The following is a 144179-nucleotide window of genomic DNA, read 5'->3' as shown; positions in this document are numbered from 1 at the left end:
GAAGCAGATGACCCTGTAGCCATTTTACTTCAACAGTATTTAACATGAGATCCTCTCTAAGCTTTACAGGAATGTCGTTCTGAATATAAATGGCAACTCCTCCGCCTTTGGCATTTCTGTATTTCTCTAGATGTTATAACCATGTATTCCTACCACTGTATCATCAAATGTATTATCTAAGTGAGTTTCAGAGATTGTCAGAATATGAATGTCATCTGTTACTAGCAAATTATTGATTTCATGAGCCTTATTTTTTAAGCTACATATGTTAACGTAGCTATTTTTAGCACTTTTCTGGGATGCTTGATTGTTTTCATTGCTTTACTGGGAAGCTTAGCAGAAGTAGACATGCTCATGTTATTTATGTTAGTGCAGGGTCAGCTGCAAACAGTGGACTTCCTATTAGGGCACACCACCTCAGTGCTAACAGTATCACCCTGGTTCATAGGCACATGATTGCTGTATACAATAGCTGTGGGATCAGTAGAGGCATTCGGTGCAGTAAGAGGGACATCAATTAGGTTACTTACATTGTGTCTTCCAACGCCCCTAGGATAATGTACATTTGCTGAAGCATTATGACAACTCAGTGACACAATGGTAGGGATTAAATGAGCTGGGCTTGGGTCATTGATAAGTAATTGTCTCAACGCAGCCTCATAATGCTGTGAAAGGATCCAGCAACACAAATGATTTGGGTGGGTCCCAACCTATAATACAAGCTTTGTTTCCAAAAGGTATCAAAATTGTCAATAAATGTCACACCCACAGAGCTGCAATAGTCTCGTAGCCAGTTATGGAGGGCTAAAAGTCTGCTGTACCATTCAGTGCCACGATTTAGGGAGGGCAGAGGGCCAGAAATCATAGAATGTTTGTTGGTGTCAAGCAGTGACCCAATCAGTTCTTTAAAATTCATCTTCAGCTGTTCTGAGCTGCCCTTCATAATGTCATTGAATCCCAAATGAACTATGATAGACTAAATTTCCTGATGCTGGTTTAAAATGTTTGTGAGCAGCTTATTGATGTCCTGTACTCATGCTCCTGGATAACAAAGTTTTTGCTCCAGTGAATGAAACATTTCTCACCATTGAACTGCCCAATACAATGGCCGGAGAAGGGAATGGAGAAATCCACCTATTCCTACCCCTCACACAATTTGTTGAACCTTTCACAGGCCCACAAGGAGCAGGATAGCATACACCCGCTGCTCCCAGCGATAGGTCCAGACCTCCCACAGCAGGCAGTGTCCCGTCAGATCCAGAGAGAGGGAAAGGAGCCGCGTAGTTGGAGTCAGCACCGCCGTCGCAGACACAGGCAATCCCAGCGATGGTAGGTAGATCAGGCACCAGTGCATCGAATCTATTCCCTATGTCAATCTGCTCTGAACCTCTCGCCAATACTCCCGTCCGCTTAGCAGCATGCCGCTGCCTTTGGTTTCCACGTCTTGTGACATGGGACCAGCGCTGATTGGAACAATCTTCTTGCTGTTCTCTGTCTACTTCACTACAGGATGGAGGAGGAAAGGCAGATGGAGACGACTTCCTTGGCAGGAAAGTTCCAGGTAGCACAGGCCATTCGGATAGGGACAGATGACAAGGCGGGGAAACATCCATCAGGCCCGAGCGGCGTCCTGCCATAGGAATTGAGAACGAGAAAGTTCCAGTTTGTATTTTCCCCATAAATTCGCGCAGAATTGAGATTTGCTTGCTAAGCATAGCCACCTCGTTCCCGTAATCCTCCGTTAGCAAACAATTGCCGCATTGGAACTCTGGATTGTCAATATTGTCCCGGACAGGAGCGTAATAAACACAGTTTCTACAGCGCTGGAAACTTTCGTTAGCCATTCCAGGCGAAGCAGGTTCCATTGCAACCTAGCTAGCTACCTAGCTATCAGTTGTTGACACAAACACTTTAAAAAAAGTAACACTTCGGAAACAACAGGCCAAAAGAACAGGTTGAGGCGCAGGAGGTATCCGAGTTCGTGACAGCAAATGACTGCAGGTATAGCTAACTAGCTATGTTTCTAACATTTCTTTACTTCTGTACTTAAATGCAGAGGTCAAGGCCAATGGACAGCTTTGTAAAGGATGGGTTGAATGAGTGGAACCTGGCCTCTTTGCTTCCAAAGTTTGAGGGTAAGTAAACCTGCGAAATTCCTTTTTGAGAGTGGGGGGGGGGGAAACACGGGTCTTGCCAGGTACATGTTGAAAGATTTGTGTAGTTTGAAAATTGATTGTTAAAAGGAATTTATAATTCATTGAATACTTTGTATTCACAACAGAGTCAAATGTGAGAGGGCAGCCCAGATGACCAAGTGGCTGAACAACAACATCTGGCCGGGCAAACCAAGTTGCGGAGTACACAAAATAGACCACGATCCAGAGGGCTCAGTTGACCAGACAGAATGGGGCCAAGACAGCTGAGATAGTCCAAGAGTATCCGCGTCTGCTGAATACTCCAGGCATGGTGGGTTAAATTGTTTACGAAAACATTAGACTTTAATTTTATTCTGTTTGCTTTGATTAAATAGCCTGGCTGACACGACCTATGTGACTCAGCGCAGGGAGAGTTGTGACCACAATGGTCTGGAAAGGAGGCTGTTTGATAATACCATATTTGCTCATAAATTGTGCGACAGGGTTTGATTGGTTCTCTGAAATGTTTTCTTTTTCCTCAGGGATTGAGAACATTTCATTGTTTGGATTTTAAAATCCAGCAATTGTAATAGAAGGGGGCAGCACTCAGGGGCTGAGTGTGGCTGTGTTTGTGGGTGTTTGAGGGAGAAAAACACAGAGGAGAGCCAACCAGTAAAAGCACAGCCCCCTTCATTATTGACACATTGTGCCGGCATCATCAAAGAGCCATTCCAGACTGAGGTCAGGAGGACTTCGAGAATTAGGTGTTAGCCAGACTAATTATTAACTGCAATGGAAAAGCAATTGTTTGTCTGCTTTACTACAGATTGCCCAGGACCTCTCAATTTTAAACCCAGACTGCTTGGGGAAACTGAGAACTCGATCGCGGTCATCAAGGACAAACATTTTTGCTTTGCCAGCTGAGAAAAGCAGGCCCAAGATCTTCTCTTCGAAGTGCAGGTATAGTTTGAAATGACCCTGCCTCAGATGCTCATTTATTTTTTGCTTGAAACAATCAAGTTATTGACTAATAAGTAACATCGCTTTAAGACTTCTGCCAGTGGTCCTGCCAACACCAGTCTACAAGATTGTCAGGAAGACATTCTGACCCACCTTTGAAGAGTCCAGAAAGACCTTCATTGACTTGCAGCCTGTAAGTTTAAATAGTGGATAGGCATAGGGAGATTGATGAGGAAATTAGATAACATTTGTAAACCTTGAATGAAAGGAACAGCATTCCAAAATTGGTTAACTGCACACTCCAAGACATTGTTGTGTAAATGAACCTATGAGCCTCAGCCCCAAATGAATGGAAGATGTAGGCATCAAACAGGGATTGTGTGTTTATATTGATGTAAATGGCTATAAAATATACAAAATAAAGTGTGTGTGATGGCATTGTCAGTGTGCCTCCATGCTTTGCACAAGTCCTCATATTCTAAAATCGAATGATTTCTATCTAACAGGTTGGGACCAACATGGTTGAGTACCTGCGCCAGGCGAAGGTGACCAGAACCTACCCATTTGTGTTGGCTCTTGGGGACTGCTCACAGGTGTTTACAGTCATTAGTGAAGAGGCATTGGAGCAAGGTACATTGCTTGGGGCACTGGATGTGTGTTTCAAGTCCTATTACAGTGCATTCGGAAAGTATTCAGACCCCTTGACTTTTTCCACATTTTGTTACGTTACAGCCTTATTCTAAAATTGATTAAATAGTTTTTTCCTCATCAATCTACACACAATACCCTATAATGACAAATCAAAAACAGTTTTCAGGTCTCTCCAGAGATGTTAGATCGGGTTCATGTCCGGGCTCTGGCTGGGCAACTCAAGGACATTCAGAGACTTGTCCTGAAGCCACTCCTGCGTTGTCTTGGCTGTGTGCTTAGGATCGTTGTCCTGTTGGAAGGTGAAACTTCGTCCCAGTCTGAGGTCCTGAGCGGTCTGGAGCAGGTTTTCATCAAGGAATCTCTCTGTACTTTGCTCCATTCACCTTTCCCTCGATCCTGACTAGTCTCTCAGTCCCTACCGCTGAAAAACATCCTCACAGCATGATGCTGCCACCACCATGCTTCACCGTAGGGATGGTGCCAGGTTTCCTCCAGACATGACGCTTGGCATTCAGGCCAAGGAGTTTCATCTTGGTCAATTGAATTTACCACAGGTACCACTGAACAATGGTGGATAAGTGTAGTGGCTGAACAACAACATCTGGCCGGGAAAACCAAGTTGCGGAGTACACAAAATAGACCACGATCCAGAGGGCTCAGTTGACCAGACAGAATGGGGCCAAGACAGCTGAGATAGTCCAAGAGTATCCGCGTCTGCTGAATACTCCAGGCATGGTGGGTTAAATTGTTTACGAAAACATTAGACTTTAATTTTATTCTGTTTGCTTTGATTAAATAGCCTGGCTGACACGACCTATGTGACTCAGCGCAGGGAGAGTTGTGACCACAATGGTCTGGAAAGGAGGCTGTTTGATAATACCATATTTGCTCATAAATTGTGCGACAGGGTTTGATTGGTTCTCTGAAATGTTTTCTTTTTCCTCAGGGATTGAGAACATTTCATTGTTTGGATTCTAAAATCCAGCAATTGTAATAGAAGGGGGCAGCTCTTATATGTAGTTAGAATTAATAGATCAATGGATGGATAAGCCATGAGTGTTTCTCTGATTCAGAGGGGTTGGGTTAAATGCAGTAGACACATTTCAGTAGAATGCATTCAGTTTTGCGACTGACTAGGCATCCCCTTTACCCTTCCCCATCATATTGCAATGCTAATATGCTCTTAAGGCACTATTTATAGCCCTGTTAAATTGACTGTTTGTTTTTGTGCCTGCTTTTTGCCTACTGTAGCGAATGTGCTTGTTTGCCTTTAGTTCAACTACTGTTGCACATACATCTTTGTATATTTGTATGATTAATATATAATGACATTTGTTGTTCAAGCTGGGCTGAAGCGCATTCCGCTATACTTTCATTCTATTACAACAATTTATTTTAAATACAAATGTTATATTTCGGGAACTGTGAAAAGTGCTTTTTGAATTAAGTATAGTTATTACTTAAGTAATGACAGTCATTAGTCCATGTCCTTAGTAGAGTGACCTTCAAACGTTATATTTTGCACTTGTTCTCTGTGTAACAATGTTTTGATACGACCCAAATGTAGACCATTATTGTATGGCAAAGCAGTGTGATTTGTATGTGCTGTCACCTAAGATAGCTGAAGTGTGTCAGTGAATGTGAATATCTATTGATTTGCACTGGCACTGTCTGATGACAGATCTGAGTTAAAACCACTTCAGAAACACATTGTCACACGCACGCATGCTTTGTTTTTATGAGATTGCAATCTGAGTGTGCACATAAAGTTCAGCTGAGGCTTTATTCTGATGTTTGGACTGTTTGGTTCATGAAATAATTTAATCAATCATACTTTATGAAATCTTATTATGAAATAATACATACTTAGAAAATAGGGATTTGTTTCAATGTGTTGTTTAAAAAAAGTATATATTCTTGTACATTGCGGACAATTCTCTGACGTGCTGTGATGTATGTTCTGAAATGTAAGCAATACTAATTATTAGAAATTCAACATTCAATTCCATTGAAAATTACATAGGGCTGTGAATAATGTAGCTTGTTCCTGAGCTCGCGGACGAATGGTTATTGCCTCTTTTCCTGCTGGAGGTACTGCATGTTGGTTCCAACCTTAAAGTAACAACAAAGAAAGTTAGCAGGTCTGTTAGAAGATGCCTTTGTCAAACCATCTGGATAAGGGCATTTCTGTGCTGCACCAGAAACTCTAAATGGGAAGATGGGAAACTCCATTCAATTCATATTATTATATTCCTCTTTCATTTACAAATCTCATGACGTGACTATGAGACATGGTTGTATCTAGGGTGATTTGTATTTATCTGAGCCTGCTGGTTGAAATAACGATTGAGGTAGCTACAGAATGTAATCTAACTGAACACTTATCTACTACAAACTCATTTAAATTACAATAAATAAAGGTTAACTTACTTGTTTGTCGCTGTCCATTGGCAGCACAAGTGGGCATTTGATTTGCAAATTCATCACATGATCAGTGTCTCGTCAGCAACACAAAAAAGTACTTCCTGGGTCACGGAATTTCTGAAATGTTTAAAATAAAAGTCCCCCACGTTACAGTAGGAAAATGTCAACCATTCATGATGTATGAAAAATAACTGTGTAAACATTAACAATGATTCATATTTGTTTTGTTCATATTGAAGTGTCATTTGCATAAAATTTGGGTTTTAAGACATGTTCCAAGGTCAAATAAATGCCCCCCCAATGCGAATCACTGTATATGGAATACATATTGGCTTGGTGTGAGAACTATACTGGGTGCCACTGTAAGAGTATTGTAGGGAATACTCAGTAGGGTTGTTAAATGTGCAACCAGAGGGAAAAAAACTCTAGACCACCTTTACTCCACACACAGAGACGCATACAAAGCTCTCCCTCGCCCTCCATTTGGCAAATCTGACCATAACTCTATCCTCCTGATTCCTGCTTATAAGCAAAAACTGAAGCAGGAAGCACCAGTGATTCGGTTAATAAAAAAGTGGTCAGATGACGCAGATGCTAAGCTACAGGACTGTTTTGCTAGCACAGACTGGAACATGTTCCGGGATTCTTCAGACAGCATTGAGGAGTACACCACATCAGTCACTGGCTTCATCAATAAGTGCATCGATGATGTCGTCCCCACAGTGACCGTACGTACATACCCCAACCAGAAGCCATGGATTACAGGAAACATCCGCACTGAGCTAAAGGGTAGAGCTGCCGCTTTCAAGGAACGGGACTCTAACCCGGACGCTTATAAGAAATCCCGCTATGACCTCCGACGAACCATCAAACAGGCAAAGAGTCAATACAGGTCTAAGATTGAATCATACTACACTGGCTCTGACGCTCGTCGGATGTGGCAGGGCTTGAAAACTATTACAGACTACAAAGGGAAGCACAGCCGCGAGCTGCCCAGTGACACAAGCCTACCAGACGAGCTAAACCACTTCTATGCTCGCTTCGAGGCAAGCAACACTGAAGCATGCATGAGAGCACCAGCTGTTCCAGATGACTATGTGATCACGCTCTCTGTAGCCGATGTGAGTAAGACTTTTAAACAGGTCAACATTCACAAGGCCGCAGGGCCAGACGGATTACCAGGACGTGTACTCCGAGCATGTGCTGACCAACTGGCAAGTGTCTTCACTGACATTTTCAACATGTCCCTGACTGAGTCTGTAATACCAACATGTTTCAAGCAGACCACCATAGTCCCCGTGCCCAAGAACTCTAAGATAACCTGCCTAAATGACTACCGACCCGTAGCACTGACGTCTGTAGCCATGAAGTGCTTTGAAAGACTGGTCATGGCTCACATCAACAGCATAATCCCAGAAACCCTAGACCCACTCCAATTTGCATACCGCCCCAACAGATCCACAGATGATGCAATCTCTATCGCACTCCACACTGCCCTTTCCCACCTGGACAAGAGGAACACCTACGTGAGAATGCTATTCATTGACTACAGCTCAGCATTCAACACCATAGTGCCCTCTAAACTCATCACTAAGCTAAGGATCCTGGGACTAAACACCTCCCTCCGCAACTGGATCCTAGACTTCCTGACGGGCCGCCCCCAGGTGGTAAGGGTAGGTAACAACACATCTGCCACACTGATCCTCAACACGGGGGCCCCTCAGGGGTGCGTGCTCAGTCCCCTCCTGTACTCTCTGTTCACCCATGACTGCATGGCCAGGCACGACTCCAACACCATCATTAAGTTTGCCGACGACACAACAGTGGTAGGCCTGATCACCGACAACGATGAGACAGCCTATAGGGAGGAGGTCAGAGATCTGGCCGTGTGGTGCCAGGACAACAACCTCTCCCTCAACGTGACCAAGACAAAGGAGATGATTGTGGACTACAGGAAAAAAAAGAGGACTGAGCACGCCCCCATTCTCATCGACGGGGCTGTAGTGGAACAGGTTGAGAGCTTCAAGTTCCTTGGTGTCCACATCACCAACGAACTATCATGGTCCAAACACACCAAGACAGTCGTGAAGAGGGCACGACAAAGCCTATTCCCCCTCAGGAGACTAAAAAGATTTGGCATGGGTCCTCAGATCCTCAAAAAATTCTACAGCTGCACCATCGAGAGCATCCTGACTGGTTGCATCACCGCCTGGTATGGCAACTGTTTGGCCTCTGACCGCAAGGCACTACAGAGGGTAGTGCGTACGGCCCAGTACATCACTGGGGCAAAGCTCCCTGCCATCCAGGACCTCTATACCAGGCGGTGTCAGAGGAAGGCCCTCAAAATTGTCAAAGACTCCAGCCACCCTAGTCATAGACTGTTCTCTCTGCTACCGCACGGCAAGCGGTACCGGAGTGCCAAGTCTAGGTCCAAAAGACTTCTCAACAGCTTCTACCCCCAAGCCATAAGACTCCTGAACAGCTAATCATGGCTACCCGGACTATTTGCACTGCCCCCCCACCCCATCCTTTTTACGCTGCTGCTACTCTGTTAAGTATTTATGCATAGTCACTTTAACTCTACCCACATGTACATATTACCTCAACTACCTCAACTAGCCGGTGCCCCCGCACATTGACTCTGCAACGGTACCCCCCTGTATATATAGCCTCCCTACTGTCACTTTATTTTACTGTATATATAGCCTCCCTACTGTCACTTTATTTCACTTCTGCTCTTTTTTTCTCAACACTTTTTTTGTTGTTTTATTCTTACTTTTTTTGTTTAAAATAAATGCACTGTTGGTTAAGGGCTGTAAGTAAGCATTTCACTGTAATGTCTGCACCTGTTGTATTCGGCGCATGTGACCAATAAAATTTGATTTGATTTGATTAGGGTCTGTAGAATGTAAATATAGGTGTCATTTCACGGGGCTCTGAATAATACGGAGTGTTGCTGGCCTTTTACTCCACCCATTCCCTTGGTGGCTGAATCACATCACATGTGCGCTACTTACTGAACTACAGAAAACCCGCTAACCAAACAACAGTGCAGGGCATGCTCTCAAGGGCAACTACACTCAAAATCAATGTTTCTTAGATTTTCCCCAGACCTCAAAAGTCATCCTCTAACATGGTTTAAGCATTGTTGTGAAGTTTTTGCTATTTTCTTCATTACCGTGCTGATGATTTCAAGTTTATTTTTCTGTTAAGACATGTTGTTTAGTTTTTTTCTCTGAGAAATAAGTTAATTTCAAGTTATGTGATCTAATTTGCATATTCATACTGAGTTTCCCAGAATTGTTCCCAAAAGTTCAGAAGTTACCGCAAATTTACCACAACAGTTTGCCCCAAAAATTATTAGCATGTTAAAAAATATGAGCTTGCTGCAAATTTGTGACAAATTGACCAAAGCTTTGACAGAAATGTTTGACAGAAGCCTGTTTTTTCAGTAAGGGGAGTGGCATCCTTAAGGAACGTATTAGGGAAAATCTGTGGAGAGTTAATATATTAATAAAAACATCCTTAAAGCAGTTAAATGTAATGTGAAAATGTAGATTTCCACCCAAATAGACATACCTAAATAGACATACCCAAAATTATTTATCATGAGAGGGCCATAAACAATACCTAGTAATGCTTATACTGCCATTCTGGTAAAATACAATTATAAATTGCAGAGGTGTAGTCACTTTTGAGGACACAAGTACACAGTACAAATATGAAAATTCATACAGTGCTGTGAAAAAGTATTTGTCCCCTTTTTTTCTTTGCTCCTTTGTCCATGAGCTGAAGCTGAACCGCAGCTGGGTCATGCAGCAAGACAATGATCCAAAACACACAAGCAATTCTACATCAGAATGGCTGAAAAGCAACAAATATACCCTTTTGGAATGGCCTAGTCAAAGTCCAGAACTAAACCCAATGGAGATGATGTAGCACAGGGGTGTCAAACTCATTCCACGGAGGGCAGAGTGTCTGTGGGTTTTTGGTTTTTCCTTTAAATGAAGATCTATACAACCAGGTGAGGGGAGTTCCTTACTAATTATTGATCTTAATTCATCAATCAAGTACAAGGGAGGAGCGAAAACCCGCAGAAACTCTGCCCTCCATGGAATGGGTTTGACACGTGTTGAAGCAGACCTGAAACAAGCAGTTCATGCTCGAAAACCCACAAATGTTTCTGACTTAAAGCAGTTCTGCATGGAAGAGTGTGCCAAAATTTCTCCACAGCGATGTGAGACTAATCAACAACTACAAGAAAGCGTTTGGTTGCAGTCATTGCAGCTAAAGGTGGTGCAACCAGTTATTGAGTGTAATGGGGTAATTACTTTTTCACACAGGGGCATTGGGTGTTGCATAACTTTGCTAAGTAAATCAATGAAATAAGTATACAAATGTTGTTGTTCACTCATGTTCCCTTTATCTAATATTAGGTTTTGGTTGAAGATCTGATAACATTCAGTGTAACAAATACAGTGGGGGAAAAAAAGTATTTAGTCAGCCACCAATTGTGCAAGTTCTCCCACTTAAAAAGATGAGAGAGGCCTGTAATTTTCATCATAGGTACACGTCAACTATGACAGACAAATTTAGATTATTTTTTCCAGAAAATCACATTGTAGGATTTTTTATGAATTTATTTGCAAATTATGGTGGAAAATATGTATTTGGTCACCTACAAACAAGCAAGATTTCTGGCTCTCACAGACCTGTAACTTCTTCTTTAAGAGGCTCCTCTGTCCTCCACTCGTTACCTGTATTAATGGCACCTGTTTGAACTTGTTATCAGTATAAAAGACACCTGTCCACAACCTCAAACAGTCACACTCCAAACTCCACTATGGCCAAGACCAAAGAGCTGTCAAAGGACACCAGAAACAAAATTGTAGACCTGCACCAGGCTGGGAAGACTGAATCTGCAATAGGTAAGCAGCTTGGTTTGAAGAAATCAACTGTGGGAGCAATTATTAGGAAATGGAAGACATACAAGACCACTGATAATATCCCTCGATCTGGGGCTCCACGCAAGATCTCACCCCGTGGGGTCAAAATGATCACAAGAACGGTGAGCAAAAATCCCAGAACCACACGGGGGACCTAGTGAATGACCTGCAGAGAGCTGGGACCAAAGTAACAAAGCCTACCATCAGTAACACACTACACCGCCAGGGACTCAAATCCTGCAGTGCTAGACGTGTCCCCCTACTTAAGCCAGTACATGTCCAGGCCCGTCTGAAGTTTGCTGGAGTGCATTTGGAAGATCCAGAAGAGGATTGACTCCTGAGTGGCGCAGTGGTCTAAGGCACTGCATCGCAGTGCTAACTGTGCCACTAGAGATCCTGGTTCGAATCCAGGCTCTGTCGCAGCCGGCCACGACCGGGAGACTCATGGGCGGTGCACAATTGGCCCAGCGTTGTCCAGGGTAGGGGAGGGAATGGCCGGCAGGGATGTAGCTCAGTTGATAGAGCATGGCGTTTGCAACGCCAGGGTTGTGGGTTCAATTCCCACGGGGGGCCAGTATAAAGAAAATATGTATTCACTAACTGTAAGTTGCTCTGGATAAGAGCGTCTGCTAAATGACTAAAATGTAAATGTAAAATGATTGGGAGAATGTCAGATGAAACCAAAATATAACTTTTTGGTAAAAACTCAACTCGTCGTGTTTGGAGGACAAAGAATGCAGAGTTGCAGCCAAAGAACACCATACCTACTGTGAAGCATGGGGGTGGAAACATCATGCTTTGGGGCTGTTTTTCTGCAAAGGGACCAGGACGACTGATCCGTGTAAAGGAAATAATGAATGGGGCCATGTATCGTGAGATTTTGAGTGAAAACCTCCTTCCATCAGCAAGGGCATTGAAGATGAAACGTGGCTGGGTCTTTCAGCATGACAATGATCCCAAACACACCGCCCGGGCAACGAAGGAGTGGCTTCGTAAGAAGCATTTCAAGGTCCTGGAGTGGCCTAGCCAGTATCCAGATCTCAACCCCATAGAAAATCTTTGGAGGGAGTTGAAAGTCCGTGTTGCCCAGCGACAGCCCCAAAACATCACTGCTCTAGAGGAGATCTGCATGGAGGAATGGGCCAAAATACCAGCAACAGTGTGTGAAAACCTTGTTAAGACTTACAGAAAACGTTTGACCTGTGTCATTGCCAACAAAGGGTATATAACAAAGTATTGAGAAACTTTTGTTATTGACCAAATACTTATTTTCCACCATAATTTGCAAATAAATTCATAAAAAATCCTACAATGTGATTTTCTGGAATTTTTTTTCTCAATTTGTCTGTTATAGTTGACGTGTACCTATGATGAAAATTACAGGCCTCTCTCATCTTTTTAAGTGGGAGTACTTGCACAATTGGTGGCTGACTAAATACTTTTTTTCCCCCACTGTATATTTACCAGTTGTACACTCATTCTCCGAGAGTCAGGGGGTTTTTGTTTGGGGGATGTGTGTTGGCACGAGTCGAGGGATGTAAAAAAAAAAAAAATCCCACTGTCAGCGACATCTCTCTGCCACTTGCTGAGGTAGATGTCATGGGCGGAGTTTCCCATTCGTCAGAGTGGTGAGTGAATGCGCTGCTAAGGCAGCAAATCCGTGGGAGCAGGCGAACATAATGAGCATACATGAATCATTCATGATTGCACTCATTCATAGAGGTAGGTGCGATTAGAACTCGGATCAAGAAGCTTTCTAAGCGTTGATCAAAGCTGGGAACGCAATAATAAGTGGGTCAACGATAATTAACCAAATAGAAAAGGTGAGTAAACGCTATTTCACAAATAAAAAGGAGCGTAAACTGAGTTTACTACATCCCTGGATTGGTCTGGCAAAACCATTTATAAACATCAAAATCCTGCCAGGCAGGTTTGAATCTACATTTGCCCGGCATTTTAGCTATCGATGTGACGTTTGGCAGCGCCTAATCAGTCAGTTCTGTACCTGCCTGGGTAAGTGGCAGTGTGGGTGAAATGAGCGAGCTTGCCTGGCAACCAGAGTGCGAAACACGTGAGGAAATAAAACTCAGTAGTCTGCCTGGAAATGTATTCACAAGACCAATAAAGGTTTCTAATCTTTTTTATATTAACATATTTGATCATTTTCTGTTCTCCTCTCATTGTAATTCAAGTACTTTTCAAGTACCAACTTGAGAAAGTGTCTGATTTTCAAGGTATTCCAGTACTTGAATTTCAGAGTGCCAAATTCAAGTACTTTAAGCACCTCAAGCACCTTGTGCGAACCCTGCCTCCAGCAACAGTTAAATCTTAAATCTGTGTCAGCTACTTTAGGGGTACACAAAATAAATGCTGGCTCATCCTTATTTACAATGTTTTGCCTCGCGGGCAAAACATTTTAGTGGCCTCCCTCTTGACAGCGGAGAGAATAAAACATACTTTTTAAAGTTAATTTCCTGCAATTATACACATTTTGCCATGGGGCTGAAATAATTTTAAAATTGTATAACTAGAGGACTCCTGATAACTCCAGGAGTGATACGTATACTTGTTTTTGTCTTTATCTGTTGTGGTCTAGTACTGTCTTTTTGCTAGCTAGGGCCATCTACTTTAAGTGCTGCCTGTCTTCCCTGTGGCCTACTTGGTGTATGAACTGCTGACTGCTCACAATTTGCAGACAGTTGTTGACACATCAACCAGGATTAAGGGGCAATTTGTGACTTGTTTTGGTAATCAGTGGCTGTATTGGAGGGGGAGTGGTTTCATCTCTCCTAGGCAATCAGCAATTAGTGTTAGTAATTCAGTCTCGCATGGTTTCTCAGCGGCAGCTGTAAGTGGCGGTCGCGTCGCAAAACTCAGACCGTCACCGAAAGAAAGACGGATCTGCCAAGTTATTTGAGGAAGGCTCCACACCACTCTCTCACTTGAGTATCTTACCTAGTTATTTTCAGATCTCATCTTTGCTGTTTTTGTAGCTTTGGCAACTATGTGTGTGTTTTCCATCCCAGTTCGCTCCTCTCCCTGTAGGCTTTACAGACGCTCCCCACCCCTTGGCTGCTCCTCTCCCTGTAGGCTTTACAGACGCTCCCCACCCCTTGGCTGCTCCTCTCCCTGTAGGCTTAACAGACGCTCCCCACCCCTTGGCTGCTCCTCTCCCTGTAGGCTTTACAGACGCTCCCCACCCCTTGGCTGCAACCCTTCTAATAGTGTACACTGCGCACACAACTCATGCGGTCAAGAACGCTGAGTTCATCTCAGCCTATGCTGCCCTTCAGTCCCTTGACTTTTTGGCCCTGACGGAGACATGGATCACCCTAGAGAACACTGCTACTCCAGCTGCTCTTTCTTCATCTGACTACGTTTTCTCTCATTGAGAAATCTGGTCGTTGCGGTGGTGGCACAGGTCTACTCATTTCTCCTGGAGATTTTCTCTTTTCTCCCTCTCTCACCTGTCCATCTCCTCATTTGAATTCCATGCGGTCACTGTCACTTGTCCGCTCAAGCTTAACATTGTCATCGATCGCCCACCAGGTGCCCTCGAAGAGTTCCTCAATGAGCTTGACACCTTGATAAGCTCATTTCCTGACAATGGCTTTTCCTTTTATGTCTACCTTTCCTCCAACCCTAACCATTCAGCCCCTACCCAGATGGTCATGCGTAGGGCTGTTACGGTTACCGTATTACCGCCACACCGGCAGTCACGAGTCATGAGGAAAGTCAAATTCCACGTGACCGTTTAGTCAATTAATGATTCATTAGGTTTCTCTAAGCTCTGATGCTGCTGATGGTCATTAGTAGCCTACCAAACTTGCTAACTGCCTGGTAGTCAGCACTCTATTGTCCCTCTAATCCCTCTGACATCAATGCAAATGCCATCAAAAATCTAATCAAACACCTCATGACAGCCCATGAGCTGATGTTGCGCAAAATTTCTATAGGCTATGCAATTGCACGACAAACAGAGTGATGGCCTCTATTTAAAAGAGGATGCCATCAGCTTTCTATAGGCTAGACCTACTATATTTATTTCTCAACTTTCCTAATATTAAGCAATTGCTTCTCTTTACAACAGGAATATATAGCCTACCTGGCTGGCATGAAAATGAACCATGGGAAAAGCATCCTCCATTCGCTATTTAAGTGCATAGATTACATTTTTTTTTGTACCCTGTCCCTGTTTCAATACAGTTGCATGATAGTGGTCCATTCTAAGTCAAAACAAATTTCACACATATATTATTTAGTATATGTAACCTGGCCTATAGGTTTGTATCACAACTAAAGTGGCCAAATAAATTCTTAAAATTAATTACATTAATCCACTTTACAACGGGTGTAGAGCCTAACTGGAATACATACGCAGCGTGTGGGTTTCAAGTTTGGGGAAGATAATTTACCATAAAAATGCACCTTTATAATAAAAGCATTACATGCATTACAAGGTGTTTTCCCGCTAATTGATTGCATTTTGGAACATTCGCGCTTATAGCCTATGGCCGTGTGCGCATTGCTGCGCATATAATTTGAAGAAATAGCCTAATAGTTTATCAACATTTTAAGCTAAACGTTCTGATCTGTTGCGTCAGCCTCAATGCTTTTAAAAGGTTTTTTGATGCTAGTGGTTGTACTAATTTGGGATCTATCACATCCCACAACTGTACCAGACTATGCCTGGAATATTTCTCTCTCGCACAGAATAGGTCAACTTTTGTAATACGGGGTATAGTAGATTGACATAGGCTAGTGCTTTTGCTGTTTGTTAGGCCTACTCATCTTGTTGGCTGACGAAAAGTAAATGTGGACAGTTCTTCCAACAAATTCAATATGCGCTTCGGAATTAGATAAGTTGCGTCCCCGATGTGTCTGTCTTCACTTTTAGCCTGTGAGAAGGACCCGATCACGTGACGGGCATTGGCTAATAAGAATTGAGATATCTGAGAGAGCCATGTGAGTTAGAGGTGTTTCGGGGACACGCAGCCGGGAGAAAGGAATAATAATTACTATATTCAGCCCAAGGGCACAACGGCCACTGGCCGCAAAAGGCATGGATTTTTTTAGGGGGCATTACGGCCACACAAAGGGGATGCCGCCAGGAAATTCATGTCAAATTGTGAATGAGAGACTGATGAAGTGTGTGCAGCCTGCGCAAAAAACTAATCGGAGTTCATGCCTCTCATGCGACTTTTTTCAAATCATCATTAGAGTCATGCAGCCTTAGAATATATTAAAAATCAAAACATAGCCCAACGTTTGTATCACAACTTAAGTTGCATAAATAACTAATTAAGCAAATAGGAGGACCTGTTTATTTGTTAACCACTCAACACAGAATAGCCGCATATGCTCACTCCCTCAAATCGTTTAGAGAATTATATTCTTCATACTATAAAATAATATAAAATAATGCCACCTAATTCTAAGCAAATCTTGTCTGCTAAATGAACTAGTGTAGCCCAGAGCCATATGGCATAGCCAGATCAGGGCCTAACATAAGCACAACTCAGAGTATGCTATTCTGTTCTTCTGAAAAAGGTCTAAAGAAAATGTAGTCTGTGTAGGCTATATTAAATGGATTTATTTGACTTTCTAAACCGTAGATGTTCCAAAGGTCTGCATCAGTGGCTTGTAGGCTGTGTGTGGAAGCCAGGAGATGCTAAATGTGTTTATGTTAATTAACGGTCAATTACAGTGAGACCGGCAGTTATTTGCTTGACGACCCCATCCCCTCCTCCAGACCATTTCTGGAGACCTCCCATTCCTCACTTCCCTCATCAACTCACGCTTGACCAGTGGCTGTGTCCCCTCTGACTTCAAAATGGCCCGAGTCGCTCCCCTCCTCAAGAAACCAACACTCGACTCATCTGACATCAAAAACTATAGACCTGTATCCCTTCTTTCTTTCCTTTCCAAAACACTTGAGCGTGCGGTCTCTGATCAAATTTCTCGATTTCTCTCTCAGAACGATGTTCTTGACCCTAACCAGTCAGGCTTCAAGACGGGTCACTCAACCAAGACAGCTCTTATCTGTGTCACGTAGGCTCTCCGCCCTGCCAAAGTTGACTCTCTCTCCTCTGTTCTCATCCTCCTAGATCTATCTGCTGCATTCGACACCGTGAACCATCAGACCCTCCTCTCCACCTTCTCAAGGCTGGGCGTCTCAGGCTCTGCACACTCTTGGATTGTATACTACCTGGCAGGCCGCTCCTACCAGGTGACGTGGAGAGGATCTGTGTCTGCACCACATACTCTGACTACTGGTGTCCCCCAGGGCTCAGTTCTAGGCCCTCTCCTCTTCTCTCTATACACCAAGTCACTTGGCTCCGTCATATCCTTACATGGTCTCTCCTGTCATTGTTATGACACTCAACTTCTCCTTCCCACTTTCTGACACCAATCTCTGCATGCCTGGCAGATATCTCAACTTGGATATCGGCCCACCACTTCAAGCTCAACAAGACGGAGCTGCTCTTCCTCCCGGGGAAGGCCTGCCCGCTCAAAGACCTCTCCATCATAGTTGAGAACACAATGTTGCCCTCCCAGAGTGCAAAGAACCTTGGCTTGACCCTGGACAACACCCTGTCGTTCTCTGCAAATATCAAAGCAGTGACTCGCTCCTGCAGCTTCATGCTCTACTACATCTGTAGAGTTCGACAGTACCTCTAACAGGAAGCGGCGCAGGTCCTAATCCAGGCACGTGTCCTCTCCTGTCTGGACTCCTGCAACTGACTGTTGGCTGGGCTCCCCGCTTGTGCCATCAAACCCCTGCAACTTATCCAGAACACTGCAGCTGCCTGGTTTTCAACCTTCCCACGTTCTCTCATGTCACCCCGCTCCTCTGCACACTCCACTGGCTTCCAGTCAAAGCTTGCATCCACTACAAGACCATGGTGCTTACCTACAGAAATGCAAGAGGAACAGCCCCTACCTTCAGGCTATGCTCAAACCCTACACCCCAACACGAGCACTCCGTTCTGCCACCTCAGTACTCTTGGCCCTCCCACCCCTACGAGAGCGCAGCTCCCGCTCAGCCCAATCCAAGCTCTTCTCTGTCCTGGCAACCCAAAGGTGGAACCAGCTTCCCCCTGAAGCTAGGACAGCAGAGTCCCTGCCCATCTTGCAAAAATCTTCCCTATCTTTTCAAACAGTATCTTAAATTATCCTCCACCTCACCTCGAACCCCCCCCCCCAAAAATAAAAATAAAAATAATAATGAACCAACACTTGCACTTGACCCCCCCCTTTCTAGCGCTGACTCTACTGATAGCTACTTCACTGAGGAAACATGTATTTTCTATACCTGTGATATATGGTTGTCCCAACTAGCTATCTTAAGATGAACGCACTGTAAGTAGCTCTGGAGCATTTGCGAAATGACTAAAACATTTTTTTTTTAAAGATAATTAATTTCCTGCAATTCCACACATTTTGCCATGACTTATGCCATGTCAATAAGATATCTGAGTGAGTAACAAAATAAACGGGGGCACGTGCCCTTCGTGAGCAGTTGGTAATTTGGTCATGATTACTACAAGTATAGATACACTATACAGTGCATTCGGAAAGTATTCAGACCCCTGGACTTTTTCCACATTTTATTATATTACAGCCTTATTCTAAAATGTATGAAAATGTCCCCCCCCCCCCCATCAATCTACACACAATACCCCATAATGGCAAAAACTGGTTTTTATACATTTTTGCAAATGTATTACAAACAAACTGAAATATAACTTTTACATAACTATTGAAACCCTTTACTCAGTACTTTGTTGAAGCACCTTTGGCAGCGATTACAGCCTTGAGTCGTCATTATTCTCTGCAGATCCTCTCAAGCTCTGTCAGGGTGGATGGGGAGCGCCGCTGCACAGCTATTTTCAGGTCTCTCCAGTGATGTTAGATCGGGTTCAAGTCCGGGCTCTAGCTGGGCCACTCAAGGATATTCAGAGACTTGTCCCGAAGCCACTCCTGCGTTGTCGTGGCTGTGTGCTTAGGGTCGTTGTCCTGTTGGAAGGTGAGCCTTCGCCCCAGTCGGAGGTCCTGAATGCTCTGGAGAAGGTTTTCATCAAGGAACTCTGTACTTTGCTCCGTTCATCTTTCCCTTGATCCTGACTAGTCTCCCAGTCCCTGCCACTGAAAAACCTCCCCACAGCATGATGCTGCCACCACCATGCTTCACTGTAGGGATTGTGCCTAGTTTCCTCCAGACGTGACGGTTGGCATTCACATCAAAGAGTTCAATCTTGGTTTCATCAGACCAGAGAATCTTGTTTCTCATGGTCTGAGAGTCCTTTAGGTGCCTTTTGGCAAACTCCAAGCGGGCTGTCATGTTCCTTTTACTGAGGAGTGGCTTCTGTCTGGCCACTCTACCATAAAGGCCTGATTGGTGGAGTGCTGCAGAGATGGTTGTCCTTCTGGAAGGTTCTCCCATCTCCACAGAGGAACTTTGGAGCTCTGTCAGAGTGACCATCGGGTTCTTGGTCACCTCCCTGACCAAGGCCCTTCTCCCATGATTGCTCAGTTTGGCCGGGCGGCCAGCTCTAGGAAGAGTCTTGGTGGTTCGAAACTTCTTCCATTTAAGAATGATGGAGGCCAGTGTGTTCTTGGGGACTTTCAATAGTGCAGAAATGTTTTGGTACCCATCCCCAGATCTGTGCCTCGACAAGATCCTGTTTCGGAGCTCTACGGACAATTCCTTCGACCTCATGAATTGGTTTTTATATAGACAGGTGTGTGCCTTTCCAAATCATGTCCAATCAATTGAATTTACCACAGTTGGACTCCAATCAAGTTGTAGAAACATCTCAAGGATGATCAATGGAAACAGGATGCACCTGAGATCAATTTCGAGTCTCATAGCAAAGGGTTTGAATACTTATGTACAGTGGGGAGAACAAGTATTTGATACATGGCCGATTTTGCAGGTTTTCCTACTTACAAACCACGTAGAGGTCTGTCATTTTTATCATAGGTACACTTCAACTGTGAGAGACGGAATCTAAAACAAAAATCCAGAAAATCACATTGTATGATTTTTAAGTAATTCATTTGCATTTTATTGCATGACATAAGTATTTGATACATCAGAAAAGCAGAACTTAATATTTGGTACAGAAACCTTTGTTTGCAGTTACAGAGATCATACGTTTCCTGTAGGTCTTGACCAGGTTTGCACACACTGCAGCAGGGATTTTGGCCCACTCCTCCATACAGACCTTCTCCAGATCCTTCAGGTTTTCGGGGCTGTCGCTGGGCAATACAGACTTTCAGCTCCCTCCAAAGATTTTCTATTGAGTTCAGGTCTGGAGACTGGCTAGGCCACTCCAGGACCTTGAGAAGCTTCTTACAGAGCCACTCCTTAGTTGCCCTGGCTGTGTGTTTCGGGTCGTTGTCATGCTGGAAGACCCAGCCACGACCCATCTTCAATGCTCTTACTGAGGGAAGGAGGTTGTTGGCCAAGATCTCGCGATACATGGCCCCATCCATCCTCCCCTCAATACGGTGCAGTCATCCTGTCCCCTTTGCAGAAAAGCATACCCAAAGAATTATGTTTCCAACTCCATGCTTCACGGTTGGGATGGTGTTCTTGGGGTTGTACTCATCCTTCTTCTTCCTCCAAACACGGCGAGTGGAGTTTAGACCAAAAAGCTCTATTTCTGTCTCATCAGACCACATGACCTTCTCCCATTCCTCCTCTGGATCATCCAGATGGTCATTGGCAAACTTCAGACGGGCCTGGACATGCGCTGGCTTGAGCAGGGGGACCTTGCGTGTGCTGCAGGATTTTAATCCATGACGGCGTAGTGTGTTGCTAATGGTTTTCTTTGAGACTGTGGTCCCAGCTCTCTTCAGGTCATTGACCAGGTCCTGCCGTGTAGTTCTGGGCTGATCCCTCACCTTCCTCATGATCATTGATGCCCCACGAGGTGAGATCTTGCATGGAGCCCCAGACTGAGGGTGATTGACCATTATCTTGAATTTCTTCAATTTTCTAATAATTGCGCCAACAGTTGTTGCCTTCTCACCAAGCTGCTTGCCTATTGTCCTGTAGCCCATCCCAGCCTTGTGCAGGTCTACAATTTTATCCCTGATGTCCTTACACAGCTCTCTGGTCTTGGCCATTGTGGAGAGGTTGGAGTCTGTTTGATTGAGTGTGTGGACAGGTGTCTTTTATACAGGTAACGAGTTCATACAGGTGCTGTTAATACAGGTAATAAGTGGAGAACAGGAGGGCTTCTTAAAGAAAAACTAACAGGTCTGTGAGAGACGGAATTCTTACTGGTTGGTAGGTGATCAAATACTTATGTCATGCAATAAAATGCAAATTAATTACTTAAAAATCATACAATGTGATTTTCTGGATTTTTGTTTTAGATTCCGTCTCTCACAGTTGAAGTGTACCTATGATAAAAATGACAGACCTCTACATGGTTTGTAAGTAGGAAAACCTGCAAAATCGGCAGTGTATCAAATACTTGTTCTCCCCACTGTAAATAAGGTATTTCTAAAAAATAAAAAAAATATCCTCAGTTGCAACACTCACTACCGAGTCCCAAACTGCCTCTGGAAGCAACGTCAGCAAAAGAACTGTTCGTCGGGACCTTCATGAAATGGGTTTCCAAGCATAAGATCACCATGCGCAATGCCAAGCGTCTGCTGGAGTGGGGTAAAGCTCGCCGCCATTGGACTTTGGAGCAGTGGAAACGCATTCTCTGGAGTGATGAATCTGTGTTTGGCGGATGCCAGTTGCATAGTGGCCACTGTAAAGTTTGGTGGAGGAGGAATAATGGTCTGGGGCTGTTTTTCATGGTTCGGACTAGGCCCCTTAGTTCCAGTAAAGGGAGATCTTAACCCTACAACATACAATGACATTCTAGACGATTCTGTGCTTCCAACTTTGTGGCAACAGTTTGAGCAAGGCCCTTTCCTGTTTCAGCATGACAATGCCCCCTTGCACAAAGCAAGGTCCATACAGAAATGGTTTGTCTAGATCGGTGTGGAAGAAGTTGACTGGCCTGCACAGAGCCCTGACCTGAACCCAATCGCTAGGCCACTGAACCCAATCGAACACCTTTGGGATGAATTGGAACGCCAACCGTGAGCCAGGCCTAATCGCCCAACATCAGTGCCCAACACTCACTAATGCTCTTGCGGCTGAATGGAAGCAAGTTCCCGCAGCAATGTTCCAACATCTAGTGGAAAGCCTTCCCAGAAGAGTGGAGGCTGTTATATACAGTGCCTTCAGTAAGTATTCACACCCAATGACTTTTCCCACATGTTATGTTACAGACAGAATTTATAATGGATTAAATCAATATTTAATAGTATACACACACACACAATACCCCATAATGTCATTTAAAGTGGAATTATGTTTTTCAAAATTAATAAAAAGCGTTCAACCCCTTTGTTATTACTGTGTGTAATATTAGTGTTGACATTTTTTTGACTTTCATCTCAGTCAAGCAGTGAATTTTAAACACAGATTCAACCACAAAGACGACAGAGGTTTTCCAATGCCTAGGAAAGAAGGGCACCTATTTGTAGATGGGTCAAATTTTTTAAAGCAGACATTACATATCCATTTGAGCATAGTGAAGTTATTAATTACACTTTGGATGGTGTATCAATACACCCACTCACTACAAAGACACATGCGTCCTTCCTAAAAAGGCATCCTGGTTCAGTCTGCTTTCCATCAGACACTGGGAGATGAATTCACCTTTCAGCAGGACAATAACCTAAAACAGAAGGCCAAATCTACACTTGAGTTGCTTACCAAGACAGTGAATGTTCCTGGTCGAATTACAGTTTTGACTTAAATCTACTTGAAAATCTTTAATTTTTAATGGCAAATGTTGCACAATCCAGGTGTGGAAAGCTCTTAGAGACTTACCCATATTCTACAAAGTATGGACTCAGGGGTGTGAATACTTATGTAAATTAGATATTTCTGCATTTCATTATCAATAAATAAGCAACAAAACCATGTTTTCACTTAGTCATTATGGGGTATTGTGTGTAGATGGGTGAGAGAAAAAAATCTATTGAATCAATTTTGAATTCAGGCTGTCAATGGGTATGGATACTTTCTGAAGGCACTATGATGTTTTTTTGGGGACCCAGAGCGACCGGGGGCCCTAAGCGTCCGCTTATGCCCAGGGCCGGCCAAGTGCACTACTTTTGACCAGAGCCTTATGGTCAAAAGTAGTGCACTATGTAGGGAATAGGCTGGCATTTCGGACACACCCATTCTCTTTCGAAACACATGACCATCTGCCGCAATTCGACAGACTTCTACAACTTTTTTTGCTAATGTGTTTTAATGCACGAGGGAGTGAATGAGGGCATGCATTTCGCTAATTGATTAATTTAAGAATGACAGACCTGTAAACACATAACACTTATGCTTTTTTTTTTCTGGCAGAAAATGTGTCATTACATTTGCTGTCCACATCATCATGTCCTTTCATATCTGGAAAAAATAAAATAATGCTTCTGAAAGAAGAGGTAAATTCATACTCAATCTTGGAGTTTAGATTTAATTGAAGCAGGGTACACAGCAACAAAGAAAACGGGTAGGGAGATTGACAAATCATTATACTTCATACCGGTGCAGTTAACTTTTTAACAGTACAAAAATAAAGATTCTATATTTTCACCACAAAAGCTTTTGTGGCAAATTACTTTGAGTCAAAGAGTAGAGAAAGCATAGAAATAAACTAGTGAGAATATATATTGCCTCTATTCATGTTTATGGCATATAAAACTTTACACTTAAGGTATCTAAATCACACTGTATGCTACAGAACGATGAACTTGTTAGTCCAGTGATATGGCTCTCTGGGTATCTCTGCAGTTAAGCTAATTTGCCATTGAAAAGGCAGCAAACATTTCAAAACAGGAATGTGCTTTACAATAGCCCAAATGGTATCAACTGCCCCAGAAACAAAAAAATTACTCTACTTTTAAATACATCATTAGCTGTGCATATGAGAAAACATTTCTAAAAAAATCTGAGGATACAGTATGCCTTGTCATTAGAAAATATAGTAGAGACAGTAATCATGTAACAAATCATAGCATACATTCTTGCTCACACAAAAACAATCATGTTAGCGAGTAACAGAGTGTACTGGTTGGGATATTGTGGAAGCTAGCGGGTACACACTTACATTTGCCATACAAAAACAAGCATTTTTAACAAGTAGAATGAAAGAGAGGCTTAGCAGTCTTGAGCACAGAGCGTATACTGGGTTTATATTTGCACTTGGTGAGAGATGCAACATCAAATTTCGAAACATATTTACCATATTTGAGCAGTGAATACAGAAAATTGGGAGAGCATCCATGTGAAAACTACACAAACAATCCTTATTCAACAAATATACTTAAATACCCATGTACATAAGGATACTACATACATAAGATTAAATCAAACTCATAATAATAACCCCACTAACAGATCAATTTGATAAGCATTTATTACACTTAGGCTTAAACCTAAGATTTCTAATGTAGGAATAAGAACTCATATTTGTCAACATATTTGTCTCCAAACCGAAATGAGATATTGCACCTCCCTGAACAGAAAACAAAACAATAACACAGAAGAATAACAGGATTAAATAAGAAATTAGACACCATACCAGGAATTTAGTACAAAAGAAAACCTATTTTCCAACAATAATACATTACATTTCAATCTCTAAACATAAAACAATTTCTACGTAAAAACACAAATCAAAAGAAGCACAAACACATGCTTAAAACATTATAGTTCACAAAAACAAAAACTGCCATTACAATCAATACTCAAGACTGCTAAGCCAATACCATTTTATTGCTAAAACTAGACAAAATAGATTATACTGCATTTTGTTCAAAGCCACATCGATACATTTTAAGTTCAAGTTTGATAAAAAAAAAAAAATTGTTAATCTCAAGACCAGAGGGTATTCCAAATTGCCCAGTAAAATATCAGTTTTTTCAGGTAAAAAAAAAGAAAAAAATATGTTAATTATTTTTTGTTATTCTATAGCTAGTACATTACAAAAAGGAAAGGTAAGCCGCAAAGTGTTGAAAATATACTTTAGAAACCTCAATAGTACTGTTAATAGTTCTGTTTTCATCATCTCAATGATTCCAAAATCTTCATTAGATGGGCGTCCACTCTAATGCTCCTGAAAGATATTACAAAGAGGAAAATGTTATGTAGTTTACCATGCATAAATTCATGCAACAGCACGCACCAATGTAAACTTTTCAAGACTTGGCTTTAACATATACAGTGCCAAGAGGAAGCGGCGGCATTACAGAGGCAAGAAGGGGGGATCCTGGCGAGATTAAGGCAAAGGGAAAACCGGCCACCTCCCCTCCATTCTACTGGCCTCGATAATAAGACAGATGACCTCCGATTGCCGATTTGCTAACAACAGGACTCTCGAAACTGCAATATTCTTTGCTTTTCTGAAACATGGCTCTTGGACAAGATACCCCCCATGGATATCCAACTCAATGGATTCTCCATTCACTTGGCAGACAGGACAGTGGAGTCGGGGAAATCGAGGCGGGGAGGGGTTTGCCTCTACATCAACTCCAACTCCAGTGTGGTGGAAGTGTCGACCACTGTTCACCGGTCTTGGAATACCTGATGGTCAAATGCCGACCCTTCTACCCACCGAGGGAGTTTTCAGCTGTTATCGTGACTGTTGTATACATTCCACCTGAGGATAAGATAAATAACAAGCTGGCACTTAACGAACAACCAGAGGCTGCTTTTCTAGCTGCCTGCGATTTTAATTATGCGTCACTAAAACACGTGATGCTCAACTTTCATCAACATGTCTCCAACGCCACTAGGGGCGATAAAGTCCTAGACCACTGTTATTCTACCCACAAGCAAGCATACAAGGCCCTCCCTCGTCCGCCATTCGGCAAATCAGATCATGACTCCGTACTCCTGCTTATGAGAAGAAATTCAAACAGGAAGTACCCGTGACTCACTCCGTTGAGGAATGGTCACCAGAATAAGAGATTATGCTACAGGACTGCTTTACTAGAGCTGACTGGAATATGTTTCGAGACGCCGCCGATAACATTGACGAGCTAACCACCTCAGTTACTGGCTTCATTAGAAAATGTATTGGCGACGTTGTCCCCACGGTGAGGGTTCGCTGCTTCCCCAATCAAAAACCCTGGATTAACACGGAGGTTGGCGCTAAACTAAAGGACAGGGCTACCACACATAAAACTATCATAGACAACCCTGAGGCTACCACCGTGGACAGGAAAAAGTACAATAAGTCCCGCTATGACCTCCGCAGAGTCATCAAACGAGCAAAAGGACAATATAGGAATAAGGTCGAATCATATTACACAGGCTCCGACACCCGCTGTATGTGGCAGGGGCTACAGTCCATTACGGATTACAAAGGAAGACCCAACCGTGAGCTGCCCAACGATGCCTCTCTACCAGACAAACTCAATGCATTTTATGCACGCTTTGACAACAAAATCGTGCCGGGTGTGAGGGCCGTCACCGACCCAGAGGGTGATGTCGCACGCCGAGGCCGACGTGAAAAAGTTATTTAATCAGGTCAACACCCGCAAGGCCGCAGGGACCGACGGTATTCCAGGGCACGTTCTCAGAGCATGCGCAGAAAAGCTGGCAGGCATATTCACAGTAATACTCAACCTCTCCTTGTCCCAGTCTGTAATCCCCACGTTTTAAGATGACCAGCATCATTCCTGTCCACAAGAACTCTAAGGCTTCATGCCACAATGACTACCACCCTGTAGCACTAACTTCTGTAATCATTAAGTGCTTTGAGAGGCTGGTTATGGCACACATTAACTCCACCATCCCAGACCCACTCCAATTTGCATACTGCCCCAACAGATCCATAGATGACGCAATCTCAATTGCTCTCCACACTGCCCTCACCCACCTAGATATGAGGAATACGTATGTGAGAATGCTTTTCATTGACTACAGCTCAGCGTTCAACACCATTGTCCCCTCCAAGCTCATCACCAAGCTTAGGACTCTGGGTATGAACACCTCCCTCTGCAACTGGATACTGGACTTCCTGAAAGGCCAACCCCAGGTGGTGAAGGTAGGCAACATAACCTCCGCCATGCTGACCCTCAAGACAGGGGCCCCACAGGGGTATGTGCTTAGTCCCCTCCTGTACTCCCTCCTGTTCACCCACGACTGTGTGGCCACGCATGGCTCCAACACCATCATCAAGTTTGCTGACGACTCGACGGTGGGAGGCCTGATCACCGGCGAAGATGAGTCAGCCTACAGGGAGGAGGTCAGTGACCTGAACAACAACCTTTCCCTCAACGTCAGTAAGAGCAAGGAGCTGATCGTGGATTACAGGAAGGGGGGGGGGCGAGCACGCCCCCATCCACATCGACAGGGCCGCAGCGGAGCAGGTCTAGAGCGTCAAGTTCCTTGGTGTTCAAATCACTAAAGACTTAAAATGGCATGACAGCGCCTCTTCCCCCTCAGGAGGTTGAAAAAGTTTGGCATGGGGCCTCAAATCCTCAAAAAGTTCTACAGCATTGAAAGCATTTTGACTGGCTCATCACTGCCTGATATGGCAACAGCACCGCCCTCAATCCCATGGCGCTACATAGGGTGGTGCGGACAGCCCAGTACATAACTTGGGCCGAGCTCCCTGCCATCCAGGACATCAACATCAGGCGGTGTGGTAGGATGGCCTGGAAAATCGTTAAAGACTCCAACCACCCAAGCCATACACTATTCTCTCTGCTTCCGCACGGCAAGCGGTACCGGGTGTATCAAGTCTGGCACCAACAGGCTCTTGAACAGCTTCTATCCCCAAGCAATAAGACTGATAAATAGCTAACAAAATAGCTGCATGGACTATCAGAGTTAACCCTGTATCCTCACTGACCTTTAATTTTTGTCTCTATGCACAATCACAGGGCCCTACACACTCACTCATTCCATCATCTGCTCACTTTACCACAGGTGGACTCCAATCAACATGCACATACATTTATACTGACTCTACACACACCCACTCACATACAAGCTGCTGCTACTCTGTTTATCTTATATTCTGATGCCTAGTCACCTTACCCCTATACATATCTACAGTGCATTCGGAAAGTATTCAGACCCCTTCCCTTTTTCCACGAAAACAAGTTAATACATTTTTGCAAAGGTATAAAAATTAAAAAAACTGAAATAGCTTATTTACATAAGTATTCAGACCCCTTTGCTATGAGACTCAAAATTGAGCTCAGGTGCATCATGTTTCCATTGATCATTCTTGAGATGTTTCTACAACTTGATTGGAGTCCACCTGTGGTACATTCAATTGACTGGACATGATTTGGAAAGGCATACACCTGTCTATAGAAGGTCCCACAGTTGACAGCGCATGTCAGAGCAAAAACCAAGTCATGAGGTCGAAGGAATTCTCGAGGCACAGATCTGGGCAAGGGTACCAAAACATTTCTGCAGCATTGAAGGTCCCCAAGAACACAGTGGCCTCCATCATTCTTAAATGGAAGAAGTTTGGAACCACCAAGACTCTTCCTAGAGCTGGCCGCCCGGCCAAACTGAGCAATCGGGGGAGAAGGGCCTTGGTCAGGGATGTGACCATCTCTGCAGCACTCCACTAATCAGACCTTTATGGTAGAGTCGCCAGATGGAAGTCACTCCTCAGTAAAAGGCACATGACAGCCCGCTTGGAGTTTGCCAAAAGGCACCTAAATGACTCTCAAACCATGAGAAACAAGATTCTCTGGTCTGATGAAACCAAGATTGAACTATTTGGCTTGAATGCCAAGCGTCACGTCTGGAGGAAACCTGGCACAATTCCTACGGTGAAGCATGGTGGTGGCAGCATCATGCCGTGGGGATGTTTTTCAGCGGCAGGGACTGGGAGACTAGTCAGGAAAGAGGGAAAGAGGAACGGAGCGAAGTACAGAGAGATCCTTGATGAAAACCTGCTCCAGAGCACTCTGGACCACAGACTGGGGCGAAGGTACACCTTCCAACAGGACAACAACACTAAGCACACAGCCACGACAACGCAGGAGTGGCTTCAGGACAAGTCTCTGAATGTCCTTGAGTGGTCCAGCCAGAGCCCGGACTTGAACCCGATCTAACATCTCTGGAGAGACCTGAAAATAGCTGTGCAGCGACGCTCCCCATCCAACCTGACAGAGCTTGAGAGGATCTGTAGAGAAGCGTGATTCACCACTCTAGCCAACGCTTGGCATCGCGCATGGTGATCTTAGGCTTGTGTGCGGCTGCTCGGTCATGGAAACCCATTTCATGAAGCTCCCGACGGACAGTTCTTGTGCTGACTGTTCTTGTGCTGACGTTGCTTCCAGAGGCAGTTTGGAACTCGGTAGTGAGTGTTGCAACCGAGGACAGACTATTTTTAAGCTTGTGAGGCCTACCACTTCGCGGCTGAACCGTTGTTGCTCCTAGATGTTTCCACTTCACAATAAGAGCACTTACAGTTGAACGGGGTAGCTCTAGCAGGGAGCTAGACAGTGCCACGTTGAAAGTCACTGAGCTCTACAGTACGGCCCATTCTACTACCAATGTTTGTTTACGGAGATTACATGGCTGTGTGCTTGATTTCATACGCCTGTCAGCAACGGGTGTGGCTGAAATAGCCAAATCCACTAATTTGAAGGGGTGTCCACATACTTTTGTATCTGGGGAAGGGTATAAAACTATTTCTACATTTACATTTAAGTCATTTAGCAGACGCTCTTATCCAGAGCGACTTACAGTTAGTGAATACATATATATATATATTTTTTATACTGGCCCCCCGTGGGAATCGAACCCACAACCCTGGCGTTGCAAACGCCATGCTCTATCAACTGAGCTACATCCCTGCCGGCCATTCCCTCCCCTACCCTGGACGACGCTGGGCCAATTGTGCGCCGCCCACGAGATATTTCTAGAATGTTGGAAGTTTCCAAGAGAACAGTGGTCTCTATAATTGGAAAAGGGAAAAATATGGAACTACCCAAACTCTGCCTTGAGCTGGTCTCTGACCAAACTGAGTAACTGGACAAGGAGGACCTTGGTCAGGGAGATGACCAAGAACCCAATGAGCACTCTGACAGAACGACAGAGTTCATTGGCTGAGATGGGAGAACCTGCAAGAAGGACAACAGTCTCTACAGCACTTCACTAATCTGGGCTTTATGGGAGAGTGGCCAGACGGATGCCACTCCTGAGAAAAAGGCACATGACAGCACGTCCAGAGTTTGCAAAAAGGCACGTACGTGGTCTGATGAGACAAAAATTGAACTCTTTGGCCTGAATGCAAAGCACTATGTCTGGAGAAAACCAGGCACAGCCTATCACCCTTCAACACTATCCCTACCATGAAGCATGATGGTGGCAGCATCATTCTATGGGGATACTTTTCAATGGCAGGGACTTCAAGACTGGTAAGGATAGAGGGAACAATGAATGGACCCAAATACAAGCAAATCCTTGATGAGAACCTGCTTCAGAGTGCAAACGACCTTAGACTGGGAGGCGAAAATGTACGTTCCAAAAGGACAATGACCCCAAGCATACAGCCAAAGCAACTGCTGGAATGGCTTCAGAACAAGAATGTGAAAGTCCTTGAGTGGCCCAGCCAAAGCCCAGATTTGAATCCCATTGAAGCTGTTCACCGCCGCTCCCCATTTAACTTAAGAGTTTGAGAAAATCTGCAAGGAAGAATGGGAGAAAGTCCCCAAATCCAGATGTGCAAAGCTGATACAGACATACCAAAGACGACTCAAAGCTGTAATCACCGTTAAAGGTTTCTACAAAATATTGACTCAGGGGTGTGAATACTTATGTAAATGTGTAATTTCTGTATTTCATTTTCAATACATTTGCTAAAATGTCTAAAAACATGTTTTCACTTTGTCATTATGAGGTATTGTGTGTAGTCAATTTATTCCATTTTGAATTCAGGCTGTAACACAACAAAATGTGGAATAAGTCAAGGGGTATGAATACTTTCTGAAGGCACTGTATGTTTACAGGCAGAGCTGTTTAGAGGCAGAGCCAGCACTTTTAAGAGGCAGAGAGAGCTGTTTAGAGGCAGAAACAGAGCTATTTAAAGACCGAGGCAGAGACGGAGAGGTTTAGAAGCATAGCTGTTTAAAAGCAGAAAAAGCCGTTTAGAGAACGAGAAGCGAGAGACCGAGCTGTTTTGAGGCAGAAACAGAGCTGTTGAGAGAGAGGCATATACGAAGCTGTTTAGGTCATGTTTAGAGAAAGTTGTTTAGAGGCAGAGAGAGCTGTTTAGAGGCAAAGATCACAGTTTAGAGAGCTGTTTAAAGCCATTGTGAGTATACGTTTGGCTGTGTTGTACATTACCTGAAGACCTGGGCCCTGGGTTGCCTGTGCACCCGGCCAAAGGTACGCTCCCTGCTGCCTGTAATACTCTGCCACAGCCGCACTGTATTCTGGGAGTGAGCTCTGTTGCTGAGATGTCTGACCTTTTTGGGCACAAGCGTAAAGACATTGTGAGAAAACAGCATCAAATAACGCTATCACAATCCTAATTGTAACCTTGACTATGTCGAAAGACAACTGACCAAATGAATGAGCCTATGTTTCTTATAATAATCCTCCCATGCTTTGCTGTAGTCATGGACAATACTCTGAGCTTGGGTATTTTGGCCTGCAAACAGAAAGGGCCATTAAGGTGGACATGGAGAATCATAATCATTGCATTATCTGCAATGTCTTCTACTGGGGATATACTGCGCTAAAAGCTGAACCTCAAGCTTTGATGCAGTTGCACTAAATTGCATGTCACAGTAAAGCAAAGTTACTGGTAGCAAAACTCTGAATATTGCATTTGTTCGAAAAGTCATGTGGGTAAGACAGGTTTGGACTGTCTCACGAGCACTTGCCTAGCTTTTTATAATACTGCTCCCATGCTTTAGAGTAGTCCATCTGGCCTGCCTGGGGTCCATTGTGACCTGTACCCAAATAATACAACATTGTATTAAATATATGACAAATACCAGTGTATTTAAGATGGACTCTGTAACATTTGGGGATATTTTCTTGATATACACCCTTTGGCCCAAACCTGTCAGAAGTCACTTGATTCGGGAATAATAGTAAACTGTTATGTTTTTTAATTTTCCTCAGTCAATTTGCGACGGAGGAAAATGTTCCTTCTGTCAATTTTTTGTGTGTTATTTGTAGAACATTTCTGTTTCTCCTACGCAATTGGTTCAAGCCATAGTAGACTACCCCTTTCAATTGGTTTACAAGCAAAAGAGGAGTGGATGAACGCTAATGTGTACCTACTAGACCTGGTTCATTCTAGGGCTGCATGATTCATCCAATTCACATCGAAATTGCGATATTGACATGTGCAATATCCATCTCGCAAGAGGCTGTGTGCGATATTTTGAAACACCACTCAGCCGCGTGCAACATGTTTCTCCAGTTTACTCGTTGTTACTTATGATTCTTCAGATGCTCGAGTGGTCTCTCGCTGTCCTCTGGTTTCCACTAGTTACCACAACCACAGTCAAAATCGGCTATATTGTAAAAATTAATGAAAACAAATATTTGCTTTTTAGTCTTAATTTAAGGTTAGGCGTAAGGTTAGCAGTGTGGTTAAGGTCAGGGTTAGGTTTAAAATCAGATTTTAAGAAGATCAATTGTAGAAATAGGTGGGGTTTATGATTTTGTAGCTGTGGTAACTAGTGACCCTGTCCTCCTGCGCCCACTTCCAACACACACCAAGATCGCCCCCTGCCATTCAAGCAGGCAGTACAGCTCCTGACTGTCCAAAGTTATATTCACACTGTCCGCATGCTGTTCTTATATTAATGCATGCAGTATTGCAAACAGATATATCCAATTTAGGTGAAAACAATGCAGCTTTCCAATTGCTTCTTAATCTGCATCTACATGTTTTCTCCTATTACTTTGTGAATCTTACTCTCTGCAAAAAGCTTGTTAGTTGAGTTACTTTTTTTTTAGCAAGCTGTATCTAGCCGCTAATGCTAATTGGACTGAGCTAAACTAATTTTGTATTTATTTATCCCTTATTTTACCAGATAAATTGACTGAGAATACATTCTCATTTACAGCAACGACCTGGGGAATAGTTATAGGGGAGAGGAGGGGGATGAATGAGCCAATTGGAAAGCTGGGTATGATTAGGTGGCCATGATGGCCAGATTGGGAATTTAGCCAGGACACCAGGGTTAACACCCCTATTCTGACGATAAGTGCCATGGGCTCTTTAGTGACCAGAGTCAGGACACCCGTTTAACTTCCCATCCGAAAGACGGCACCCTACACAGGGAAATGTCCCCAATCACTGCCCTGGGGCATTGGGATATTTTATTTTAGACCAGAGGAAAGAGTGCCTCCTACTGGCCCTCCAACACCACTTCCAGCAGCATCTGGTCTCCCATCCAGGGACCAACCAGGACCAAACCTGCTCAGCTTCAGAAGCATGTCAGCAGTGGGATGCAGGGTGGTATGCTGCTGGCATAAAGCAACATGGCTAGCTCACAAACGTTAGCTAGCTAATACTGACTGGTACCAGTGGTGGTGTAGATCTGAATGTGCAACGACATGTTCTGAACGAAACTCCTCCTCCTTGGCTTTTTCATTCATTGTCATGCCAAACACTGTATTCCAAGTGCCCACTGTATTCCAAACATAGAACTAGAAAATGATATTTCCTTAAGTAAACGTGTGCTAGCTTTTTCTTGAAGTATGGTTGTGAACAAAAGTTGTCATGGGGTTTAAAAAGCTTTGTAGTAGTTGTAGTAGTAGTGGTGGTAGGCTAATGACTGCAGTAATTAACCAATCCTAACCTAAACCATTAAGGGGGAAATGCTAACCTGACCCAAGCTCAGCATCTAGGGGCAATTTCACCCTACAACTTCTACTTCACTGATTACTGAGCTGATGAAATACCCTGGACAAATCAAACTCTGACGATCTGCTTGTATGCATGTATGAGTCTTAACTTCTTACATTTGAGAGATATTTGTAAGACACTGAAATTAGCCAAATGTTGCAGAGTCCATCTTTATATGTCTATTTCATATAAACTCAGTGCAAAATTGTTTCAAAACTATGTTTAAGCTGAGGAAATATCGATATCAAGATATTCCTGTAGAGTTTTAGCCTGATGGAACCAGCCTGATCTCTGCGTAGAGATCAGGCTGGTTCCACCAGGCTAGCAGAGTTGATGTTAATTGCAAAATACAAGACAGGGTTGCCAAATGTTTACGGGCTGTGCTTATGACGAGATGTAGCGGAAAAGGTGACTTACTGGGGTCCTGCTGGCCTTGAGGCTGCCATGTTTGATAAGTAGTCCCCCATCCTCCTGTCATGAATGTCTGGGCTCCACTGCCACAACTTATCAAGACAGAAAGCAGACAGAGTTACAGCAACACAAAGAAAATGCATATAGTAGACAAAAAAACGACAGGGGCGAACAGAAAGTGTGACTTACCTTTGATGAGTTGCAGGGCCTTGAGAGAAAGGGCTAAACCCAAAATTACCGTTGCTCACTATTCCTGAGCCCTGAAAAAACCCAGATACATTCAACAGTGTTAAGCAAAGTAAATAACTCCAGGTTGAATTAGTTGAAATCAAGGCTGTATTTATTTAGTCGACTAACAGTTAATAATTAAAATGTTTAGACATTTCATGCAATTTGCCTAGGTTGCCCTGTTGACTAATTGAGACTTAGTCTTCTGACTTAACACTAGAACCGCGAGGCCTTTCAGCCGATAAGTATCCACTAGAGAATGTTGGCGGGTGGCGTCATTAGCATACGCCTGGCCTCGATGGACCCCCATTTCAGCCAATGACGGGTCAACATTCTAACAGTCTAATAAACTCATTTCATATACAGTGCATTCAGAACGTATTCAGACCCCTTGACTTTTTCCACATTTTGTTACGTTACAGCCTTATTCTAAAATGGAATAAAAATAAATCCTCATCAATCTACACACAATACCTTATGACAAAGCGCAACGTTTTTTTTTTTTTTTTTGCAAATGTATAAAAAACAAAATGTATAAATACCTTATTTACGTAAGTATTCAGACCCTTTGCTATGAGACTCGATAATTGATCTCAGGTGCATCCTGTTTCCATTGATCATCCTTGAAATGTTTATATACCTTGATTGGAATCCACCTGTGGTAAATTCAATTGATTGGACATGATTTGGAAAGGCACACATCTGTCTATAAGGTCCGACAGTTGACAATGCATGTCAGAGACAAGCCATGAGGTCGAAGGAATTGTCCGTAGAGCTCCGAGACAGGATTGTGTCGAGGCACAGATCTGGTGAAGGGTACCAAAAAATGTCTGCAGCATTGAAGGTACCCAAGAACACAGTGGCCTTCATCATTCTTAAATGGAAGAAGTTTGGAACCACCAAGACTCTTCCTAGAGCTGGCTGCCCGGCCAAACTGAGCAAACGGGGGAGAAGGGCCTTGATCAGGGAGGTGACCAAGAACCCGATGGTCACTCTGACAGAGTGCCAGAGTTCCTCTGTGGAGATGGGAGAACCTTCCAGAAGGACAACCATCTCTGCAGCACTCCACCAATCATGCATTTATGGTAGAGTGACCAGACGGAAACCACTCCTCAGTAAAAGGCACATGGCAGCCCGCTTGGAGTTTGCCAAAACGCACCTAAAGGACTCTCAGACCATGAGAAACAAGATTCATTGGCCTGAATACCAAGCGTCAAGTCTAGAGGAAACCTGGCACCATCCCTATGGTGAAGTATGGTGGTGGCAGCATCATGCTGTGGGGATGTTTTTCAGCGGCAGGGACTGGGAGACTAGCCGGGATAGCTCAGTTGGTAGAGCATGGCGCCTGCAAAGCCAGGGTTGTGGGTTCGTTTCCCACAGGGGGCCAGTATGAAAATGTATGCACTAACTGTAAGTCGCTCTGGATAAGAGCGTCTGCTAAATGACTAAAATGTAAAATGTAATGAACGGAGCAAAGTACTGAGAGATCCTTGATGAAAACCTGCTCCAGAGCACTCAGGACCTCAGACTGGGGCAAATGTTCACCTTCCAACAGGACAACTACCCTAAGCACACAGCCAAGACAACGCAGGAGTGGCTTCGGGACAAGTCTCTGAATGTCCTTGAGAGGTCCAGCCAGAGCCCGGACTTGAACCTGATCGAACATCTCTGGAGAGACCTGAAAATAGCTGTGCAGCGACGCTCCACATCCAACCTGACAAAGCTTGAGATGATCTGAAGAGAAGAATGGGAGAAACTCCCCAAATACAGGTGTGCCAAGCTTGTAGCATCATACCCAAGAAGACTCGAGGCTGTAATCGCTGCCAAATGTGCTTCAACAGAGAACTGAGTAAAGGGTCTCAATACTTAAATAAATGTGACATTTCAGTTTTCAAAAAATCTGTTTTTGCTTTGTCATAATGGAGTACTGTGCGTAGATTGATGAGAACAAAATAAAAAAAATCATCAATTTTAGAATAAGGCTGTAACGTATCAAAATGTGGAAAAAGTCAGGGGTCTGAATACTTTCCGAATGCACTGTATGCTATCAGAAGAACAATCATTTGTTTGTGTTTATGAAGGTTTTTGGTTTAAAAAAACTAAAAACCACTAGTTCAAGAGTTAAATCCATCAAAGAAATCCGTTATAATTTAGTTTGGCAGGTCTAAAGAAACATTGTTGAAATAAGAAAATGTATTTAAAAAATCCACAGCATATTTTAAGTAGATTATGTTACTAGTCCTTGCTTAGTAGCCTGAGCAATGCTGTCGTGTGAGTGCTCATGTGCTGAACGCATGGACAGTGCGGTTATTCTTGGAAAAAGTGATGTTTGGAAATAGAGCTACACCTCTTGAATATTGAGAGTTATTTGACAAAGGTAAGTGTCATAGAATCTGCAGAATATGCTCTCTGATACCATCTAGAATAAGTTACCTGCATGTGACTCTAGAGGAGGATTTGATAAAGTGGTGCTCCTTTCCCTGCCTCTGTCAATTCCAAGCTGCACCCATCTCTTCATGTACAATTTGACAACTGATAATATTGTCACTCAGACTATTGTCAATTTAATCTTGTCTTTAGGCTCTCTCTTATTAAGTGTGAAATTAGTTTTGGTTTTGTTTAGGTGTAGTTTTAAATGGGACAGCTGCGCAGGATGTCTGGCATCGTTCGCTCATCAACTCGGATAGAGTCAAGGATATGTTTTGCATTATTCTAAAGGCCTACTGCAACATGTAGCATGTTTCCCGTACAACATATTTGATTAGTAATAGAGTTATAGTAAATAATACAGTCCAGTAACAACATCTTTATACAAAGAAAAACTTAAGAGAATGATATCAACCAGCAAGGCGCGCAGTCAAATTACTTGCTATAAACATGAGCGCCAACGCTGATAAATAGGCATAACACAAATGTAAAGAATCAATAGCATAAAGAAATAGTCGTGAAAATATATTTTCATGACAAGATATGAAAACAAGTAATTTATTGATTGTATCGGACCCTGTACCTGTGCCGTAACGCATGAATCAATCTCATCTCCTCTATGCTCTCGATTTCACAGTCACAATGGACACAATTCTTCATCATCCCACTATTGTTCTATATGAAGTCACCTCTTCACCCTCTTTATCTTTCATTATAGCCCAATTTAAATTCAACTGTGAAGTAATGTGCACAATTATCAGTTTCTATCGTCCATGCATTCAGTGAGGAGAGAAAGACGTTAGCGCCTGGCTAAGTACCAACGTCCTACAGCGCATTTGTCTTGGCCCGTTAAGGTCTTACTTTTCTGTTTGTGATTAAAGAATTCTGACAACTGAGCAATGTAAAATACAAACATTTAGGAAAAGTCAGGGAAGGAGCAGGACGTAGCATTTTTGACACTTTTTTTGGGGTACAGAATCAAACGTCAGTGGCCATTGGCCTACGGCAGTTCTAGTGTTAAAGGCACTTGACTTGGGGGAACTTTTTCAAACAACTACTTACTCCGATCTTGTCGTCGATGAGCTGGCGTGCTAGTTCCATCTGTTGCGGGGTGCCTCTGATGGAGAAGATGCGGACATTGGGGTCGGTGTTGTGAGGAGGGTTCCTCTGCAGCTCCACGTGGGCTCCAGACTGCTGGTTGATGCTTTTGATGGTATCTCCACCTGGACAGACACCACAAAACATCACACCACATGTGACCACTGACGGCTGGGAATAACACATCCTTTGTCATCGCCCTTGCTGTTTTGTGTGCAATAGGGTTGGGCCGATATACGATAATATTGAGTATCGTCAAAATTTGACCTTGACGTTATATAGTTGAGATATCGTAATGTGCAAGACGATTCTCTAGTTTTATCAGCTGGGCTGTATCAATATGTAAAAAATTAAGTCTAAATGAATTAACTAGTTCTTATTTTATTGCTTTGAGAGTATTTTAAATGAAAAGCAACCATAATATCATAAATAAGCACAAAAATAGCACAGAGTAGTATTATTTAGTCATTAAAGGAAAATACCACTCAAAAACTATATATTTTGGTATTTGTTTCATTAGTCCACTGTTGATACAGTCCCAACATATTTTGCATATCATCAATCAAGTTTTCAAGATATAAAACTTTCAAAATATAGAAAATTCAACAGTATGATGCGTTTTGCAAACTTGATTGCTGACATGCAAAACATTTTGGGACTGTATCAACAGTGGACTAATGAAACAAATACCAAAATATACATTGAACAAAAACAAACGCAACATGTAAAGTGTTGGTCCCATGTTTCATGAGCTGAAATACAAAATCCCAGAAATGTTCCATAAACACAAAAAGCGTATTTCTCTCAAATGATTTGTACAAATTTGTTTACCTCACTGTTAGTGAGCATTTCTCCTTCGCCAAGATAATCCAGCCACCTGACAGGCGTGGCATATCAAGAAGCTGATTAAACAGCATTATCATTACAGGTGCACCTTGTGCTGGGGACAATAAAAGGCCACTAAAATGTGCAGTTTTGTCACACAACACAATGCCACAGCTGTCTCAAGTTTTGAGGGAGCATGCAATTGGCATGCTAACTGGAGGAATGTCCACCAGAGCTGTTGCCAAATAATTTAATGTTAATTTTTCTACCATAAACTGCCTCCAACGTCATTTTAGAGAATTTGGCAGTACGCCCAACTGGCCTCACAACCGCAGACAACATGGAACCAAGCCAGCCCAGGACCTCCACATCTGGCTTCTTCACCTGCGGGATCGTCTGAGGGGGGTTGCTGAGGTGTATTTCTGTCTGTAATAAAGCCCTTTGTGGGGGAAAAATATATTCTGATTGGCTGGGCCTGGCTGCCAAGTGGGTGGGACTATGCCCTCCAAGGCCCACCCATGTCTGCACCCCTGCCCAGTCATGTGAAATCCATAGATTAGGGCCTAATGAATTTATTTCAATTGACTGGTTTCCTTATATGAACTGTAACTCAGTAAAATCTTTGAAATTGTTATATGTTACGTTTATATTTTTGTTCAGTATAGTTTTTTAGTGGAATTTTCCTTTAAAAAGGTGCACTACGCAGAAATCACTCCATTTCCTGGTTGCAAAAATTCTAATGTTTGTCTATTTAATATGCCATTTAGTAGACGCTTTTATCCAAAGCGACTTACAGTCATGCGTGCATACATTTTTGTGTTTGGGTGGTCCCGGGGATCGAACCCACTACCTTGGCGTTACAAGCGCCGTGCTCTACGTGCAGCAAAAAAAAGATTCCTCTCACTGTCAACTGCGTTTATTTTCAGCAAACTTAAAGTGTAAATATTTGTATGAACATAACAAGATTCAACAACTGAGACATAAACTGAACAAGTTCCACAGACGTGACTAACATAAATTGAATAATGTGTCCCTGAACTAAGGGGGAGGGGTCAGTCCCCTGTAGCTCAGTTGGTAGAGCATGGCGCTTGCAACGCCAGGGTTGTGGGTTCGTTTCCCACGGGGGGACAGTATGAAAATGTATGCACTCACTAACTGTAAGACGCTCTGGATAAGAGCATCTGCTAAATGACGTAAATGTCAAAATCAAAATTAAGTCAGTATCTGGTGTGGCCACCAGCTGCATTAAGTACTGCAGTGCATCTCCTACTCATGGACTGCACCAGATTTAACAGTTATTGCTGTGAGATGTTCCCCCACTCTTCCACCAAGGCACCTGCAAGTTCCCGGACATTTCTGGGAGGAATGGCCCTTGCCCTCACCCTCCGATCCAACAGGTCCCAGACGTGCTCAATGGGATTGAGATCCGGGCTCTTCGCTGGCCATGGCAGAACACTGACATTCCTGTCTTGCAGGAAATCACGCACAGAACAAGCAGTATGGCTGGTGGCATTGTCATGCTAGAGGATCATGTCAGGATGAGCCTGCAGAAAGGGTACCACATGAGGGAGGAGGATGTCTTCCCTGTAACGCACAGCGTTGAGATTGCCTGCAATGACAACAAGCTCAGTCCGATGATGCTGTGACACACCGCCCCAGACCATGACGGACCCTCCACCTCGATCCCGCTCATTCCTTTGACGATAAATGCGAATCCGACCATCACCCACAAGTCCTGACAGGACTTTTTGCCAGTCCTGTCAGGTCCAGCGATGGTGGGTTCGTGCCCATAGGCGACGTTGATGCCGGTGATGTCTAGTGAGGACCTGCCTTACAACAGGCCTACAAGCCCTCAGTCCAGCCTCTCTCAGCCTATTGCGGACAGTCTGAGCACTGATGGAGGGATTGCGCGTTCCTGGTGTAACTCGGGCAGTTGTTTTTGCCATCCTGTACCTGTCTCGCAGGTGTGATGTTCAGATGTACTGATCCTGTGCAGGTGTTGTTACACGTGGTCTGCCACTGCGAGGACGATCAGCTGTCCGTCCTGTCTCCCTGTAGCACTGTCTTAGGTGTCTCACAGTACAGACATTGCAATTCATTGCCCTGGCCACATCTGCAGTCCTCATGCCTCCTTGCAGCACGCCTAAGGCACGTTCACGCAGATGAGCAGGGAACTTGGGCATCTTTCTTTTGGTGTTTTTCAGAGTCAGTAGAAAGGCCTCTTTAGTGTCCTAAGTTTTCATAACTGTGACCTTAATTGCCTACCGTCTGTAAGCTGTTAGTGTCTTAACGACCGTTCCACAGGTTCATTAATTGTTTATGGTTCATTGAACAAGCATGGGAAACATTGTTTGAACCCTTTACAATGAAGATCTGTGAAGTATTTTGGATTTTTACTAATTATCTTTGAAAGACAGGATCCTGAAAAGGGGACGATTCTTTTTTTGCTAAGTTTAAATTTTCCATAACCAAAAATACTGTATTTTCAGCAGTTTGAAGCTGGTGTACAAAACCGAAGGTAAAAGACACAAAAACCTAAACTTTGGAATGGTTGCTGGCCTGCTTCTCTAACCGAAGCTAGCTGAGAATGAACATTTAAACGAAAGAAAACTGCTAAATTATAATGCTATGTCAGAACATAAAAAGTAGGTTACTTGAATATCAAAGAGATCTCCTTTAATGCCGGCCGTACAATACACAACTTCCAAAATCCTAAGAACGCTGAGCCTCTCACATTAAACGATCGTCTTTCCTGTAGTTTGTCTTGCCAATGTAGTGGTACGCAATGTGGCACAGACGGACACACACACACACACACACACACACACACACACACACTACAAGATTCTTCACTTGGTCGTGAGGAATCTCGATACCACGCTGACTCGCAAAAACAATATGATTATGTGATTAGATGTTTAATGTAGCTCACACGAGCTGTGGCTCAAAGTAGCCTCAAACGTTTTCAGTCAGACATTAACACTTGCCATACAGAGTTGAAATATCTGGCCAATACATTTTGAATTGAATAACATTGCTTGTGAACTTCAGAGCTGTAACGATCTGACACTCGCTCTGCTCGAGAGCCTACACATTCTGGTTAATGCAATACAACGACATCTCACTGGCTTCTTCTCTGGCGAGCTCTCATTGTATGTTGCTGATCACCGTTCTCAAAAAATATCGGGACGTCTGGGATGGCTCAAAGACGGAATAGGTATCCCTCAGATCGAGTCTCTGGGCCGCTCACATTAAACAAGCGTTGGTGACGGCCGCGCGCCCCAAGTAGGCATGGGTATTTTGTCTCCGATCTTCCGGTGTAGGACAGATAAATCGGAGCCAAAATCATGTAATGTACACCCGGCTTTATATGAACATTGTCCAAACATTGAGGAAGGTGCAGCTTCTTTTTGGATGTGGTAAAATATTTGCAGGCAAATATATTATCTAATAGAGTATGAACCGACCAAAAAAGCAACCAATAACATTTCTAACGAAAATCCTAAAATATAGTAAGAAACCTTTGCCTAGTTGGTTAAAATCATATGATGCACACCAGATGATAACATTAGTCTCTGGATCATGTCATCGGAAACACATCTTCTATCATTTTAACTACAAAACATAGAAACCTGACATTTTCACATACTGTATGTTGACATTGCAGTGGTGCTGGAGATGATGAATTTGATGTAATAAAATAAATATTCCACTCTGAGGCTAATATGATCAACTAGTCCTTCACATGCATTCATAAACACTACACAAAAAAGGTGCATTTCTAATATTATGAAACAATGGCCGAGATGTCTGGAGTTTGTAACAAGATGTACTGAGGTGTAAGGGAATGTTGCACGCTTATAAACTAAAACAGAAAGCAAAACAAAAAGTCCACACCTCTCCACGTCTCAATTTTCCCTTTACAACCGTGAAAATTAGCGACAAAAATGAAAGGCACTTCCCGCCAGGCCGACATAAAGGTTGTCTGTTGAGTGCCACCAGTCTATGTGGTGTCTGCAGCTCGACCTCTGTGTGTGGGGAGCAATTACATGTCAGGCCAAACAGAACCAAAAAATTAATTAATCTGTATCCCTTTTTTGGGGGGTTTCGCAGTCTGTGGCTCTGAGGCGGGCAGGCATTCACAAATCAGTTCACCCTAGTGCCAAGTCCTACCAAAGACCCCAGAGGGCCAACCGTTTCCCTCCACCTCCACTTTTTTTGGAGGGGGGGGGGGGGGGGGGGGGGTAATTCATTTTCATAATGGAAAAATGCTTTCAGTGTAAAATTTTAAACGACTAAAACCAGCTAAAAAGTATTTAGAAAAGGTAATGGACCTACAGTACCAGTCAAAAGTTTGGACACACCTACTCATTCAAGGGTTTTTCTTTATTTTTACTATTTTCTACATTGCAGAATAATAGCAAAGGCATCAAAACTATGAAATAACATGTATGGAATCATGTAGTAACCAAAAAAGTGTTAAACAAATCAAAATATATTTTATATTTGAGATTCTTCAAAGTAGCCACCCTTTGCCTTGATGACAGCTTTCCACACTCTTGGCATTCTCTCAACCAGCTTCATGAGGTAGTCACCTGGAATGCATTTCAATTAACAGGTGTGTCTTCTTAAAAGTTAATTTGTGGAATTTCTTTCCTTCTTAATGTGTTTGAGCCAATCAGCTGTGTTGTGACAAGGTAGGGGTGGTATACAGAAGATAGCCCTATTTGGTAAAAGACCAAGTCAATATTATGGCAAGAACAGCTCAAATAAGCAAAGAGAAACGACAGTCCATCATTACTTTAAGACATGAAGGTCAGTCAACACGGAACATTTCTTCAAGTGCAGTCGCAAAAACCATCAAGCGCTATACTGAAACTGGCAATCATGAAGACCGCCACAGGAAAGGAAGACCCAGAGTTACCTCTGCTGCAGAGGATAAGTTCATTACAGTTATTGCAGCCCAAATAAACGCTTCACAGAGTTCAAATCACAGACACATCTCAACATCAACTGTTCAGAGGGGACTGTGAGAATCAGGCCATTGCTGCAAAGAAAGCACTACTAAAGGACACCAATAATAAGAGGAGACCTGCTTGGGCCAAGAAACACAAGCAATGGACATTAGACTGATGGAAATTTGTCCCTTGGTCTGGAGTCCAAATTTGAGATTTTTGGTTCCAACCGCCACGTCTTTGTGAGACGCAGAGTGGGTGAACGGATGATCTCCGCATTTGTAGTTCCCACCGTAAAGCATGGAGGTGGTGGTGTTATGGTGTGGGGGTGCTTTGCTGGTGACACGGTCTGTGATTTATTTAGAATTCAAGGCACACTTAACCAGCATGGCTACCACAGCAATCTGCAGCTATATGCTATCCCATCTGGTTTGGGCTTAGTTGGACTATCATTTGTTTTTCAACAGGACAATGACCCAACACACCTCCAGGCTGTGTAAGGGCTATTTTAACAAGAAGAAGAGTGATGAGTGCTGCATCAGATGACCTGGCCTCCACAATCCCCCGACCTCAACCCAATTGAGATGGTTTGGAATGAGTCGTACTGCAGAGTGAAGGAAAGGCAGCCAACAAGTGCTCAGCATATGTGGGAACTCCTTCAAGACTGTTGGAAAATCATTCCAGGTGAAGCTGGTTGAGAGAATGCCAAGAGTGTGCAAAGCTGTCATCAAGGCAAAGGGTGGCTATTTGAAGAATCTCAAATGTAAAATATATTTTGATTTGTTTAACACTTTTTTGGTTACTACATGATTCCATGTGTTATTTCATAGTTTTGATGTCTTCACTATTAATCTACAATGTATAAAATAGTAAAAATAAAGAAAAACCCTTGAATGAGTAGGTGTGTCAACTTTTGACTGGTAGTGTATATATTCTTTAAAAGAACAATCTTTATGAACTAACAATCACCAAAATAAAAGCTAGGACAAATTCCAAAAACAATGAATGTAACAATGTAGATTTTGTTACGTTTTAGTAAAAGAACACAGCATTAGCCATGGCAAAATGCATAGAATTACAGGAAATTAGCTTCAGAAATGCAAAATGTTCTATCAGATGCATGGCAAAATGTGTAGAATTGCAGGAAATTGGCTTTAAAAAGGCCCCCCAAAACTTCTACACCGCCAAGATGGGGGCCTTTAAAATGTTCTCTAAAATTCAGCCACGCCGACATGCTGACCTTGCTCCCTGCCACGCCTCCTGCCACGCCCACCACCTAAGCCCCTTGTGATCCAGAAAAAACCCTGCTCGAGTATGGACCGCTGATGTCCGAACATCAATTACATGTTTGTTCACTTTTGGGTGATACGCCGTCGACCCCAGTTGACCCTGAGCTGAAAAGGCTGCAGAAAGTGTCTCCTCCTCCCGCTGCCTCTTCCCCAGTGTTAATAGACCCCGGGGCCATTAACACATTGTCAACCAAATGTAAACATCTGCATTATTGAAACATTATATTATTATTCCTGTCAGAAGGAGAGAGAAATAAAAGACACTGACTATCTATATTATATATTAATATAACTATATTATATTGGTTAGTGAAGATATGGTAGTGTCCAGACGGAAGCCTCTCCTCAGGAAAAGGCATATGAATGCCCGCTTGGAGTTTGCCAAAAGGCACCTAAAGACTGGCTGTCAGAAGTATTACAATGTAAATGTACTTTTAATCCGTCTGTCTGCATATTTCAAGACATGGCATATGAGGGTGCATTGAGATACCCAATGGGTTGGATGATAGTTTCTCATCAATTATCTTGAAAAAACATTTACTTAAAAACTGGAAATCACCCAATCTTCCATCGTTAACACAACGGAAAGGTCAAAAGCTTTATTATCTAAATGTTGAAAGTGCATGTGCGACGGAGAGAAACAAAATGGTGCAGTTTGAGGCCATGTGGCGGAGAGTGATACTGGCGCTGGAGATGAGGGTGTGAGCAGGTGGGTCTGGGCAGGGGTGATGTTGTGGATGTTTGCGTACGTCCGTATGTTGTCGTTTGTACAGTGCATTCGGAAAGTATTCAGACCTCTTGACTTTTCCCCCCATTTTGTTACGTTACAGCCCCATTCTAAACTGGATTAAATAAATAAAAAATCCTCAATCTACACACAATAACCAATAATGACAAAGCAGAAACAGGTTTTTAGAAATTGTATCAAATGTATAAAAAATATGTAAAGAAGGTATTTCTGTTTATTAAGTATTCAGACCCTTTGCTATGAGAATCGAAATTGAGCTCAGGTGCATCCTATTTCCATTGATCATCCTTGAAATGTTCCTACACCTTGATTGGAGTCCACCTGTGGTAAATTCAATTGATTGGACATGATTTGTAATGGCACACAACTGTCTCTATAAATGTCCCATAGTTGACAGTGCATGTCAGCGCAAAAACCAAGCCATAAGGTCGAAAGAAATGTTCGTAGAGCTCCGAGACAGGATTGTGTCGAGGGACAGATCTGGGGCAGGGTATCACAAAAGGTCTGCAGCACTGGGTCCCCAAGAACACAGTTGCCTCCATCACTCTGAAATGGAAGAAGTTTGAAATCACCAAGACTCTTCCTAGAGCTGGCCGCCTGGCCAAACTGAGAAATCGGGGCAGAAGGGCCTTGGTCAGGGAGGTGACCAAGAAACCGATGGTCACTGACAGAGCTCCAGAGTTCCTCTGTGGAGATGGGAGAACCTTCCAGAAGGACAACCATCTCTGCAGCACTCCACCAATCAGGCCTTAATGTAGGCACATGACAGCCTGCTTGGAGTTTGCCAAAAGGCACCTATAGGACAGACCATGAGAAACAAGATTATCTGGTCTGATGAAACCAAGATTGAACTCTTTGGCTTGAATGCCAAGCGTCACGTCTGGAGGAAACCTGGCACCATCCCTACAGTGAAGCATGGTGGTGGCAGCATCATGCTGTGGGGATGTCTTTCAATTACGCATTTAATCAATTTAGGGTCTTGAAGATGCGCTCTGTTCAATCTCCATATTCTGTCGCAAATGTATTTTCTGTTGGGTGTAATTAAGCATGATTCCGGAGAATGATTCCGGAGAATGATCCCGGAGAATGATCCGACATCACTATGTCATGGATTTTCTAACCCAGTAAATGATTCAGAGCACGTTCAATATTAGTAAACAGCCTCCTTCGGCCGTGTGTTGAGATGTAAGGGGAAAGGGTGTATTCTTATTTATCAGGATGACTACACCTCTGCTGTTACTACAGTAGGTGGCAGCATAGGCCTCCCCAATCCAACTCCTCTTTAAATATTCAATTTCTTCTTTTTTGAAATGTAACTCTTGCAGGAAAACTACATCTGCTGACAATATCTTTATGTGTTCAAGAATCATGCTTTTTTTCCCCCCATCATGGAGCCCGTGCACATTCCACGTAATAAGTTGGATTTTGTTGGTATTTACTTGTATAAATCAAAGTTAATCTTGTCTGTTCCGTCTATCATTGAAGAACCTGATAAAACATTTTAGCATTTATGAGGGCATTGGGCATTCCATGAATTGGTAGAGTCATAGTATGAATACATAGTTATTGTATACATTAGATATATCGAGCATGTGATCATGTGGGCTGACATTTAACAGAAAACACACAAAAAACAAAGAAAGTAATTATTTGTGCCTTTTAAGCTCCAACTTCTCTCCTAATGTACCAAAAGTCTGTGGATTATGTCATTGTATACTCAACAAAAATATAAAACGCAACATGCAACAATTTCAAAGATCTTACTGAGTTACAGTTAATCTAAGGAAATCAGTCAATTGAAATAAATAAATTAGGCCCTCGCGTTGACAAGCTGAATGCACCGAGCTGTCTCTTTAAACCACTAGCACACAGCTCAGTCACCCATGCATACCCCACAAAACATGCCACCAGAGGTCTCTTCACAATCCACAAGTCCAGAACAGACCATGAGAGGCGCACAGTACTACATAGAGCCATGACTACATGGAACTCTATTCCACATCAGGTAACTGATGCAAGCAGTAGAATCAGATTTAAAAAACACCTTATGGAACAGCAGGTACTGTGGAGACACACACACACAAACGCTAGCACACGCACACTACACACACGTACATTGTAATATTGTTGTATGGTGGTATTATACATTTTGTATTGTAGATATGCAGTGGTGTAATAATGTTATATGATGTACTGTTTTATCTTTTGTTTTGTGTGATATCAGTGCCTTAATCTGTTTGGACCCCAGGAAGAGTAGCAGCAGCTAACGGGGATCCCTAATAAATACAAATACTCAAGCTAAGCTTGTCCCTACCTCCCAAGTTCCTCTGATATCAGCTTGACCACGTAGCTGGAAAGGTCTCCTCTTTCCACGTCATCCGGTAAGGACAATATTTTCATGTTGTTTAGTCTCATTCTGTTTTCTTGCTGGTCCAATTCATCAAGTTTGCAACTTTGTTTCCAGAAGGACAATTTTGTTGTCTTGTTCGTTCATGCGCATGTCTATGTGCATGTCTGACATAATACTAAACTTTGAGCTAATCTACTTTAACAGATTGTAGAGCAGTTTGTTTATTTTGGTGAGTATTTTAGCTATGTTTTCCTGGATATCATTTAGCTGTTCATTACTCTTTCTTGCATCTCCAAGTTGCTCCTTGTCTTTTCCTCGCTGAATGAATGACGTCAATGAATGGCCGATAGAAACTGATGTACCTGACTTCACAATTTAATTTGCATGAACTGAATGATGACAATGAAGAAGAGGGTGATTGAATTTAGAACAATAGTGTAAGAATTGCTCTTCCTCTGTCCCACGCGCACAACAGCTCACAACCGGGAAAAGACAGCTCTTTTTATTTTTACTTTGTCAGAAGAAGCTGTAACTGGACTGTAGCCTATTACTTACAATAACTGCTAAACCATTTTTATTGTAAGAGAAATGGAAATGTTCTGTTTTATTCCATTATATTCTTACTGTAAAATATACACTCGGTGGCCAGTTTATTAGGTACACCAATCTAGTACCGGGTCAGACCACACTTTGCCTCCAGAACAGCCTGAAGTCTTTGGGGCATGGATTCTACAAGGTGTCGGAAACGTTCCACAGGGGTGTTGATCCATGCTGACACGATGGCATCACGCAGTTGCTTCAGATTGGGTGGCAAACAACCCGTTCCATCTCATCCCAAAGACGCTCTATTGGGTTTGGTCAGCAACAATGTTCAGATATGCTGTGGTGTTCAATCGTTGCTCAATTGGTATCAAGGGACCTAACATGTGCCAGGAAAACATTCTCCACACCAGTACACCACCAGCCTGTACCGTTGACACCAGGCAGGATGGTTCCATGGACACATGCTGCTTACGCCAAATCCTGACTCTGCCATCAGCATGACGCAATAGGAACTGGGATTCGTCGGACCAGGCCATGTTTTTCCACTTCTCAATTGTCCAATGTTGGTGACCGCGTGCCCACTGGAGACACATCTTGTTTTTAGTTGATAGGAGTGGAACCCGGTGTGGTCGTCTGCTGCAACAGTCCATCCGTGACAAGGATCGACAAGTTGTGCGTAACGAGATGCCATTCTGCGCCGTTATTTGTCTGTTTGTGGCCCGCCTGTTAGCTTGCACGATTAAAGCCATTCTCCTTTGAGCTCTCTCATCAACGAGCTGTTTTCGCCCACAGGACTGCCGCTGACTGGATGTTTAAGGTTTGTGCGACAATGTAGTCCAGGAGGGCGGTGGTTTCTGAGATATTGCATCCGGCGTGCCTGGCACCGACGATCATACCACGCTCAAAGTCGCTTAAGTCACTCTTTTGCCCATTCAAACGTTCAATCGAACAGTAACAGAATGTCTCGATGTCTGTCTGCCTGCTTTATATAGCAAGCTACGGCCACATGGCTCACTGTCTGAACAGGGTGTATAAATAAAGTGGCCACAGTATGCGTTTTGACTGAATATACGGTAGTGATGCCTGCTAAATGAACAAGTTGATGGCACAGCCATTTAGCCTCTGCTACTAAGCAAAGACAAATAAAACTCAAAACATGTTATTCTGTTCTTTTGAAATACATTGTCTTATTCATGTTTTTTTTGCCCTTCATAAGCGAAAGCCTCATATGAAGCAGACGATGAGGAGTCATTCTTTGCTGATGTGAAGAAGAAACAATAAAAGAGTAGAGCGAGGAAAAACCGACAAGCAACATTGTGGATACGGAGGGGTAAAAGGTTACCAGAATGAAATCAAATAATTCCTAATGAATAATCCAAATGCGTGTTGCGAGCTTGTCATTTTTCCAACACACCTATTAGCCTACAGCGTTAATTTTTCATCAACAATGTCGAGTACAAGCATATTAAGGCTATAAAAAGATACCCCCTGAACTGTAGGCCTACATTTTTTATATTTCACCTTTATTTAACCAGGTAAGCCAGTTGAGAACAAGTTTTCATTTACAACTGCGACCTGGCCAAGATAAAGCAAAGCAGTGCGATAAAAACAACAGAGTTACATATGGGGTAAAACAAAACATAAAGTCAAAAATACAACAGAAAATATATCTACAGTGTGTGCAAATGTAGCAAGTTATGGAGGTAAGGCAATAAATAGGCTATAGTGCAAAATAATTACAATTAGTATTAACACTGGAATGATAGATGTGCAAGAGATGATGTGCAAATAGAGATACTGGGGTGCAAATGAGCAAAATAAATAACAATATGGGGATGAGGTAGTTGGGTGGGCTAATTTCAGATGGGCTGTGTACAGGTGCAGTGATCGGTAAGGTGCTCTGACAACTGATGCTTAAAGTTAGTGAGGGAGATAAGAGTCTCCAGCTTCAGAGATTTTTGCAATTCGTTCCAGTCATTGGCAGCAGAGAACTGGAAGGAATGGCGGCCAAAGGAGGTGTTGGCTTTGGGGATGACCAGTGAGATATACCTGCTGGAGCGCATACTACGGGTGGGTGTTGCTATGGTACATACTGTAGGCCAGGGTTCTTCAATTCCGGTCCTGGAGGGCCGAAACACCTCTGTTTTTCATCCTCTCCTTCTAATCAGGGGCTAATTCAGACCTGGGACACCAGGTGAGTGCAATCAACTACCAGGTAGAAATAAAAAACAGAAGTGTTTCGGCCCTCCAGGACCGGAATTGAAGAACCCTGCTGTAGGCAGTAAAATCTGAGGAATAATGTACCTGGTAATCTAATTTAATTTACTGTGGCCTTAAAACCTATGGGTTTAACCTTCTGAATAAATGATTATATTGACAAAATAAGGATAACTGTTTTTATGAATACAGACAGTAGGCGGTTATTCCAATGAATTAAGAACGATATCTTTTTATTTTCACAATGCAACGAGGCACATTGACTCAAAATCGCTTTGAAAGAGTCTTCCAATTACCGAAAGCCTATAGCTGACATAAAAAAACCAAGATATTTACATTCAATATTGTTTAGATAACTTTTTAAAAACTCCCAGAATCAAATATAGGCTGCAAAAATCCTACATTTATTTAGTATAGGCCTACTCAAACTTCTACCTGCTGCTGGTTTAAACTAAGTTTCTACTGGTTTAAACTGTAAGCCTAAAGTTTACGGCCTGCGTATGGTCTATGAAAGAAAGCCTGAATTAGACAACAAATAAAGCTACTAAAACAATAACTTTAGGCAAAGTAGACAATTTAATTAGCAGACCTATTCGGTCCCGCGTTAAATGACGTGCAGCTTATAAAGGCTTCATAAACACTACATAAGTGTTAGAAATCATCTATAACCAAATATCATGCATTATAAAGGGTTCAAGAATGTGATAACTGACATTACACCAACGTCAAATGTGACATAACCCACTGTCAAATATGACAAACCTGTGCTTTATAAAGGGTGGCATAAGCACCTCTTAATAAAGGCCTTATAAATCATATTAAATTGAGGATTCACAAAGCAGTTATAACCCAGTCATGCATCTTGGTAAAGCATTGCAACGCCAGAATATTGGGTTTGATACCTGTGACCACCCAGATATGACCTTTTAAAATCTGTTAATATTTTTTGCCTACTTCTGTATTTTTTACCCCTAAATTCAGTTTTCTTAGTTTTTCCAGGTTTCGGCTTTCCCCGATTTCAACAACCCTGGTTTATGTCACAGGAAACCTCAAGCGAATTGACCACTGCTCCAAGTCAGCCAGAACCAACCCATAAAGTTGCACCACAAGTGAGGGGTTACATTTTACTCTCACAAGCTTTTCGGATTTCAACGCGTTAGAATTTGTAGACCTTATATCTTACACCTTAGATCAGTGTTACACACCTCTGGCTCTTGAGTACCCCAACATCACATATTTTTGTTGTAGACCCGGACAAAAAAAGCCTGACAGGCAACCACTGCTGCAGGTAAAATGTGATGTTTCGCAATGGACAGTCTTGGATTCTTTGGGAGTTTGGGAGAAGCTAAATCTTTGTAGGCTTGGTGAAAGTTACACAATTTCACTATTTTCGGAGTAAATCTTGTCACTGTGCATACTTTGTAATCGTATTTTCAGTAAAGGTAGACACCAGGAAGACTTAGTGTGTAAATCTTATGCGGAAGTGAGAAAATTGTTAATTGCCGTTTAATTTCTCCTCAGGCACACCCAGGTACAGTATGGTTTTCCTAAAACAAACCAAAGCCTGGGTTGCTAAGAAAATGTACGAGCCAACAAAACAGACCTTCCAGGTCGATTTGGTAGAGTGTGTGCTGAAAAGACGGGAGGACAAGACAGTGGTGTACAAGGACCCGCTCTCCCATGTACAACTTCCAAGACGACCACCCAAAAACATAGCCATACAAGGCCTTGACTGTAGCTGCAAACCGATCCCAATTCCTGCCCCTTACCACTGTAGCACGAAAAGGAGAAAATAATAATAATAATAATAATCACAGCCACCACACAAATGCTAATCAAAACCGGGTTAGGCCAACTTGGTTGTATTTTTTATTTATTTACAGAATAGTCGCAAACTACTCAAGTCAATGTGGCACACATCAAGTTTCCATATTTTTTATGTGACATGCACAAGTACAGTGAAATGCCTTTCTTACAAGCTTTTATCCCAACAATGCAGTAATCAATATCAGTAGTTTGCCACTTTAAGAAATGGAACACTAGTCACTTTAATAATGTTTACATATCTTGCACTACTCATCTCATATGTACAGTATCTCACAAAAGTGAGTACACCCCTCACATTTTTGTAAATATTTGAGTATATCTTTTCACTGAAGAAATGACACTTTGCTACAATGTAAAGTAGTGAGTTTACAGCTTGTATAACAGTGTAAATTTGCTGTCCACTCAAAATAACACAACACACAGCCATTAATGTCTAAACCGCTGGCAACAAAAGTGAGTACACCTCTAAGTGAAAATGTCCAAATTGGGCCCAAAGAGTCAATATTTTGTGTGGCCACCATCATTTTCCAGCACTGCCTTTACCCTCTTGGGCATGGAGTTCACCAGAGCTTCACAGGTGTACTGTGACTAGGCATCAGGACATATGATAGAGTAGCAGCAGCATATATGATGGTTATATATATGTGTGTGTGTGTGAGTAAATGAAGTGAGTGTGTGTGTTGGAGGGACAGTGTGCGTAAGCATGTTGTTCACACGAGACTTGGTAATAAAATAATGCCTTTTGTCAAGATTGAAGCTGCTTTTTCCATACATCACACACACACACACAACTGTGGCTACTGCACCACTACCTATGCAACAACAACTACCTCTTATTTGACTAAACTGCAATGTACCCACCTGACCTACTATAAGCGATATTATTATATATTTTACTGTTCAAATCCAGTCACTGTCCTACAAACCACCATCTAGCTAGCCCATGCTACTGTATTACACTGATACTGTAGAGAATCCCCTCTGAACCCTCTCTTTGACCCTGGGAGTAAGGGAGAGTTTGTGACCATCTCTGGAACTCTCCTAGAAGGCTCCCTAGTAACCTCCCTAACAACAGAGGTGTGAATTGCAATCTACTGCAAGACAAAACTCAGGCTCTGGTTGGAAGATGGTAAACTACTTGATGCAGCCTGATAATCACAAATGTCTCCCTAACTCCCAGGGTCAGCAAGATGGTCCAGAGGGAATTTTCTACAGATACTGTCAATATATTATTACGTATTTCATCTGTGAAATAAAAGTCATACATATTCCTCAATTGGAAATGTTAAAGTCTACAATGTATTATTTGAAGGGATTATACTGCTTTTGGTCTTGTTAGCACAGGTGTCAATGGGGATTTTTCAAGGCTATGTGTTGCATGTATAGTAAGGACTATTTGATCTTCTACACATTGGCAGCTAAAAGTAGAATTGCAGTATACAAACCAAAAAAAATACGAATGAGAAAAGGAGATATAGAAACTAGGGGAAGGGAAAGGTGATGAGCCATCGGTGGAAGGTTGTTCAAAGGATTCTGAAGACGTCATCTGCCTTCTTGAATCCAGCGTAGACATCGGCGGGTGAGGGGTAGTTGTTGCGGATGGTGCTGATGACGTAACTGGGTAACACTTGTTCGCCTTTCAATCCCCATTCCAAGACCACTCTGTAAGCCTCAAGTCTATATTGCCGAGAAAATAAATGAGAAAAAAAAAACAAGTCAGCACACTGTGCGAAAGCAGAATAATACTAGGTAGGCCTATTAATGAACATATGGGTGACTAATGACATATTTGACACAGACTATGAATACCGTAATGCTGTGAAGTCCATTTATAAAATAAAATTAACTATCGGTACTTACTTTATTGACTGCAGGCCATTAGGTCCCTCTGGCCGAGGTCTCTTCTTCCAGTTTATTTTTGGCACATGGAAAAAAGTTTATATAACTGCTGGGTTTATGAAGGCTGGAAAATCATTGTCACTGGTTACACAGAGTAGGGTGGGGGCTCGCGGGTCAACGTTGTCTCGTCACCAGACAATTCTAGATTTTTCACAGCTGGCATAAGCAGGTCCCACTCTGTGCAGCAAAGACACTCGTCTTCAGTGGGCATCACTTGGCATTGCCCACAGGTACACCACCAATTCCCAGGTGTCCCGAGTCAGGTGTCAGCTGCTCCGTTTCTCGCTCTCATTTCTCTGTAATCCTCCATCTGTTGAAGCTCCTCGTCTGTGTATTCCGGTTAAAATAAATACGGCATGTCTGCAAATTTGAACATTGCCTCCTCGTATTCACACGTTGGTAGCATAGTAGTTTGAAAGAAAAAATAATTAGTTAGCTTGGAAGATTTATCGATCGATCGACAGCTAGCTAGCAGCTCAGTGTTTACAGTGGACATGTTGTGGACAGGCTAGTGTGCTTCTGAAACACAACCCCGTAACTTACACGTGCACAGTAGCCACTGAGGTATTGGAAGTAGCGAGAGGAACAAGGGAGTAGACGCATGCACGCCAATATGCGCACGCTGGAAAAATTGTCAAAGACTCCAGCCACCCTAGTCATAGACTGTTCTCTCTGCTACCGCACGGCAAGCGGTACCGGAGCGCCAAGTCTAGGTCCAAGAGGCTTCTAAACAGCTTCTACCCCCAAGCCATAAGACTACTGAACATCTAATCAAATGGCTACCCAGACTATTTGCATTGCCCCCCCACCCCTCTTTTAAGCTGCTGCTACTCTGTTTATTATCTATGCAGTCACTTTAATAACTCTACCTACATGTACATATTACACCAATTACCTTGACTAACCGGTGCCCCCACACATTGACTCGGTACCCCCTGTATATAGCCTCGCTATTGTTATTTTTACTGCTGCTCTTCAATTATTTGTTACTTTTATTTCGTATAATTTTTTTTATATTAATTTTTTATTCTTTCTTAAAACTGAATTTTTGGTTAAGGGCTTGTAAGTAAGCATTTCACTGTAAGGTCTACACCTGTTGTATTCGGTGCATGTGACAAATACAATTTGATTTGATCGGTGTGGAATAGTGTGCTTGTATACAACTTTTTATATCTTTTATACTTAAAGTATTAAAAAAATGTGTCCTCGTTTTTGTCCTCAATCCACTTTGACCACTTTGCAACAACTTAGACAGCTTTACACCTACACAAATCTGCTGTTTGAACTAAACAAATATATATTCTGATAAACATTTACAGCTGTTTTAGTAACTGAATCAACAACATTTTCTATAACTTGTTTTTCAAACAACTGCGGTTTTGACCACTCAACCAACAAGTTAGACAAAACGTTGTTTTTTAAAGCATGAAATCTCGCTCTACTTCTCTGCTATTCAAATCTGTTTACGGATCCAAAATATCCGCTACGGATCTAATACAGCTGTTTTAGAAACTGCGTTACCACATTTTCTAACTTTTTCCAAACAACTGCCGTTTTGACCACTACACAGACTAAAACAGAGGGTATGAAATCTTCCCCTAATTTTCTGCTACTCAAATACGAAAACGGATTAGGAATAGCGTCTACCAACCAGTAGATAGAGCGGTTTTAGTAACCCATCAACTGCTCTCTTTCTAGCAGCATTAAGTCATGTCAGAAGCTGGCAGATTAATTATTTACCAACAACAGCTGCAAATTCCAATGTAACTACATCACATTTTCAAGTTCACTTTCCTTGCTATGTCTAACACTGTCATGAATCTAGAAAATAAGTTTTGTGGGTCAGAGTGCAGTATTTAGTTAATATTAATGCACAAACGTACTGTATGTTAGCATGATTCTCACACTTGCTTTAGCCATAAGGGAGCAGTGTTGCCAAGGCAGGAGAGAACGTCTTCATAGCTCTTCAAATTCCCATGATTTGTCAATGTGTTTCAGACCGAACAGCTAGCACTAAGATTTAGAATGCTTTCCCGGTCTGGGCGACCTAGAATGAAAAAGAGAATATTTCTAATGCTCACTAGCTTCGTCCTCCTTCTAAGGATCATACTCCGTGCTCTAAATAACTCAACTGGCTAGTTTGCCTGTCTCTAAAGAGGAGGGCGTGCTGACTGCAACACAACTACTGACCATAACCACACAACTACTGACCACAACCACACAACTACTGACCACAACCACACAACTGCTGACCACATTTGGTGACCACGACCACACAACTTCTGACCATATCTAGTGACCATAACACAACTTCTGACCACAACCACAAAACAGCTGACCACATCTAGTGACCACAACCGCACAACTACTGACCACAACCACACAACTCTTTACCACAACACACCTGCTGTCCATATCTAGTGACCACAGCCACACAACTACTGACCACAACTACAAAACTACTGTTACGAGAATTTCTCTCTCTAATTCAACCTAAGCTTGAATCATTACCAGAGGTTGTAAGGCTCTGGTTTTAATCATCAATGATTCAAGGTCCACAACCCACAAGGATTATCTGTATCTTTATTCATGGAGAGCTCTCGCGCCCAAAACACATACTGTTTTATACTCCTTCCACACAAAGGCACTTTTGCTCCGCCCACCTCTAGGAGGCCCCCTGTAACCAGTTTCCTCAGTACCCTTCACCCTGGAATGTTTAGTCCCGCCCCCCTCTGTTAGTAGGTTGACAATACATTATAATTCTAACACTTTTTTATACTGTATTTGGGGTGAAATCCTTTAGTCATTATTCTTAAAATACAAATTAATCTAACAACTACTGACCGCTCAACTACTGACCACAACTACACAATGTCTTACCACAGCCACACACCTGCTGATCACATCTAGTAACCACAACCGCACTAATACTGCCCACAACCACACACCTGCTGAACATATCTACTGACCACATCTACTGAGCACAAAACTACTGAGCACAACCACTGACCAGATCCATAAATATTTACCACACAACTACTGAACCACACAACTACAGACCACACCCACACAACGGACCAAAACTAGTGACCACAGTTACTGACCACAATCACTCAACTATTGACCACTCAACTACTGACCATAACCACTGAACACGACTTTTGACCACAACTACTGACCACAGCTACTGCACACAACTACTGACCATAACCACACAACTACTGACCAAAAGCACTTGACTGAGGGAGACAACGTCTTCATAGCTCGAAAAATTCCCAAGATCTGTTTCAGACCGAGCAGCTAGCACTAAGATTTCGAATGCTTCCCCAGTCTGGACGACCTGGAATGACACAGAGATTTCTAATGCTCACTAGCTTCGTCCATCTCAGGATCATGCTCCGTGCTCTAAATAACTCAACTGGCAAATTTGCCTGTATGTAAAAAGAAGGGCAGGCTGTACCCCTCTGATTGGATAGACCAAGCTTTCTCCGTTCACTCAATAACTTCACATCGCACTTGCTTCCGTTTTCACATGCAACAACTGTAGTTTAGACCACAAACACTCTAAAAAAAATATATATATGTATCTCGGTAGAACCAAAAAGGGTTCTATTGCTTCCTTCATATATGGCACCCCTAAAGGTTCTATATATACACTGAACAAAAATATAAACGCAAAATGTAAAGTGTTGGTCCCATGTTTCATAAGCTGAAATTTAAGATCCCCGAAATGTACCGTACGCACAAAAAGCATAGGAGTATTTCTGTCTGTAATAAATCCCTTTTGGTGGAAAAACTAATTCTGATTGGCTTGGCCTGGCTCCCAAGTGGGTGGAAATTGTTGCGTTTTTATTTTTGTTGAGTTTAGAACCCTTTTGTAGGGTTCTTTGATCAGAACCCCAGGGGTTCTTCTTCACTCACCCAAAATAGGTTCCATTTAGGACCCTTGGGTTCCATATAGGGTTCGATATGGAATCAATTTCAGTTCTATATAAAGATCCTTAAGGGGTGCCATTGGTGAAGCAAGCATATAACCCTTTTTGAATCTTTCCAAAACTTCTTTTTCTAGGCTAGTATGTCAAATATGGCAGCTAAGGACCAATAAACATTCACTTGGTTTGGCACATAAATCAGACACAGATATTCGCATTGTAATAAAACTTGGTGCACATGTTCCAAACACTGTCAAGACTCAACATATGCAAGCACATTCCGATCGACCACACGGTGGCACTATAACGGGCACATTTTTATATCTCTTGATCTGTTCGAATGATGGAATTCGGCATACACGCTCAGGGAGGTGAGTCTAGCTAACCTGTAAAAGTATGGTTTAGTTTGGCCACATTGTGGCGCTGTTGGACAGGAAAAAACATTCATGCAATCTCATTGGCTCATAGCAGCCATATTGTTTCAGCTAGAGTCTTGGAAAATAGTGTGTTTGAAGATGTGCATTCAAAGATGCTATATACCAAATTTAGTGCCAATCGGTTCTGGAGAAAACGTGTAAAGTAGTAAACATCATTGAAAATGGTCCAAAATACACCAAAAGCATATCATATTGCATGATCAGTTTGATTTTGAGTTGAGATATTTGGCAAGTGTGGTAAATAGTACAGAAGTAATTCATCATAGGGCAATGTGCCACATTTTTCCTGATGGTGGCACATTGGGCACACACCTGAACCCTGGCAACGCTGCTTGCAGCTTTAATTAATAGGTGTCTTTATGTGGAAACGAGTCCTATATCCACCTAACCTGAAAGGACGCCCAGCAAGGAAGAAGCCACTGCTCCAAAACCGCCATACAAAAGCCAGACTACGGTTTGCAACTGCACATGGGGGCAAAGATGGTACTTTTTGGAGAAATGTCCTCTGGTCTGATGAAACAAAAATAGTTTGGCCATAATGACCATCGTTATGTTTGGAGGAAAAAGGTGGATGCTTGCAAGCCGAAGAACACCATCCTAACTGTGAAGAACGGGGGTGGCAGCATCATGCTGTGGGGGTGCTTTGCTGCAGGAGGGACTGGTGCACTTCACAAAATAGATGGCATCATGAGGAAGGAAAATGATGTGGATATATTGAAGCAACATCTCAAGACATCAGTCAGGAAGTTAAAGCTTGGTCGCAAATGGGTCTTCCAAATGGACAATGACCCCAAGCTTACTTCCAAAGTTGTGGCAAAATGGCTTAAGGACAACTAAGTCAAGGTATTGGAGTGGCCATCACAAAGCCCTGACCTCAATCCTATAGAAAATGTGTGGGCAGAACTGAAAAAGCGTGTGCGAGCAAGGAGGCCTACAACCCTGACTCAGTTACACCAGCTCTGTCAGGAGGAATGGGCCAAAATTCACCCAACTTATTGTGGGAAGCTTGTGGAAGGCTACCCGAAACGTTTGACCCAAGTTAAACAATTTAAAGGCAATGTTACCAAATACTAATTGAGTGTATGTAAACTTCTGACCCACTGGGAATGTGATGAAAGAAATAAAAGCTGAAATAAATCAATCATTCTATCCACTATTATTCTGACATTTCACATTCTTAAAATAAAGTGGTGATCCTGACCTAAGACATGGCATTTTTACTAGGATGAAATGTCAGGAATTGTGAAAAACTGAGTTTAAATGTATTTGGCAAAGGTGTATGTAAACTTCCGACTTCCAACTGTACATATCGGTTGTTTTGCTCTAGGCTGCCCACAAGCCTAATCTGAAGGTAGCCCGGTACCAGTTTTAAAGTATGTATGGTTTAGTGACAACAAAAAAGGGGGTTAAATATTGGTAAAAAAATCAAAAACAATCCTGATCTACTTATATCTCAGATATAGCACAGACACTTCAAAACCAACTTCCTTTTGATGTATTTTTATGCGTTTTTATGGTGAGTTTCTCCCATTCTTCTCTGCAGGTCCTCTCAAGCTCTGTCAGTTTGGATGGGGAGCATTGCTGCACAGCTATTTTCAGGTCTCTCCAGAGATGTTCGATGGGGTTCAAGTCCGGGCTCTGGCTGGGCCATTCATGGACATTCATAGACTTATCCCGAAGCCACTCCTGCGTTGTCTTCGCTGTGTGCTTAGGGTCTTTGTCCTGATGGAAGGCGTACCTTCGCCCCAGTCCGAGGTCCTGAGCGCTCTGGAGCAGGTTTTCATCAAGGATCTCTCTGTACTTTGCTCCTGACTAGTCTCCCAGTCCCTGCCGCTGAAAAACATCCCCACAGCATGATGCTGCCACCACACTTCCCTGTAGGGATTGTGCCAGGTTTGATCCAGACGTGATGCTTGGCATTCAGGCCAAAGAGTTCAATCTTGGTTTTATCAGACCAGAGAATCTTGTTTCTCATGGTCAGAGTCCTTTAGGTGCCCTTTGGGAAACTCCAAGCGGCTGTCATGTGCCTTTTACTGAGGAGTGGCTTCCATCTGGCCACTCTACCAAAAAGGCCTGCTTGGTGGAGTGCTGCAGAGATCGTTGTCCTTCTGGAAGGTTCTCCCATCTCCTCAGAGTGACCATCGGGTTCTTGGTCACCTCCCTGACCAAGGCCCAGCTCCCCCAATGCCCAGCTCCCACGATTGCTCAGTTTGGCCCGGCAGCCAGCTCTAGGAAGAGTCTTGGTGGTTCTAAACATTCATTTAAGAATGATGCAGGCCACTGTGTTCTTGGGGACCTTCAATGCTGCAGAAATGATTTGGTACCCTTCCCCAGATCTGTGCCTCGACACGAATCAAATTGCCATCAATAAAATGCAATTGTGTTTGTTGTCCGTAGCTTATTCCTTCCCATACCATAACCCCACCGCCGCAATGGTGCACTCTGTTCACAACGATGACATTAGCAAACCGCTCACCCACACAATGCCATACACGTGGTCTGTGGTTGTGAGGCCAGTTGGACTTACAGCCAAATTCTCTAAAACGACGGAGGCGGCTCATGGTAGAGAAATGAACATAACATTTTCTGGCAACAGCTCTGGTGGACATTCCTGCAGTCAGCATGCCAATTGCACACTCCCTCAAAACTTGAGGCATGTGTGGCATTGTGCTGTGTGACATAACTGCACATTTTAGAGTGACTATTTCATTGTCCCCAGCAAAAGGTGCACCTGTGTAATGATCATGCTGTTTAAATCAGCTTCTTGATAATGTGATAGAACATTTTATCATGTGAAGACAGCCTTGAAAATGTTAATCTTGTTTTAGTGTCATAAATAATCCTTAGATCCTGCCTGTGCTTGGTAAAGGGGTTAACTGTTAATAAACAATGATTCATTTAAGATTGACTTTGAGTGTCCCTGTGTAGAATTTCCACGACAATATGCCACACCTATCAGGTGGATGGATTATCTTGGCAAAGGAGACATGCTCACTGACAGGGAAGTAAACAAATTTGAGAGAAATAATTTTTTTATTTCAGCTCATGAAAAATGGGACCAACATTCCACATAGTGTGTTTATATTTTTGTTCAGTGTAGTAAAACAACAGTCTAGCTGTGTTTCTCGCTCTCCCCTCGAGAGGTCCCCTGTAGCTCAGTTGGTAGAGCATGGCGCTTGCAACGCCAGGGTTGTGGGTTCGTTTCCCACGGGGGGCCAGTATGAAAAATGTATGCACTCACTAACTGGAAGTCGCTCTGGATAAGAGCGTCTGCTAAATGACTAAAATGTAAATGCAAAAATGTATAGAACAGTAAGTGGATGAATTTGTCATCTCGCTCGACCCTCCCCCCCTCCCATAGCCAGGTTCTGACAAGTCTACATTTAGTTTTCACTCTGCGATAAAAAACCTACACATATCAGTGGTCGATAACAAAAAAGTAGCCGAGAGCCTGACTTCCCATTCATTTATGTAGCAAATAAGTAGTGAAACACAGTTGTTGAGTATAACTTTCAGTAACATTTAGTAAATTACTGCCATCTGGTGGCGACTAGAAACATAATAACACCTATTTCAATTGATGGACTCGTGACTTGACTCGTTACTCTCCCTTTGGCGACTCGGAATCGACTCGGACTTCAGCCATAGGGACTCGTGACTCGACTCAGACTCGAGAACAAGGGACTTGGGACTCGACCTCCAAGTTTAGTGTCGACTACAACACTGCAGTAGGCTATTTGGAATATGAAACAAATGAACTAGGCCTATATGAACTTGTTTCAGATCTCCATCCCTGACCTAATCCATCAAGTTAAGTCTGACTACTAGGCTACCATTTATTCAACATGCCTCGTCATTGGTGAACTGACTTATCACAGCCTACTGCTGACATACAGCTATAGCAAGAGGATAGATCAAGAGCTGATTAATTAACATAGGCCTACTAATCTTTAACAGTCTAATATAACTTTCTGTGAAGGACAGTATTAGCAGAACAGCTCTCTCTGCCATGTCTGTTTCCATCCGCGCACTGAACTACCACAACACTGCATGTGTTTCCTTGCTCGTCAATGCTACTATCATTGCAGAGATCAAATCATGTGCGGGCAAGAAAGTGTTCTCGCTTCGTTGACTAAACGCTGTAGTTAACTACCTTTGTCGTAATGACGCCCTAGCTAAGGCACTAACTACAAAATAATAGCAAAGACAGTACCGTATTAAGATAGGCTAAAACTGCTTCTCCAATAGAAATCCCCGATCACACTTGTAGGCAATGTCATGGCGACGTTGGCTAGCTAAGCTCATGCGTAGAAACAAGTCGTCGGGTCTAACGGTCGTCTCTTGCCGAACTATGCGTGTGCAGGCCGTCAAATCAAAGGGCATTCCATCGATATAAAGTTGTTTTTGACTAAAATGAAAAAGTGTCAGTTTGTCACTTTCACAAGGTTGAAGCAACAACATGCTTAAAACTACTTAAGGCATTGGCTCAAATCTAGGTTGTGCCAGTTTGGACTGGAACATCACAAGCGTTCCCGGCAGGTTTGCGATTTTGCGCCTCTGGGTTTAGAAACTCTGTGACAATAGTGGTTATGTGCTTGACTAACACATAACATTTTGGAAATTGTATTTGGCAAACAGTTCATTCTCAATTTTCCTCACACAACACTGGTATCAACGGACTGTGGAGAGTTGCCATCCAGCTCAAGGGAGGAAAATAGTTATACGACTACAGGGGCGGTAGAGAGAAATGTGGTGGTGTTTTTGTCTTACAGTAACATTATACTATTATATTCGGTTCTGTCATGTAGAATACTATCATTATGAGATCTTGAAGACATTGATACAACTTTGATCTAACTTTATTAAACGAGCACCATTCGCATGAGTAGTCTGTTCTCTACGCGTCTCCCATCAAACCACCCACAACACAAATACCCCCGTCACTCACTAAATGGTCAATGACTTTTAAATAGCAGGCAATAGAGTGAGCATGAATAGCAAATTTGACAGTCATTCCCTCATTCAAGTCCATCGCCTGGCAAACAGATCTGATTAGAAGGACCACGGCAATCTTCCAGATGATTGAGGGCTGTTATTATGAGACTCAAACAATTCATGTCACATTACTTTACACTCATTATCCCCCTCATTAGGCACCGAATATCACTTTTAAAAGCCATATACATGAGTGCAGGGGGAGATGGGGAGCGAGGGAGACACTGTGGCCATCCAGTTGCTTCTGGCATAGACTTCCTATGGGATTGATGCACGTTGCGAAAGTGGTCTGGAACTGGTCTGAGTGGAGCGGGGAAAACTGAAAACTAGCTGTTATTGGCAGAGAGGTTTGGAACTCTTTCTTATTCCTCTATTAACTAATTGTCAGGAGAGAGTTTTGGGCAGGCCAAAACTTCATCCCACCAAAACAGGCAGAAATTTCAGGCGGTCTTTTCAAACAGCTCTTACACTAAAAGTGCATTATTATAATTTCCACAGTATTATTCCAACCTCAGTGTGGAAGTATATATAAAAACACAGGAAAATCACATTTTTGACTGCACTGGGCCGCAATAAAAACCCAACACATTTTTGTAGGCTTCAGATGAACATAAATGTTGCTTAGGCCTACATGTGCTAATAACACATCCAATAATTACAGCATCTGGCTAAAATATGAGAAAAGTTGTGTAAATACACAATCCATATTTTCTATAATAGTTCCATATAGTTAAGGGAACTTCGGACATCTCAGTGTTCCGCACATCATCCACTTGTGTTTGGAGCTCCGAGGTTCTACGCTGCCCTAGTATGCTTTGAACACTGAGGGACTGAGTTGCAGTACCTTTGCCGATCACCAGACCACACTTGTCAGCGGGTATTGTGTAGGTGACCTCCTGCAGTCCCCCTGGTGAGCCCATGCCCCAGTCCCCGCGGCCTCGTCCCCTTCCTCTTGGTCCTCCAGAGCCCCCAAAGCCATCGCGCTCCTGCTCCAATCACACATAAGATAACTTTATTATTCACATGGGGAAATGTTGTTTGCAGCTCTGTTCATACGTTAAAACATGTCATCAAGCGTAGACAATGGACATATCAAGACAATTGCAGACAAATTCAATGAGAATATAAAAAGTGAAGTTCATGAGTGATTCATAATGATAAACATGCAATTAATTATATTCAAACGTTTTACATACAGCAAGGAGACACTCACCAGCTAATACAGACATCATACCCCGGGAGCATAACCCAAGCATGAAGTGGCATTATTTTACAATGTCCTTGTGATATATCATAGGTAATATATTCGATACAGTATCTTTTCAATCCTGTTTATTGCAAACGTGTAATTTTGCTTGAGGTTGTCCGCACTTACAAAGAACCAAACGTATGACTAATCTGTTAGCTGTATTTGACTAGGAGTTGCAGTACTTATTTGCAGATCTATATGGTAATTGTCTTGTATTGGCCACCTGAGCGATACATGCCAGAAAACAAGCAACATGGGCCGAGTCCCAAAATGGCACACTATTCCCTACATAGTGCACTACTTTTGACCAGAGCCTTATGGGCCCTGTCAAAAGTAGTGCACTATGTAGGGAATAGGCTGTCATTTGGGATGCGACCATTGGTCAAGAGGCAGCTTGCGGCAAAATAAATTGACTGGAAAATAAGGATCACGAGTGGTACGTGTGCTTGCTTGGTGTGTGTTGTGCCAAGTGTGTGTTTGCTTGCTGTGGTGCGTTTGTGTGTACACTACTTATGTGGAATGTGTGTGTTCTTTGCTCTGAGTGTTTACTTGAGAGGTATTTGCTTGTTCTGTGTGTGTGTGCATACCTGTGCTGTTTGGATGAGCTCGTTGATGAGATGGACAGCGTGCTGACACCTGTCTGGTTGTCCCATCACTTGGGCTATGCGCTCTGGGCTGATGCCATCATCTGGTGGTGGGAGGAGGGAGCAGGGTCAGCACTAAGCCAACAGTGGTGACTGACAGCAGGAGTGCGTTCAGCTCGATTCAACATTTGCTACGTTGCATGACGGTTTGTACTGAACGACACGTTTCCCCAAAACGGTGCACGCCGTTCTTCAACAGTCTTTGAGGTGCATTTGCTCCCGTTTGGTTGGGTTTAGTTTATTAGGATCCCCATTAACTACTGCACATTGTGTGCAGAAGCTAACAAAAAACTGGTGGGTGTGGTGAGGGGTGGCCTGATAAATACGGGTGTGACCATTTGAAAATCGCAAAACTTGTGTAGCACACCATACGCTACTCACCTTCTGGGCTACCATAATCACAACGTTTTTCAACTGGTCGTTCAGTTTCCGTAGAATTGATCACATCATTTTGTCATATTGAACACACCCAAGATACGGCACACACCGACACAAAGAATCAAAGTGCTCTTTCCACGTACATACTTGGTTATGGTATGATACGAGACAGGGAAAATTGCATTCCCCCGATATAATTACATCTCTACAGTGAAGAGAAACCCTCCTCCATATGACATATCTGACATACAGTATGTAAAAACAAATGCGCGCACGCACCTGGTTTGAATTGGATCCTCACTCCAGAATCCCCCTGGATCTTCTTGATCATCTCACCACTCCGGCCAATGATGATCCCCACTGCAAACCTGGGCACAGCCACCTAGACGGAGGGAAAAGGTCAGAAGCACGTGAGCTCAAACATCAAGGGTGTGTTCAAAATGACACCCTAGTCATGGGTTGTGAAATTCACTGGACATCCTGTACATGCACATTGCATTCTTACATCCAAAGTACTTCCGCCCAATCTTGACGCAAAGTCGTTGCGGCCGCTGCGGAAGTCTCCCTGGTCTTTGTCGCGGATGATCTCGATCACCAACTCCCGAGCTTGCTATGGGGAGAAGAAAATGAGATTCGGGTGACGGTGTTTGTGTGCACCGTGGCCGTCAATGCTCCCCGTCATGCAGCAGTCTAACAGTAGTTGCCCTGTATAACGTTACTCAGCCCCCCACCCCTCCCTCACCTGGACCTTGTAGGGATCCCCAGTGATTCTCAGGGGTTTGTCCGCCCCGGTGGGCATGGGGCCGTCCTGGATCATCATCATCTTCACTCCTATTCTCTCCTGGCACACACAGACACACACGGTAAACACGTAGTAGATCCCGTTCCTGAAAGCGAAGACTCGCGTCCAAGTCTTCTGTTTCCCTCTAGGACACTCAAAAGCCGTACAAGGCTCATAAGAACAGAGAGTGACAAATCCACACAGAATGAATAGGGGAAATGAATTGATTCTCGAAAGAACATCATACAAAGATTTCTTAATCATTATACCTGAGGTTTTCCTGAACTTTCCAATACATTTCTGATGCATTTTAATCACTTCAAAGCATACTTCCTTCAGACTGAAATTTCACTCTGTTATTTATAACTTTTGAGTTAATGGCAATAAGCCCAGATTTTTTTTTACTCATCAAAATCGTTTCTTATACCACCAAGTATCCTAAAATAGACAATGAAACGGGTTTATGGTCCATGTTATACTGTCTTCAGAAAAAACGATGTTAGAGCGTTCAAATGACTAGACAGCAATGCAATGCATTTTGCAAATAGTGAGTCCCTTCTGTTGCAGAGACAGTAACATTTTCTATTTTAACAGGCTTTGGAAGTTGAAAAAAGCCCTGAATATAAGGCTGCTGCTTTTAGAATTGCCTAACTAAATGAACCAAACGGCCTTCTTAGGGCAGCCAATATGAACTCCATGTAAAAATGTAAATGTCTAAAATGTGAACTTGAGAAATATTGCTTTGATAGCCTAATCATCCGTTTAGATTTTATGAAGCAATTTGACTGTGTGACCTCCCCAACCCCTCATCTCCAATTGGTATGGTGGCTTGCCCAGTGAGGTAGTTTCACAAAAGTGGCTCCCTCAGAAATATTAGTGACTACCACTGACTTGGGCTGTGGCTGTCACAAAATTTGGTCAGCCGGTGATTGTCAAACAAATAACTGTCTGTCTCACGGTAATTGACCATTAATTAACAAACGCATTTAGCATCTCCTGGCTTCCACACATAGCCTACAAGCCACTGATGGAAACCTTTGAAACATCTACATTTAAAAAAGTCTAATAAATACATGTAATATAGCCTACACCTTCACAATAAATCCATTATTTATTTTAGACAGGTCTAAAGAAACATGATTTGAAGAAATGGTACTCTATTTCAGAAGGACAGAACAGCATACTCAGCGTTGTCCTTATGTTAGGTCCTAATCTGGCTATGCCAAATGGCTGTGGGCTACACTCATTTAGCAGACAAGATTTTCTTAGAAATCCGTGCCATCATTTTAAATTATTTTATAGTATGAAGAATACAATTGAGCAAAGCTGAATAAAATATAAATAATTTTCTCCAAACTATGAGGGAGTGCGCACATTCGGCTATTCTGTGTTGAGCGGTTAACAAAGAAATAGGTACTCCTATATGCTTAATTTAGAGTTATTCATGTAACGTTAGGTATTCTACAAAAGGGCTATATGTTTTGATTTTTAATATATTGTAAGGCTGCATGATGTAACTAATGATTATTTTTTCTTTAACGAGTCCGACGTGAGGGATATACTGCTTTATCGGAATGGGCCCAAATCCCCGTCATTTGCATGAAGAAAAGACAGAGAAAAGGGGAGCGGAGGTCGGGCTGCCTTCTGAGAATTCGTAGGCGAGTGAGTAAACCTCCACTACCATCCGTTCTATTGGCCAACGTGCAATCATTGGAAAACAAAATGGATGATCTACGATCAAGAATATCCTACCAACAGGACATTAAAAACTGTAATATCTTATGTTTCACTGAGTCGTGGCTGACGACACGGATAATATAGAGCTGGTGGGATTTTCCATGCATCGGCAGGACAGAGAAGCTACTACGTCTGGTAAGACGAGGGGCGGAGGTGTGTGTCTATTTGTCAATAACAGCTGGTGCGCAATGTCTAATATTAAAGAAGTCTCAAGGTATTGCTCGCCTGAGGTAGAATACCTCATGATAAGCTGTAGACCACACTATCTACCAAGAGAGAGTTCTCATCTATGTTATTCATAGCCGTCTATTTACCACCACAAACCAATGCTGGCACTAAGACCGCACTCAACGAGCTGTATAAGGCCATTAGCAAACAAGAAAATGCTCATCCAGAAGCGGCACTCCTAGTGGCCGGGGACATTAATGCAGGCAAACTTAAATCCGTTTTACCTAATTTCCGTACCAGCATGTCACATGTACAACCAGAGAAAAAAAAAAAAAAAACTCTAGACCACCTTTACTCCATACACAGATACACATACAAAGCTCTCCCTCACCCTCCATTTGGCAAATCTGACCATAATTCTATCCTCCTGATTCCTGCTTACAAGCAAAAACTGAAGCAGGAAGTACCAGTGACTCGCTCATTACGGAAGTGGTCAGATGACGTGGGGCTCTGACGCTCGTCGGATGTGGCAGGGCTCTAAAACTTTTACGGACTACAAATGGAAACCCACCCGAGAGCTGCTCAGTGACGCGAGCCAACCAGACGACTGTGTGATAACGCTCTCAGTAGCCGATGTGAGCAAGACCTTTAAACAGATCAACATTCACAAAGCCGCGGGGCCAGACGGACTACCAGGACGTGTACTCAAAGCACGCGCGGAACAACTGGCAAGTGTCTTCATTGACATTTTCAACCTCTCCCTGACCGAGTATGTAATACCTACATGTTTCAAGCAGACCACCATAGTCCCTGTGCCCAAGGAAGTGAAGGTAACCTGCCTAAATCATTACTGCCCCGTAGCACTCATGTCGTTAGCCATTAAGTGCTTTGAAAGACTGGTCATGGCTCACATCAACAGCATCATTCCGGATACCCTAGACCCACTCCAATTCTACACTAGTTCATTTAACAGATTTGCTCAGAATTCCGTGGCATTATTTTTATAGTATGAAGAATACAATTGAACAAAGCTGAATAAAATAGAAAGGATATTTTCTCCAAACGATTTGAGGGAGTGCGCACATGCAGCTATTCTGTGTTTAGCAATTAACAATTAAATAGGTACTCCTATATGGGTAATTTAGATTCATCAATGTAACTTTAGTTGTTCTATCAACATTGGGCTATATGTTTTGATTTGCAGTTAACAATTAAATAGGTACTCCTATATGGGTAATTTAGATTAATCAATGTAACTTTAGTTGTTCTAACAACATTGGGCTATATGTTTTGATTTTTAACACATTGTAAGGCTACGACTAATGATGATTTGAAAAAAGTCACTTAAAAAAGGTATGAGCTCTGCTTTGTTTTTTGCGCAGGCTGTACACACTATCAGTCTCTCATTCACAATTTGACAAGCACTTGATAATGACTCGATTTTCACGGCGGCATACCCTTTGTGTCGCCGTAATGCACCCAATTTTTGCGGCCAGTGGCCGTTGTGCCGGAGTGCTGCGTTGTGCCCTTCTCCCTGAGTGCTCTGCGCTCCAAAGCACCTCTCACTCACATGGCTATCCATCACGTGATCGGGTCTTTCTCACAGGCTACAAGTGAAGACAGACACATCGGGGACACAACTGCGCGCGTCCTTATCCAATTCCGAGGTGCATATTGAAGATATTGGAAGAACAGCCCACATTTACTTTTTGTCAGCCAACAAGATGAGTAGGCCTAACGAACAGCAAAAGCACTAGCCTATGTTAATCTACCATCTCCCATGGTACACATGTTGACCTATTCTATTCTGTGCGAGAAATAAATATTCCAAACATAGTCTGGGACAGTTGTGGGACGCGATAAATCCCAAACTCATACAACCACTAGCATCCCAAAAACGTTTTTACGCAATGTGGCTGACTCAACAGATCAGAAGGTTTAGCTTTAAATGTTTATAAACTATTAGGCTATTTCTTACAATTATGAGCACAGCAATGCGCACACGGCAGTAGGCGATTAGCGCAAATGTTCCATTAGCGGTAAAACACCATTATCAAAAGTGACCTCAAATGCGATTATTCATGTAATGCTTTTATTATAAAGGTGTATTTTTATTGGAAAAATTATCTTCCCCAAACTTGAAACTCACGCGCTGCTTACGTATGCCGTTTAGACTCTGCACCCCTTGTAAAGTGGATTAATGTGCCTAATTTTAAGAAGTTATTTGGCTACTTTAGTTGTGATACAAACCTTATCAAAACATATACAGTACCAGTCAAAAGTGGACACACCTTCTCATTCAAGGGTTTTTCTTTATTTTTTAAAAATATTTCCTGCATTGTAGAATAATAATGAAGACATCAAAACTATGAAATAACACATAGTGGGGAAAAAAAGTATTTAGTCAGCCACCAATTGTGCAATTTCTCCCACTTAAAAAGATGAGAGAGGCCTGTAATTTTCATCATAGGTACACGTCAACTATGACAGACAAAAGGAGAATATTTTTTCCAGAAAATCACATTGTAGGAATTATAATGAATTTATTTGCAAATTATGGTGGAAAATAAGTATTTGGTCAATAACAAAAGTTTCTCAATACTTTGTTATATACCATTTGTTGGCAATGACACAGGTCAAACGTTTTCTGTAAGTCTTCACAAGGTTTTCACACACTGTTGCTGGTATTTTGGCCCATTCCTCCAAGCAGATCTCCTCTAGAGCAGTGATGTTTTGGGGCTGTCGCTGGGCAACACGGACTTTCAACTCCCTCCAAAGATTTTCTATGGGGTTGAGATCTGGAGACTGGCTAGGCCACTCCAGGACCTTGAAATGCTTCTTACGAAGCCACTCCTTTGTTGCCCGGGCAGTGTGTTTGGGATCATTGTCATGCTGAAAGACCCAGCCACGTTTCATCTTCAATGCCCTTGCTGATGGAAGGAGGTTTTCACTCAAAATCTCACGATACATGGCCCCATTCATTCTTTCCTTTACACGGATCAGTCGTCCTGGTCCCTTTGCAGAAAAACAGCCCCAAAGCATGATGTTTCCACCCCCATGCTTCACAGTAGGTATGGTGTTCTTTGGATGCAACTCAGCATTCTTTGTCCTCCAAACACGACAAGTTGAGTTTTTACCAAAAAGTTATATTTTGGTTTCATCTGACCATATGACATTCTCCCAATCCTCTTCTGGATCATCCAAATGCACTCTAGCAAACTTCAGACGGGCCTGGACATGTACTGGCTTAAGCAGGGGGACACGTCTCGCACTGCAGGATTTGAGTTCCCGGCGGCGTAGTGTGTTACTGATGGTAGGCTTTGTTACTTTGGTCCCAGCTCTCTGCAGGTCATTCACTAGGTCCCCCCGTGTGGTTCTGGGATTTTTGCTCACCGTTCTTGTGATCAGTTTGACCCCACGGGGTGAGATCTTGCGTGGAGCCCCAGATCGAGGGAGATTATCAGTGGTCTTGTATGTCTTCCATTTCCTAATAATTGCTCCCACAGTTGATTTCTTCAAACCAAGCTGCTTACCTATTGCAGATTCAGTCTTCCCAGCCTAGTGCAGGTCTACAATTTTGTTTCTGGTGTCCTTTGACAGCTCTTTGGTCTTGGCCATAGTGGAGTTTGGAGAGTGACTGTTTGAGGTTGTGGACAGGTGTCTTTTATACTGATAACAAGTTCAAACAGGTGCCATTAATACAGGTAACGAGTGGAGGACAGAGAAGCCTCTTAAAGAAGAAGTTACAGGTCTGTGAGAGACAGAAATCTTTCTTGTTTGTAGGTGACCAAATACTTATTTTCCACCATAATTTGCAAATAAATTCATTAAAAATCTTACAATGTGATTTTCTGGATTTTCTTTTCTCATTTTGTCTAATATAGTTGACGTGTACCTATGATGAAAATTACAGGCCTTTCTCATCTTTTTAAGTGGGAGAACTTGCACAATTGGTGGCTGACTAAATACTTTTTTTCCCCACTGTATGGAATCATGTAGTAACCAAAAAAGTGTTAAACAAATCAAAATATATTTTATATTTGAGATTCTTCAAATATCAAGGCAAAGGGTGGCTGACAGCTTTGCACACTCTTTGCATTATCTCAGGTAGTCACCTGGAATGCATTTCAATTAACAGGTGTGTCTTCTTAAAAGTTAATTTGTGGAATTGATTTCCTTCTTAATGCGTTTGAGCCAATCAGTTGTGTTGTGACAAGGTAGGGTTGGGTATACAGAAGATAGCCCTATTTGGTAAAAGACCAAGTCCATATTATAGCAAGAACAGCTTAAATAAGCAAAGAGAAATGACAGTCCATCATTACTTTAAGACATGAAGGTCAGTCAATACGGAAAATGTCAAGAACTTTGAAAGTTTCTTCAAGTGCAGTCGCAAAAACAATCAAGCGCTATGATGAAACTGGCTCTCATGAGGACCACAACAGGAATGCAGAGGATACATTCATTAGAGTTACCAGCCTCAGATATTGCAGCCCAAATAAATGCTTCAGAGTTCAAGTAACAGAGACATCTCAACATCAACTGTTCAGAGGGGACTGTGTCAATCAGGCCTTCATGGTCGAATTGCTGCAAAGAAACCACTACTAAAGGACACCAATAACAAGAAGAGACCTGCTTGGGCCAAAAACCACGAGCAATGGACATTAGACCTGGAGTCCAAATGTGAGATTTTTGGTTCAAACCGCTGTGTCTTTGTGAGACGCGGTGTGGGTGAACGGATGATCTCCACATGTGTACTTCCCACCGTAAAGCATGGAGGAGGTGGTGTTATGGTGTGGGGGTGCTTTGCTGGTGACACTGTCTGTGATTTATTTAGAATTCAAGGCACACTTAACCAGCATGTCTACCACAGCATTCTGCAGCAATACGCCATCCCATCTGGTTTGGGCTTAGTGGGACTATCATTTGTTTTTCAACAGGACAATGACCCAACACACCTCCAGGCTGTGTAAGGGCTATTTTACGAAGAAGGAGAGTGATGGAGTGCTGCATCAGATGACCTGGCCTCCACAATCCCCCGACCTCAACCCAATTGAGATGATTAGGGATGAGTTGGACCGCAGAGTGAAAGAAAAGCAGCCAACAAGTGCTCAGTACATGTGGAAACTCCTTCAGGCTGTTTGAAAAGCATTCCAGGTGAAGCTGGTTGAGAGAATGCCAAGAGTGTATAAAGCTGTCATCATGTTTTGATGTCTTCACTATTATTCTACAATGTAAAAAAAATTGTAAAAATAAAGAAAAACCCTTGAATGAGTAGGTGTGTCCAAACGTTTGACTGGTACTGTAGGCCTATGGGGTAGGCTACATGAGGTGTGCGACTATAATTAGAAAAAGTCGCAAAGAAAAGGCCTTGTTTCTTGCCTAATGCAGGGCATCATTCACAAGTGATAGTATATAATTCACAAGTGATAGGCTAATATTGTCACCCATCAGACTATTATTCTTTATTTAGTATATGTAAAGACAAGATTAAATCAAATGTGTGAAATTTGTTTTGATTTAGAATGGACCATTATCATGCACCCATCAAAAAACAGGGTCAGGGGAAAAAAAAAAAAAAAGTAATCTATGCACTTAAATAGCGAATGGAGGATGCTTTTCTCATGGTTCATTTTCATGTCAGCCAGGTAGGCTATACTCCTGTTGTAAAGATAAGCAATGTGCTTAATATTAGGAAAGTTGAGAAATAAATACAGTAGGCCTAGCCTATAGAAAGCTGATGGGAAGCTCCTCTATCTTTATTTGAGGCCATCACTCGGTTTTCTCGCGCAATTGCATAACCTATAGAAATGTTGAGCAACATTAGCTCTCATGAAGTGTTTGATTAGATTTTCGATTACATTTGCATTGACGTCAGAGTGATTAGAGGGACAATAGAGTGCTGAGTACCAGGCAGTTAGCAAATTTGGCTTCATGACTGCCGGTGTGGCGGTAATACGGTCACCGCGACAGCCCTACCACAGAGTGACACTAAGTAGGGTGCGTACGGACAAACAACAATCCTTTGCTCACAAACCTTGTGGGCCTCATGTTAGTCCATACGAGGGAAGAAAGGAAAATAGTGAACATCATAACTACTTGATAATTACAGAGAAGACTGTAGAAACTAGAAAATGAGATTTCCTAAAGAAAATGTGTGTCTTGCTTGTCTTGAAGTATTTATGGTTGTGAAAAAAGGTGTAGTTGGGTTAACAAAAACCTGTGTAGGCCTAGTAGCAGTAGTGGTAGTGGTAGTGCTGCAGCAATAATGGTAGTAAGGTGAATGCACCAATTTGTAAGTCGCTCTGGATAAGAGCGTCTGCTAAATGACGTAAATGTAAATGTAGTAATTGGGCTAGTTGTGGCATTATTATAGAAGGCTAGAGGGAGTATAGCCACAGAGATCCTATTACATTATTATTTTTTCTCTAGGAAGACATACCTGCAGTTGCTTGATGGTGTCCCCTCCCCTTCCGATGACCAGGCCCACTTTGCTGGCTGGGATGAGCATCTCCTGGACTGAGCTGTTGCTCTCAGCCTCGCTGTGGAACCCGGGGCCGTTCCGACAGCGGTCCACTATCTGACCAAGCATTCTCTTGGCCTGCCTGGTGGAGTGCAAAAAGTTGTATATCAATGAACTATACAGTGCCTTGCAAAATAATTCATCCCCCTTGGCATTTTTTCCTATTTTGTGGCATTATAACCTGAAATTTAACTTTTTGGATTTCATGGAATGGACACACACAAAATAGTCCAAATTGGTAAAAAATGAAAAAGAAAAAAATAACTTGTTTCAATACATTCTAAAAAATAAATTACGGAAAAGTAGTGCGTTCATATGTATTCACCCCCTTTGCTATGAATCCCCTAAATAAGATACGGTGCAACCAATTACCTTCAGAAGTCACATAATTAGTTAAATAAAGTCCACCTGTGTGCAATCTAAGTGTCACTTGATCTGTCACATGATCTCAGTATATACACACACCTGTTCTGAAAGGCCCCAGAGTCTGCAACACCACTAAGCAATGGGCATCACCAAGCAAGCGGCACCATGAAGACCAAGGAGCTCTCCAAACAGGTCAGGCACAAAGTTGTGGAGAAGTACAGATCAGGGTTGGGTTATAAAAAAAGATCAGAAACTTTGAACATCCCATGGAGCACCATTAAATCCATTATTAAAAAATGGAAAGAATATGGCACCACAACAAACCTGCCAAGAGAGGGCCACCCACCAAAACTCACGGAACAGGCAAGGAGGGCATTAATCAGAGAGGCAACAAAGAGACCAAAGATAACCCTGAAGGAGCTGCAAAGCACAGCGGAGATTGGAGTATCTGTCCATAGGACCACTTTAAGCCGTACACGCCACAGAGCTGGGCTTTACAGAAGAGTGGCCAGAAAAAAGCCATTGCTTAAAGAAAAAAAATAAGAAAACACGTTTGGTGTTCACCAAAAGGCATGTGGGAGACTCCCCAAACATATGGAAGAAGGTACTCTGGTCAGATGAGACTAAAATTGAGCTTTTGGGCCATCAAGGAAAACGCTATGTCTGGCGCAAACCCAACACCTCTCATCACCCCGAGATCACCATCCCCACAGTGAAGCATGGTGGTGGCAGCATCATGCTGTGGGATGTTTTTCATCGACAGGGACTGGGAAACTGGTCAGAAATGAAGGAATGATGGATGGAGCTAAATACAGGGAAATTCTTGAGGGAAACCTGTTTCAGTCTTCCAGAGATTTGAGACTGGGACAGAGGTTCACCTTCCAGCAGGACAATGACCCTAAGCAAACTGCTAAAGCAACACTCGAGTGGTTTAAGGGGAAACATTTAAATGTCTTGGAATGGAATGGCCTAGTCAAAGCCCAGACCTCAATTCAATTAAGAATATGTGGTATGACTTAAAGATTGCTGTACACCAGCAGAACCCATCCAACTTGAAGGCGCTGGAGCAGTTTTGCCTTGAAGAATGGGCAAAAATCCCAGTGGCTAGATGTGCCAAGCTTATAGAGACATACCCCAAGATACTTGCAGCTGTAATTGCTGCAAAAGGTGGCTCTACAAAGTATTGACTTTGGGGGGATCAATAGTTATGCACGCTCAAGTTCTGTTTTTTTGTCTTATTTCTTGTTTGTTTCACAAGAAAAAATATTTTGCATCTTCAAAGTTATAGGCATGTTGTGTAAATCAAATGATACAAATCCCCCAAAAATCCATTTTAATTCCAGGTTGTAAGGCAACAAAATAGGAAAAATGCCAAGGGGGGTGAATACTTTCGCAAGCCACTGTAGATGATGTAATGTATTATCACCGAAACCAATGAAATATTGTACTATCATTGCCTACTATGACTGTCCTACAGTGTCAAAACATTATCTGAGTGGTCCACAATGTGGTTTTTAAAACCGTATTATGTATTGTCAAAGCGGTAATATTGTGGAGTGACAGTTAAATATATATATTTTTAACTAATTCCAATAGGGTTTCAGTTGATACAGTGAGCATCTATAAACCGTCAATAAGGGGACTTTCCACATAATGTTGGGCCATCAAATGCATTAGGGTCCACTCAAGACGGAAACATTGTTATTTTCAAAATGACAAAGGATGTCGACGGTACTTTACTGCCACTAAGTTTATAGAATTTGTCACGTTCAACAGTCTCAATCTAGAAACTCACTCAATGCTCTCAGGGGTTCCAGTGAGGGAGCAGGCTCTGTCCATCATACCTCCACTCTCTACCATGACAAACAGACATTACAGTCAGCATCATGTACAGAACAGCTGGCATACAGTTAAAGGAGTCAAGTTTTCAAGATAGATCCAGTATTGAGCAAAAACAGTCATGATAATCCATTTTGCATTGCTGACATCGCTTCTAGCTAGCTGACAACTCTCATACTATACAGTACTAGTCAAAAGTTTGGACACACCTACTCATTCCAGGTTTTTTTTTGTAGAATAATAGTGAAGACATCAAAACTATGAATTAACACATAAGGAATCATGTAGTAACCAAAAAAGTGTTAAACAAATTATCCAAATAGCCACCCTTTGCCTTGATGACAGCTTTGCACACTCTTGGCATTCTCTCAACCAGATTCATGAGGCAGTCACCTGGAATGCATTTCAATTAACAGGTGTGCCTTGTTAAAAGTGAATTTGTGGAATTTATTTCCTTCTTAATGCGTTTGCGCCAGTCAGTTGTGTTGTGACAAGGTGGGGGGGGGGGGTAGTATAGAGAAGATGGTCTTTTACCAAATAGGTCTAAGTCCATATTACGGCAAGAACAGCTCAAATAATCAAAAAGAAACGACAGTCCATCATTACTTTAAGACATGTAGGTCAGACAATCCAGAAAATGTGAAGCACTTTGGAAGTTTCTTCAAGTGCAGTCGCAAAAACCATCAAGCGCTATGATGAAACTGGCTCTCATGAGGACCGCCACAGGAAAGAAAGACCCAGAGTTACCTCTGCTGCAGAAGATAAGTTAATTAGAGTTACCAGCCTCAGAAATTGCAGCCCAAATAAAGTGCTTCAAAGACACATCTCAACGTCAACTGTTCAGAGGGGACTGCGTGAATCAGGCCTTCATGGTCAAATTGCTGCAAAGAAACCACGACTAAAGGACACCAATAAGAAGAAGAGACTTGCTTGGGCCAAGAAACACGATCAATGGACATTAGACCGGTGGAAATCTGTCCTTCGGTCTGGAGTCCAAATTTGAGATTTTTGGTTCCAATCGTTGTGTCTTTGTGAGACGCTGTGTAGGTGAACAGATGATCTCCGCATGTGTAGTTCCCACCGTGAAGCACGGAGGAGGTGCTGTGATGGTGCTTTGCTGGTGACACCATCTGTGATTCATTTAGAATTCAAGGCACACTTAACCAGCATGGCTACCACAACATTCTGCAGTGATATGCCATCCCATCTGGTTTGGGCTTAGCGGGACTATCATTTGTTTTTCAACAAGACAATGACCCAACACACCTCCAGGCTGTGTAAGGGTTATTTGACCAAGAAGGAGAGTGATGGAGTGCTGCATCAGATCCCCCAACTTCAACCCAATTGAGGTGGTTTGGAATGAGTTGGACTGCAGAGTGAAGGAAAAGCAGCCAACAAGTGCTCATCATATGTGGGAAGTACTTCAAGACTGTTGGAAAAGCATTCCAGGTGAAGTTGGTTGAGAGAATGCCAAGAGTGTGCAAAGCTGTCATCAAGGCAAAGGCTGGCTACTTAGAAACAACTCAAATATAAAATATATTTTGATTTGTTTAACACTTTTTTTGGTTACTACATTATTCCATATGTGTTATTTCATAATGTTGATGTCTTCACTATTATTCTACAATGTAGAAAATAGTTAAAATAAAGAAAAACCCTTGAATGAGTAAGTGAGTCCAAACTTTTGACTGGTACTGTATGTTGCTGAGATATTCAATTAAAAGCAATCTGATATTGGTTATTATATCATATGACAAGGACTGGAAGGTTGGAAGTGTGTGTAGTCACAGACATAACTGCTTACCAGAGGCAATTTGAATCTTACACCCCGACTCCAGCTGGATTCTCGTAATTTGTTCTCCTCCTCTGCCTATGACTAAAATAAATGGGAGGTGAGAAAAATAGAAGTGGGATGGGTGTAGAGAAAATAGTTCAGGTAATGTGTCAGACAAAATAAATCAATTTAGTCAACTGGTCGATTGTTTGGTCGATAGGCTGTTGATTGCCCAAGATTTTTTTAGTCGAGCAGTCGCAAATAGACTTGTTTCTTTCATGGCACATGACTCCAGTCTGATTTGTGCCTGGCTTAGTGGACTAATCCATTGACGAGGCCGTGGGATGATGCCACAATCCAAGAAGGGGAGTGTGGCTAAAATGCACAAGCCACGTCTCTCTCCAGAATGAGTTCTCTGCCGCCATTTCCTTCGCATTCATTGTGTGAAATGTTTGCCCTTTGATAGTACAGTCGTAGTCAAAAGTTTTGAGATTGACACAAGTATTGGTCTTCACAAAGTTCGCTGCTTCAGTGTTATGAGATATTTTTGTCAGATGTTACTATGGTATACTGAAGTATAATTACAAGCATTCCATAAGTGTCAAAGGCTTTTATTGACAATTACATTAAGTTTATGCAAAGAGTCAATATTTGCAGTGTTGACCTTTCTTTTTCAAGACCTCTGCAATCCGCCCTGGCATGCTGTCAATTAACTTCTGGGCCACATCCTGACTGATGGCAGCCCATTCTTGCATAATCAATGCTTGGAGTTTGTCAGAAGTTGTGGGTTTTTGTTTGTCCACCCGCCGAGGATTGACCACAAGTTCTCAATGGGATTAAGGTCTGGGGAGTTTCCTAGCCATGGACCCAAAATGTCGATGTTTTGTTCCCCGAGCCACTTAGTTATCAATTTTGCCTTATGGCAAGGTGCTCCATCATGCTGGAAAAGGCATTGTTCGTCACCAAACTGTTCTTGGATGGTTGGGAGAAGTTGCTCTCAGAGGATTTGTTGGTACCATTCTTTATTCATCTTTTGCAGAATATTAGTCTGTCCCTGATGTTTTTCCTGGAGAGAAGTGGCTTCTTTGCTGCCCTTCATGACACAAGGCCATCCTCCAAAAGTCTTCGCCTCACTGTGCGTGCAGATGCACTCACATCTGCCTGCTGCCATTCCTGAGCAAGCTCTGCACTGGTGGTGCCCCGATCCCGCAGCTGAATCAACTTTAGGAGACGGTCCTGGCGCTTGCTGGATTTTCTTGGGTGCCCTGATGCCTTCTTCACAACAATTGAACCTCTCTCCTTGAAGTTCTTGATGATCCGATAAATGGTTGATTTAGGTGCAATCTTACTAGCAGCAATATCCTTGCATGTGAAGCCCTTTTTGTGCAAAGCAATGATGACGGCACGTGTTTCCTTGCAGGTAACCATGGTTAACAGAGGAAGAACAATGATTTCAAGCACCACCCTCCTTTTAAAGCTTCCAGTCTGTTATTCTAACTCAATCAGCATGACAGAGTGATCTCCAGCCTTGTCGTTGTCAACACTCTCACCTGTGTTAACGAGAGAATCACTGACATGATGTCAGCTGGTCCTTTTGTGGCAGGGCTGAAATGCAGTGGAAATGTTTTTTGGGGGTTTAAGTTCATTTTCAAGGCAAAGAGGGACTTTGCAATTAATTGCAATTCATCTGATCACTCTTCATAACATTCTGGAGTATATGCAAATTGCCATCATAAAAACTGAGGCAGCAGACTTTGTGAAAATTAATGTGTCATTCTCAAAACTTTTGACCACGACTGTAGGTGTCTATCAATTCCTCATTACATATACAGTATCACCAGTAGTAGCCTACATTTACTGTTAATTCCCATAATTTCTCATCTACAATGTTTATTTGGTTACGGTAATTTCTGTTAATGCATTTAATATAGGCATATTATTACAGTCGTTTACCGTTCTCATTGTCAGTGTAGACACGTTGTTTGCATAGCTCACAACCTATGCTACACTTGTGAGTAACAAGTTTAAGTTTAATTCATTCCATTTACGAGTTGTCAATTTATTCTTTGTCTTTTGTTTGGAGCGCTCCTGTCAATGTTGAGTAAGGACGCGCACCTGATTATGCATATAGAAGTAGGCCTAGGCTACCTAGCCTGCACGCAAATGTAGGTCTATAAATGTGCCCATTTGGGGATGTCTGATGGTATTTCTGATTGTGTTAAAGCTGCAATACCAAATGAATGTAGAAATCTGTGTTATAGATCTGTTACTCTCATTGAAAGCAAGTCTAAGAAGAGGTAGATCTGTTCTTTGTGCTTTATTTCTATGCTTCCCGTTCTTAAGTTTCGTTTTTGCATCTTTTACTTTCGGTTTTGTACACCAGCTTCAAACAGCTGAAAATACAATATTGTTTATTTGATTTGATTTCTTCTGGTTAGGCAATCTTTATCTCCGGCTCCCTCAAGTAATTTGCGTGTCTTCCTTAATTAATCAAATAGCGTGTTTAAAGCATCAAAACAAGCACAGTATATATATAGTTGATTTTATTAAAAACAGGCTATATATGGAAAAATACAAATTTTAACATTTCGACCAATCGATTGGTCAAAAGAATATGACGACTCTCGGTCGACCATTTTTTTGTCGTTGTCAGGGACAACACTAATTAATACAAACTTTAACATAATTCTAAATAAAGCATACAAGGACAAAAACATCCCAAACCACATAGTGTACCTCCCATAACATGTACTTACTGAATCCAACCATTCTATCAGGCACTTTAAAGTCTTCTGTCATAACAGCCCTAAATGACAAGAGGGTGGGTGAAAAGAATCAAAATATATAAAATAAAAAAGGGACCATTAAATAATATACATGTTTGTGCACAGTAGCACATGCGCTGGTGAGTAGAATCATATTGTAGAAAGGCCAGCAGATTTGTCAAATTATTACTTTCCATCACTCCATTCAACAATATGAACTACACTGAACAAAACTATAAACGCAACATGTAAGGTGTTGGTCCCATGTTTCATGAGCTGAAATAAAAGATCCCAGAAATTGTACATGCGCACAAAAAGCTTATTTCTCTAAAATGTTGTGCACAAATGTGTTTACATCCCGGTTAGTGAGCATTTCTCCTTTGCCAAGGCGTGGTATATCAAGAAGCTGATTAAACAGCACGATCATTACACAGGTGCACCTTGTGCTGAGGACAATAATATGCCACTAAAATGTGCAGTTTTGTAACACAACACAATGCCACAGATGTCAAGTTGAGCGTGCAATTGGCATGCTGACTGCATGAATGTCCACCAGAGTTGTTGCCAGAGAATTTAATGATAATTTCTCTACCATAAGCCGCCTCCAACATCATTTTATAGAATTTGGCACTACGTCCAACCACAGACCATGTGTACTCGTCATGTGGGCGAGTGGTTTGCTGATGTCAACATTGTGAACAGAGTGCCCCATGGTGGCGGTGGGGTTATGGTATGGGCAGGCATAAGCTACGGACAACGAACACAATTGCATTTTATCGATGGCAATTTGAATACACAGAAATACAGTGACGAGACCCTGAGGCCTATTGTGAGGCCCATTTCTTTTTAAGGTATATGTGACCAACAGATGTAGATCTGTATTCCCAGTCATGTGAAATCCATAGATTAGATCCTGATGAATTCATTTCAATTGACTGATTTCCTCATGTGAACTGTAACTCAGTAAAATCTTTGAAATTGTTGCATGTTGTGTATATATTTTTGTTCAGTATATGTAATACTTAAGACTTCTCTATATTTGCAAACAAAACAGTTATGCTGAGAACAAATCATTATCCGGTCTAAGTACTTCAGCGCTATCCCGCTGGGGATCAAGTGTTGTGTCTTTGGGTTGGATAGTGAGCTAAAATGAAGTGGAGGAGGGGGAGTCATCGCACAGATTTCTCAATCAATAACTATTTACAGTGTCAATACAGTGGGTAAATTGGTGCTGGCTACAGGCTTACCTTTGATGTACCATGGCTCCCAGCTGGTTACCTACTGTGAGGGAAGGAGACAAGAGCCAACCAGGGAAGGGACCAGAGCCAGATGGAGATGCAGTGGAGAGGAGAGAGAAAAGATTAGAAGTATTAACTTTCTTCCCCTTTTTTATTGCCTGCACACATGTCAAAGAGCCCAATTGCAGGTGTTATGTGCCTGGGCAGAGGGTGAAAATGATATGAGATGGATCCGTCAATATTTTATACAGCTGGATGGCGTAGCAAAGTCTGTGTGTGCAACACACCACCCCACTATCAACCAATCAAATTTATTTATAAAGCCCTTTTTACATCAACAGATGTCACAAAGTGCTATACAGAAACCCAGCCTAAAACCCCAAACCAGCAAGCAACGGTGGCTAGAAAAAACTCCCTAGAAAGGCAGAAACCTAGAGATGAACCAGGCTCTGATGGGTGGCCGGTGCCCTTCTGGCTGTGCCGGGTGGAGTTTATAACAGCACATGGCCATTAAGGCCAGATCTTTCTCCAAGATGTTCAAACATTCATAGATGACCAGCAGGGTCAAATAATAAGCACAGTGGTTGCAACAGGTCAGTACATCAGGAGTAAATGTCACTTGGCTTTTCATAGCCGGGCATTTAGAGGTTGAAATAACAGGTGCGGTAGAGAGAGAGAGTTGAAAACAGCAGGTCTGGGACAAGTTAGCACGTCCGGCGAAACAGGTTAGGGTTCCATAGCCGCAGGCAGAAGAGTTGAAACTGGAGCAGCAGCACGACCAGGTGGACTGGGGACAGCAAGGAGTCATCAGGCCAGGTAGTCTTGAGGCATGGTCCTAGGGCTCAGGTCCTCCGGGGAGGAGGGAGAGAGAGAATTAGAGGGAGCATACTTAAATTCACAAAGGACACCGGATAAGACAGACTGACCGTAGCCCCCCGGCACATAGACTATTGCAGCATAGATACTGGAGGCTGAGACGGGGGGGGTGGGGTTGGGAGACACTGTGGCCCCTTCCGACGATACCCCCGGACAGGGCCAACAAAGATTTTAACAGGATATAACTCCACCCACTTTGCCAAAGCACAGCCCCCACACCACCAGAGGGATAATAACAGACAACCAACCAACTACCCTGAGACAAGGCGGAGTATAGCCCACAAAGATCTCCTCCATTGCACGAGCCAGAGGGGGGCGACAAACTGGACAGGAAGATCACGTCAGTGACACAACCCCCTCAAGTGACGCACCCCTCCTAGGGACGGCATGGAAAGCACCAGTAAGCCAGTGACTCAGCCCCCGTAATAGGGTCAGAGGCAGAGAATCCCAATGGAGAGACTGGAACCGGCCAGGCAGAGACAGCTAGGGCAGTTTGTCGCTCCAGTGCCTTTCCGTTCACCTCCGCACCCCTGGGCCAGACTACACTCAAATCATAGGACCTACTGACGTGATGAGTCTTCAGTACAGACTTAAAGGTCGAGACCGAGTCTGCGTCTCTCACATGGATAGGCAGACAATTCCATAAAAATTTAGCTCTATAGGACAAAGCCCTGCCTGCAGCTGTTTGCTTAGAAATTCTAGGGACAATAATGAGGCCTGCGTCTTGTGACCGTAGCGTACGTGTAGGTATGTACGGCAGGACCAAATCGGAGAGATAGGTAGGAGCAAGCCCATGTAATGCTTTGTAGGTTAGCAGTAAAATCTTGAAAATCAGCCCTAGCCTTAACAGGAAGCCAGTGTGGAGGCTAGAACTGGAGTAATATCATCAAATTTTTGGGTTCTAGTCAAGATTGTAGCAACCGTGTTTAGCACTAACTGAAGTTTATTTAGTGTTCATCCGGGTAGCAGTAGTCTAATCTAGAAGTGACAAAAGCATGGATTAGCTTTTCTGCATCATTTTCAGAGAAAGCATTTCTGATCTGTACAATGTTACGAAGATGGAAAAAAGCTGTCTTTGAAATATTCTTGATATGTTCGTCAAAAGAGAGACCAGGGTCCAGAGTAACGCTGAGGTCGTTCAGTTTTTTTTTGAGACGACTGTACAACCATCAAGATTAATTGTCAGATCCAACAGAAGATCTCGGTTTCTTGGGACCTAAAACTAGCATCTCTGTTTTGTCTGAGTTTAAGAGTAAAACATTTGCCGCCATCCACTTCCTTATGTCTGAAACACAGGCTTCCAGGGTAGGCAATTTTGGGGCTTCACCATGTTTCATCGAAATGTAGAGCCGTCTGTCATCCGCATAGCAACGCAACAATGAAAGTTAACATTTCCGAATGATATCACCAAAGAGGTAAAATATACAGTTGAAGTCGTAAGTTTACATACACTTCGGTTGGAGTCATTAAAACTCGTTTTTCAACCACTCCTCACATTTCTTGTTAACAAACTATAGTTTTGGCAAGTCGGTTAGGACATCTACTTTGTGCATGACACAAGTCATTTTTCCAACAATTGTTTACAGACAGATTATTTCACTTATAATTCACTGTATCACAATTCCAGTGGGTCAGAAGTTTACATACACTAAGTTGACTATGCCTTTAAACAGCTTGGACAATTCCAGAAAATGATGCAATGGCTTTAGAAGCTTCTGATAGGCTAATTGACATAATTTGAGTCAACTGGAGGTGTACCTGTGCATGTATTTCAAGGCCTACCTTCAAACTCAGTGCCTCTTTGCTTGTCATCATGGGAAAATCTAAAGAAATCAGCCAAGACCTAAGAATAAAAGTTGTAGACCTCCACAATTCTTGTTATTAATTCTGGTTTATCCTTGGGAGCAATTTCCAAACGCCTGAAGCTACAACGTTCATCTGTACAAACAATAGTACGCAAGTATAAACACCATGGGATCATGCAGCCGTCATACCACTCAGGAAGGAGACGCGTTCTGTCTCCTAGAGATGAACGTACTTTGGTGCGAAAAGTGCAAATCAATCACAGAACAGCAGCAAAGGACCTTGTGAAGATGCTGGAGGAAACCGGTACAAAAGGATCTATTTCAAAAATGAAATTAGTCCTATATTGACATAACCTGAAAGGCCACTCAGCAAGGAAGAAGCCACTGCTCCAAAACCCCTATAAAAAAGCCAGACTACAGTTTGCAACTGCGCATGGGGACAAAGCTTTTTGGAGAAATGTTCTCTGGTCTGATGAAACAAAAATAGAACTGTTTGGCCATAATGACCATCGTTATGTTTGGAGGAAAAAGGGGAAGGCTTGCAAGCCGAAGAACACCATCCCAACCGTGAAGCACGGGGGTGGCAGCATCATGCTGTGGGGGTGCTTTGCTGCAGGAGGGACTGGTGCACTTCACAAAATAGATGGCATCATGAGGAAGGAAAATTATGTGGATATATTGAAACATCTCAAGACATCAGTCAGGAAGTTAAAGCTTGGTCGCAAATGGGTCTTCCAAATTGACAATGACCCCAAGCATACTTCCAAAGTTGTGGCAAAATGGCTTAAGGACAACAAAGTCAAGGTATTGGAGTGGCCATCACAAAGCCCTAACCTCAATCCTATAGAACATTTGTGGGCAGAACTAAAAAAAATGTGTGCGAGCAAGGAGGCCTACAAACCTGACTCAGTTACACCAGCTCTGTCAGAAGGAATGGGCCAAAATTCGGCTACCCGAAACGTTTGACTCAAGTTAAACAACTTAAAGGCAATGCTACCAAATACTAATTGAGTGTATGTAAACTTCTGACCCACTGGGAATGTGAAGCTGAAATAAATCAATTCTCGCTACTATTATTCTGACATTTCACATTCTTAAAATAAAGATATAATCCTAAATGACCTAAGACAGGGAATTTTTACTAGGATTAAATGTCAGGAATTGTGAAAAACTGAGTTTAAATGTATTTGGCTAAGGTGTTTGTAGACTTCCGACTTCAACTGTATAGTGAAAACAAGTGGTCCTAAAACGGAACCTTGAGGAACACCGAAACGTACAATTGATTTGTCAGAGGACAAACCATTCACAGAGACGAACTGATATCTTTCCGACAGATAACATCTAAACCAGGCAAGAACTTGTCCATGTAGAACAATTAAGGTTTCCAATCCCTCCAAAAGAATGTGGTGATCGATGGTGTCAAAAGCAGCACTAAGGTCTAGGAGCATGAGGACAGATGCAGAGCCTTTGTCTGACGCCATTAAAAGGTAACCTTAATAAGTGCAGTCTCAGTGCTATGATGGGGTCTAAAACCAGACTGAAGTGTTTTTTATAAATGTTTTGTCTTCAGGAAGGTAGTGAGTTGCTGCACAACAGATTCGATATAGGCCGATAGTTTTTTACATTTTCTGGGTCAAGGTTTGGCTTTTTCAAGAAAGGCTTTATTACTGTCACTTTTAGTGAGTTTGGTACACATCCAGTGGATAGGGGGCATTTATTATGTTCAACATATGAGGGCCAAGCACAGGAAGTAGCTCTTTCAGTAGTTTAGTTGGAATAGGATCCAGTATGCAGCTTGAAGGTTTAGAGGCCATTACTATTTTCATGAATGTGTCAAGAGATATAGGATTAGAAAACTTGAGCATCTCCATTGATCCTAGGTCCTGGCAGTTTTGTGCAGACTCCGGACAGCTGAGCTTTGGAGAAATACGCAGATTCAAAGAGGAGTCCGTAATTTGCTTTCTAATGATCATGATCTTTTCGTCGAAGTTGTTCATGAAGTTCACTAGGAGATGAGCCTATGACAGGTATAAAGTTGGATGTGCTAGCTAACCCGCTCAAATGTCAATAGCATATTAGACAGGCCTCCCCCTGGCCAGAACACAATAGGCCAGAGGACAACGCTTGGGACGGCACCGAGTCCAGCTTATCCTTCACCATTAACAAACCAGAGATAATAATTGGCTACAACAGGCCGAAAACAACTGGATGGAGAAGCCGAGCGGGCTCATCTGAAATGCAATGTGTCATGTAACAGCCCAGATGAGTAAAGGCTACACTACCCCACTACTTTTTTGATGACTAAACCAGAAAATTATTAGTCAAAGTAAAAAAAGAAAAAAAAAGAGCCTTGATAGTCTAATTGAAATGCTTTGGGATGTTGGCAATGAGGCCCTTTATCTACTTCCCCAGAGTCAGATGAACTCTTGGATACAATTTGTATGTCTCTCTGTGTCCAGTATGAAGGAAGGTAGAGGTAGTTTCGCAAGCCAACGCTAATTAGAGTTAGCGCAAATGCTAGTTAGCAACTGTCGTAGCACTAGCTAGCAACTTCCTTAAAAATGCACGCAGAGACAAAAATAGTATCCAGGAGTTAATCGGACTATGGGGAAGCAGATAAAGGGCCTCATTGCCAAAATCCCAAAGTATCCCTTTAAAGTCTTTACTTAATGTATTGAGTACCAGTTTCAAGTTGATGGACACGTAAAATCTGATTTGTCAATAACTCAGCCATCTTTTGACAAATCCCTTACCTTTTCTCAAACTAAGTTAAGACGTACCATGGGCCTACATTCCATTTGTACCTATTGTTCATGAGAAGCTTTTTGAAGTATTTTTAGCATATTAGCATATGCCTCTAATGGTGTAGTGTGGCCATCTTTTAATTTTTTATAACCTTTATTTAACTAGGCAAGTCAGTTAAAAACAAATTCTTATTTCCAATGATGGCCTACCCCGGCCAAACCCAGACAATGCTGGACCAATTGTGAGTCCTATGGGACTCCCAATCACGGCCGGATTATGATACAGCATGGATTCGAACCAGGGTCTGTAGTGATGCCATTGAATGCATACACGTTAGTTTCTCAAACGCTTTAGGGCCTGTTGTGATGAGTCCAAAGACTACATTCAGAGTGAATCTGACTTTTAGTCCATGAGAAGATTGTTTATGATTATTTAAAGCATAACATAGCCAAAAAAAGTGAATTTTTAATAGTTTTCTTATTTAAGATATAAATGCCAAATGTAACATGGTTCATCATGGCAATGTCTTTGATGGCCCTAAAAAGTTCCAAGTTGATAGGCCATTGTGGAGTGGATATTCATGGACACGTAAAATCAGATTCCCTGATTTATCAATGACTCATCCATCTCTTAACCAATCCCTTAGCTTTTCTCAAACGAAGTAAAGAGCTGTACCATGGGCCTACATAACGAATTTGGTGTTTTTTGGAAACATTTCCAAGATGGAGGAAAATCTATCCTGACGGAACCATAAGGTCCGTGAGGCAAATGTGTTCCGCATGAGGAAAAACACCTACATACAAAGTTTCAAGTCTCTAGTTCAAACGGGGCGACGGATATCAGGGTTTAAGTGAAACTGCACCCCCTATAGGCCAATCGGCGGCATTCTTTTTGACCAAGTTACTCATGGCCTGTAGTTTGTGTGCCATTTTTATTTTTTTTGTTACCAATCTATGCTGGAGTTATTTGACCATGTCAAAAAATATATATAATGATTTCAGACAATAACAATACGTAACAGCTTCGCTTAGCCTGATGACACAAAATTATTCCACTGCTCTGTCATTCGCTACATACTTTAGTCTGAGACTACCATCATTGAAGTCGTTTGTGGTACAAAACAAAGTCATCAGCGATTGGATCGTCTCTAACCAAAGTATCAAAGCCAATGATGAATTTTAAAACAGCGGCTTTACCCACATGTTCTTGCTCTGGGCCAACCCATCGGTTCCTGGACTAATCAGACAGCCCCAAATGTGTTTGCATTGGGTGAAGGGTCAGGGAGGTACTCAAGATCCATACTCATTGCAGAGAAGAAACTAAAGTCTGTGGGCGTGGCGGAGCATTTGGCCGGAGTAAGGGTAGCTGGGCAAAGTGTCGCTGTGAATCCCTAATAATACATCTGCAATTTACATTTACGTCATTTAGCACACGCTCTTATCCAGAGCGACTTACAGTTGTGAGTGCATACATTTGCATAATAGTCCCCAGTGAGAATCGAACCCACATCCCTGGAGTTGCAAGTGGCCCCGTGTAGCTGAGTTGGTAGAGCATGGCGCTTGCAACGCCAGGGTTGTGGGCTCGATTCTCACGGGGGGCCAGTATGAAAATAAAAAAATTATGTATGCACTGGATAAGAGCGTCTGCTAAATGACTAAAATGTAAAATGTAAGTGCCATGCTCTACCAACTGAGCTACATGGGACTACAATAACATGCAACTACTATTTTGTTTCTTTTAATCATCAAAACTACATTCTAAATTGGACAGACTTCACATTTAGTTTTTATTTTACAGTAGTGCCTCACACGAAAGGCAGCTTAGGCCTAAGTGCTTTATTAAGGTTTAGCATTGAAGCACACCAGCAGTCATGTATTTCAAAGATTGACAGGAAACAGACAGTAATCCAGTCGGGTGTCATTGGTTACAGTCAGCTCCAGTAGGACCACATTTAAACAGTATTTCATCTTTCCACTCAGTATGGATCTTCCCACGATCAGCCTTGAAAGCCCCCAAAACGGACACATAGAAATAGGTGACTTTGGGGAGCAGCGGAATAGTGCCACCATAGGAATGGCCATTTCAAGTGGAACTGACAGTACTTTAAATACTTTGCAGATATGAAACAAACTGATTGCTAATGCCTGTAAACACAAAGTGCACTTCAAAGTGAATGATGGCAGGCCCATGTGGCAATGATTATTTGCATAAAGGCCTACTGTAGCTCTGATTGGCTATGGCACACTCTGGTCCTGGACAAGGGATTGTTTTTATTAGGTTTTATTTACTGCCGTGTCTAATAAGGGTCCAAACGCATGGCCACTTTCCCACTCTATATTGCTTCCGAAACATTCTAAGAATTTATGAAAACATGAAAATGACCATGTCTAAGTGCTCACTTGTCCGAAAATTTCAAAAAAGGTGTTATTCTTCCTGGGGAAGTACAGTATATGAACAGATTTTAAAACGATTTCATGTTGCTAAAACGCTGTCAGTTCCACTTTAAATCCACCTGGGAATTGCCAGGGACCTCACAATATGATATCACAATACTTACAGTGAGGGAAAAAAGTATTTGATCCCCTGCTGATTTTGTTCGTTTGCCCACTTACAAAGTAATGATCAGTCTATAATTTTAATGGTAGGTTTATTTGAACAGTGAGAGACAGAACAACAACAACAAAATCCAGAAAAACGCATGTCAAAAATGTTATAAATTGATTTGCATTTTAATGAGGGAAATAAGTATTTGACCCCCTCTCAATCAGAAAGATTTCTGGCTCCCAGTTGTCTTTTATACAGGAAACGAGCTGAGATTAGGAGCACACTCTTAAAGGGAGTGCTCCTAAATCTCAGCTTGTTACCTGTATAAAAGACACCTGTCCACAGAAGCAATCAATCAGATTCCACACTCTCCACCATGGCCAAGACCAAAGAGCTCTCCAAGGATGTCAGGGACAAGATTGTAGACCTACACAAGGCTGGAATGGGCTACAAGACCATCGCCAAGTAGCTTGGTGAGAAGGTGTCAACAGAAGAAACACAAAAGAACTGTCAATCTCCCTCGGCCTGGGGCTCCATGTAAGATCTCACCTTGTGGAGTTGCAATGATCATGAGAACGGTGAGGAATCAGCCCAGAACTACACGGGAGGATCTTGTCAATGATCTCAAGGCAGCTGGGACCATAGTCACCAAGAAAACAATTGGTAACACACTACGCCGTGAAGGACTGAAATCCTGCAGCGCCCACAAGGTCCCCCTGCTCAAGAAAGCACATATACAGGGCCGTTTGAAGTTTGCCAATGAACATCTGAATGATTCAGAGGAGAACTGGGTGAAGGTGTTGTGGTCAGATGAGACCAAAATGAAGCTCTTTGGCATCAACTCAACTCGCCGTGTTTGTAGGAGGAGGAATGCTGCTTCTGACCCCAAGAACACCATCCCCACCGTCAAACATGGAGGTGGAAACATTATGCTTTGGGGGTGTTTTTCTGCTAAGGGGACAGGACAACTTCACCGCATCAAAGGGACGATGGACGGGGCCATGTACCGTCAAATCTTGGGTGAGAACCTCCTTCCCTCAGCCAGGGCATTGGAAATGGGTCGTGGATGGATATTCCAGCATGACAATGACCCAAAACACACGGCCAAGGCAACAAAGGAGTGGCTCAAGAAGATGCACATTAAGGTCCTGGAGTGGCCTAGCCAGTCTCCAGACCTTAATCCCATAGAAAATCTGTGGAGGGAGCTGAAAGTTCGAGTTGCCAAACGTCAGTCTCGAAACCTTAATGACTTGGAGAAGATCTGCAAAGAGGAGTGGGAAAAAATCCCTCCTGAGATGTGTGCAAACCTGGTGGCCAACTACAAGAAACGTCTGACCTCTGTGATTGCCAACAAGGGTTTTGCCACCAAGTACTAAGTCATGTTTTGCAGAGGGGTCAAATACTTATTTCCCTCATTAAAATGCAAATCAATTTATAACATTTTTGACATGCGTTTTTCTAGATTTTTTTGTTGTTACTCTGTCTCTCACTGTTCAAATAAACCTACCATTAAAATTATAGACTGATCATTTCTTTGTCAGTGGGCAAACGTACAAAATCAGCAGGGGATCAAATACTTTTTTCCCCCCTCACTGTAGGTGCCGATACGATATGTATTGCGATTCGATACTACAATTTTGAGATTTGATGTTCCAAACATTTTTCACTATATGTCTGCTGCAGAGACACAGAGCATGAGAAAACAAGCTTTGATCAGTCAGGGAAATAAGTGCTGAAAACATGTTGGCTCACTATTTAAAAAGTAGATTGAGAACAAGCTATAGGATGAAAAATACCTGAGTTTTACAGTTGCAAAAAATAATAATATATATGTTTTTACAAATTGATACTTGGAGTCAAATTTTGCTATGTCGTCCAAAAATAACATTGCGACATGTGTATACATTTTGTCCCCCATCACTACTGTTTAACACCTTCCCCTTTTCGCTCACTGCAGGGTTGGTGTTTGGGATCTCAATAGCAAGCCTCTAGCTCTGCTTTTCTTTTGGTCCATTAGACAACTTCCATATATTTTCAGTCTCAAAGTCCTTTATATGCTGATTAAATTGGATGGAAGTGTCTCTAAACTGTTGCCTTTGTTTTATCACCTTAGTACCAAGTCAAAAGTTTGGACACACCTACTCATTCAAGGTTTTTATTTTTACTATTTTCTACATTGTAGAAGAATAGTGAAGACATCAAAACTATGAAATAACACAATCATGTAGTAACCAACAACAAAAAAGTGTTTAAAAAAAACAAAATATATTTTATATTTGAGATTCTTCAAAGTAGCCACCCTTTGCCTTGATGACACCTTCGCACATTCTTGGCATTCTCTCAACCAGCTTCATGAGGAATGCTTTTCCAGCAGTCTTTAAGAAGTTCCTACATATGCTGAGCACTTGTTGACTGCGTTTCCTTCACTCTGCTGTCCGACTCATCCCAAACCATCTCAATTGTGTTGAGGTCGGGGGATTGTGGAGGCCATGTCATCTGATGCAGCACTCCATCACTATCCTTCTTGGTAAAATAGCCCTTACACAGCCTGGAGGTCTGTTGGGTCATTGTCTTGTTGAAAAACAAATAATAGTCCCACTAAGCCCAAACCAGATGGGATGGCGTATCGCTGCAGAATGCTTTGGTAGCCGTGCTGGTTAATTGTGCCTTGAATTCTAAATAAATCAGTGTCACCAGCAAAGCACCATCACACCTCCTTGACTGACCTTCATGCCTTAAAGTAATGATGGACTTTTTTGGTTATTACATGATTCCATAGGTGTCATTTCATTATTCTACAATGTAGAAAATAGTCAAAATAAAGAAAAACCCTGGAATGAGTAGGTGTGTCCAAACTTTTGACTGGTACTGTATGTTGAAACAGAACACGAAACGCTAAAGTTGGATAAAAACATTTCAAACTGCGAGGTACGCCTTTACCACTTTGTGGAAAACAAGCATTAACACTTGGACTTAAAATAGGTTCAAACATTTCTGTTCCAAAATATTGCAAACTTTTACTATAGCCTTTTATGGTATGTGTTTAGAACCCAAACAGGGTGCTAAAGTTAGAAATTTGTTACGATAACCTACGAAACATTTGAGTCCTGTGATTAATCGTTCATGGACTCAGTTGGAGGTAAGAAGAAGGTTAAAACATTGTGAAAACCACAGGAAACTATCCCTTTTAAAATCGCCGGCAGGAGAGAAATTGAGGTTACCTCCGTCTTCCACAGAACGCTTCTGGCCCCCGTAGCCATACATGGAGGGGTCTACAATCTGCTCATTCCCCATTTTTGCTGCCATCTGAAAGATGAGGAAAAGAATAATAATTACTTCACAGATTTTCTATACAACAGTTAAACCATCCACTGTAGTTACAATGTGAGAAACATTTCACGTAAATGGCTTATTACATTACGTTTTCCCAAATTGCTAGTGCTACGACCACATTACATTTGACATTTTAGTCACTTACAGTAGCAATTAGGGTTAAATGGATACTTCAAGATTTTGGCAATGTACCTTTATCTACTTCCCCAGAGTCAGATTAACTCATGGATATCATTTTTATGACTCCGTGTCTAGTATGAAGGAAGTTAGAGGTAGTTTCGCGAGCCAACACAAACTAGTAGATACCCATAGACTTACAGTCATTGCTCTAACGCTAGTTAGCATTTGTTCTTGAAACTACCTCCAACTTCCTTCATACTGGACACAGTAAGGCTGTCCCCGACAAAAAATAACTTTGTTGATCAAGAGTAGTCTGTTCTTCGACCAATCGATTATATATAGACACATCCTATGTGTTTTAATCAAATAAACTATATGCACTGAGCTTGTCTGATGCTTTAAGCACACTGTTTGATGAAATAAGTAAGACACAAATGACTAGAGGGAATCCAACGCAATTGAAGTGAACTCAGACTTGCTGCGCTAGGTTTTTAAAAAATGACAGCGATTGACTGTGTAAACTAGCACCCGTTGTCTCGTTCTCCTCCCTGCTGCAGCGACCACCACAGAACAAGTGTTTATCGCGCTGTCCGTGTTGCTGAAGCTGCAACATAATTACAGCCATTTCTGACTGAAAAGTTCTGTTACTGAAATCCCTAATTTGTTTAGGAAAAACATTCCCTATTCCCTCAACCCTTGCTCTGTTTACGTGACACATGCACGTGAACAATAGGGCCTGACCTATAACATATCATAACCACATCAATAAATTGGTTATAATAAACAGATGTCTCATATTGAGGGACCGTGCAATTGGCATGATGACTGCAGGAATGTCCAACAGAGCTGTTGCCAGAGAATTTTATGTTCATTCACGTCGTTTTAGAGAATTTGGCAGTACGTCCAACCGGCCTCACGAACGCAGACCACGTGTAATCACGCCAGCCCAGGACCTTCACATCCAGCTTCCCTTTTGTGGGGTAAAACTCATTATTATTGGCTGGGCTTGGCTCCCCAGTGGGTGGGCTCCCAAGCGGGGGGGCCTATGCCCTCCCAGCCCCACCCACAGCTGCGCCCCTGCCCAGTCATGTCAAATCCATAGATTAGGGCATTATTTATTTAAATTGACTGACTTTCTTCTATAACTGTAACTCAGTAAAATCTTTGAAGTTGTTGCATGATGCGTTTATATTTTTGTTCAGTATAATTTTTCTGACCGTTGGAACAATGTAAACACTAAATAAATAAGCATACCAGAGTCTGCTTTAACTTTTTTTGTTAAGCCTTTATTACAGCAAAGACTAAAAACAGTTGCATTCATTTGTGAATGCAATTTCGGAAATAGAACGGTGTATTTATTGTTTACGCTATTAATTGAAGGTCCGCTATGTTATTTTAAAACTAAAATGCTTGATTACAGTAGCCAGAAGTTACGGCCTTAAGACTAAACAGGATGCGCTCTTAGGCCTACAGGATGGTGGTTATACAAGGCTGCTATACTAAGCCTACTAATTATAATGACATTACTTATTATTATTATTATTATTATTATAATAACAATGATAATAGTTAGACTTGCTAAATGAATAAAAATAGTAATAAGGAGATCAAGAAAAAGGAGGGTTACTATTACTATTATTTGACAATTTGGAACAGTGTAAACACTAAATCAAAATGTTTTGTTTTTTCCCCCCTTATTTAACTAGGCAAGTCAGTTAAGAACAAATTCTTATTTACAATGACGGCCTACACCGGCCAAACCCGGACGACGCTGGGCCAATTGTGCGCCGCCCTATGGGACTCCAAATCACGGCCGGTTGTGATACAGCCTGGAATCGAACCAGGGGGTCTGTAGTGACGCCTCAAGCACTGAGATGCAGTGCCTTAGACCGCTGCGCCACTCGGGAGCCCAATTATAAGTACCAGAGAGGCTGTTCTAACAGGGAAAAGAGTGTAAAGCCTTAATATCAGCATAGCAAAGATTATGGAATCAGCAGGCCATTAAAGAAACACTCAGTCAACAGAAGAAGGATATCTTATTTCTATATATATATATATATATATATATATATTTCTATATATATATATATACACTACCAGCCAAAAGTTTGGACACACCTACTCATTCAAGGGGTTCTCTTTATTTTTACTATTTTCTACATTGTAGAATAATAGTGAAGACATCAAAACAATGAAAAAACACATATGGACTCATGTAGTAACCAAAAAAGTGTTAAACAAATCAAAATATATTTTAGATTCTTCAAAGTAGCCACCCTTTGCCTTGATGACAGCTTTGCACACTCTTGGCATTTTCTCGACCAGCTTCACCTGGAATGCTTTTCCAACAGTCTTGAAGGAGTTCCCACATATGCTGAGCACTTGTTGACTGCTTTTCCTTCACTCTGCTGTCCGACTCATCACAAACCACCTCAATTGTGTTGAGGTCGGGGGATTGTGGAGGCCATGTCATCTGATGCAGCACTCCATCACTAGCCCTTACACAGCCTGGAGGTCTGTTGGGTCATTGTCCTGTTGAAAAACAAATAATAGTCCCACTAAGCCCAAACCAGATGGGATGGCGTATCACTGCAGAATGCTGCGGTAGCCGTGCTGGTTAAGTGTGCCTTGAATTCTAAATAAATCACAGTGTCACCAGCAAAGCACCATCACACCTCCTCCTCCATCCTTCACGGTGGGAACTACACATGCGGAGATCATCTATTCACCTACACTGCGTCTCACAAAGACAACGATTGGAACCAAAAATCTCAAATTTGGACTCCAGACCAAAGGACAAATTTCCACCAGTCTAATGTCCATTGCTCGTGTTTCTTGGCCCAAGCAAGTCTCTTCTTCTTATTGGTGTCCTTTAGTAGCGGTTTCTTTGCAGCAGTTGATGTTGAGATGTGTGTGACTTGAACTCTGTAAAGCATTTATTTGGGCTGCAATTTCTGAGGCTGGTAACTCTAATGAACTTATCCTCTGCAGCAGAGGTAACTCTGGGTCTTCCTTTCCTGTAGCGGTCCTCATGACAGCAAGTTTCATCATAGCGCTTGATGGTTTTTGCGACTGCACTTGGAAGAAACTTTCAAAGTTCTTGAAATGTTCCATATTGACTGACCTTCATGGCTTAAAAGTAATGATGGACTGTCGTTTCTCTATGCTTATTTGAGCGGTTCTTGCCATAATATGGACTTGGTATTTTACCAAATAGGGCTATCTTCTGTATACTACCCCTACTTTGTCACAACACAACTGATTGGCTCAAATGCATTAAGGAGGAAAGAAATTACACAAATTAACTTTTAACAAGGCACACCTGTAAATTGAAATGCATTCCAGGTGACTACCTCATGAAGCTGGTTGAGAGACTACCAAGAGTGTGCAAAGCTGTCATCAAGGCAAAGGGTGGCTATTTGGATAATTTGTTTAACACTTTTTTGGTTAATATATAATTCCGTATGTGTTATTTCATAGATTTGATGTCTTTACTATTATTCTACAATGTAGAAAATAGTAAAAAGAAAAGAAAAACCCTGAAATTAGTAGGTGTGTCCAAACTTTTGACTGGTACGGTTTATGGATGATTTATAAGGCCAGGCACATTTAACAGTTAGGCCATTGATTATAGACCTACTTAAGTTGGGGTTTCCTCTCTCCTCACTTTTCTTAGACAATTAAGGCAAGGGCTGTTTTCTTGTCTACTCATTCTGTTGCTGCCTCCACCACATTGTTCTCAACACCAATATGCTGGTTAACTTTGCTATGATGCACATACACCAAAAGTATGTGGACATCTGCTCGTCGAACATGTAATTCCAAAATCATGGGAATTCATATGGAGTTGGTCCCCCCTTTGCTGCTATAACAGCCTCCACTATTCTGGGAAGGCTTTCCACTAGATGTTGGGAACATTGCTGCTGGGACTTGCTTCCATTCAACCACAAGCATTAATGAAGTAGGGCACTGATTTTGGGCGATTAGGCCTGGCTCGCCGTCTGCGTTCCAATTCATCCCAAAGGTGTTCGATGGGGTTGAGGTCAGCTCTAGCTGGGCAGAACTTTGACGAACTGACTTGTTGGAAAGGTGGCATCCTATGACGGTGCCACATTGAAAGTCACTGAGCTCTTCAGTACGGGCCATTCTACTGTTTGTCTATGGAGATTGCATGGCGGTGTGCTCGATTTAATACACCCGTCAGCAAAGGGTGTGGCTGAAATAGCCGAATCCACTAATTGGAAGGGGTCTCCAAATACTTTTGGCCATGTAGTGTAGCAACATGGTCAAGGAAAAGGCGCCAATTCAACAGCGCACTGATGTGTTTCAGATCCGCGGACACTATCCAACGCGGGAGAAAGCACATTTGTTATAAAACAATATTTTATTAGAACCATTGTTCTTACGTAATATAACCATATACAATTTCAGTAGCACGTCTTAAAGTGATGGACTGTGCCATCCCCTCAGCATCCACAACGTATTAGTACTCAGACAGGCACAAATGAGACAGGTGTCTTGTACACCATGGAGAATTATTTTTTTTTTAAATACTATCGACCAGCCGACTAAATGGCGCCAGCACTAAGACAGACATAAAAACGGTATCCACAAGTTAATCTTCCTCTAGGGAAGTAGATAAAGGGTATCGTTTACAAAATCCCAAAATATGCCTTTAAGTGCCTTTGCTCAAGGGCACAGACAGAATTTTCATCTAGTCGGCTCAGGGATTTGAAACAGCGACCTTCCGGTTACTGGTCCAATGCTCTTAACCTCTAGGCTACCTGCGCCCCACATGTCAAGCAAATGCAATATCTGTAGGTCAAAAGCACCATGAGCGCTAGGGCTATTATCTGCTTAACAACAACAATACGCAGTTGACCCAGACTCACCGGCAACTGAAATGTCTAAACCAGTGGTAACCAACCTTTTCTTTTTTACATGACTTTTAAAAAAGTACATGAACCTAATAAAAACTATTTTGTAGGAATGAGGTTTGTGCAGTAGGCCCGAATACATTGTCACAGCATATTACCTGCCATATTGTTATTCTCAGACCATATTATATTTCAAAACTAAAGCTTTGATAAAAAACTAGATCAGTTGGTGTAGCACTTGCGAGGCACAGCTGAGCATTAATTTTAATTATTTGCTTTTTTATTTTACTGGACTGATGTTACCTGCTTCTGATGGTCATGGTGCTTTCAAGACAACTTGTAACTCGGGGGGGAACGTGGTCAAATCATAACTTCAGGTCGGAAAGTCGGCTCTCTTGAAAGATTTGGATGACCGTTAAAAACATTTTTCCCCCAGTCGGATCTAGTTTTTTTCTCCAGTTCCCAGTTGTCTTGAACGCACTGAAGTCAGAGATTTGCAAGTTGTTTTGAACACAGCATTAGTCTCAGCAATCGCGCTGACCGGTTGATGACCACTGGTCTCAACCAAATAGCATAACCTTGAGAAATCAAATGACAACAAATCCATGCAAAAAAATAAGAGTTAAACAATGTATAGAATAATTCTCGCTCATATTCCCCCTCACATGCTTTAAAAGCCATGGGGACGTTGTAAGTGTGGAAGATTTAATCATGTATCATCCGAGCTTTGAGTTGCCTATGTATGCAGATCTACCATTCCCCTTCCAAATAAATTAATTGTCAACTTCAGATGATTTTGAATCTTTTAGGGGCTGAGTTATCACCTCCCCATGAGTTTGGGGGATAAAGAGCTAGTTGGTGAGCATTATGTCAAACAATGTAATAGAGGGGTCAACCAATCAAATCTAAATAACGTATATTTTGCATGAGAGGGAGCATTGTAATATCTAAGTTTATCCCAAACCTCTATATAGCACAAACAATTGCCACGTTAGTTATAGTAGCTTGCTAGTAAAACGTTTTTATCATCCGAAAGACACCTTTGTCTTATAAGGTCAAACATAACATAATACTGAATTAACCTACTCATACATGCTCCCTAATCGGGTTCCTAACTAGACACCACCCGCCCCCCCAAAGTGCATATCTGGTGCCAGTTACATAATGGAGCTACAAACTTTGACACTGTCTCAACAGGGGAGGGAGGGGCAATTGGATCAATGTTGTCTACCTAGAACTGGGAAAAAATATGGATAACGTAATCTGTTTAAAAACGTGTGGGTGGGTTTGGAACCTTTGCCTACTTGTCACAGATTGTTATGGGTTTCAACCCCAGAACTTCAGTGACTGAACAACAGGTTGCATGTGGACACGTGTAGCTAGCTGGTTGGCTAACTAGCGGGATTAACATAAAGTCACTTGAAGACACTAACACGGTTAACTACATAAAAGCATTGTTTCCTGTCGTGCCCTGTTGCAGCCAAAATGAACAAGCACGAGGACGCATTGCGAACTCGAAACTATTGTGGTTGTCAACTAGCTTAGCATGCTAGCTAGCCGGCTAAGTAACGTTAGCTGACTAGCTAGTTTGTTTTTCATGAGCGCATAGCACAAGCTGGTTGTGATGGGCGAGTTAAAATAAGTGTTTTCGTCGTTTAAAAGGCCTAGTTCAACCTCAATCGATTCCTTTGCGAGTTTTTCTACTGTTATTACCTGTCGAGCCCGATGTAAAGCGTCGGCGAAGCCGTCAGCTTTTATTCCGGGCTGAGCCACGGAGGCCTGTCCCTGCACCAACTCCGCCATCATCATCATCATCCCCAGACTTCTCAGCTGTTGTTTGTACAATCCGCTTCCGCGTTCGGTCACGTGGAAAAGCACTGCACTGCAAGGTTGTCACTAGTTACCACAGCCACAAAGTCAAACGGCTATATCAGGTACAGTACAGTATGAAGATAGGCTAAAACTGCTTCTCCAGTAGAAATCCCCGATCACACTTGTAGGCGATGTCATGGCGCGACCTTGGCTAGCTAAACTCATGCGCAGAAACACGTAATCGGGTTAAACGGTCGTCTCACGCCGAACTGCGCATGTGCAGGCCGACAAATCAGGAAGCCTTCGATATAAAGTTATGTTATACTAAAAACGTGTCAGTTTGTCACTTTGAGGAGGTTGGAGTAATAACATGTTCAACTACTTAAACCATTGTCTCGAATCTAGGTTGTGCCTTTAGAATTTGAGAAAATTAACAACTAAGGAAGAATGTTTCACTAATCGTTGACTTTTCTAACCCCAAACAACGGCCTGGTCAGCTTGGTCTGATTTGCAAACGTTCCAGAAAGCCTCGAGCCAGATATTTAACCAGATGTATAATTGCGAAGCATCCGGTTGGCGTTTCCACTCACTACCACATATGGTGATGGGAGGAAGCCCATTGGCCGGCAGTGGGAGAAGATGGATTTTGGCCGAAATTCTGCACATTTTCTCATCGATGAAACATTTGATCGCCATTCAGTTTTCTGTTTCCAAAACTGTAATCTGTAACACACAGAGTGGACTGCATTTTGTAGACTTTACCCTGTCCCAAAGTTTTAACAAATGGTGTTGTTTGGAAGAAGTACAAGAGCGAATTGAGTTATTGCACACGCGCACTTCACCGAGTAGGCGTTCCCTAATTGAAATATGTAAATAAATGCTAGAACGCGCCAATAGGATCTCGCTAGCTCGTTCTTGTCTCTGCCCACCTCCTTGCTTCTTCTACCCACTATGATTCATTTGCTCCCATTGGAAACGAAAGGCTCCGGTCTGTCCATATTCGGTCAATTATAAAAATGTTGGCTATATCGTAAATATTAATGAAAACAAAAATGTGCTCTTTTTTTGTCTTAATTTAAAGTAAGGGTTAGGTATAAGGTTAGCAGTGTAATTAAGGTTAGGGTTAAGGTTTTAAATAAATTATGGGTTTAGCCAAAATTAGGACTTTGTGGCTGGGTTACTAGTGATGACCGCACTTCAACCAAAGATGATCAACTATTATATTAACAAGATAGCCAAGTGATCACTCTTACAATGGACATACATGTCCTCATGGTGAGGAGGAGGAGTCATTCATTTTCTGTATTCAGGTTCACTCAAACATCGTTTTAACCTTTGTTTTACTATTGACAGTTACTGCTGATTTCAGGATTGTATATCGATTTGCTCTCCTTAAATATAAGTCATCTGATTTATTAGTTTAAGTCTCTGAATTGTTTAATAAAACTTTTCACCACCAGCTCCTGATATCAGGGCATAACAACTAGTCTCCTGAATTAGCCTAGTGTGCATGTGCGCCCAGCTGGCCCACATGCGCACTAGGCCAGAACTCGTTTTCCCTGGCTAAACTAGCTGGCTTGCTGAACTATGCTAGTTTTCATCCTCATTGCCAAACTTCATAAATACTGCACCCTCAACTTCAAAACTCCTTGCTAGTTATATAATCATGTAACTAAGAAATTTGCTGGAAACTAACATTTTTGTTGAATAGTCATGGTTCGAGATATCTGTCGTAAGACGACAGCGGCGAAGGATATCATTGCTTAACACGGCTCCAAGTTCAGTTTTGAGATTCACCGGTGTCATAGGCGTAGGGTTAGCTGGACGTTTCTGACTGGTCTTGGAACTGTGACAACAGGCAGCCTCTCCCCAGTTGGCTCAATGGGATATGTAGTGATTTTGCAAACACAGCCAGATATGTAACTGGGCTGTGCGGTGCTTCGAGGGCTGGCTAGCAGAGAATAAAAAAGTTGTTGACTTCAAAACTGTCACTAAGGAAGAGTTTAACATTCTTCTCTGACAGTTTTATGGAAATGTACAAAATGGGAAGGGGGAGCAGTACGGCATAAGTAGCTACCTGGCACTCCAGATTGGGCTCAACCGGTTTCTAAATGACCCACCCATCGGTCGCAGCTGGTGCCTTATGAAGGACACTTAATTTACCACCCCGAATCATGTATTTCTAGGCAACATCAAACAGCTAAGGCAGCAAGGAAAATATATCACAAACAGCAACCCTCCCATCACTGATAAGGACATGGCCCAGCTCCAAAACTCCCAGGCTCTAATCCCGGTACACCAAGGGGTCTGGTCCAGAAAGTGTGGTTCGACCTCCAGTTACATTTGGGTCGAACAGGAAAAGAGGGGAACAGACAACTAAAGCCCAACTATTTTCTCGTAAAAACAGACGAGAACGGTCTAAGGTATGTTGTTCATAGCCTGTTTGTGTTTCTAAGTTGCACTCGTAATTAGGCTACTGGAAAAAAAATATTATAACAACGCATTCTCTCTCTCAGATACACCGCTCTCGCATATAACAAGGCCACAAAGAATCATCTGGACCCAAGGGAGAGGGGCAGGGAGTCCAAAAGGGGATTCATGTTCGAGCAGCCAGGGAACCCACTATGCCCGGTGGCATCACTGTAGAAATATCTATCGAAATGCCTGGAGAACGCCCTTGCATTTTATCTCCACCCAAGGAGAGGAGAGTGTATCTGGGACTAGATCTGGTGCCTGTCAGAGCCGATGGGCGTGAACTATCTGGCAGCACTTCTACCCAAGATCTGCAGGGCAGCGGGAACAACTACATACACAAATCACAGCATCAGGACCAAAACAGTCCAGAAACTGGCCAATGCTGGTTTAGAAGCGAGGGAGATTATGTCAGTGAGTGGGCATCAGTGCGAAGGTTTGCTCCATAGCTACTGGTGTCCCTCACTGACAGACAGAAAACGCTGGAGTACCATCCTGGCCGAAAACAAAGAGAACATTGCAGCACCATCAACACCCAAAAGGCTGAAGCAAGGCCACAGAAGTAGTAGCAAAGACTCCGACAGATATTTCAACTAATGCACCATCCAGGGGAATGTACAGATAAATGTGACATACAATAAGTAGCTATAGCTATGTCAACTGTGGTGGATAACAAAGATAATGTATGGTTTCATTTATTAAAATCAGCTCAAATGAATGTCATGGATGGTCTGTCTTTTGTCTGAACAGTGTCCTGACAAAAGAGCACATTTTCTCTGCCAGGCAAAGTCGCGCATCAAAAGCTGATTGTTATGGATGCATCCAAATAAATGTAACTACAAAACAGCTTAAACAAATGGAAATGCAGCTACTTTGCTGGCTGTTATTCTGGCGGAACGTTTTGACGTAACTGTAAATTAGCCGTAGTTGGCTAGCTAGCAAGCAAGGGATAAGAACGTTGCCAGCCAGTATGTTAATGACATTTAGAACGAATGACTGGGTCGCGTCTATAGATACAGAACAAAAAGACAACGACCGGGTCGCATCCATAGATACAGAACAAAAAGAACGAACGACTGGGTCGCATCTTTAGCAACCATAGATTTGTGTCGGGACTATATTTACATTTACATTTTAGTCATTTAGCATACGCTCTTATCCAGAGCGACTTACAGTTAGTGAATACATATTTTTTTTTATACTGGCCCCCCGTGGGAATTGAACCCACAACCCTGGCGTTGCAAACGCCATGCTCTATCAACTGAGCTACATCCCTGCCGGCCATTCCCTCCCCTACCCTGGACGACGCTGGGCCAATTGTGCGCTGCCCATGAGTCTCCCGGTCGCGGCCGGCTGCGACAGAGCCTGGATCTATATCTTGTGGAAGGATGAAATAGTACGAATAAATTAATCGAAATAACATTTTGAATGAAAATATGTAAATAATTATATGAATATGGTGGTAACCCGTTTTATAAAGGTGATAATGCCCTTGAAGCCGATGATTGTTGGATATATTGGCACGGTTTGTCAGCCCTTGACTTTGTCTCAGGCCTAACAACACCTGTGACAATATATCCAACAAACACTGGCTTCTCGGGCATTATCACTGTCACGCCCTGATCGAGAGAACTCTTGTTGGTTGGGTCAGGGTGTGAGTTTTCTGTTGAGATCTATGTTAGTGTATTTCTATGTTGTAGATCTAGGTTGATATTTCTATGTTTGGCCGTGTGTGATTCCCAATCAGAGGCAGCTGTCGCTCGTTGTCTCTGATTGGGGATCATACTTAAGTAGCCTGGTTGCCTACCTTAGTTGTGGGATCTTGACTCATGTTTGGCTTGTTAGTGTGTAGCCATTGTTTGATCTTCACGTTACGTTGCTTTAGTTGTTTTGTCAAGTGTTTATCGTCATTAATAAATATGTACGCATACCATCCTGCGCCTTGGTCTGACCCGTCTCTCAACGATCGTGACAGAAGATCCCACCAAACAAGGACCAAGCAGCGTGCCCAGAAGGAGAAAACGCCTGGGACTCAACAGGAGGTAACCTTAGTAGATGTCCTCCTCGGTTGGGGGAGAATAACGGAGGAGGAGGCCGTCCATTACCGGGAGGCAATGAAGGAGAGTGTAGCCGATAAGGGACCCTGGGCGAAGGAGGAAGCCCGGGTAGGGGTAGGAGAGGATCAACGGTCACGAAGACAGCCTGAGAAGCAGCCCCAAGAAAATGTTTGGGGGGGGGGGCACACGGGATGGATGACGAGGCAGCAGGAGGCCGTGAAAGGGCTGACTATAGAGGAGGAGGCCGCTATTTTAGAGGTCCTCCAAGACCTGCGGATCGAGAGTTTAAGAGAGGAGGCCACCACATTACGGGGGCTGATATGGAGAATAGAGCAGGAGAGCTCCCTTAAAGAGGAGGCGCTGCAGGAGGCCCGTAGGGAGAAGGAAATAGTGGAGGCATGGAGAGAGGAGCTGGTCAGGCAACAAAAGGAGCGTGTGTTCATTGAGGAACATAGGTATGCGGAGATACGCACTGTGTCGCCAGTGTGCATTCACAGCCCAGTGCGTCTTGTGCTAGCGCCCCGCACGTGTCGTGCGAAAGTGGGCATCCAGCCAGGACGGGTTGTGCCGGCTCAACGCTCCTGGTCTCCAGTGCGCCTCCACGGTCCAGTATATCCTGCGCCAGTCCTACGCACTGTGTCGCCAGTGCGCGTTCACAGCCCAGTGCGTGTTGTGCCAGCGCCCCGCACGTGCCGTGCGAAAGTGGGCATCCAGCCAGGATCGGTTGTGCCAGCTCTACGCTCCAGACCTCCAGTGCGCCTCCACAGCCCGGTACGGCCTGTGCCAGCTCCTCGCACCAAACCAGTGGTGCCTGTCGCCAGCCCGGTACGCCCCGTACCTGCTCCCCGCACCAAACCAGTGGTGCGCGTTTCCAGTCCAGTACGGCCCGTACCTGCTCCCCGCACCAAACCAGTAGTGCATGTTGCCAGCCCGGTACGCCCCGTACCTGCTCCCCGCACCAAACCAGTGGTGCGCTTATCCAGTCCGGTACGCCCCGTACCTGCTCCCCGCACCAAACCAGTGGTGCGTGTTCCCCGTCCAGCTACGATCAGCTGCTCCACTCCGGAGCCAGAGTATTCCGCTCCACCGGTGCCCAGTCCAGATCCGGTCAACGGCTCCACTCCGGAGCCAGAGCAGTCCGCTCCACCGGTGCCGAGTTCAGCTCCGGTCAGCTGCTCCAGTCCAGTGCCAGAGTAGTCCGCTCCACCGGGGTCCAGTCCAGCTCCGGTCAGCAGCTCCACTCCGGAGCCAGGGCAGTCCGCTCCACCGGGGTCCAGTTCAGCTCTGGTCAGCGGCTCCACTCCGGAGCCAGGGCAGTCCGCTCCACCGGGGTCCAGTTCAGCTCCGGTCAGCGGCTCCACTCTGGAGCCAGGGCAGTCCGCTCCACCGGGGTCCAGTTCAGCTCCGGTCAGCGGCTCCACTCCGGAGCCAGGGCAGTCCGCTCCACCGGGGTCCAGTTCAGTTCCGGTCAGCAGCTCCACTCCGGAGCCAGGGCAGTCCGCTCCACCGATGCCTAGTCCAGCTCCGGTCAGCGGCTCCACTCCGGAGCCAGAGCAGTCCACTCCACCGGTGCCCAGTTCAGCTCCGGGCAGCGGTTCTACTCCAGGCCCAGACGTCAGCCCCTCTCCAGGGTCGGGGCCTCCCACACCAGGGTCCAGACAGGGCTTGGTGCATCGTGGTCTGACCCGTCTGTCAACGATCGTGACAATCACTTAAATAAAGAGTGCATTATCTATACATAGTCACTATAACTCTACCTACATGTACATATTACCTCAATTACCATGACTAACCTGTGCCCCCGCACATTGACTTTGTACCGGTATCCCCTGTATATAGCCTCGCTACTGTTATTTTACTGCTGGTCTTTAATTATTTTATTTTTTACTAATCTATTTTTTACTTAACATTGTTGGTTAAGGGCTTGTAAGTAAGCATTTCACTGTAAGGTCTACACCTGTTGTATTCAGCACGTGACAAATACAATTTGATTTGATTCGGAAAGTATTCAGACCCCTATGACTTATTACACAATTTGTTACGTTACAGCCTTATTCTAAAATTGATGAAATTGTTTTTTTCCATCATCAATCTACACACAATACCCCATAATGACAAAGCAAAAACAGGTTTGTAGAAATGTTTGCACATTTATTACAAATAAAAAACGGAATTTACATTTACATAAGTATTCAGGCCCTTTACGCAGTACTTTGTTGAAGCACCTTTGGCAGCGATTACAAACTCAAATCTTCTTGGGTATGACGCTGCAAGCTTGGCACACATGTATTTTGGGAGTTTCTCACATTCTTCTCTGCAGATCCTTTCAAGCTCTGTCAGGTTGGATGGGGAGCGTCGCTGCACAGCTATTTTCAGGTCTCTTCAGAGATGTTTGATGGGGTTCAAGTCCGGGCTCTGGCTGGGCCACTCAAGGACATTCGGAGACTTGTCCCGAAGCCACTCCTGCTTTGTCTTGGCTGTGTGCTTAGGGTCGTTGTCCTGTTGGAAGCTGAACCTTCGCCCCAGTCTGAGGTTCTGAGAGATCTGGAGCAGGTTCTCATCAAGGATCTCTCTGTACTTTGCTCCGTTCATCATTCCCTCGATCCTGACTAGTCTCCCAGTCCCTGCCGCTGAAACACATCCCCACAGCATGATGCTGCCATCACAATGCTTCACTGTAGGGATGGTGCCAGGGTTCATCCAGACATGATGCTTGGTATTCAGGCCAAAGAGTTCAATCTTGGTTTCTAATGGTCTGATGAACCCTGGCACCATCTTCTTTCTAATGGTCTGAGAGTCCTTTAGTTGCCTTTTGGCAAACTCCAAGCGGGCTGTCATGTGCCTTTTACTGAGGAGTGGCTTCCATCAGTCACTCTACCATAAAGGCCTGATTGGTGGAGTGCTGCAGAGATGGTTGTCCTTCTGGAAGGTTCTCTCATCTCCACAGAGGAACTCTGGAGCTCTGTCAGAGTGACCATCGGGTTCTTGGTCACCTCCCTGACCAAGGCCCTTCTCCCCCGATTGGCCAGCTCTAGGAAGAGTCTTGGTGGTTCCAAACTTTTTCCATTTAAGAATGATGGAGGCCACTGTGTTCTTGGGGACCTTCAATGCTGCAGACATTTTTTGGTACCCTTCCCCAGATCTGTGCCTCGACACAATCCTGTCTCTGAGCTCTACGGACAATTCCTTTGACCTCATGGTGTAATGAATACTCGGACAGAGTGGTAAGATCCAATCGCAGAATAGCGATGCTTTATTAGAGTACAGACAAGGGAATAGCTTAATCGTGGTCGGGCGGGCTGTGGTCAAAACCGGGCCAGGCATAGACAGGCAGAGGTACCAAAGGAGCGGGCTTAGTCGTAGTCGAGGTCACAGGCACAGGATCAGAGAACGGTAATCACTGGGGTAGACAAGTAGAGGATTAAGCAATTCGGGGAGTCAAACAACAAGGCACAGGTCGGATACACGGGTAATCAAAACAACAAACTCTCTCTCTCTCTCTCTCTCTCTCTCTCTCTCTCTCTCTCTCTCTCTCTCTCTCTCTCGGAACAAAACGCTTAGCAAGTCACAATGGAACAATACCTCGCGCCGAATGAGCTTCTGAGCACACCTTAAATCCTACACTAATTACTGACAGGTGTGCTCAGAACTCAGGTGAACCAGATCGAGTCTGATGACTCCCCCTCTCAGTAGATCGGGGAAGTGTCAGACTCTGTCTAGATCCTGCCAACCCCCGATCCCTTACACATGGCTTGGTTTTTGCTCTGACACGCACTGTCAATTGTGGGACCTTATATAGACAAGTGTGTGCCTTTCCAAATCATGTCCAATCATTTGAATTTACCACAGGTGGACTCCAATCAAGTTGTGGAAACATCTCAAGGATGATCAATGGAAACAGGATGAACCTAAAGCAGTGGTGATTTTAGCATGTAAATCTTGGTGGGGCCAGAAAAATGGTTGGGGGATGCATGCTAGCAAAGCCACTACACAACACTAAACAATACATTCATTACACTATAACGGTGACAAGCGGTGCCCACAAACTGTTAGGGCCTACATAATGCTGTCCCAACAGCAGAGTCCCAACAAAATCACAATTTCCCTGCAGTTTCACATTTAGTTCGTTCAGATGCCCCAATATGTCCACACCGAAAGAAAAGTCGCCCAGCCAGTCTGTGTCTTTCAATTCGGAGAAGTCGTCAGCTTTACCAACCGTATCAAAGAACATACCTACAGTGTCTTGCAAAAGTATTCATCTCCCTTGGCGTTTTTCCTATTTTGTTGCATTACAACCTGTAATTTAAATGGATTTTTATTTGGATTTCATGGAATGGACATACACAAAATAGTCCAAATTGGTGAAGTGAAATGAAAAAAATAACTTGTTTCAAAAAAGTATAAAAAATCAATAACGGAAAAGTGGTGCGTGCATATGTATTCACCCCCTTCGCTAAGAAGCCCCTAAATAAGATCTGGTGCAACCAATTACCTTCAGAAGTTACATAATTAGTTAAATAAAGTCTACCTGTTTGCAATCTAAGTATCACATGATCTGTCACATGATCTCAGTATATATTTACACCTGTTCTGAAAGGCCCCAGAGTCTGCAACACCACTAAGCAAGGGGCACCACCAAGCAAGTGGCACCATGCAGACTCTCCAAACAGGTCAGGGACAAAGTTGTGGAGAAGTACAGATCAGGGACTTTGAACATCCCACGAGGCACCATTAAATCCTTAAAAAAATTGAAAGAATATGGCACCACAACAAACCTGCCAAGAGAGGGACACCCACCAAAACTCACGGACCAGGCAAGGAGGGCATTAATCAGAGAGGCAACAAAGAGACCAAAGACAACCCTGAAGGAGCTGTAAAGCTCCACAGCGGAGATTGGAGTATGTCCATAGGACCACTTTAAGCCGTACACTCCAAAGAGCTGAGCTTTACAGAAGAGTGGCCAGAAAAAAGCCATTGCTTCAAGAAAGAAATAAGCAAACACGTTTGGTGTTCGACAAAAGGCATGTGGGAGACTCCCCAAACATATGGAAGAAGGTACTCTGGTCAGATAAGACTAAAATTGAGCTTTTTGGCCATCAAGGAAAACGCTATGTCTGGCGCAAACCCAACACCTCTCATCACCCCGAGAACACCATCCACAGTGAAGCATGGTAGTGGCAGGATCATGCTGTGGGGATGTTTTTCTACGGCAGGGACTGGGAAACTGGTCAGAATTGAAGGAATGATGGATGGCACTAAATACAGGGAAATTCTTGAGGGAAACCTGTTTTAGTCTTCAAGGGATTTTAGACTGGGACGGAGGTTCACCTTCCAGCAGGACAATTACCCTAAGCATACTGCTAAAGCAACACTCGAGTGGTTTAAGGGGAAACATTTAAATGTCTTGGAATGGCCTGGTCAAAGCCCAGACCTCTATCCAATTGAGAATCTGTGGTATGACTTAAAGATTGCTGTACACCAGCAGAACCCATCCAACTTGAAGGAGCTGGAGCAGTTTTGCCTTGAAGAATGGGCAAAAATCCCAGTGGCTAGATGTGCCAAGCTTATAGAGACATACTTGAAGAGACTTGCAGCTGTAATTGCTGCAAAACGTGGCTCTACGAAGTATTGACTTTGGGGAGGGTGAATAGTTATACACGCTCAAGTTTTCAGTTTTTGTTGTATTATTTCTTGTTTGTTTCACAAAAATTTAAATATTTTGCATCTTCAAAGTGGTAGGCATGTTGTGTAAATCAAATGATACAAACCCCCCAAAAATAAATTTTAATTCCAGGTTGTAAGGCACCAAAATAGGAAAAATGCCAAGGGGGTGAATACTTTCGCAAGAACTTAGTACAGAGAGCATAGAGCTATAAGAGAATGAGCAGTGGATATACAAATATACTGTACAGTGGGTATACAGTGGATGTACACATTTACAGTGTTAGTACAAATATACTGAAAAATAAAACACAACATGTTATTGCCATGTTTCATGAGCTGAAATAAAAGAGCCCAGAAATGATCCATACGCAGAAAGCTTATTTTTCTCAAGTTTTTGGCACAATTTGTTTACATCCCTGTTAGTGAGCGTTTTACCTTTGCCAAGATAATCCATCCACCTGACAGGTGTGGCATATTGAGAAGCTGATTAAACAGCATGATCATTACACCTTGTGCTGGGAACAATAAAAGGCCACTCTAAAATGTGCAGTTTTGTCACACAACACAATGCCACAGATGTCTCAAGTTTTGAGGGAGCGTGCAATTGGCATGCTGACTGCAGGAATGTCCACCAGAGCTGTTGCCAGATAATTAAATGTTGATTTCTCTACCATAATCCACCTCCAATGACGTTTTAAAGAATTTGGCAGTACCTCCAACTGGCCTCACAACCGCAGATTACGTGTAACCAATCCAGCCCAGGACCTCCACATCTGGCTTCTTCACCTGCGGGATCGTCTGAGAGCAGCCACCCGGACAGATGATAAAACTGTAGGTTTTTACAACTGAAGAATTTCTGCACAAACTGTCAGAAACTGTCTCAGGGAAGCACATCTGCATGCTCGTCGTCCTCACCAGGATCTTGACCTGACTGCAGTTCGGCGTTGTAACCGACTTCAGTGGGTAAATGCTCACCTTCGATGGCCACTGGCACGCTGGAGAAGTGTGCTCTTCACGGATGAATATCGGTTTCAACTGAACCGGGCAGATGGCAGACATGGCGTCGTGTGGGTGAGCGGTTTGCTGATGTAAACCTTGTGAACAGAGTACCATATATTTCCATATATGAACTGTAACTCTGTTAAATCTTTGAAATTGTTTCATGTTGCGTTTACATTTTTGTTCAGTGTATATCTAAATGCAGAGAGATGAACAGAGTGCAAATGCAGTTATTTTTGGAACAGTTCAGAGATGGCTTGATGCTGTGTGCAGCATAGAATGCATAATTAGTCTATATGGGCCAGATGGCTGGTTGGTGAGGGCCACAGCCCAGGGAAAGAAACTGTTCAGGTGGCGGGAAGTTTTGGTCATGATTGACCTAAACTGCCTGCCAGAGGATCATTTTTGTAGGGGTCAGCGATGGTCTTTCCTGCATGCTTCCTTGCCCTGGAGTCGTACAGGACCTCAACTCAAATGTTATTTGTCACATGCTCCAAAAACAAGATACATTTTAGCAGATGCTCTTATCCAGCGCAATTAGGGTTAAGTGCCTTGCTCAAGGACACAAGGACCTTTTGGTTACTGGCCCAACCTCTTAACCGCTAGGCTACCACCCAGCCCAGGTGTACAACAGGTGTAGACTTTATCTTGAAATGCTTACTTACAAGCCCTTTCCCAACAATGCAGAGTTAAAAAGTATGAAAATTAGCAAATGGAAATAGAAAATAGTAACACAATAGATAACAATAACGAGGCTAGTGAGGAAAAAAGTATTTGATCCCCTGCTGATTTTGTACGTTTGCCCACTGACAAAGAAATGATCAGTCTATAATTTGAATGGTAGGTTTATTTGAACAGTGAGAGACAGAATAACAACAACAAAATCCAGAAAAACGCATGTCAAAAATGTTATAAATTGATTTGTATTTTAATGAGGGAAATAAGTATTTTTTATATTGTAGAATAATATATTTTGATTTGTTTAACACTTTTTTGGTTACTACATGATTCCATGTGTTATTTCATAGTTTTGATGTCTTCACTAATAATATGATAATAATATGCCATTTAGCAGACACTTTTATCCAAAGCGACTTACAGTCATGCGTGCATACATTTTTTGTGTACTTATGTCATGCAATAAAATGCAAATTAATTACTTAAAAATCATACAATGTGATTTTCTAGATTTTTGTTTTAGATTCCGTCTCTCACAGTTGAAGTGTACCTATGATAAAAATGACAGACCTCTACATGCTTTGTAAGTAGGAAAACCTGCAAAATTGGCAGTGTATCAAATACTTGTTCTCCCCACTGTATGTCTCAATTGTCTCAAGGCTTAAAAATCCTTCTTTAACCTGTCTCCTCCCCTTCATTTACACTGATTGAAGTGGGGACTGCGGTTGAAAGTTAGCCGGCTGGCTAAAACAAGCACTTTTACTGAAACATTCATTAATGTGCACTGTCTCTGTAGAAAACAAAAATAAACTCAAAAAGTGACATCAATAAGGGATCATAGATTTCACCTGGATTCACCTGGTCAGTCTATGTCATGGAAAGAACAGGTGTTCCTAATGTTTTGTACACTCAGTGTACGTTCATACTGGGTAACAATTAGGTATTTCATTGCTTTGAACTAGTAGATAGCTCAGCTTGATCATGTGTTGTTCCTTCTCTCTTTCTAGAAGCAATCAGTTACAAGGCAAAAAGACAGATTGAGGCCTTCAATCAAACTGAGGACAGAACATTTGTGTGCACCAGACAAGTCAAGGCTTCTTGCATGCATGGCTTTGAGATGTACATTAACAATAATTAATTATGGAAAGATAATATGAATTGCTATATTAGGCATAACTAGGGCTGTTGCGGTGACCATATTACTGCCACACCGGCAGTCATGAGTCATGACCGCAGTAAAATCCCACGTGACCATTGAGTAATCTCCTTTTGTGCTATCTGGACATGTGTTGTTAGTATGCAACTCCCTAATGATCATCAAGTCACTGATGGTGTCACGATCGTCGGTAAGAGATGAGGACCAAGGCGCAGCGTTGCAGACGAACATACTCTTTATTTAGTGAATACACGATCAAAACAACAAAACGATAACGTGACAGTTCACGGTCTAACACAAACCAACTAGAAACAAGATCCCACAAAACCAACGGGAAAACAGACAGTTTAAATATGGCTCCCAATCAGAGACAACCAGCAACAGCTGACACTCGTTGCCTCTGATTGGGAGCCACTCTGGCCAACATAGAAATAGCACCCATAGAATACACCATAGAACCAAAACACATAGAACTTACACACCCTGGCTCAACATACAAGTGTCCCCAGAGCCAGGGCGTGACAGTACCCCCCCCTAAAGGCGCGTACTCCTACCGCGTCAACTAAATACCACAGGGGAGGGACCGGGTGGGCACTCCGCCTTGGCGGCGGATCCGGCTCCGGGCCTGATCCCCACTCCCTCTCCAACCCCCCAAAGTATCCCTGGTCCGGTCTGGCCCCGCTGACCGGAGCTGGACTGCACACTGGTGGAGCGGATTGCTCTAGCTCCGGCGTGAAGCAGCTGACCGGTGCCGGACCAGGCACCGGTGGAACTCCGGCACGGCCCGTGCCTGTTCCACCGGTGCCTGGTCCGGCACCGGTGGAACAGGCACGGGCCGTGCCGGACTGACGACGCGTACCATAGGCTTGGTGCGGGGAGCAGGAGCGGGCCGGACCGGACTGGCGACGCACACCACTGGCTTGGTGTGGGGAACAGGCACGGGCCGTGCCGGACTGACGACGCACACCACTGGCTTGGTGTGGGGAGCAGGAGCGGACCGGACCGGGCTGGCGACGCACACCACTGGCTTGGTGTGGGGAACAGGCACGGGCCGTGCCGGACTGACGACGCGTACCATAGGCTTGGTGCGGGGAGCAGGAGCGGGCCGAACCGGACTGGCGACGCACACCACTGGCTTGGTGTGGGGAACAGGCACGGGCCGTGCCGGACTAACGACGCACACCACTGGCTTGGTGTGGGGAACAGGCACGGACCGTGCCGGACTGACGACGCGTACCATAGGCTTGGTGCGGGGAGCAGGTACAGGCCGGGCCGGGCTGGAGACGCGCACCATAGGCTCGGTGCGGGGAGCAGGAACAGGCCGGACCGTACTGGGGACACACACCACTGGCCCTATGCAGGGATCAGGAACGGGCCGGACCGGACTGGTAACACACCCCAGTACCTCTCGCCGTGCCTCCACACTTTCCTTCCCCTCTTCGACCAGTGGCCCCCGTAACCTGGCGGCCTCCTCTGCCAACCCGCTGGGCTGCTCTGTCGCGGTCTCCTGCTGCCCCGTCGTCCACGGCGTTAGCCCCCCCCCTAAACATTTTATGGGCTTCACTCCTACCCGTGGACCAGGTCTCCATACTCTTTGCCAGCCTTTCGCCCTTCTGCTTCCACGTCAAGCCCCTCTCTTCCTCACATGGCTTGACCCAGTCGAGGAGGCGAAGGAGATCCGCTAGAGATCTCTCAGGCGATGGCTCCTGGACTTGCTGCTTGGTCCAGTCTTGGTGGGATCTTCTGTCACGATCGTCGGTAAGAGATGAGGACCAAGGCGCAGTGTTGCAGACGAACATACTCTTTATTTAGTGAATACACGATCAAAACAACAAAACGATAACGTGACAGTTCACGGTCTAACACAAACCAACTAGAAACAAGATCCCACAAAACCAACAGGAAAACAGACAGTTTAAATATGGCTCCCAATCAGAGACAACCAGCAACAGCTGACACTAGTTGCCTCTGATTGGGAGCCACTCTGGCCAACATAGAAATAGCACCCATAGAATACACCATAGAACCAAAACACATAGAACTTACATACCCTGGCTCAACATACAAGTGTCCCCAGAGCCAGGGCGTGACAGATGGCCTGGTACTCAGGGCTCGATTGTCCCTCTAACCGCTCTGACGTCAAAGCAAATGCAATCGAAAATCACTTCAAACAGATAATCAAAACAGTATGTGCTTTTAAAACTCACCTCACTGTGATTGATCAATTTGAGGAAAGAAGTTCAACAACAGGTTGAAACTGAGTGGAAAACATGTTCTTTGTGGATATTGTTTCAAAGCCTAACACAACGAAATGGACAGCACTTTCTTTGTAAGATGATGATTCATTTAATATATACAGTTGAAGTCTGAAGTTTATATACACTTAGGTTGGAGTCATTAAAACTACATTTTCAACCACTCCACACATTTCTTGTTAACAAACTATAGTTTTGGCAAGTCGGTTAGGACATCTACTTTGTGCATGACACAAGTAATTTTCCAACAATTGTTTACAGACAGATTATTTCACTTATTATTCACTGTATCCCTATTCCAGTGGGTCAGAAGTTTACATACACTTTAAAGAGTTTGGAAAATTCCAGAAAATGATGTAACGGCTTTAGAAGCTTCTGATAGGCTAATTAACATCATTTGAGTCAATTTGAGGTGTACCTGTGGATGTATTTCAAGGCCTACCTTCAAACTCAGTGCCTCTTTGCTTGACATCATGGGAAAATCAAAAGAAATCAGCCAAGACCTCAGAAAAACAATTGTAGACCTCCACAAGTCTGGTTCATCCTTGGGAGCAATTTCCAAACGCCTGAAGTTACCACGTTCATCTGTACAAACAAAAGTACGCAAGTATAAACACCATGGGACCACGCAGCCGTCATACCGCTCAGGAAGGAGACGCGTTCTGTCTCCTAGAGATGAACTAACTTTGGTGCGAAAAGTGCAAATCAATCCCAGAACAACAGCAAAGGACCTTGTGAAGACGCTGGAGGAAATAGGCACAAAAGTATCTATATCCACAGTAAAACAAGTCCTATATCGACATAACCTGAAAGGCCGCTCAGCAAGGAAGAAGCCACTGCTCCAAAACCGCCATAAAAAAGCCAGACTACGGTTTGCAACTGCACATGGGGACAAAAATCATACTTTTTTGAGAAATGTCCTCTGGTCTGATGAAACAAAAATATAACTGTTTGGCCATAATGACCATCGTTATGTTTGGAGGAAAAATGGGGAGTTTGCAAGCCGAAGAACACCATCCCAACCGTGAAGCACGGGGGTGGCAGCATCATGCTGTGGGGGTGCTTTGATGCAGGAGGGACTGGTGCACTTCACAAAATAGATGGCATCATGAGGAAGGAAAATTATGTGGATATATTGAAGCAACATCTCAAGACATCAGTCAGGAAGTTAAAGCTTGGTCGCAAATGGGTCTTCCAAATGGACAATGACCCCAAGCATACTTCCAAAGTTGTGGCAAAATGGCTTAAGGACATCAAAGTCAAGGTATTGGAGTGGCATCACAAAGCCCTGACCTCAATCCTATAGAAAATGTGTGGGCAGAACTGAAAAAGCGTGTGCGAGCAAGGAGGCCTACAAACCTGACTCAGTTACACCAGCTCTGTCAGGAGGAATGGGCCAAAATTCACCCAAGTTATTGTGGGAAACTTGTGGAAGGCTACCCAAAACATTTTACCCAAGTTAAACAATTTAAAGGCAATGATACCAAATACTAATTGAGTGTATGTAAACGTCTGACCCACTGGGAATGTGATGAAATAAATAAAAGCTGAAAGAAATTATTCTCTCTACTATTATTCTGACATTTCACATACTTAAAATAAAGTGGTGATCCTAAAAAACATTTAAAAAACTGATTTAAGATGTATTTTGTCCATAATTGGTCTAGTCTATAGGCTACTCCCAAATAAAACAATTATAGTAATCGCCTTTGACTGTGGACTATTTTATTATGCATACTGGATGGACTGATTACCTTATACTATGCTCCAAACGTTCAATCCATCAGTCTGGGAGAGAACGTATAGGCCTAGGCGATGCTGTTGGTTCATTCATTGTGCAGGGCGGCTTATAGAGTTAGCCTACAATTATAGTGCATTTGTATTTAATTTTGAATAGCCTAGTAATAGGGCATTTGTGTATTTTCATAGTTAATAGGCTGGCACATACCTTTAGCTACAGAATATCTCACCATCGTGCGTTTCCATCTCCTCCCCTATCTCCTTCATTCCTTTCTCAAGCGCGCAGAGAAAGGGGCTGTCAACAGTTTAATGAAATATGTTTAGTTGTGAACACATGTTACTATTGCTGTTCCCAAACAGATTTCACTTCGTTTCCCAAATTAAGCACTGGGTAGCTGCAGGAACAGGGTTGGAGAGCCCATGGCATACAGAGTGTGGGTGGAATATCACTTGTCGTGCAGTGAGAGGCTGCATGCTCCTCAAACACTGCCCTGTTCCTGCCCATTTGGTAATGGGCCATTCTAAATCTAAACACATTTTTACGTATTAGTAAAGACCCGATTAAATTGAGCATAGTCTGAAGGGTGAAAATATGATCACTTGATGGGAGAACAGCATGTGTATCCTGAGGCAAAGAACAGCGCGCAAGCTTTTTTTGTGACTTTCTCAAATCATCAATTGCCTATAGTCACATCATGCAGCCCATATATGTTTTGATTTCTAAGACATTCTAAGGTTTGTATCATTCACAACTAAAGTTGCCAAATAACTCTAAATCTAGCATATATGACCTGTTTCAAAGGATCACTTTTATGCTCAACATAGCCACTTCATGGAATGGGGTAAATATCCTTTCTATTTTATTCAGCTAAGTTCAATTATCTTCTTCTTTCCATAAAATCATATAATATAAAATAATGGCACACAACTTATACACATATCTTGTCTGCTAAATGAACAAGCCTACAGCATAGCCAGAAAACAAAAAACGTTGAAACTCAAGAACTCAGATACCTGTGTCAACAGCTAGCTAGCTAGGTTGCAATGGAGCCGATTCACCTGGAAGAGCTAACGAACATTTCCAGCGCTGTAGAAGCTGTGTTTATTACGCTCTTGTCCGGGACAATATTGACAATCCAGAGTTCCAATGCTGCAATTGTTTGCTAGGTGTGGACTACAGGAATGAGGTGGCGATGCTTAGCAAACAAATCTAAATTCGGCGCGAATTTATGGGGAAAACGCAAATTGGAACTTTCTTATCCTCAACTCCTATGGCAGGACGCGGCTCGGACCTAATGGCTGTTTCCCCGCCTTGTCATCTGGCCCTATCCAAATGGCCTGTGCTACCTGGAACTTACCTGCCAAAGAAGTCGTCTCCATCTACTTCTACTCCTCCATCCTGTAGTTAAGTAGACAGAACTGTGTTCCAATCAGCTCTGGTCCAACATGGAAACTGAAGGCAGGGGCATGCTGCTAAGTGGACGGGAGTGATTGCGAGATGTTCGGAGCAGATTGACATAAGGAATAGCTTCGCTGCACTGGTGCCTGATCTACCTGCACCTTCATCGCTGGGACTGCCTGTGTCTGCAACAGCGGTGCTAACTCCAACTACGCTGACTCCAGCAGCAGCTTCATCGTCGAGTTTGGCTCCTTTCCCTCTCTTTGGATCTGACAGGGAACTGCCTGATGTGAGAGGTCAGGACCTATCGCCGGGAGTAGCGGTTGTACGCTATCCTGCTTCCCGTGGGCCCGTGAAAGGCTCAACAAATTGTGTGAGAGGTGGGAATGGGCGGACTTCTCAATTCCCTTCTACGGCCATTGCATTCAATGGTGAGAAATGTCTGTCCCTGGAGCAAAAACGTTGTGCTATCCAGGAGAACGAGTACAGGACATCAATAAGGTGCTCCCAAACACTTTAAACCAGCATCAGGAAATGTAGTCTATCCCAGCTCATGTGGGATTCAATGATATTATGAAGGGCAGCTCAGAACAGCTGAAGATTAATTCTGAAGAACTGATTGGGTCACTGCTTGACACCAACAAACATCCTATGATTTCTGGCCCTCTGCCCTCCCTAGATCGTGGCACTGAATGGTACAGCGGACTTTTAGCCCTCCATAACTGTGGGTGTAACATTTATTGATAATTGTGATAACTTCTGGAAAAACAAAGATAATTTTATAAGGAGGATGGGATCCACCCAAATCATTTGGGTTCCTGGATCCTTTCACAGCATTATAAGGCTGCATTGAAACAATGACTTATCAATGACCCAAGCCCAGCTAATTTAATCCCTACCATTGTGTCGCTGAGTTGTCATAATGCTTCAGCAAATGTACATTATCCCAGGGGCTCTGGAAGACACAAATGTATGTAACCTAATTTGTGTCCCTCTTACTGCCCTGAATGCCTCTGCTGATCCTACAGCTATTGCACGCAGTAATCATGTGCCTTTGAACCAGAGTTATACTGTTAGCACTGAGGCGGTGTGCCCTGCACTAACATAAATAACCTGAGCTTGTCTACCTCTGCTAAGCTTCCCAGTAAAGCATGAAAAATAATCACGCATCCCATAAAAGTGTTAAAAATAGCCCATGTTAACATATGTAGCTTAAAAAACAAGGTTCATGAAATCAATAATTTGATAGTAACAGATGACATTCATATTCTGACCGTTGTCTAAATCCTTTGAAACAATACCTGTGAATGCCGACCGTAGAGAATTTTCTTCGGTTATAGTCACGGCCGTGTATATCCCCCCTCAAGCCGATACCATGACGGCCCTCAAATAACTTCACTGGACTTTATGCAAACTGGAAACCACATCCTGAGGCTGCATTTATTGTAGCAGGGGAGTTTAACAAAGCAAATTTGAGGACTAGGCTGCCGAAGTTCTATCAACATATCGACTGTTGTACTCGCGCTGCTAAAATCCTCAACCATTGCTATTCAAACTTCCGAGATGGTTAGTAGCTCGGGGCGGCAGGTAGCTTAGTGGGTAAGAGCGTTGTGCCAGTAACCGAAAGGTCGCTGGTTCTAATCCCCGAGCCGACTAGGTGAAAAATCTGTCGATGTGCCCTTGAGCAAGGCACTTAACCCTAATTGCTCCTGTAAGTCGCTCTGGATAAGAGCGTCTGCTAAATGACTAAAATGTAAAATGTAATGTAAATGTTATAAGGCCCTCCCCCACCCTCCTTTCGGCAAATCTGACCACGACTCCATTTTGCTTCTCCCTTCCTATAGGCAGAAACTCAAACAGCAAGTACCCATGCTAAGGACTATTCAACGCTGGTCTGACCAATCGGAATCCACGCTTCAAGATTGCTTTGATCACGCGGACTGGGATATGTTCCGGGTAGCTTCCAAAAATAATTTAGACGAATACACTGAAAGAGTGACTGAGTTTATCAGGAAGTGTATAGGTGATGTTGTGCCCACTGTGACTATTAAAACCTACCCTAACCAGAAACCGTGGATAGATGGCAGCATTCGCGCAAATCTAAAATCGCGAACCACCGCATTCAACCATGGCAAGGTGACTGGGAATATCGCAGAATACAAACAGTGTAGCTACTCACTCTGCAAGGCAATTAAAATGGCAAAACATCAGTATAGAGACAAAGTGGAGTCGCAATTCAACGGCTCAGACACGAGACGTATGTGGCAGGGTCTACAGACAATCACGGACTACAAAAAGAAAACCAGCCACGTCGCCGACACCGACGTCTCGCTTCCAGACAAGCTAAACACCTTCTTCGCCCACTTTGAGGATAACACAGTGCCACTGACGAGGCCCACTACCAAGGACTGTTGCCTCTCCTTCTCCATGGCCGACGTGGTTAAGACATTTAAGCATGTTAACCCCCGCAAGGCTGCCTGCCCAGACGGCATCCCTAGCCGCGTCCTCAGAACATTTGTGGACATATTCAATCTCTCCCTTTCCCAGTCTGCTGTTCCCACATGCTTCAAGATGGCCACCATTGTTCCTGTACCCAAGAAAGCAAAGGTAACTGAACTAAATGACTATCGCCCTGTAGCACTCACCTCTGTCATCATGAAGTGCTTTGAGAGACTAGTCAAGGATCATATCACCTCTACCTTGCCTGTCACCCTAGACCCACTTCAATTTGCTTACCGCCCCAATAGATCCACAGACGATGCAATCGCCATCACACTGCACACTGCCCTATCCCATCTGGACAAGCGGAATACCTATGTAAGAATGCTGTTCATTGACTATAGCTCAGCATTCAACACCATAGTACCCTCCAAGCTCATCATTAAGCTCGAGGCCCTGGGTCTGAACCCCGCCCTGTGCAACTGAGTCCTGGACTTCCTGACGGGCCGCCCCCAGGTGGTGAAGGTAGGAAACTACATCTCCACTTCGCTGATCCTCAACACTGGGGCCCCACAAGGGTGCCTGCTCAGCCCCCTCCTGTACTCCCTGTTCACCCATGACTGCGTGGCCAAGCACGCCTCCAACTCAATCATCAAGTTTGCAGAGGACACAACAGTAGTAGGCTTGATTACCAACAATGACGAGACCGCCTACAGGGAGGAGGTGAGGGCTCTGGGAGTGTGGTGCCAGGAAAATAACCTCTCACTCAATATCAACAAAAAAAGGAGATGATCGTGGACTTCAGGAAACAGCAGAGGGTGCACCCCCCCCTATCCACATCAGCGGGACCGCAGTGTAGAAGGTGGAAAGCTTCAAGTTCCTTGGCGTACACATCACCGAAAAACTGAAATGGTCCACCCATGCAACAGAGCCTCTTCAACCTCAGGTGGCTGAAGGAATTCGGCTTAGCACCTAAAACCCTCACAAACTTTTACAGATGCACAATTGAGAGCATCCTGATGGACTGTATCACCGCCTGGTATGGCAACTGCACCACCCACAACCACAGGGCTCTCTAGAGGGTGGTGCAGTCTGCCAAACGCATTACCGGGGGTAAACTACCCGCCCTCCAAGACACATACAACACCCGATGTCACAGGAAGGCCAAAAAGATCATCAAGGACATCAACCACCCGAGCCACTGCCTGTTCACCTCGCTATCATCCAGAAGGCGAGGTCAGTACAGGTGCATCAAAGCTGGGACCGAGAGAATGAAAAATCTCAAGGCCATCAGAATGTTAAATAGCCATCACTAGCACATTAGAGGCTGCTGCTGCCTATTGAAATCACTGGCCGTTTTAAGAAATGGAACACTAGTCACTTTAATAATGTTTACATATCTTGCACTGCTCATCTCATATGTATATACTGCATTCTATTCTATAATATTCTACTGTATCTTAGTCCATGCCGCTCTGTCATTGCTTGTCCATATACAGCTGCGGAAAAAATTAAGAGACCACTGCAAAATTATCAGTTTCTCTGGTTTTACTATTTATAGGTATGTGTTTGGGTAAAAATTACATTTTTGTTTTATTCTATAAACTACTGACATAATTTCTCCCAAATTCCAAATAAAAATATGATCATTTAGAGCATTTATTTGCAGAAAATGACAACTGGTCAAAATAACAAAAAAGATGTAGTGTTGTCAGACATCGAATAATGCAAAGAAAATAAGTTCATGTTCATTTTTAAACAACACAATACTAATGTTTTAACTTAGGAAGAGTTCAGAAATCAATATTTGGTGGAATAACCCTAATTTTGAATCACAGCTTTCATGCGTCTTGGCATGCTCTCCACCAGTCTTTCACATTGATGTTGGGTGACTTTATGCCACCCCTGGCGCAAAAAGCAGCTCGGCTTTGTTTGATGGCTTGTGACCATCCATCTTCCTCTTGATCACATTCCAGAAGTGTTCAATGGGGTTCAGGTCTGGAGATTGGGCTGGCCATGACAGGGTCTTGATCTGGTGGTCCTCCATCCACACCTTGATTGACCTGGCTGTGTGGCATGGCACATTGTCCTGCTGGAAAAACCAATCCTCCGAGTTGGGGAACAATGTCAGAGCAAAAGGAAGCAAGTTTTCTTCAGGGACAACCTTGTACGTGGCTTGATTCATGCGTCCTTCACAAAGACAAATCTGCCCGATTCCAGCCTTGCTGAAGCACCCCCAGATCATCACCGATCCTCCACCAAATTTCACAGTGGGTGTGAGACATTGTGGCTTGTAGGCCTCTCCAGGTCTCCGTCTAACCATTAGACGAACAGGTGTTGGGCAAAGCTGAAAATTGGACTCATCAGAGAAGATGACCTTACTCCAGTCCTCTACGGTCCAATCCTTATAGTCTTTTGCAAACCTCAGCCTGGCTCTTCTTTGCTTCTCATTGATGAAGGGCTTTTTTCTAGCTTTGCACGACTTCAGCCCTGCCCCTAAGAGCCTGTTTCGAACCGTCCTCGCCGTGCACTTCACCCCAGCTTCCATTTGCCATTATTTTTGTAGGACACTTGATGTCATCCTATGGTTGTTGAGTGACATTCGAATGAGTTGGTGGTCATCCCGGTCAGTAGAGAGTTGTTTTCACCCTCTGTCGGTCTGTAGCTTGGTTGTCTCCAATATCTGCTGCTTGACCTTGTTCTTATGAACCGCCATCTTTGAAATTTTACGGATGGAAGCAACCTGACGCTCACTGTATCCCTCTGCCAGTAAAGCCAGAATTGAACCCTTCTTTTCCTCACTCAAAACTTTCCTTTTCAACTCTTTTGGCATGATCAATAGTTATTTTTTGATTAATATTACTTTTGAGGTACTATTAGCACTGTTTTTGCCATCCAGCTGGTCCTATTGCAAGAGGATAGTGATGACCACAGCAGTGGTTTTTATACTTTTCCTTGTTAAATAAGATTTGGTTCATGTGATCACCTAATCAGTACCTAATTCAGTAGAATGAGGTGTGCCTGTGTTGGAATTCATCAGACACTGGAATAGAATGACTGTCATACATGTAGAGATGCTGATTTAAGAAGAATTTGCAGTGGTCTTTTGATTTTTTCAACAGCTGTATGTATATATTCTTAAATCCCATTCCTTACTAGTTTTGTGTGTTTAGGAAGCAGAGGGAGCGGAGGTTTATGAGGAAACCCAGTCCCGCTCCTCGCACTAAGCAAGTGGTGTGTGTCACCAGTCCGGTCCGGCCCGTTCCTGATCCCCGCACTAAGTTAGTGGTGCGTGTTCTCAGTACGGCCCAACCCGTTCCTGCTCCCCGCACTAAGTTAGTGGTGCGTGTTCCCAGTACGGCCCAACCCGTTCCTGCTCCCCGCACTAAGTTAGTGGTGCGTGTTCCCAGTCCGGCCCGGCCTGTTCCTGCTCCTCGCACCAAGCCTGTGGTGCGCGTCGCCAGCCCGGCCCGGCCTGTTCCTGCCACTCGCACCAAGCCAGTGGTGCGCGTCGCCAGCCCGGCCCGGCCTGTTCCACTAACCTAACACCATTCCAGTGTGTTTTAGATTATCAACCGGTTCTGGCATCAGAGCCAGACCGAGGCTCCAGCGGTAGATTACTGGTTTCGGGGGGCACGGAGGAGACATGAAACGCTGCTCACGTCCACCTCCAACACGCCATGCGTCGTCAGAAGGCCAACGCTGACCGCCACCGCAGTGAGGCCCCGGTCTTTGTACCGGGTGATCGGGTCTGGCTCTCGACCCGGAATCTGCCCCTCCGCCTGCCCTGCCGGAAGCTGAGCCCACGGTTTGTTGGGCCGTTCAAAGTCCTGAGGAGAATAAACAAGGTTACCTATAGGTTATTACTCCCAAAAGATTATCGTTTTAACCCCTCGTTCCATGTGTCTCTCCTCAGGCTGGTGGTGGCTGGTCCGCTCCAGGAGTCTGAGGTGCGGGAGGTCCCTCCGCCTCCTCTGGACATTGAGGGGGCCCGGCGTACTCTGTCCGTTCCATCCTGGATTCGAGGCATCGGGTGGGGGGCCTTCAGTACCTCGTGGAGTTGGAGGGGTACGGTCCGGAGGAGCGGTGCTGGGTCCCGGTGAAGGATATCATCGATCCCTCCCTGTTGCGGGATTTCCACCGTCGCCATCCGGCTCGCCCTGCTCCGCGTCCTCCTGGCCGTCCCCGAGGCTGGTGTCGGCGTGCTGCTTGAGCTGCGCGTCAAGGGGGGAGTACTGTCACAACTTCCTCCGAAGCTGCCTCCTCTCCTGGTTCGGGCAGGCTTCGGCGTTCGTCGTCACCGGCCTTCTAGCCACTGCCGCTCCTCATCTCATCATTCCATTTGTTTAGTCTTGTTTATTACACACACCTGTTTCATATCCCCTCATCAGTACCTGTATAAGTGTTCCCTCTGCCCCCTTGTCTTTGTGTGTGATTATTTATTGTGAGGAGAGTCAAGCTCGGTTGAGCGCCTTGTATTTTGTATTGGCGGGTTATTTTCCCTGTGTGCCTTGTTAGTTAGCCTGTTTTGCGCACTGGACTGTTTTGACACATTACTGCTTAACTCTGTATTCAGGTATAAATCCTGTAATTCTGTGATTTACCCTCCTGCGCCTGACTCCTTCAAATCACCCATCACACAATGGCAGTCTCAGACTGAAGTATGTAGTAAACATAGAGTAGAAGAAGAATTCAGTTTGAGTTGTCAGGTAAAGGTAATATGCCTCGGTCTAGAGTTTGGGACTGGAAGAGGTAGCCACGCTCTTGGCTCACTTTTATGTTTTTTTCCCTTATAAATTGTGTAGCACTCTGACATTAAACATTTAATCTGAAGTCGCAGTGTCCCTGGATTCCTTTTTTATTATCAGCCTTACTTGCTTGTGGTTCATTCAAGAAGAATGAAAGCTTACAAACTCCCATGCTGGCCACAACTCTTCCATCTTGTTTGGCTGATGCTGCACTCAGTTACTGTGACAATCTTACAGCTGTAGTGAAAAGTAACTATGAGGAGTAGCTATGAGGACACATGCAAACAGATGTTTTTAGACTAACACAAGAAATCAAGGCATTTCAAACATCTCTGAAGGCAAGGCTCTGTATGTACAATGAGACGCTGGAGGTGTATGTTGCAGTGCTGCGCCACCTTGTGCATCAGGCCTTCCCTGACTATGGACAGACTGCTATTACAGAAGTTTTATTGCTGGACTTCACCATGTGCTGCAAGCTAAATTGTGTGAATATGATGTTAACACCCTAGATAAAGCTCTCGGGGTAGCTATTCAGTGTGAGAGGGCACGTTCCTCTTTCAATGCCCTCTCCCTATCTCCCTATCTCCATTGAATGTGCTAATTGCTTCACCTATGTCTACCCCAGTCCAGAGCTTCTGTCGCACCATGGATAGCAGGCTTGCAGCCCAACTTAATGCACTCACCCATGCATTAGATAAACTGCAGTCAGCTGGCTGACACACACTAACCTACACGGAGACACAAATGTTAATTTCCTTGAGCATCCCTCTAGATCTGCCTTATACAGGAGAACACCCTTGTGTGAGCATGACAGGGATGAACTGCTCCGCCATCGCCACCCAAAGGCTGATCCAGTGGACCACTTCTTCCCCAGAGGACGGCCACCGTCCCCGAGCCCACACTGTAAAAAATTAATGTAATTTTTACAGAAAATTCACTGTAAAATGTTATAGTAATTTCAAATTTTTTTGAATACTGAACAAATTCTTGTAAAATTACAGTAATCATCTCTAATTTAAAAAATGTCCTGTTAAATAATGGTTTATTTCAGTTATAACTTATTATGGATTTTTGTATCATTCTCATTTACGTACGTACAGTGCCTTGCAAAAGTATTCATCCCCCTTGGCGTTTTACCTATTTTGTTACATTACAACCTGTAATTTAAATGGAGTTTTATTTTGATTCCATGTAATGGACTTACACAAAATAGTCTAAATTGGTCAAGTGAAATGAAAAAAATAACTTGTTTCAAAACATTCTAAAAAATTAATAACGGAAAAGTGGTGCATGCATATACAGTGGGGAGAACAAGTACTTGATACACTGCCGATTTTGCAGGTTTTCCTACTTACAAAGCATGTAGAGGTCTGTAATTTTTATCATAGGTACACTTCAACTGTGAGAGACGAAATCTAAAACAAAAATCCAGAAAATCACATTGTATGATTTTTAAGTAATTAATTTGCATTTTATTTGATGACAAAAGTATTTGATACATCAGAAAAGCAGAACTTAATATTTGGTACAGAAACCTTTGTTTGCAATTACAGAGATCATACGTTTCCTGTAGGTCTTGACCAGGTTTGCACACACTGCAGCAGGGATTTTGGCACACTCCTCCATACAGACCTTCTCCAGATCCTTCAGGTTTTGGGGCTGTCGCTGGGCAATACAGACTTTCAGCTCCCTCCAAATATTTTCTATTGGGTTCAGGTCTGGAGACTGGCTAGGCCACTCCAGGACCTTGAGATGCTTCTTACGGAGCCACTCCTTAGTTGCCCTGGCTGTGTGTTTTGGGTCGTTGTCATGCTGGAAGACCCAGCCACGACCCATCTTCAATGCTCTTACTGAGGGAAGGAGGTTATTGGCCAAGATCTTGCGATACATGGCCCCATCCATCCTCCCCTCAATACGGTGCAGTCGTCCTGTCCCCTTTGCAGAAAAGCATCCCCAAAGAATGATGTTTCCACCTCCATGCTTCACGGTTGGGATGGTGTTCTTGGGGTTGTACTCATCCTTCTTCTTCCTCCATACACGGCGAGTGGAGTTTAGACCAAAAAGCTCTATTTTTGTCTCATCAGACCACATGACTTTCTCCCATTCCTCCTCTGGATCATCCAGATGGTCATTGGCAAACTTCAGACGGGCCTGGACATGTACTGGCTTGAGCAGGGGGACCTTGCGTGCGCTGCAGGATTTTAATCCATGACGGTGTAGTGTGTTACTAATGGTTTTCTTTGAGACTGTGGTCCCAGCTCTCTTCAGGTCATTGACCAGGTCCTGCCGTGTAGTTCTGGGCTGATCCCTCACCTTCCTCATGATCATTGATGCCCCATGAGGTGAGATCTTGCATGGAGCCCCAGACCGAGGGTGATTGACTGTCATCTTGAACTTCTTCCATTTTCTAATAATTGCGCCAACAGTTGTTGCCTTCTCACCAAGCTGCTTGCCTATTGTCCTGTAGCCCATCCCAGCCTCGTGCAGGTCTACAATTGTATCCCTGATGTCCTTACACAGCTCTCTGGTCTTGGCCATTGTGGAGAGGTTGGAGTCTGTTTGATTGAGTGTGTGGACAGGTGTCTTTTATACAGGTAACGAGTTCAAACAGGTGCAGTTAATGCAGGTAATGAGTGGAGAACAGGAGGGCTTCTTAAAGAAAAACTAACAGGTCTGTGAGAGCCGGAATTCTTACTGGTTGGTAGGTGATCAAATACTTATGTCATGCAATAAAATGCAATTTAATTACTCAAAAATCATACAATGTGATTTTCTGGATTTTTGTTTTAGATTCAGTCTCTCACAGTTGAAGTGTACCTATGATAAAAATTACAGACCTCTACATGCTTTGTAAGTAGGAAAACCTGCAAAATCGGCAGTGTATGAAATACTTGTTCTCCCCACTGTATATTCACCCCCTTTGCTATGAAGCCCCTAAATAAGATCTGGTGCAACCAATTACCTTCAGAAGTCACATAATTAGTTAAATAAAGTCCACCTGTGTGCAATCTAAGTGTCACATGATCTGTCACATGATCTCAGTATATATATACACCTGTTCTGAAAGGCCTCAGAGTCTGCAACGCCACCCAGCAAGCGGCACCATGAAGACCAAGGAGCTCTCCAAACAGGTCAGGGACAAAGTTGTGGAGAAGTACAGATCAGGGTTGGGTTATAAAAAAATATCAGAAACTTTGAACGTCCCACAGAGCACCATTAAATCCATTATTAACAAATGGAAAGAAAATGGCACCACAACAAACCTGCCAAGAGAGGGCCGCCCACCAAAACTCACGGAACAGGCAAGGAGGGCATTAATTAGAGAGGCAACAGAGACCAAAGATAACCCTGAAGGAGCTGCAAAGCTCCACAGCGGCAACTGGAGTATCTGTCCATAGGACCACTTTAAGCCTTACTCTCCACAGAGCTGGGCTTTACGGAAGAGTGGCCAGAAAAAAAGCCATTGCTTAAAGAAAGAAATAAGCAAACAAGTTTGGTGTTCCCCACAAGGCATCTGGGAGACTCCCCAAACATATGGAAAAAGGTACTCTGGTCAGATGAGACTAAAACTGAGCTTTTTGGCCATCAAGGAAAACGCTATGTCTGGCGCAAACCCAACACCTCTCATCACCCCGAGTAATGCATGCTCAAGTTATATATATATTTTTTGTCTTATTTCTTGTTTGTTTCACAAAAAAAATATTTTGCATCTTCAAAGTGGTAGGCATGTTGTGTAAATCAAATTATACAAACCCCCCAAAAGTTTATTTTAATTCCAGGTTGTAAGGCAACAAAATAGGAAAAATGCCAAGGGGGGTAAATGTACTTTTACGTTGAACTCAGAGTCAAAAGACATTATGTTCAATGTAAATATAATAAATAAATTACTGTATATTTACAGTTTTCAACAGTAATTCTATAGATATGCACATCAAAATATAGTAATATCTGATTAAAGAAGGTGTTAAGCTGTAAATCAACTTGCCAATTTTGTAAAAATACATACTAAATTGCTACATTTGGGGGTAAATCTTTTTTTATTTACTGTAATAGACAGTAAAATACTGACATACAGTTGAAGTCGGAAGTTTACATACACTTAAGTTGGAGTCATTTAAACTAGTTTTTCAACCACTCCACAAATGTCTTATTAACAAACGATAGTTTTGGCAAGTCGGTTAGGACATCTACTTTGTGAATGACACAAGTAATTTTTCCAACAATTGTTTACAGACAGATTATTTCACTTATAATTCATTGTATCACAATTCCAGTGGGTCAGAAGTTTACATACACTAAGTTGACTCTGCCTTTAAACAGCTTGGAAAATTCCAGAAAATGATGTAATGGCTTTAGAAGCTTCTGATAGGCTAATTGACATAATTTGAGTCAATTGGAGGTGTACCTGTGGATGTATTTCAAGGCCTACCTTCAAACTCAGTGCCTCTTTGCTTGACATCATGGGGAAATCAAAAGAAATCAGACAAGACCACAGAAAAAAAAGATAGACCTCCACAAGTCTGGTTCATCCTTGGGAGCAATTTCCAAACGCCTGAAGGTACCACGTTGATCTGTACAAACAATAGTACGCAAGTATAAACAACATGGGACCATGCAGCCGTCATACCGCTCAGGAAGGAGACGCGTTCTGTCTCCTAGAGATGAACGTACTTTGGTGCGAAAAGTGCAAATCAATCCCAGAACAACAGCAAATGACCTTGTGAAGATGCTGGAGGAAACAGGTACAAAATTATCTATATCCACAGTAAAACAAGTCCTATATCGACATAACCTGAAAGGCCACTCAGCAAGGAAGAAGCCACTGCTCCAAAACCGCCATAAAAAAGCCAGACTATGGTTCGCAACTGCACATGGGGACAAAGATTGTACTTTTTGGAGAAATGTCCTCTGGTCTGATGAAACAAAAATAGAACTGTTTGGCCATAATGACCATCGTTATGTTTGGAGGTGTCACGCCCTGACATTGAGATCTCTAGTTGGGTTGGTCAGGGTGTGAAATCAAATTTATATATTTCTATGTTGGCCGGGTGTGGTTCCCAATCAGAGGCAGCTGTCGGTCGTTGTCTGTGATTGGGGTTCAAACTTAGGCAGTCATGTTGCCTACCTTAGTTGTGGGATCTTGTTTCTGTTTGGCTTGTTTGATGTTTAGCCTCTTGAACTTCACGTTCTGTTGGATTTTGTTATTTTGTCGGTGTTTATTAAAATAAACGACTATGTACGCATACCACGCTGCACCTTGGTCCGATCCTTTATACAACAGACGTGACAGGAGGAAAAAGGGGGTGCTTGCAAGCCGAAGAACACCATCCAAACCGTGAAGCACGGGGGTAGCAGCATCATGCTGTGAGGGTGCTTTGCTGCAGGAGGGACTGCACTTCACAAAATAGATGGCATCATGAGGAAGGAAAATTATGTGGATATATTGAAGCAACATCTCAAGACATCAGTCAGGAAGTTAAAGCTTGGTCGCAAATGGGTCTTCCAAATGGACAATGACCTCAAGCATACTTCCAAAGTTGTGGCAAAATGGCTTAAGGACAACAAAGTCAAGGCATTGGAGTGGCCATCACAAAGCCCTGACCTCAATCCTATAGAACATTTGTGGGCAGAACTGAAAAAGCGTGTGCGAGCAAGGAGGCCTACAACCCTGACTCAGTTACACCAGCTCTGTCAGGAGGAATGGGCAAAAATTCACCCAACTTATTGTGGGAAGCTTGTGGAAGTTTACCCGAAATGTTTGACCCAAGTTAAACAATTTAAAGGCAATGCTACCAAATACTAATTTAGTGTTTGTAAACTTCTGACCCACTGGGAATGTGATGAAAGAAATAAAAGCTGAAATAAATTATTCTCTCTACTATTATTCTGACATTTCACATTCTTAAAATAAAGTGGTGAACCTAACTGACCTAAGACATGGCATTTTTACAAGGATTAAATGTCAGGAATTGTGAAAAACTGAGTTTAAATGTATTTGGCTAAGGTGTATGTAAACTTCCGATTTCAACTGTATAAATTAACTAGCCAATATTATAAAAATACATTGTGAACATAGTAATTTCATCAGAAATGTTTACAATGTTTAGCTAAATGTTCAAAGATCCACCATGCAGAAATCGCTCCCCAATTTCCTGGTTGCTAAAATTCTAATAGTTCGCCTAATTTCAGTTTATGTGACAAAACAAGCAAGTATAGTGTAGAGATTCATTGTAACATCTAAACTACTGTGAAATATATTTTCCATAAACAAAAATATTGTATTTTCAGCTGTTTGAAGCTGGTGTTCAAAACTGAAAGTAAAAGATGCAAAACTTAAGAATGGGAAGCATAGAAATGCGAACATAGAACAGATGTACGGCTTATTAGATTTGCTTTCATTGAGAATGTCAGATCTAAAGTTACAAAAAGTTACATATTGCAGCTTTAAATATTAAATAACGTGAAAAGTACCGCAGTTTATTATGTGTTCTATTATTTTGCAGAGAATTCAAATGGTTACTTTCCATTATTTTAAAGAAAATCTGTCATTATAAACAGAATTATTATGAACTTTTTTTCTGTTCATTTGTAAAAAAAAATTTAATATACTGGGAGTTTCAGAACCTTGAAATTGTCTGTTTTCATGATGCAAAATTACATCAGTGGAACCAACTGATATGATTAACCAACAGTACAAAATATTAAGGTCAAATAAGATGAACAAATACATGACAACAAGTATAGAAAATAAACTGTTGCATTTATTCTTGTTGTCTTTTGTGTATCACTAACAAAGGCAGGCAGAATTTAAATAAAGTTTCAGGCTCTTATGGGCTTCAAACTGTTCTGACTGTGCCACCTGTACAAAGGAGTGCCCACCCAAAAATTCACACGCTTCAGTGCAACCTTATGTGGAACAAATATCCTCTGTGTGTGGCCAACCACTACTAGATTGCTAAAATAGTCAGTTTTTTTTAAATTAAAGAAATCTGATTAAATCAGGCTAACAAATGTTCTGTGCATAGATAACACAAGACTGACCAACGTGGTAACACTTTACTTGACACCCAGCGTCATAACACGTTATGACATGGTCATAACCATGTCATAATAGGTCATAACAGCTGACATAACTTGAAATAACCTGTCATAATATGGTCATAACAATGTTGTGCATTTGGAAAGTATTCAGACCCCTTGACTTTTTCCACATTTTGTTGCGTTACAGCCTTATTCTAACATGGAATCAATAAAGGTTTTTCGTCATCAATCTACACACAATACACCATAATGACAAAACAAAAACAGGTTTTTAGAAATGTGTAGAAATTCAGAGCCTTTGCTATGAGATTCGAAATTGAGCTCAGGTGCATCCTATTTCAATTGATCATCCTTGAGATGTTTCTACAACTTGATTGGACTCCACCTGTGGTAAATGTAATTGATTGGACATGATTTGGAAAGGCACACACCTGTCTATATAAGGTCCCACAGTTAACAGTGCATGTCAGAGCAAAAACCAAGCTCCGAGACAGGATTGTGTCGAGGCACAGATCTGGGGAAGGGTACCAAAAAATGTCTGCTGCATTGAAGGTCCCCAAGAACACAGTGGCCTCCGTCATTCTTAAATGGAAGAAGCTTGGTACCACAAAGACTCTTCCTAGAGCTGGCTGCCCGGCCAAACTGAGCAATCAGGGGAGAAGGGTCTTGGTCAGGGAGGTGACCAATATCCCGATGGTCACTCTAACAGAGCTCCAGAGTTCCTCTGTGGAGATGGGATAATCTTCCAGAAGTACAACCATAGCTGCAGCACTCCACCAATCAGGCCTTTATGGTAGAGTGGCCAGATGGAAGCCACTCCTCAGTAAAAGGCACATGTTAGACTTCAGTGCGGCTTTTGACATTATCGATCATAGTCTGCTGCTGGAAAAACGTATGTGTTATGGCTTTACACCCACTGCTATAAAGAGTTGGATAAAGAGTTACTTGTCTAACAGAAGAAGCACGGTTTGGCGGGTTATGTTTCGGAGGACGCATGACTTGACCTTCGCCTCTCCCGAGACCTTTGGGGAGTTGCAACGATGAGACGATCGTAATTGGATCACAATTGGATATCACGAAATTGTGGAGAAAAATAATAATAATAATAATGATAATAATAAGAGTTACTTGTCTAACAGAACACAGAGGATGTTCTTTAATGGAAGCCTCTCAAACAAAATCCAGGTAGAATCAAGAATTCCCCAGGGCAGCTGTTTAGGCCCCTTACTTTTTTCAATCTTTACTAACAACATGCCACTGGCTTTGAGTAAAGCCAGTGTGCCTATGTATGCGGATGACTCAATACGATACACGTCAGCTACTACAGCGACTGAAATGACTGCAAGACTTAACAAAGAGCTGCAGTTAGTTTCAGAATGGGTGGCAAGGAATAAGTTAGTTCTAAATATTTCAAAAACTAAAAGCATTGTATTTGGGACAAATCATTCACTAAACCCTAAACCTCAACTAAATCTCGTAATGAATAATGTGGAGATTGAGCAAGTTGAGGTGACTAAACTGCTTGGCGTAACCCTGGATTGTAAACTGTCATGGTCAAAACATATTGATACAACAGTAGCTAAGATGGGGAGAAGAACTTCCATAATAAAGCGCTGCTCTGCCTTCTTAACAACACTATCAACAAGGCAGGTCCTACAGGCCCTAGTTTTGTGGCACCTGGTCTACTGTTCAGTAGTGTTGTCAGGTGCCACAAAGAGGGACTTAGGAAAATTACAATTGGCTCAGAACAGGGCTGCATGGCTAGGCCTTAAAAGTCCACAGGGAGCTAACATCAATGATATGCATGTCATGACTTCATCACTACTTGTTTTTGTAAGAAATGTTGACAAGCAGAATGTACCGAGCTGTCTGTTTAAACTACAAGCATACAGCTCGGACACCCATGCATATCCCTAAAAACATGCCACCAGAGGTCTCTTCACAATCCCCAAGTCCAGAACAGACTATGAGAGGTGCACAGTACTACATAGAGCCATGACTAAATGGAACTCTATTCCACATCAGGTAACTGATGCAAGCAGTAGAATCAGATTTCAGATTTTTAAAAAACAGGTAAAAATACCCCCTATGGAACAGCGGAATCTGATTGATTGATTGATTGCTTCTGTGGACAGGTGTCTTTTATACAGGTAACAAGCTGAGATTAGGAGCACTCCCTTTAAGAGTGTGCTCCTAATCTCAGCTCGTTACCTGTATAAAAGACACCTGGGAGCCAGAAATCTTTCTGATTGAGAGGGGGTCAAATACTTATTTCCCTCATTAAAATGCAAAACAATTTATAACATTTTTGACATGCGTTTTTCTGGATTTTTTTGTTGTTATTCTGTCTCTCACTGTTCAAATAAACCTACCATTAAAATGATAGACTGATCATTTCTTTGTCAGTGGGCAAACATACAAAATCAGCAGGGGATCAAATACTTTTTTCCCTCACTGTATATACAAAACAAAATCTATAATACCACCATACAACAATATTACAATGTACGTGTGGGTAGAGTGCATGTGCTAGCACTTGTGTGCCTGTGTGTGTGTGTGTGTGTCTCTTCACAGTCCCCGCTGTTCCATAGGGGGTATTTTTACCTGTGTTTTTTTAATCTGATTTAACTGCTTGCATCAGTTACCTGATGTGGAATAGAGTTCCATGTAGTCATGGCTCTATGTAGTACTGTGCACCTCTCATAGTCTGTTCTGGATTTGGGGATTGTGAAGAGACCTCTTGAAATGTGTGTTATAGATCTGTCATTCTCAATGAAAGCAAATCTAATAAGCCGTAGATCTGTTCTATGTTCGCTATTTCTATGCTTCCCATTCTTAAGTTTTGCATCTTTTACTTTCAGTTTTGAACACCAGCTTCAAACAGCTGAAAATACAATATTTCTGTTTATGGAAAATATATTTCACTGTAGTTTAGATGTTACAATGATTCTCTACACTATACTTGCTTGTTTTGTCACATTAACTGAAATTAGGCAAACGATTAGAATTTTAGCAACCAGGACATTTTTATTTATTTATTTTTATTTTTATTTCACCTTTATTTAACCAGGTAAGCCAGTTGAGAACAAGTTCTCATTTACAACTGCGACCTGGCCAAGATAAAGCAAAGCAGTGCGATAAAAACAACAACACAGAGTTACATATGGGGTAAAACAAAACATAAAGACAAAAAATACAACAGAAAATATATATACAGTGTGTGCAAAAGTAAGGCAATAAATAGGCTATAGTGCAAAATAATTACAATTTAGTATTAACACTGGAATGATAGATGTGCAAGAGATTATGTGCAAATAGAGATACTGGGGTGCAAATTAGCAAAATAAATAACAATATAGGGATGAGGTAGTTGGGTGGGCTAATTTCAGATGGGCTGTGTACAGGTGCAGTGATCGGTAAGGTGTTCTGACAACTGATGCTTAAAGTTAGTGAGGGAGATAAGAGTCTCCAGCTTCAGAGATTTTTGCAATTCGTTCCAGTCATTGGCAGCAGAGAACTGGAAGGAATGGCGGCCAAAGGAGGTGTTGGCTTTGGGGATGACCAGTGAGATATACCTGCTGGAGCGCATACTACGGGTGGGTGTTGCTATGGTGACCAATGAGCTAAGATAAGGCGGGGATTTGCCTAGCAGTGATTTATAGATGGCCTGGAGCCAGTGGGTTTGACGACGAACATGTAGTGAGGACCAGCCAACAAGAGCGTACAGGTCACAGTGGTGGGTAGTGTATGGGGCTTTGGAGACAAAACGGATGGCACTGTGATAGACTACATCCAATTTGCTGAGTAGAGTGTTGGAGGCTATTTTGTAAATGACATCGCCGAAGTCAAGGATCGGTAGGATAGTCAGTTTTACGAGGGCATGTTTGGCAGCATGAGTGAAGGAGGCTTTGTTGCGAAATAGGAAGCCGATTCTGGATTTAACTTTGGATTGGAGATTCTTAATGTGAGTCTGGAAGGAGAGTTTACAGTCTAACCAGACACCTAGGTATTTGTAGTTGTCCACATACTCTAGGTCCGACCCGTCGAGAGTAGTGATTCTAGTCGGGTGGGCGGGTGCCAGCAGCGTTCGATTGAAGAGCATGCATTTAGTTTTACTAGTGTTTAAGAGCAGTTGGAGGCTACTGAAGGAATGTTGTATGGCATTGAAGCTCGTTTGGAGGTTTGTTAATAATAATAATAATATGCCATTTAGCAGACGCTTTTATCCAAAGCGACTTACAGTCATGCGTGCATACATTTTTGTGTATGGGTGGTCCCGGGGATTGAACCCACTACCTTGGCGTTACAAGCGCCGTGCTCTACCAGCTGAGCTACAGAGGACCACACAGTGTCCAATGAAGGGCCAGGAGAAATGGGGGAGCGATTTCTGCATAGTGGATCTTTGAACATTTAGCTAAACATTGTAAACATTTCTGATGAAATTACTATGTTCACAATGTATTTTTATAGTATTGGCTAGTTAATTTATACAGTTGAAGTCGGAAGTTTACATACACCTTAGCCAAATACATTTAAACTCAGTTTTTCACAATTCCTGACATTTAATAATTGTAAAAATTCCATGTCTTAGGTCAGTTAGGTTCACCACTTGATTTTAAGAATGTGCAATGTCAGAATAACTGTAGAGAGAATTATTTATCTAAGCTTTTACAGTGGGGAAAAAAGTATTTAGTCAGCCACCAATTGTGCAAGTTCTCCCACTTAAAAAGACGAGAGAGGCCTGTAATTTTCATCATAGGTACACGTCCACTATGACAGACAAATTGAGGAAAAAAGATCCAGAAAATCACATTGTAGGATTTTTAATGAATTTATTTGCAAATTATGGTGGAAAATAAATATTTGGTCACCTACAAACAAGGAAGATTTCTGGCTCTCACAGACCTGTAACTTCTTCTTTAAGAGGCTCCTCTGTCCTCCACTCGTTACCTGTATTAATGGCGCCTGTTTGAACTTGTTATCAGTATAAAAGACACCTCTCCACAACCTCAAACAGTCACACTCCAAACTCCACTATGGCCAAGACCAAAGAGCTGTCAAAGGACACCAGAAACAAAATTGTAGACCTGCACCAGGCTGGGAAGACTGAATCTGCAATAGGTAAGCTGTTTGTTTTGAAGAAATCAACTGTGTGAGCAATTATTAGGAAATGGAAGACATACAAGACCACTGATAATCTCCCTCGATCTGGGGCTCCACGCAAGATCTCACCCCGTGGGGTCAAAATGATCACAAGCAAAAATCCCGGAACCACACGGGGGGACCTAGTGAATGACCTGCAGAGAGCTGGGACCAAAGTAACAAAGCCTACCATCAGTAACACACTACGCCGCCAGGGACTCAAATCCTGCAGTGCAAGACGTGTCCCCCTGCTTAAGCCAGTACATGTCCAGGTCCGTCTGAAGTTTGCTAGAGTGCATTTGGATGATCCAGAAGAGGATTGGGAGAATGTCATACGGTCAGATGAAACCAAAATATAACTTTTTGGTAAAAACTCAACTTGTCGTGTTTGGAGGACAAAGAATGCTGAGTTGCATCCAAAGAACACCATACCTACTGTGAAACATGGGGGTGGAAACATCATGCTTTGGGGCTGTTTTTCTGCAAAGGGACCAGGACGACTGATCCGTGTAAAGGAAAGAATGAATGGGGCCATGTATCGTGAGATTTTTTGTGAAAACCTCCTTCCATCAGCAAGGGCATTGAAGATGAAACGTGGCTGGGTCTTTCAGCATGACAATGATCCCAAACACAGCGCCCGGGCAACGAAGGAGTGGCTTCGTAAGAAGCATTTCAAGGTCCTGGAGTGGCCTAGCCAGTCTCCAGATCTCAACCCCATAGAAAATCTTTGGAGGGAGTTGAATGTCCGTGTTGCCCAGCGACAGCCCCAAAACATCACTGCTCTAGAGGAGATCTGCATGGAGGAATGGGCCAAAATACCAGCAACAGTGTGTGAAAACCTTGTGAAGACTTACAGAAAACGTTTGACCTGTGTCATTGCCAACAAAGGGTATATAACAAAGTATTGAGAAACTTTTGTTATTGACCAAATACTTATTTTCCAACATAATTTGCAAATAAATTCATAAAAAATCCTACAATGTGATTTTCTGGATTTTTTTTTCTTATTTTGTCTGTCATAGTTGACGTGTACCTATGATGAACATTACAGGCCTCTCATCTTTTTAAGTGGGAGAACTTGCACAATTGCCCACTGTATGACGGCAGTGGGCATTCCATAGAATGGGAGGATCATAGTACAAATACATAGTTATTGTATACATTACATATATAGAGCATATGGGCATTTGGGCTGAGCAGACATTTAACAAAAAACACAAAGATAAAATCATTTCATTCATTTTAAAATAAGACCGTAACATTACAAAATGTGGAAAAAGGGAAGGGGTCTGAATACTTGCCGAATGTAATGTATATCCCAACTGGGAAACGAGGCCTTGATCCGTCGGTCTCCTGGACTGCATCACCTTCAGTGTTCTCCAGACAGTCCCAGGGAAAAGTGCCTCACACTTCAAAAACCAATTCGGCAATGAGGTAGGCTAGGCTATGGTTGACAATGTTTATTTGTCCAATTATGTAGGCTACTAAGCCGTTGCAGTAGCATAGACTATATGTAGTAGCTCGCCATACAAGACGGATAAAAAATGGCCTACGCCTACAGGTGGATATCGACATTCCTCCGCATCTCTCTGCGCTGCGCTTTCACTGACAACCAGCAGCTGTTTTCTAGAATTCCACGCTTCCCGAATTTCCAGCGACACAGGTGAGTGCAATTGTCTGGATGAAATTATGAATAGGCCTAATAGTAGCTCACTCACGCCAAAGTTTGAGCCAGGCAGGCCTAATTGGAAGATCATCCCTTTTAGCAGGGCTAGAGAGCCTTGTCTGGAAGGCTGCTGTCAGGGGTAGTAGGCCTAGTGGCATTCTGAGAATCGAGTTCCGTGTCTGGCCCTGTTCGTGTGGCATTCTTAGGTTGACTTCCTCGACAGTAGTCTAGCAGGCAATGCGGAGGCTAGAGGCACAGCGAAAAGTCGGGTATAAAGGTCAACAGGATCCACAGGATGACATAGCCTAAATAACTCATGCTGTAGGTTCATCCTGTAGCCTCCCGTCTCTGGTCCTGGGCTTGGAGTAGTGGTCATGTTTCTCCTACCCGGAGTTGGGTGCTTCTGTTTCAAAATGCCACCTTTTAATTACGCAGGTAACCAGCCAATGTAGAAACACCAGGTGGAGGTCTACTGACAATACTTCCGTGTCGAGATCTGCAGAGGGAACAAGCTTTCCAAAACAATAGCACACCCAGTGGCCAGCACTGCTATCTGAATTATAGGCTGTCTCTACAATAGACACTCTATAAAAACTCACCACTTGTTGCCTCTCGTCCAGAACTCTCAGTAACTGCGTCTTTTATCATTGCTGTACAGGATCCTGAACCTGTCAAAATACAAATCGAATTCAGGTAAAACAGCTAACCACAATCAGTGCCAATTAGAGGCCAGTGCCTGAGATGATAAACAAAATCGGTCTTAAGCAAGCCTATAATGCAAACGTTTTGTTCAGGCAACGCCTCCACAAATTATAACTGTTTTTATGAGCGGACATAGGAGCTTACTATAGGCCTAAATTAATGAGCTGAGGCTGTTCCAACTTATCAAGGGATTAACGTTTATCATTAGGGAAGCTCACGAATCCCGCGAAGACACATCAAATCATGTAGAGGCACCCTGTCCTATAGCTTATGAACGGTAAATCATTAGATCTATGAATTTGTTTCAATTCAGTTTTGTTTAAGTTTGGCATATAGCAATTTACAACAAAAATACATTGTCACAAAATACCTTTACATTATTTAGCCCATCCAATGATGACAGCCTATAGGCTTATTTGACCCGTCTGCGGCGGCATAGGCCCTAAATCAAAGTAGCCTTTGAGTCCAGCCTCCATCGGGCTAGATGCATAGTTGTCAATAGGCCTATGGACTCATTACCACTTTACCGACACCACTAGTATAGAGAAGGACACCATGGAACACTGCATAAACCCCTCCGCAATCATTAATTTCACGAAATGCATTGGCTATACTTTTGGCCTATTCAATTGTAGCTTTTTCGTATCGTAGGCTAATTGCCCTGGCAAAGTAGACTATATTTCTACGAAACATTTCCCCGACAATCAAGGTTAGGCTACTGCAAAAATAGCAACTTGTGAAATCGCTGTGAAGTAATTAATCAGACGGCGAGACACTCTGCGCCCCTGCATTGTAACGGCATAGTAGCCTACATATTTTGATAAATAAACATTGTAAACCATGGCATTGTCAACTTAGTTGTCGAACTGTGAGGCACTTTTCCCTGTGACTTTCACTGAAAGTGATGCAGTCCAGGAGAGACCGACGGCCAGGTCTTTACGCATGTTTGCGCATCTGAAAGTTTCAAAGGACAACTCATATGATCATAGGTCTGTGGACAGAACTCAGTTTTTATATCCTATCTAATTATTGATGTAGCTTATAGGCTCATCAGAAATGGCCAGATCCTGACATAGGCAAAACTAGAAACTGTCTCGATGGGTCATGACACGCAAATTTCACCAGACTGTGGCTGCCTGCCCATAATTAAATAATGGAATATCGAAGGACATTCATGCTTTCCTGTAAAATCGAGTGGTTATGTTGTCTAAGCTCATAGGCACTGAAGCTTGTGGTGATCATTTGCATGTTATTGAGCCTATTCACAATTATATAGGCTACAGGTTAAAGTACTTTGTATTTGTATTTATTAAGGATCCCCATTAGCTGCTGCCAAGGCAGCAGCTACTCTTCCTGGGGTCCTGAAACATTAAGGCAGTTATATACAATTGAAAATATTACATGACATTATATTTCATAAAACTTTACCCAATACATTTAGTGTGTTCCCTCAGGCCACTACTCCACTATCACATATTTACAATACAACATAGAGTGTTTAAAGAAATGTACTTATTGTGATCGAGATGTAGTTGTCCCTGATTGCACTGACTTTGCTCACAGCTGCTTGTTTGAAGAAGTGTACTTACTGTGATCAAGATGTGGTTGTCCCACTGGCTATCCTAAGTTGAATGCACCAATTTGTAAGTCACTGTGGATAAGAGCGTCTGCTAAATGACATAAATGTAAATGAGTGAGTGTCTATATGTATGTGTGTATGGGCCTGTGTGTGTCTCTTCACAGTCCCCGCTGTTCCACGAGGTGTATTGTTACCCGTTTTTAAAATCTGATTCTACTGCTTGCATCAGTTACCTGATGTGGAATAGAGTTCCATGTAGTCATGGCTCTGCAGTGAGGGAAAAAAAGTATTTGATCCCCTGCTGATTTTGTATGTTTGCCCACTGACAAAGACATGATCAGTCTATAATTTTAATGGTAGGTTTGTTTGGACAGTGAGAGACAGAATAACAACAAAAAATCCAGAAAACGCATGTCAAAAATGTTATAAATTGATTTGCATTTTAATGAGGGAAATAAGTATTTGACCCCTCTGCAAAACATGAGTTAGTACTTGGTGGCAAAACCCTTGTTGGCAATCACAGAGGTCAGACGTTTCTTGTAGTTGGCCACCAGGTTTGCACACATCTCAGGAGGGATTTTGTCCCACTCCTCTTTGCAGATCTTCTCCAAGTCATTAAGGTTTTGAGGCTGACGTTTGG

General features: G+C 43.0%; 1 protein-coding gene and 1 long non-coding RNA gene across 4 annotated transcripts; one reads left to right on the top strand and one right to left on the bottom strand.

Moving 5' to 3' along the window:
* Positions 1 to 2930: 2930 nt before the first annotated feature.
* Positions 2931 to 4315, top strand: LOC311144277. The gene is made up of 3 exons (XR_014614496.1): positions 2931 to 3095; positions 3186 to 3288; positions 3602 to 4315. It is a non-coding gene; the product is annotated as an uncharacterized lncRNA (long non-coding RNA).
* Positions 4316 to 23642: 19327 nt separating this feature from the next.
* On the bottom strand, positions 23643 to 102005 carry LOC311144275 (far upstream element-binding protein 3-like). 3 transcript variants are annotated; one of them, XR_014614495.1, is made up of 18 exons: positions 101704 to 101888; positions 94882 to 94966; positions 83700 to 83733; positions 82444 to 82493; positions 79718 to 79789; positions 77870 to 77927; positions 75628 to 75790; positions 67245 to 67343; positions 67008 to 67112; positions 66782 to 66884; positions 66068 to 66168; positions 65076 to 65217; positions 38179 to 38339; positions 34651 to 34721; positions 34468 to 34553; positions 31524 to 31645; positions 24968 to 25314; positions 23643 to 24364 (listed from the first exon to the last, which is right to left on the bottom strand). XR_014614495.1 is itself a non-coding variant. In XM_084180288.1 (18 exons), exons 1-18 carry the CDS (start codon positions 101803 to 101805, stop codon positions 25306 to 25308), a joined length of 1632 nt encoding a protein of 543 aa, XP_084036414.1. In that variant the 5' UTR covers positions 101806 to 102005; the 3' UTR covers positions 23643 to 25305. The 3 variants fall into 3 exon arrangements, 2 of the variants coding, with proteins under 2 accessions (XP_084036414.1, XP_084036415.1); XM_084180288.1 differs by adding an exon at positions 32066 to 32134 and having other exon boundaries at positions 23643 to 25314; positions 101704 to 102005; XM_084180289.1 differs by having other exon boundaries at positions 23643 to 25314.
* Between the last annotated feature and the right edge of the window lie 42174 nt (positions 102006 to 144179).

The sequence above is a fragment of the Coregonus lavaretus genome (genome assembly GCF_964263955.1).
Source record: "Coregonus lavaretus genome assembly, chromosome: 17".
NCBI classification, from domain to species: domain Eukaryota; kingdom Metazoa; phylum Chordata; class Actinopteri; order Salmoniformes; family Salmonidae; genus Coregonus; species Coregonus lavaretus.
The sequence above is the reverse complement of the archived record's forward strand: the minus strand, read 5'-3'. Positions and strand labels throughout refer to the sequence as shown.

What these genes read in the sequence shown, in the direction of transcription:
- LOC311144275 (XM_084180288.1), bottom strand. Translation starts at nt 101,805, where the DNA reads ATGATGATGATGATGGCGGAGTTGGTGCAGGGACAGGCCTCCGTGGCT. An exon ending in TGATAGAATGGTTGGATTCA is followed by an intron (nt 79,790 to 82,443) that starts GTAAGTACATGT and finishes CATTTATTTTAG; the next exon opens with TCATAGGCAGAGGAGGAGAA. An exon ending in TGGTCTGGTGATCGGCAAAG is followed by an intron (nt 38,340 to 65,075) that starts GTACTGCAACTC and finishes GTGTCTGTCCAG; the next exon opens with GTGGAGATACCATCAAAAGC.